This window comes from Myotis nattereri (assembly GCF_964212035.1).
Source record: "Myotis nattereri genome assembly, chromosome: 15".
Lineage (NCBI taxonomy): Eukaryota > Metazoa > Chordata > Mammalia > Chiroptera > Vespertilionidae > Myotis > Myotis nattereri.
This window is the reverse complement of record NC_138090.1, coordinates 8602811-8746989: the sequence shown is the minus strand read 5'-3', so window position 1 is coordinate 8746989 and position 144179 is coordinate 8602811.

The window sequence follows — 144179 nt, the reverse complement described above, 5'->3', positions numbered from 1 at the left end:
AAAAGTCAGAAAAGATGGGCATTGTTTTAAGCCACTAAATTTGTGGTAGTTTGTTACTGTTAGATAGCAACAGAAAACGAATATACCATCAGAAAAAAACCATCTCATCCCAAATATCCAAATATCCATTCTTAGTCTTTACACCTTTCTTTATGTAATGGCAGAAATCACATTATTACTGCCTATTTCTATGCTTTGGATTCCACCTCTTGTTTCTTTCTTAGAAATCCTGACTGCTGGTCTACCTCCAACCTATTCCTAAGTCTTAGCTGTCTCATCTGCATGTAAACCTACTCAACACCATTTTAACTATTCTCCACTCTCTACGCATCCTGTCTTCCACTAGCATTCTGTTTCATCTTTCATTTACAGCTCATTCTTCATTGCAGATCTCTGGCTTCGATTCAAACCCATATATCAAATTCTCTACTGGATAGCTGCTTTCTTTGGATGTCCTACAGGCAGCTCTCTTTCAATAGATCCAAAACAGAACTCATTTACTCCTGCTGTCTTTTAATCTCAGTGAGTGGCACCAACATCCATCCAATTGATCAAGCAAAAAAATCCCCAAAAATAAAAACAAAACCATATATCACAATTCACCCTGTCTTCATCCCCTAGACCTAATAACTCATCATCCTCTGTTGATGATGTCCTCTGGAAAACTTCCTTCCTGACTACCCTCATTGCTCTCCACCAGCATTGTTTGTCACCTGGATAGACTCACCTAAACTCCTAAATCCTCTACTTTCCGAACTTTGTCCTCCTAGAATAGAATCCTTTCACCATATTGGATCTAAAGTAAAATTTCGAAATCCAGTATTTGATCGCGTGACAGTTGAGCGCTTTATTGAACATCCAGAAATGGTCTAGATGCTTGATGTTTTAATTTATTTAACTCTCACTACAGTCTGCTTGACAGAAGAGGAAACTAAAGTCTGAAGAGGTCAGCTTGCCCAGATGAAACTCCAGGAAGGGTTAACTATTAATGATACCACTCTCTCCTTGCCTGTCACAGTGCCCTAGGCCATACAACTTTGTTTTTCAATATTTTCATTTCACAGTGTGTTTTTTTTTAAAGGGTAATAAAGGTTAAAAAAACCTCCCAAAACTAGTTTGTAGACAAGTAGTGATTAGAGCTGAAGTTAGTTCTCACTATCACATTTGATTATCACAACAACCTTGGTGAAATTCCTAAGAGAGAAAATAAATATCAAAGAGCTTGGAAAGTGTTCCATTACTAGATTACTGCATAGCTGGGGAGAATATAAAAAAAAATAAAATAACATTCTGGAACTCTAAGCCACACTCACTGAATGATTCCACAAATATTTATGGAGTAATGGAGTACTTTGTTCTGAACAAAATATTATGAGGCTGGAATAAAGACTCGTGCATTAGACTTGCTTCTTCTACTTATAACACTTAATTTTTAGTATGGAAAGGGGACTTTGAACAAATATTTTAATAGTTAATGATTTAATTGTATTTCACTAAGTTCTACAAAAGGTAAAGACTACATGATGAAAGAGAGGCGTGATGTGACTTGGTCTGAGAAAGTCTCCTGGAGAAAATGACATTTGAAATAAGCTGTAAGGGCTTAATAGGATAATATTGACCATAGCTGTGGAATAATTCATTTAATTCAAATCTGCATTGACTGAGCAGCCAATGTGACTGCTGATCAGAGTCAGTTAAAGACATAAAATGCCAGTCAGTCCTGACAATGAGATCACCATCTTTTTATATATATATATAATTAGAGGCCCATTGCAGAAAGATTCCTGTAAGAATAGGGCTTCCTACAGCTGGAGCGAAGCAGAGAAGGGAGCGAAACCTGCCAAGGTGGGCTTTGCTCCCACCTCCGCCGCCCCGCTTGCTTCCCTTCTGTCTCCGCTGCCCTGCTTGCTTCTCCCTTCTGTAGCACTTGGCTTCTTTCTACATCATCTTCAGTCTTCGCTCCATGCCTGTGTATGCAAATTAACCACGATATTTGTTGGGTTAATTTACATACTCATCTGATTGGCTGGTGGGTATTTGCATGTTTCTCTTTTATTAGTGTAGAAATATATATTGATTGATTGATTGATTGATTACAGAGAGGAAGGGAGAGGAAGAGAGAGCTAGAAACATCAATGATGAGAGAGAATCACTGATTGGCTGCCTTGTGCACACCCCCTACTGGGAATTGAGCCTGCAACCCGGGCATGTGCCCTGACTGAGAATCAAACCCTGACCTCCTGGATCATAGGTTAACACTCAACCACGGAGCCATACTGGCTGGGCAAAGAGAGCATCATCTTAATAACGGAATTATTCTGGATTGGTGAAAGAGTATTTTCCGAATGTCTGCACTCAGATCCTCACTGTTCAAATTAACCCGGGGCTGCTAGATAATGATGCGGTGTGGACCTTGTACACAAGGCACCTCTTCACTCTTGGTGGAGATAAGATGACAACAGGTTAAGCAACTTAGGAGCAATAGCTTATATGGCAAGCACTGGGATTTACGTAGTGTGGTAACAGGCAGCCTTCATTCAAATATGCCACCTTTCCTTGGCTGAACACTTTCCCACACCAACGAGTTGATTTCCGGTCCTTTATTAATTGCATTTTATTTTCTCCAGGCATTCTACTTTCTCCTATAGGACTGGCTCCTGGTCTCCGGCCAACAGCTGCTCATTACCTAACACGGGCTCCCAGCAGCCCAGAGGGATAACTTGGCCTGGTTGAAGCCTGTCATCTGGGAGACTCTGTTATCTCTTTTCAGTTCTATTTAATCTCTACAGAACTCCAGTTTTTATGTAGCCACTGTAGTAACCATTGTTCATTTGCTCACAAGGTCGTGTATTCAATGGCTCGGCAGCTCAAACCTCTTTTTGTCACTCTCTCATTTCTTTGAGCCCCAGCTATCATGAACCCACACAATAGTGGCTTACATAAAGGTTTTTTTTTTTTCCTGTTTATTTCCATTTTCAATTAGACCTTTGGCAAAAATAGACCTAATTTAACATCTACCCCTTCATTTACATTGGCTTACAGCCCCTAAGGCGTGAGGTTCATTGGCTAAATACATATTAAATCAGTTTGTTTTGATTATTTCTCACTTAAAAAAAATCACTGCTTCTTTTCTAGGTTCAAAAATAGATATAAATGCAGAAATAAACTCAACAAAACAAGTTTGTAAGTAAGCCATCAAATGCAAAGGTCTGCAACCTGGTTAATAGCAATACATCCTCTGACGTACAGATTGGAGGATTGCTATTTTTTCCTCCCCATCCATGGACCGAAAATTATCTATAAAATTAGTCTGAATAGAACACATCAGGTCTTAGCTTAAGTCACCTCACAGGCAAAGGCTTTTCTGAGCACTGTAGATTTTGTAATGTTCTGCTTAACATTCCCCATAGCATTAGCATTCTGTTCCTCTCCATGTCAATCTCCAGATATATATATATATATAACTTATATATATATATATAAGTTAATCCTCACCAGAAGATATTTTTCCATTGATTTTTCTAGAGAGAGTGGAAAGGAGGGAGGGAAGGGGAAAGAGAGAGAGAGAGAGAGAGAGAGAGAGAGAGAGAGAGAGAGAGAGAAAGAAACATTGATGTGGGAAAGACACATCAATTGGTTGCCTCCTGCACACTCCTTGACCGTGGCTGGGCATCAAACCTGCAACCAGGTATGTGCCCGTGACTGGGAATCAAAGGGTTGACACCAACCATTGAGCTGCACCAGCCAGGGTAATATATATATATTGCTCATAATTAATCTGTTCCCAGTCCTGTCAGAGTCTAGCATCTAATAGGGACTCAATATATATTTGATGAATGAATAAAAAAGAATGGAAACTTATTATGCTTTACATGAAAGAACCCATCGGGCATGAAAGCCAAACGCTATTTTGGAAGCAAAAAACAAACAAACAAGCCCATTAGGCCTGGCTCCATGGTTGAACATCAACCTATGAACCAGGCGGTCATAGTCTGATTCCCTGTCAAGGCACATGCCCCGGTTGTGCGCTCAATCCCCAGTAGGGGCATGCAGGAGGCAGCCTGTCAAAGTTTCTCATCACTGATGTTTCTCTCTCTCTCTCTCTTCCTCTCTGAAATCAATAAAAATATATTTTAAAAACAAACAAACAAAAAGGAAGAGAGAAAAAGACCTGGTAATGTGATTCTCTGATTCTGGGTCTCAACTTTCTTAATTTTTAAAATGAAGGGATTGGAAGTACATAAAAAACTTCCAGCCCTTCTCACCACACACAGCATCTACCCTTACTGTTTTGCCTGGGGCTTCTTGGCTCTTTTCCACAGAAAGCTAGGACAATTAAAGAAAATCCATCTGTTTATCACTACCTACTTTTTTCTGCAAGTAGAACAAATATATCATTACACCCATTGGAAAAATTTTAGGACATTATGGGGAAACAGAGGGACCAAAACTTTTCCCATTGAACTTCACACCCTCTCTAAATTATATAAATAAAAGTCTAACAGAAACATAAAATAAGAAAGAAGATGAAAAACTACAATCCATATATTAAAATATGACAAAGTTAAACATGGTTTGAAACTTTTAAGTGCACCATTGTTAAATTTTAAATTAAAATGGTTTATTTTTTAGAATTGGGCTCCACATTCAACTCTAAGAAATCAATTTCCTTCTCTGGCTTTTAGGAATGATGAAAATTAAAACATTTGTTTTAATAACATACCTTTTGTTAATATAAAATGTTCCCTTTTGAGTAGCGAATTGCTATGCTGTACAATTGTACAGTTGCTATGGAAATCACCAAAATGGCATCTGTTTTTGTTTATCTTAATGTTCTGAAGCAGCATGCATATTCACAGGTTAACACATCCATACTTTCCCTTAAGCAATATTTTCCAAGCAGAAGAATGGTTACTTCAAATAAGAGATACAGAGGATGGAAACGTCCTATTAGAAAACCAAAAGCCGACAATGCTTTATTAATACCAATATGTAATTAAATATAATCATATCAGAAGAGAAAGAGCCCTGTGCACTTTTTCAAGGGGAATCAGAATTATTACATTCTCCAGCATTTAAAAAAAATGGTTTTACATGATGGACAGATGGGAAAGTCTTGGACCAGAGGTCATCTATTGTGACCTTTTTCAAGATTGGCTGCCAATCCATCAAACTCTACAGTTGTGGAACTGCTAATGAGTTCCTAATTAGGAATTAGTCAGCCATATGAATAACATGTAAAACTCCCAAAGCCTGTCAACAAGCAGGAAAAAGCACTCACTCTCCTGAATGATAGGACTATTGATGTCTCTCCAAATAGGTGACCTTTGCTAGAGTGGAGACTATTTCCTTTTGGAAAGGTGGTTCCACTTCCTAAAACTATGAGGAATGATAGTCCCCCAAATCATGAAATAACTAAATCCTAAAGCACATGAAATATTTACTGCCAGCAACCACTTGCCTCAGACCATAGAATTTGATAGAGACAGATATTGAGTCAACCTTTAGTGGATTCCTAAGCCTTTGTGCATTTCTTCTAAGATCTATCAGATCCCATCCATGGACAGTGGCAGATAGTCAAGTGGAATCAATTTGTCTGTCTCCTTGGGAAATGATCAAAGTACTCAAACAGAGGTCAGGACTTGAACTTCTACAGTGGCCGCCATGCAATAATTTGGCTGGTCTAGCCTTGAAAGTGAGGAGATAGTGTCAAAACTAAGAATCAAATTTATTTTCAAAGTCATTGAAAGCTCCCCAAGTTCAAAGCAAAAGTTCTGCATCTGCTCCAGGGTCAGCCATTCAGGGAGCAGATGCCTCTCACGGCTCCTTTTCATGATTACTCTGTCTCACTCTCTTTCTCCTTAAAGAAAGAAATGACGTAATTGTTCTGTGGGAACCTAAACATTTTCCCCCACTTATTGTACTAAAATCTCAATAATTGTTACTGGCATTGAGATTTTTAGTTCTCAGATAAGGGATTTGGCCAAGTGTGTTTTTCCTTTTGTAGTGAAACAGACCATGACAAACAAATTGGAAGAGAACCATTTCTGAACAAATGTAAAAAACTCAATGCTGGCCCATTTTTGCTAGTGTTTTTAGTCTACCAGGTCTTGAAACTCTAAAAATAATTCATTTTGCACTTAAACGCTTTAATTTTCCCTGATAATGAGGCAAAGAAAAAGGCTTGAATCCTTAGGCAAGACACTGGATTTCTTGTTTTTAACTTTTCTTGCAATCCTTTTCTTGAAAAACATCTCAGAAGATAAGAGTTGAGCACAACGATACCACAGCTGTGTTGAAAGTTGCCCCCAATTATAGAATGTTACACACTGCCCTATGAAAACGATCACCCAAAGATATTTTCAGAAGTATTTAGATCTTCAAGGTCAAGATGTATATAATTCCCAAGCTCGCCCTTTCTTTTTTAAAGGTCAAGAGGTTAGATGACTTGGTCACATATTATCTTACTGATTTTGTCCAAATGCCCTTTATGTTTGTCTCTGCTATCTTCCCCCCGTCTTTGGAGCTGAGAGCTCTTTGTAAAATTCTCTCCCTTGGTTCCATCAATTATGTTCAAATGACTCTTCAGTCCATTCGAGCATACTGAGGGGAAGGCCTTTGGGGAGCAAGATCTTTTGATCTATTTGGAGTCATTTGTGCATTTTACCTTTCTGATGACCCTGCCCGCATCTCACGCTCACCTTCCCTTTTTTCGTTGACAAAATCTTTACTCTCATTTATTTGGGAAGAATAAATATGTTCACTGACCTGTTTGATCTGTCAGATATTTCTTCTAACACTTGTAAAAATCTGTGTTAGTATATTGGCGGGAGAAGAAAAGGGTACGGTATGCTGACTGGCTAGATACTTTCAAAGAAGATGAAAAGATTCGCAAGGAAAAAATCAGCGTTACTTCCCTGCAGTTCCCCTCACACACATGCTCTAACCCTTAATGAAAAGGAAGATGTAATGTTATTTGTCCTTAATAAGGTTTCATATAAATGTCCCAAATCCAAATATTTGCCATATTATCATCATTACATAGGTGACTACTGATTAAACAATTTACCGTATAAGCAGAGTGTGGGACAGAACAGGGTGTGGTGGTCTCATTCAGAAAGTCACTGTTCATCTATTGAGAGTCAAATATCACTACAGATAAAAACCTATGAACATGTTGTGAGTCAATTTCCAGGCAAACTTAAAAGATAGATTAATTTTGCCTTGTCCAGTTTAGCTAAGTGGTTAGAGCAGCAGCCCATGCATCAAAGGGTTGTGGGTTCTATTCCTGGTCAAGGTCATGTACCTCGGTTGCAGGCTGGATCACCAGCTTAGTGGGGGCCCATACGGGAGGTAACCAATCAATGTGCCTCTCTCTCACATCGATGTTTCTCTCTCCATCCCGCTCTCCTGCACCTTTCTTTCACTCTATCTAAAGGCAATGGGAAAATATCCTCAGGTGAGCATTTTTTACAAAAAAGATAGATTAATTGTTTTAGCAACAAATTTCAATTTGCCTGGAAATATCCTGTCCTCTAAATTTTAATTGTACAATTTGCATTTTGAAAGTTTTGTATTAAGTGGGCATACTTTAAGCACATTCTAATTGGATCATATAAGTGAATCGTCTGGGTACTGAAGAATTTTAGTTAAAGAGGTTCTCTGGGAATAGTTTGAGAAGTTTTAGTTCCTGGCTGATGAAGTGATGGAGGTAGCTATTGCCTTCCCTTAGACATACAAATTTAAGGGTGGTTAGAACTCTGGAGACTGGCATTGAAAACTAACTGCCCTAAAACCAGCCTAATTATCCCAGATGAATTGCATGCTCTCTCCTCTCTCACTGGCGCTGGCTTCTTTTTCCTCCCTTCTCTGGACCTTGCTTTCGTTTTTACTCTCTCCTGGCTTCTCCTGTTTTCAGAGAGTCCCACATGCATCCTGGTGACAAGAAGGTATATCAGACATCCCCTGCCCACTGCAAACTGGCTCTTACTATGAGCCAGCCCACTGTACAGAGAGGGATGGAAAGCATGTGATATAAATACATTCACCTTGATCTGCTCCTGTAACATGGGCTAAGATTCAGTAGAATTTCCACAAAAGAGAAGAGAGAGACTGTTGAGCAAAACAAATCTCCTGTAAAAGTCACTTCACATAGGAACTTGTAAATCTTTAATATCTTCTTTTATCTCTCATGTCTTTTTATTTAAAACTAGAGGCCCGGTGCACGAATTCGTGCATGGGTGGGGTCCAACAGGCCTGCCACGATCGGGGTCAATCAGGCTGTGCCAGCCGGGGGGAAAGGGCCGCGGGCAGTTGGCCGGCCATCCCCGCCCCCTGGTCGAACTCCCGGTTGAACTCCCAGTCAAGGGGACAATTTGCATATTAGCCTTTTATTATATAGGATAATAATAGAAAGAGTAACATACAAAACTTCCTGTTGTATTCTATGCTTTCAGAAATGGAACACACGCCTTCTTATCTACCTTTAAGCTTTTTAAAAATCACCCCCTGGTATTTTTCCTCTTCCATCAACTCCTCATCTTCAATTAGTCTTCCCTGCATCTCTCTATGTTCTTCTTAAAGAGTACAATAGGGGAGAATGTAATAAACTGTCCCATGACTGATGTTAACAGGGTTACTTAATGCTGGAAGGAGTTTGGCTTCCATTGAAGTTCTAGGAAGCAAAACTTCCACATCTCTATATATAAAAGCCTAAGTGATGGTTGCAAGTGAATGATCAGAACGATCAGATGACCGGCCGTTAGCTATGACACACACTGACCCAGACCTTGCTGCTAGGGCCCTGACAACCCTGAATCTGGTTCACCTGCACCCCAGACCCAGGCAGGGGGGAGGAGGGAGCCCAATTCCTCACAAAATCAGATGTTGGTTAGCTTGCTGCTGGGGCCCTGACAGCCCCAAATCTGGTTCACCCTCACCCTGAACGCAGGGTGGGAGCAGGGAGCCTGATTCCTCACGGAATTGGCCATTGGTTAGCTTGCTGCTGGGGACCTGACAGAACCGAATCTGGTTTGCCTGGACCCAGACCCAGACAGCAGTGAGGAGGGAGCCCAATTCCTTGCAGAATCAGCCATTGGTTAGCTTCCTGCTGGGGCCATCCTCCCGCGGTCCCTCCTCCCAGCAGGTCAGCCCCCCTGATTGGCCCTGATTGCTGGCCAGGCTGAGGGACCCCACTCTTGCATGAATTTGTGCACCAGGCCTCTAGATTATATATAATGAGCTGTCTTAAATAATGGATAGGTATTTAAATAACCTGAAATATATTAACAAGTAAATATTTTATAAATTACACAATTATTTGGGGTCAATTGAGCTGAGTTTTAGCAAATATAAAATCCAAAAAAAAATCTATGATTTATTGTTCCTGGAAAGCGTTATAACTCTATGGTCTTTAAGCTTGCACTGTCCAATAAAAATGTAATGTGCAATTTAAAAATTTCTAGAAACCACATTAAAAGGGCAAACAGAGAACACTAAAATTAACTTTAATATTTTATTTAACTTATATCTAAAATAATATCATTTCTTGCTGAAACCGGTTTGGCTCAGTTGGTAGAGCATCGGCCTGCGGACTGAAAGGTCCCAGGTTCGATTCCAGTCAAGGGCATGTACCTGGGTTGCGGGCACATCCCCAGTGGGAGATGTGCAGGAGGCAGCTGATCAATGTTTCTCTCTCATCGATGTTTCTAGCTCTCTATCTCTCTCCCTTCCTCTCTGTAAAAAGTCAATAAAATATATTTTTTTAAAAATAAAATAATATCATTTCTTTATATAACCAATACATAAAACATTAATGGAATATCATGCATCCTGTTCTGGGAACTAAGTCTTTGAAATCCAATGTATATCTTATAGTTCTATCCCATCCCATCTCAGTTGGAACTATCCACATTTGAAAGTGCTCAGTAACCACCTGTGCTGAATGGCTATAGTTATGATATTGGACAGTGTAGCTCCAAGGTGTGTGTGTGTGTGTGTGTGTGTGTGTGTGTGTGTGTGTGTTAGGAATCAGTCCTTTCCTCAAGTATTAACTCCAAAATCCCAGCATTTGGTAATTACTTATGTTTGCACAAGCATGTAAGGCAGGCAGAGTATATGAGACATTGTGTTTTCTGAGCACGAGTGGTTTGTATGTATAAAATGCCCCATGTCTGTAGTGTCTTAACAGCACACACCAGAGGTGCGCTGGGTTGAAGAGACTTAAAAATATGAGAGAAGAACAATGTGAGAAGAAAGTGGAAAGCAATGTGACATGAAGGCTGCTGAGTCAAGGTATCAGACCACCCACATGGAGGGCTTTGGCACATAGCAATATAGTTAACTTTATTGTAACACCAATAAATTAATATTGAAATTTCCTGTTTTGTTTTCCTTTAAAAAAAATCTGAAGTGCCTATGAATTTGAATATCTGCCTTGAAAAAGGGACTTTAATTAAAAATGAATTAAGTGAATGTCCTGGCAAGGCTGAAGCAAGGGTCCATCCACTGACTCATCTCTGCATCGTCCATAGCAAACACTAGAACACAAGACAGGATGCTGAGGACTGGGGATGCCTCCTTCAAGGAAACAAAGTCCTGGGGCTGATTGGCCTGACCGGCATAGAAGGGTCCTCTGCTCCTGTTGAATGTTGGGTGATTTGGAAAGCAAGGTGGGTTATAAGACCACAATCGAAGAGGCCTGAAGAACTTAACAGGCAGTTGGCTCTCTCTTTCCTCCCGATGAGGACAAAGCCCCTTCATGGTCCACAGAAGGTAAATTTGCACCCTGAGTTTCCCATTTTTTAAAAAAAGAAAAGTTCTTAAAGAATTACTCCATCTAGGTATCTTCATTGTAAGGGACTGTGCTACATGCTTTCAATGCATGCTGTCACGTTAGCTACACAAGGACCTCACACCTAAGGGGGACCAGAATGGAAATATCAAAATTTCTAGCCCACATTCTTATCACAACCCTGATAACCCTGTAGGGCCCTCAACTACACACTATCTTCAGTGTCAATGTTACTCTACATTGGTTTTGTGTTGTGTTTTTTTTGATTGATGGATTACACAGTAAAGTCTATGCAGTAATAAGAATATGCCATAAAACCTCATTAATTCAAATACACAAAGTAATGATTCAACAATATTGTATCATGGGCAAAAATGTACAAAACAATGTGCAAGTTGCCTCAAAAAATAGTATGATGATTAATATGTTTCTATGTTTTCAAATAGAAATAATCTGACATTAATAAAAGTGTGTATGATCAAGCATTAATGAAAATTGTGGTTTCAACTACTTATGATACTCTTATGTTAATGAAGTGTTCATTGGTGCATTGAGAGGTTTACAAAGATTCATAATTTGTGACCCAGAATCCAATTTCTGGGAATCTACTATTAAATTTCTATTTACATGCTCTAAAACACATGTTCATAATGACATTACTTAAAATGTAGTGAAAAACAGAGTAGTATTTCTGTTTAAAATGAATTAATATCTAAGTTAATTTTGAAACACTTGATAGATGCAATAGTATTTAACATTTTTAAATGATCTTTAGAAACAATTTAATGAATGGTACATGCTTATTAAAATTTAACTTTAAGCAAGTTAAACATGTTTTTAAAATAAAATATTTAAATACAATATAAAAGTTCCACATAGAAAAGGATTATACAGAGGATATCATGTCAACAATGAGTATAATAATTTTTTAAATTTTATCTTCTTTTCTACTTTTATATAGTTATGAAAACTCCAACAAAATATAAAATGAGTATTTTAAATACAATAGGAAAAAAGTGTGCTTTCATAATATAGATGTACATTTATACGCATATGTACACGTATCCTTTTCCCCACAGAGAAATGGATTTTAATGGGTCAAGTGAAATGTAAAAGAGTTGGTAATGATTATATCTAATATCTTCCTGCAATTCATGCTTTTGTGGCACAGATAGCTTCGAGGGTTTGCTCTTCTAAGCAATTTAAGATTCTCCCAGGTACGCGAGGCAAAATGATATGAAACTAGACACTGTCTGAATCATTGAGGTGTTTTTATCAATTACTCTAAATTCTGAAATAGTGACAAGCTAGTTAATATTATCAAGTGCAATAAATAAAGGGAAGAGTAGAAGGCCATGGGGTGGGCCTGCCCCGTTAATCCATCTACCACAACGCAGTGACTGCCTTCATGTCAACAGAGACGTGGCTTGGTAACACTTTTATTATCTTCACCTTGAGTACATTCATTACAGTTCTAATCCCATCATCCTTGAATATATATGTGTATGATTTATGGTTTTCCAGAGGAATATAACCAATAGATTTTATATATGCATATTTTATTTTATGTTGTATACATTATAGTCTATAGACTATACATTTACATAGAATATATGTTCTGTAGATATATTATATGTAATGGGGAACTGCTTCACATGATGATTATTAGTATAAAAGCCCCACAGGCTACCATCTGCAAGCTGAAGACCCAAGAAAGCCAGTGAAGGGATCCTAGTCCCAACCCAATATCAGGTCCATAGTTTCATCCTTCTTCGAGTTTCTTTATCACTCTGTCCCCAAATTTAATCACAAGCCAATATTCAAGGTTTAATTAAAATAATTCCATAAACAGTCATGGATACAGTAACTGGATGGCTGGTAGGCCAAATACTTTTTTTCTGCAAATCCCAATGTGACTATATGTAAATCAAATAGTCTTAAGCAATGCAGGTAAATGATTTAATGCAGTGCATTTAACATTTTCATCTCTCTATTTGATAGTTATAGATACACATCCTTATGTTTTTTTGTAAAAAAAAAATGACATAAAATAAGGTGTAAGAAATGCTTATGGCAGTTCAAGCACACAGTAGGCATTCAAAATTGGGAGTTATAATAATCTGTGCCATGTTAAAGCAATTAGTTGAAAAGGCTTTCCTACTTATTTTTAACAGAGCGAATATTAATGTATTATTTGGGGAAGGAATGTAAGTCAAAAATACTTTCAGTTCAATTTTGGGAAAGTGTTAGAAATAGCAATGAACTTATGCATGGCTGATGGGTAAAATTAGTTATGTCTCTGTAATTAGGTAGAAAAAGCTGGTATCTATCAAAATATTTCCTCCCATCTCAGCTGAGCACACTGCTACTTTTTTTTTTTTTTTTTTTGCAAACACACACAGTATATCTTCCATTAGCATATTTCCGTATCTAAAAGAAAGAAGACCAGTTGGAATATCAAAAAGGTAGTCAGGCATCAGCCCTATAAAACAACCTTTTAAAAAATATTCTTATTGATTTTACAGAGAGGACAGGAGAGGGAGAGAGAAGTAGAAACATCAATGAGAGAGAAACATTGATTGGCAGCCTCCTGCATGCCCCCTACTGGGGATCGAGCCCACAGCCCAGGTGTGTGCCCTGACTGGGAATAGGAGGCCTCCTGGTGCACGGGTTGATGCTTAACCACTGAGCCACAGCGGCTGGGCTATAAAACAACTTTGAAAATGCTTTTCCTCTTTGTTTTTGCTCCGTTTTCATCCCAATTCGAATGTGGGGCTTAAGTAAGTGAACTGGATATAGGCACATGTTTGCGCACGGGTAGACAGAACTTCTGTCTAAGGGAAATGAGCAAAAGTGGATACATATTAGAAAGTAAAAGTAAGAAAGGGATATGAGAGAAAGAGGAGAGAGAGAAGCATCCAAGCTAGAGGACAGGGGCTCAAATGAGCCATGACATGAGGTGACTATTGGAGGTACTCTGGGACACACTTTGACTTGCTGGAAGAAAAACTGTGAACCAGGAAAAGATGCAGCTGACCAGAGCTTGCACAGTTACGTCCTGAGATCTGTGGTGTGATGGTCTAATGCAGAGCTTATGCAGGGCTCTGGGTACCAGGCGTTCTCTGCGTCCTTCCATTGCTTTAGATTCCTCAAGCCTTTAGTCACACATTTCCTTTTTACTGTCACCATAGTGATTCTATTCTCCTTCTCCGTTCTAGATTTCCCCATAACACTTAAAACCATATGGAATATAATATTTTTCCTTATTTTAATTGCCTATCTCCCCTCACCAGATTATAAAAAAGAATTGAAAAAGAATTTTTGTCTATTTTTTGCCACTAATGTACCCATCTCCTCACAGCTTATAATAATGTATGGAAAACCATTTAGAGCCCAATAAATATTTATTGAAACAATAGATAAAGTGTGAAGAATGAGAACAGGAAATAGTGGTATAAATACGAGTTCATGTTTTTTACCAGCTGCGTAACGTTAGATGAATTACTATCTCCCTGCATCTCGGTCGCTTCCCCATAAAATCTGACTGATGCCATATGCTGCAAAGACTGTTCTAAAGAAGAAAGAGAGTCCCGTTTACCAGCCAGATTGGCCCAATTAAGCTAGGAAATCCAGAAATAATGCAACCAGACTACCATCTAACCAACATTCCCACTGTTGCTGTAAAGATTAAATAATGGATATGAAGGTCATGACAAAATAGGTACTAAATTAATATTAGAGGAGAAAGAGAGCTGCCTCTGTTTCTAACCACTTCCTTAGAAGGTAAATGGATTTATATATTCCATATTCCATATATCTATATTCCATACACACACACACACACACACACACACACACACACACACACACATACAAATTAGGCAACTAAGTCCCAGAGAGAGGGACACAGTTCTTTAAAGCACCTATTGTCACCTTATTTTTCTTGCCATTCTTCCCTTACTAATTCTCAATTATAATAAGACTCCTAGGTTGCATGTCTGGATTTAACGGAGAAGTTAGTTCTGCTATATTGCACAAAGTATTTTGTGATAATTGGTAAGAGAGCTGGCATTATAAATAGGGAGCGATCACTGGGTGATCTTGCTGCCGAATGTTACAGCTTTTGGGGGCTCATTGTATTAGACAGCAGTGTGCTCTCTCTCTGCCTCCCTCGCTCGCTCATAAAGAGACACAACATTTTAATTATCAGCAAACAAAACCATCTCTTCATTGTTTTTTGCTAAGCTCTTTGACAGTCTTTTTCATTTGTTCTTTACCAAAACAAATAAAGAAAAAGAAAACATAAGAGATTCCCATTGCCCCATTTGTTAAATGAATAAATGGAAGAGGGGCACAATGAATGAATGAATGAATGAATGAATGAATGAATGAATGAATGAATGAAAATAAATGAAAACTCACCCTCAAACAGTCAATAAGAAGAAAGGATTTGGAGTAAAGATTTGACGTCATGTATTCCTAACTCAAAGTCCATGTTTTGAAACCACTCTGCTGTGGTAGGAAGACTTTCTTCTCGGGTAAAATCAAGGGGGAGAGCAAAGACCACGTGGCAGGAAGATCTTGGTGGGAATGACACTGAAGAGGCGCCAGGTGGACTCCAGGACCACTAATAACCTGAAGGGCAGGAGGCAACAGACCTGCCCATGTTCTAAACTGTTCTTCCATCCTGGCCGCCAACCTGCAATCTTGTCACGGGGGGTGGGCGGGGTGGGCATCAGGATTTTAGAGATGCTTAGGTAGGGCATGGCCCACAGGGTTCTATGTACCCACAGGGTTCTCTCCAGACCTTCCTGCACTGTGAGCCCATTGAGGAACTTCCGAATGCATCTGGTTCCCTGGATTGTCATCTCTTCTTGGGCAGTGACCATTTCTTATGGATTCTGAATTCCCTGCATGAGCGCCATCTCATCACAGGGGCAATTCGCAAACAATGCAAAATGTGCAGCATGAGTTTTGCTTCCCTAACACTTTTATATAAAAAAATTCTCAATAAACAACCTTTGTGAGCATTATAAATATAAAATCCAGAGGCTGCATCTGACATCGGTGGCCTTTTCCCTTACATTTCACCTCTAGTTTGAAAGATCCACCCTCTGACATAGGCCCTTAGAAAAAAGCTGGAAACAGCTAAAAGCTACTTAACCTACTTCACAATTTTGCCTCTGGCCAGCCCTGACTCGAAGTACAACCAAATGGGAAAGAGTTTCATTGAAATCAATATGAAACCAGGCTATATGTCTGTACTCTTTATGCTTAATGAAATGTTCATTGGTTAACATATTAGCAACCAATTTTGAGCTGTAAAACGCTGACTTTATGGGGGGAAAAATACAAGTTTTAGTATAGAGAGGAGAGAGCGAACACCAACTGCTATAAGACCACAGAACATAATTATACAAAAATAACCAATAGGATAAAAAGGGACTTGTCCGAAAAGGTGATGGTTATCTAGTTACAAACTAGATAGGCCTATTAAGGTATTTGTACATGTGAGATTGGTATAAAATGCCAAGCAAAGTTCAAAAGAAAATGTAATATATTTAAGTGACACATTCTGTAGGACTAAAATGTGAAATTATGGGGATTAAAATGGCCCTTAAGAAAGTTTCAATTCAGACCAAGTCAAACCTGGTCAAATTGTTGAAAGTTCAAAGCTGATAGATAAACCTTTAGTCATAGCTTTAATGAATGCCAAGGACCTTGTGGAGTGAAGATTCTGCCGCCTAATTAAAATGAGTCTTTATTCATGTTTTTTCCTAGACAGCTCAGATTTAGTTTTAGAGGCTGACTCTGAAGACTTCCTGACCTTTGGCAACATAGTCATTCAGTTTTGAACTCCACGCTTCCAAGTGAGCTGAAATGATTATGGGACTTTGAGGTCATCTACAAAGCAGGCTGGTTGCCCAATAGTCTGCTTCAGATGGTTCCACTTTACTCTCTGTTTACGGACAACTTTGTAAATGCTTATTCCCCCTAAATTAGCAGGACAAGTATATATTCCATCTTATGTGGCTTTCACACCATCCTTTGCACAGCAGACATTTAATGACTGTACTATATCCCAAACCCTGGGATAGAAATGTGAGTCCCCATGCTTCCTGCTACCTTGCAGTTTCACTGCAATAGAGAGGTCTACACATGTGCTCAGTGTGATAATAAAGTACATACGTGTGCTATATGAGTATGCAAGCCATCCTGAGTTGTGTGTGACTGTGAATATCTGAAAATGATTCAAAAAGAATGTTACAGTTAAGCCTAGCTTTAAGTAGTAAATGTACAGTTGGAAAAGGACAGTGAGGTAGGCAAGCACAAGGGTGGTAAGTTGTAAAGGAGGGTAGGATTTTTAAAAATGACTAGTGGCCCAACTGGGGTTGCTCAGTGGTTGAGTGTCAACCCATGAACCAATAAGTCACCAGTTCAATTTCTGGTGATGGCATGTGCCTGGGCTGCAGGCTTGATCCCCAGTAGGGGGCATGCAGCAGGCAGCCAATGGATGGTGTTTATCTCTCGTTGATGTTTCTGTCTCTCTATGCTTCCCCCCTTCCTCTCTCTCTAAAAATCAATAAAAACATATTTTTGAAAAATGACAAGTAATTTTCTTAGAGCTGTGAGAAGGGTATTAGGAGCTAGAAGGAGAAGAACCTGCCACAATAAGGCAAACAGGACAGATGAAACAATGGCGAAGAGGTATAAAAATGAGGAAGACTTGATTATATCAGTACAAATTTAGGAAGATTAACTCAGTGCTGGAATGAGGAAATGAAAGGAATACAAAATAAGAGTAGGAATTTAGAAGGACCTTGGAATATTTCAGTAAGTTAAAAGGAAAGCTTAAAACATTACAATTATACCAAAGGAGGAAAGGAAGAAGCATTATTTTTATTTTTATTTTTTTATTGCTTAAAATATTACAAAGAGTAGAAGAAGCATTATTTGAGAGAATTACAAAGCACGACGGATCTGACGATACTCATTTAATGTCGATGGGAACACAAATATAAACACTACTTCAACCAGGTTCTCAAAGACCTAGTAACCCTGGGACCACAAATGGTGGAAGGTCCTTCTAATTTTTACATTTCACTTAACTCTTAATGTTTTAATACTATAGGTAAATATTTTATCTTCATTTATTGATAAAAAATGATAAAATACGTCCAGTGAGGTCAGGATTAAAGTTCAGGTTTATCTTAGGACAAATCTTTCTCTCAAGCCACCATACTGCCTTCTGGTTTTAAAATAGCTTAATTTTAAAATCGACGACATGTGATAATTTTGCCATTGGGTATTGGAGTACTCAAGATAATTAAATTAGCATAGCGTTTCTCTCTACATCCAACAGCTCACTTCACTGTCAGGCAGACAGGGGAGAGATTTTAATAGACACCACATTTCACATGGAAAAGTTTGCTTCTTGACTCAAGCGACCTAGTAATTATCTCCAAATATCTCCCAAGTCCCTAAGCCTAGATATTTCTTTCATGTATGAAGAAAATAACCTGGTCTCTTTTTACTTTATTTTTGACACTACTCAATGAGATGGGAAACAATGTCATATAAGTTTGCATACAATTAAAAAGCATCGAAATCAACCTTTCCAATCTCACACTCAAAAATGCACCCAGCATGTGATATAAAATATAATGAATATTTGCAAGAAGAGATTGTGGATGGTGTTGTGTAATTTCAAAGGTGGTTTGATAGAAATGTGCTAAAATTACAAGCACAAATTTTTGCATTTTTTAAACAAGAAAATGACTATTTTTAAGATTCTCTCCCCTGCCCCCTGCACCACACAAATATTTTCTTAGTAGAGAATTAGCCATCTTAGGAAAAATTATTATTTTTAAAATATAATCCACAACCCACGGTACTCTAATTTTAACCATTTATTAAAGAAAATAGCCACAGAATGCCATCCCCAAACTCATCTACTCTTTCCATTCTGTCCCTATTTCCCATCCCATGAATTGTCACTCAAAATTTTGATTTGATATTCTATTCTGATTGACCACAAGAGAATCTATATATATAAAAGCCTAAGCAACTGTTTGGACTGTCAACGAGTCACTATGATGCACACTGATCACCAGGGGACAGCCACTCAACACAGAAGCTGCCCCCTGGTGGTCAGTGTGCTCCCACAGCCAACCTCCCATGGCCAGCAAACCTCCCGTGGCCCTTCCCCCTCATCCCTCCCCCCATCCGGCAGGCCCTGTCCGGCAGCCGGCAGGCCCCAATCAGGACTGGGCAAGACGGCCCCATTAGACCTTGATCACCAGCCAGGCCTAGGGATCCCACCCATGCATGAATTTCGTGCACCAGGCCTCCAATATATATATATATATATATATATATATATATATATATATATATATATAGAGAGAGAGAGAGAGAGAGAGAGAGAGAGAGAGAGAGAGAGACTATATTTTTGGCAAACATTAACATCTAGGGCAGGGGTCCTCAAACTACAGCCCACGGGCCACATGCAGCCCGCCAAAAACATTTGTTTTTTTTTACTTCAAAATAAGATATGTGCAATGTGCATAGGAATTTGTTCATAGTTTTTTTTGAAACGATAGTCTGGCCCTCCAATGGTCTGAGGGACAGTGAACTGGCCCCCTGTTTGAAAAGTTTGAGGACCCCTGATCAGTGATTGCATTATTTAATGATCCTTACACGAACATCCTCAGGGCAGATGCTTCCTCTGGACAGGAATGCGTTACTCTCTCCTGATCAGCTCATGAACTTCATTTCTTGTAGGAAATGAAAAGCATTAAGGTTCAATCTTTAGCTGTAACAGGTATGTCTCTAATTATTATTTCAACTGCCATTTTAAATCATCCTCTCTCTCTCCTATCTTCAGGATTATTTCTCATTTCAGCTCTACATGTGTTACCGGTGGGGAGACGTCCTCATCCCTACCTGTGGCTCGTGGAACAGGGTTTCCTGAGATACCCAGAGGAAAAGGTTTTCTGAGACTTGCACTGGAGGATGAGATATTATAGATACAAGAAAGCTTTATTTCTGTGGAATCAAACTCCTGAGCTAGAATGACAGCCAGTGTCCAGAATCTCCTTTCTATATCTGCCCACTCCAGTCCAGCATCCAGCTAGCTCAGTCCATTGTGTCCTGCTGCAGCCCATCAGTCCACTGTGTGTGGGTTTGCATGGCCATGGGCCATGTGAGTGAATGCGGGAGAGCTAAGAGCTATGAGCCAAGAGTCAAGAAAGAGAATTTCTTTGTTTAGGGGAGTATGTATTCCCAGGTAAACAACGAGCTCTCTCTCTCTCTCTCTCTCTCTCTCTCTCTCTCTCTCTCTCTCTTCTTCCCCCTCTCTCTGTCCCTTCCCAGTGACCCACACTTGCCTTGTTTATTCATGTTCTCTCCCACTGCAGGAACACGTGACCCCTGCAGTGTAAGCGGGGGCTCCAAAGGACTCTGAAGCAGGAACTCTGGACATTGACCTTTGTTTTGGACTTGCTGAGGACAAGACTGGATTTTTTTTATGGTGGGATGGATGGAGATGGGACACCGGAAACCCAGGAGTCTATATCCACCCTAATAAGTCACCTTGGTACATGAGAACCTCCTATTCCTGGGTTGTGGAAATGCTTTTCTTGAGATCTCATGGAGGAGCCTAATTTCAACCAACAACAGGACCAGCACGTAAGTCCTTCAGAGTCTTTTTGTTTGAATAGGAAAGGCTTCTGAGGTTCCTGCCCCTGTCATGCATGGGCCTGAGTTCTGCTCTCCTGTCCTTGAATAGAAATGAATACATTGGTCCCAGAAGAGTATGTGGCTCCATGCCATGCTGACTGTTCCGTCTGAATTAGCTTTCACCTTTGTTAAAGCGTACATTTTTTTAAAGGGATAATATTATGACTTATATAAATATAATGGATGTGTTAAATATTTAACTCATTGTTTAATGTGCAAACCTGGCAAATATTCCAATAGCTCCAAAGGAGAAGTTATGGAAGAAAACACATGGAGAATAAAGCAATACTGGCATTAATATCCACAGAAATGCAAAACTATCTTTTTCCATAAGGGGAGGGGTGTCCATTGAACCTCCACTGAAAGAGTATACTTGCAGGTCTACAGACAAGAATTACTTTACATTGGTATCCATTTTCTACAATTTATAGAACTTTCAGGGAGCTCAAAGGCAAAGGAAAGCTAAAATCAGATAGCATAGAAGAGTGTGTTCAAACAATGCATCGAGTTCTTTGGGAAACCCTCAGTAATCTTTTTTGCTTATTCCAAATTTCCTTACATCTGGAATTTTAGATTCTTCTGGGTTCTAGTCAACTGGACAATTGTTTTGTTGCTTGATAGCTTGATTGAGTATTTAAAAAAAGGCTTTCGTCTGGTATAACTATGGACATCTGACACAAAAACATCTGAAGTCAGCTTAGTCCACTATATTGACTAGACTTGATTATTCCTCATCTTTAACTCTCATCTGTTTTGGTGATAAAAGTTTCTCTCTGTTCTTCTGCTAACTTGCAGTCTTAATCTTGTAAGTCTTCATTGAATTTTCCCCAAGGTCTAACTTTTGGCAGTATTTTCTAGGTGTTTTGATCTTGGTATTTGTTCAGTGGGTACCTGTGCCCATACTTTTAACTGCTTTCTCTATGCCCATGACCTGGAAATTGACACCTCAATCTATCTGATGCTTCAGGCACTGACTTCCAACTGTGCAGTGGATAGCATCAAACAGGCATCCCACTGGCAGCTCAGATCAGACAAGACCAAAACTGAATTCCTAAAGCACCTTCTGACTACAGCACAGTTTCCAAAGCTGATCCTCCTCCTGCACTGTCTCTATATCATATTTTGATATTGCAATACAATTAGTCATTCAAATTAGAATCCTAGAAACCATTCTTAACATCTCCCTTTCCTTCACTTCCAAATCAATGATCACATCTTGACATCATACCTGAATTTTATCTTTAGTGTCATTTCTTCATGTGATACTTTATATTTCTATTTTTTTTGGGGGGGGGCGGGATTATGTTATTATTATAAATAAATATTGGCATTAATTTCCATAGAAATGCAAAAATATTTTTTACATACTAGTTATTTTTAACCAATGATAATCCACTATGTACTTGATTTTAAAAACCTTCTTTTTAAATATAAATTTTAGCATTTCAATATACAAGAAACTCACTCATATCAATAGAAAAATTATGAAAGAAAGAAATAAAACAACTTAAAAATGGTTAAGGACATGAATAGACATTTTTCTAAAGAACAGAAACAAATGGCCAAGAGGAACATAAAAAATGTTCAACATGACTTATGTTTGGGGAAATGAAAGTCAAAATCACAATGAAATATCACCTCACATTTGCCAGTTATCAAAAAGGAAAACAATAAATGCTGGCAGGTTGTGGAGAAAAGGGTACCCTTGTACACTGTTAGTGGAAATGTAAACTCATAACAGTATGTAGGTTCCTCAAGAAATTGAAAATAGAGCTACCATGCGATCCAGCAATCACAATTACTAGTTATAGATCCATAGGAAACAAATCATTATCTTGAAGAGATTCATGTACTCCCATATTCATTGCAGCATTATTCATAATGGCCAAGGTATGGCAACAACTAAGTATTCATCAACAGAAGAATAGATCAATAAAATGTGAGATAGATATAGATCATGGAATTGTAATAAAGAGTAAGAATATCCTGCCACTTGAGACAACACAGATGAATATGGAGGGCTTTACATTAAGTGATATAAGTCCAACAAAGGAAGATAAATATAGCATAGCATCACATATGTGAAATCTAAATTTTAAAAGTCAAACTCATAGAAACAGAGTACAATGTGTTTGCCAGAAGAGGGGGTGTGGTGGAAATAGGAAGAGGTTGGTAGAGGGTAAAGACTTTCAATTACAAGATAGTTTCTGCAGATCTAGTGTATACCCTGATGACTCTAGATGATAACACTGCATTCTGTAATTGAAATTTGCTAAGAGGGTAGAACTTAAATATTATCACAAAACAATAACATAAAAGCCAATAAATATGTGAGGTGGTAATGCAAGAGCTGGCTAACTCGATGAGGGGAATCTATTCACAATGTTTATGCACTGCATTAAGACATGATCGCCTATGTAGAAGATCTGAAAGAATAGACACACACATGCACACACATAAATATTAAAATTGTATTGCAGTTTTGGAAGTATTTCCTAAAACGAGGACATTTGAATCATTTGAACTAGTTTTTATTGGTTAGCTTTGCTGCAATAACAAACCACCCTAACATAAGTTAAAACAACAACTATTTACTTAGCTCATGATTTTCTAAGTCACCATTTTGGCTGAGCCCGGCTGGGTGGTTCTTTAGGTCTGGGCCTGACTGAGCTCACACTAGCTAGGACTTTGCATCTGTGATCACTTGCCACGGGTTGCCTGAGGGCTGGAACCGGATGGCTGGCATGACTGGGACCTTTCTCCACTGGCTCTCTCTCCTCTCACCCCTCGCAGGCTTGCCTTGGCTGGTCTACATGTTGGTCCAAGGATTCCTAGAGCAGCCCGGTAGCAGCTGCAGGTCTCCTGAGGGAGGGGCTGAGAATTCTCACAGGATCAGGACATCACAGGCCAGCGATATTCCAGGGTGAGGAAATAGGTTCCATCGCCTGATCGGAGGAGGTATAATATTATGGCCATTTTGAAATTATCTATAACCATAAAGTGATAATTAACAATACAATTATCTTATTAATCTCAGGCTAGAGATGGAAATCATATCATTGTTTCCTAGCCAAGTCTTAATATTTTCAATGAGAGAGAATTAAATTTTATAATAAAGATCATCTTAATTATAAATGTGATTTTAAAATGTGTCTGGCCCGGCTGGTATGGCTCAACAGTTGAGCATTGGCCTCAGAGCCAACAGGCCACCAGTTTGATTGTATACAAGTTCAATATACAGAAACAAATGGCCAAGAGGAACAGTAGGGGAAGTTCAGGAGGCAGCCAATTGATGATGTTTCTCTCCCATCAATGTTTCTACCTCTCTCTTCCTCTCTCTCACTCTAAAAATCAATAAAAAATATATTTTAAAAATGTGTTCTATGCTTCTAACTTCAGAGTACTGGGGATAGCTATGTGTTCCTTTGAAATTACCCTCTCTCATGAAAATTAGTCATCCTTTTACAATTTTTTTTCATGATAATCTCTGATATGGCTCTCATCATAAAACCAAATTTTTATATTCCATTTTTGAAATATTCACCTTTTAGTTTTATATATATATATATATATATATATATATATATATATATGAGCAAAATTGGCAAATGCTTTAAATTTCAATCTGGTCAATATCAAGATGGTCAAATGATTAAATGTGTGCTATTGTATGCCATTTTTCATGTTGCTGTATTTTTAAATTGAAGCCTACTAGTATATAAAGAAACATTCTGGCTTCCGATGTCCTCCAACACCTACAAAATTTATGCTGCATATGTCATTGTTGCTTCCCTCTGTACATTCCTTGGATTCATTCTCTAAGAATATGCCTTAACCAGATTGCACTTCATGAATTCTTCAGAAGGTCATACAGTTTATATATCTTTAGATCAAAACAGAATGAGCCACAACATTTCTGCTATTTATAAGCTCTCTGAAATTAGACATGCATTACCTCGATACGTGTAGTTTATTTAGCTATGATATAGAAATATTGCTCCTTCTTATGATTTTGTGGCGAAAATAAGTGCGAGCACATGAAAATTCCTAGCCCAGTGTCTTACTCCTGGTATGAATTCTATTTATCAGCTTCTTCCGTCCTTTAACCCTTTGATTCATGTTTTTCCACCATTTCACCATTTTCCAGCTCAGTGGTTCTCAACCTTCCTAATGCCGCGACCCTTTAATACAGTTCCTCATGTTGTGGTGACCCCCAATTTCATTGTTACAAATTGAACATAATTAAAGCATAGTGATTAATCACAAAAACAATATGTAATTATATATGTGTTTTCTGATGGTCTTAGGCGACCCCTGTGAAAGGGTTGTTCGACCCCCAAAGGGGTCGCGACCCACAGGTTGAGAACCGCTGTCTAGCTCTTCTAATTCAGCCCAGTAGGGGAGCTGTTCACAGAAAGATCCTCCTAGCAATGACTCAAAAACTACACCCCACCTTCATGACTGGATTACTGGTTCCACATCAAGAAAATCCCACATCTTCTTCAGAAAACTATGTGAGGCTCTTCATTGTTGATAAAAAAGAGAAACATGGGAGATGGGACTAATAATGGGAATAACAATGACAGTATACGAATAGCTTCCTGCTGAGGTTTAATACCTACAACGTGTAAAAATGAATGCAGTGACGAATTTTTTTTTGTTACTGATGTACTGGAATGAAAGCTGTCACTAATTTATTTTTATGATTTTTTAAAATAAAAGCTTTAATTTTTTTTCTAGAGTTGAGCGATATCCAGACATAACAGAAAAGATGAATTGGAGAAAAAGACTGCAGCCATCTTTGGATCAGATACAAATCAGGGCTAATCACTTGAGCGGAGTAAGATTGGGATGCAGACATGCAGCCATGATCAGGGGATTCAGTGGGCGTAGGTTCTGGGCTCGGGAGAAGGGGGTGAGAGGTGGCAATTATCATTAGTGACTTTTGCATAAAGATGCTGGAGTCTTCTCACTCATTAGACCAAACAGTCCAATGGTCATTAGGAGGGGCGGTCAGAGGCACCCAAATACCATCAGAACGAGGGTAATGGCTATGACTGCAGCAACCTATGATTTCCATAATGGCGGTGCGATTAACAAATCAACATCACACGTTATTTATTCCCCATCAGCTGTGGCTTTTAAAAGCTGGTGACAGTGGTCACACCCCCAACTGGGAACAGCTTCCATGCCTTTGATGGGACTCACATGCCACACACAACTTGCTTTCCCAACTGTGCCTTTAATTGGAATTTTATCGGGAGCTATAAATTGTCCCAAAAGTTGGAGGCATACACACTATGAAAGCATTCGTGGTGGAAAGGAGACTGGAATTTTTCAGTCAGGGTTTGTTACAAATCCTTCAGGGACAAGAACACAGATGTGGTTGTCACTTTTTTTTTTTTTCTTACGCACTAGTTGTAAATATAAGGCATGGAGCTTTGCTGAAGAATAATACATCACATCATGAGGAAAATGCCACCCATTATATGCTAAGCGAGGAAGTTCTATAGACTACACAGTAAATTAAAAGCTGCAACAACTGTACTAGAGGACATTACGCTTAAGGAAACAAATTCTCATTATTTTGAATAAGACTTTGAATTCTTAAAGTCTGACCTAAATGACAATTATAATTGGATATTTACAATAAAAAATATGTAGAAAACCTACAAGCAATAAGTCAGTAATTATGCACTTGCTAAAAACATGTGCTTGGCATTTTTTTAAATTCCCTAATTAAATCCTAATTAGGATGTGCAGTGGAGTGTTAATTTTCGCTAGCTATACCTCCAGGGCATGTTTTACACCTTCAGGAGCCACACTTATTCATATATGTAAGAGATAATCATCAGTAGAAAGGACCACAGCAAACTTGGTTTGGAGAATTGCTTATGTGTGGTTTCTGCCTCTAACAGCCAGGAGACCTGAATGAGACTATGAACTGTAACACTTTCCGCAGCTGCCCAGTAGCTAAAGTATCACTTTTCCTGCATCTTCTAACCAGGGCTTTCCTTCCAAAAATATACTGTGGGGCCTTGACTTACGAGTGTCCCGACTAACGAGTTTTTTGAGATGCCAGCAGTCTCTCCGCCGATTTTTTGCATTGAGTTGATAGAGTACTTTGAGTTAACGAGCTCCTTAACGAGCTCGGTCTCTGAACGAATTAAACTCGTAAGTCAAGGCCCCACTGTAATAATAAAGAATAAAAAGAGCCTTAACTGGTTTAGCTCAGCGGATAAAGCATCCGCCTGCAGACTCAAGGGTCCCAGGTTCGATTCTGGCCAAGGGCATGTACCTTGGTTGCGGACACATCCCCAGTAGGGGGTGTGCAAGAGGCAGCTGATCCATGTTTCTCTCTCATCGATGTTTCTAACTCTCTATCCCTCTCCCCTCCTCTCTGTAAGAAATCAGTAAAATATATTTTTAGAAAAAAAGAAAGGGAGGAAGGAAGGAAGGGAGGGAGGGAGGGAGGGAAACCTGTGTAGACACTCAGTGAATCTGAATATAGGGTGGCCAACCAATCTGATGTATTTAAATTTTGGTCCCACATAACAACTCAGAGAACAAATATTAAACCCCATGCTTCATTCTCAGAATCCAGGAAGTCCACTTTAACATGATCCTCGCCACAATAAAATGACGTGATGGTTTTGTGTTGAGAATTGACCATTATTCTTCATGATTGCTCTCCCAAGGTTTTCTTGGAGCTTCCTAACAAATTTTGGATTTCTATATTGCCAATTCCTATTTCGACTTTCTTTTCTACCTATTACCCAAGTTGCCAAAATTGTTGGTCACCTTATGTACAGTGTGAAGAGGTCAAGATAGAAAGCTTTCTGCATTTCCCTAAACTTTGGGGCATAAACCAAAAGAGAAAAAGGAAACTCAAATGCCTACGAAGGCAAAACATTTTTATGGTAATTCTCATGACGTCTCCACACTAACCAGTGAGTAGTTACATCTTAATTTTACAGATAATTTTTAAGCTCCTGTGTATCAAGGAACTTACTCAAAGACCCATAGCTAGTAACCAATAGAGCCAGGATTTGAATTTATGAATCTGCATTGTTATGAGTCTGACTCATGCTCTTTAATATTCTAAATCCACTTTTACCAATCTCATTTATCCAATATAAAACATATTAGTAGTAAGAGAGTCCTCCCTGGTGACATTTCCATAATTTTATGCATTTAATTTCTATACCTAATTAAAAAAAATTTTTTTATTGATTTCAGAGAGGAAGGGAGCGGGAGAGAGAGAGAGAAACATCAATGATGAGAGAGAATCACTGGCTGCCTCCTGAACACCCCCTACTGGAGACAGAGCCCACGGCCTGGGCATGTGCCCTGATCGGGAATCTAACGGTGACCTCCTGAGTAATTGGCTGATGCTCAACTACTGAGCCCCACTGGCCAGGCTGTACCTAATTTTAATAAATCCTTCAGTATACTCATTTTAAAACTCATACTTTCCTCTCATTTCGTTCTCTCTGGTAACAGTGGAGAGCAACTGTCAACAGATGTGGAAATTTACAGATCATTAAATTCTCCTCCACACTGAATCCGCAGCAATGCCCTGATGTCAAAGGACTGCCTCCTTCCCACCTGAAAGGATTGGTTTCAGAACAGTTTCGCTCAAAACTACTAACTTAGTCAATTTTCTCCAATGTGCAATTAACCTGAACAATTCTGGAGCTAGGGGCCACTGTGCAATCAATTACACCTGGGTTCCTCTTTGCACCTGTATTCTATCTTCCCATCTACTGGGCTCTCTGCCTTCCCTATCGACCTTCATGGAGTCACCTAAAGACCATGGGACAGACGGCTCTTTAGCAAACTTTATAACAGAGCACATGTTGTTTGGGAAAAATCAAGGGGAAAAAATTCTGCCAGTTCAAATATCTGTCTGTCCCTCACACATCCTCCTCTCTCTCTCTCTCTCTCTCTCTCTCCTCTCTCTCTCTCTCTCTCTCTCTCTCTCTCTCCAATGTGATATTCTATGTGAAATGCACATAGAGAATCCCCAGCACATAGCATAGTGCCTGACATATATGTGTTGATCGATGAATACATGCTTGCTTATTCACTTATTTAGACATCTTTTTAAAATGTGTTCAGCATTTCCTATGGACCTATACCTTCTAAGATAACCTCCCCCCAATAATCCCTGCCTTTTGGAATCTGTCCTGGTGTTATTCCTTGCCCTCGAGTGAAGGGCTATTCCTAGAGATCAACAAAGAGAAAACAGCAAAAATAATGAGACGTCTCTTCCACGATTAGATTACACAATAGTGAAACTTCCATCTTGCCAGCACCCTCTCTTTTCTTTCTGGCTTTGATAAAGCAAGATACCATGTTGACTCATACGCCAAAGACTTTTTAGCCACACAGCCGATAGCCTGCAAGGTACTGAATCATGCTAATAACCCTGTGAGTGAGTTTGGATCTTGATCTTTCCCCAGTTGAACCTTTAGACAAAATTGCGACCCCTCTTCAGATCTTGCTTGCAGCCTCACGGAGGACCCAGGGAAGCTATGCCTGAATTCTTACTCCAGAAGAACTGTGAGGTCATGCATATGGCTATGTATTAAACCACCAAGATTTGGGGCAATTTGTTATGCAAAAATACAACATGAGTACAGTGTGGACATTGTATCAAGTGCCAGAAACATAGTAATAAGCAAAATAGAGATGTCTTTTCTTTCAGTCCTCATATTCTAGTAACCAAGTAAAAACTGTCTCATTATCTAAATTTAGAAAGAGTTCAGTAGTCTAGCTACATTGAAGCCCGTTTCAAATAGTACGTCAGGTATGTATTGCCCTGTAACAAACTACCCTAAAATGTAATGTCTTAAGACAACAATGATGAATTATTTCTCATGATATTCTCAGTTGGCATGGCGGTTCCTCTGCTGGTTTTGCCTGTGGTTGCTCATGTCGCTGCACACACATGGCTGGAAGGTCCAAGATGATTTCAGTCACATGACTAGCTGTTGGTCATGTGATCAGCTGGGGTGCCTCAATTTTTTTCACATAAATCTCTTATCCTTCAGTAAGCTGGGCTGAATTTCTTATGTGGCAGCTCCAAGTCAGTGCTCCAAGAAGGCAAGACACAACACACATACCTTTTAAGCCTCTGCAATGTGTTTGCCAATGTCCCATTGGCCAAAGATGGTAATATGGCCAACCCCAGGGGGAATGTGAGGGCCAGTATACAAACTTATGGTTATGTATAATCAAGATTTATTGAAAGCCATTGCTGGAATAATCTGCAACAACTAGTACTGACATTTAGATTAATAGAGGTATTCCTAAAATGCTATAATTTAAAGGAACCTTGGGGACATGTAGTTCAACCCCTTCATTATATAAATAAGGGAACAGATATGATCAAAACAAAATAATTGCCCTGTAAAGAACAGATTCAACATTAAAATTCAGATTCTTGCTAGTCCAGTCATATTCTCTTTGCCCTTCAGTGCATATTACTTGATCGCCAACCTCAGACCATGCAAGGAATTTGCAAAGGAGAAGGTCACACCATTCCACTCTGCGTTGTAGGATACAACTCCAAAACAACTGATTCTTTTTCCTTTTGCCAGAGTTATTTCAGTCCAAAGATATATTAGCTCTCTAGTAATTAGATGCTTCCTCTAACTCAAACAATTCCACAATGTGCCACTTATTTGTGGGGTCACTGCTACTAAACTACTAAATAATAAGTTATCTCACACTAGCAATTATAATCCAGTGATCAAAATCATTGTGTGTTTTATATATATATATCCCATATAATTAAAGGCTAATATTCAAATAGACTGAATGGCAGAATGACTGGTCGCTATGATGCGCACTGACCACCAGGGGGCAGATGCTCAGTGCAGGAGCTGTCCCCTAGTGATCAGTGTGCTCCCACAGGGGGAGCGCTGCTCAGCCAAAAGCCAGGCTCACAACTGGCGAGCTCAGCAGCAGTGGCGGGAGCCTCTCCCACCTCTGCTGCAGTGCTAAGGATGTCCGACACATCCCCTGAGGGCTCCCAGACTGCAAGAGAGTGCAGGCCAGGCTGAGGGGACACCCCTGAGTGCATGAATTTTGTACACTGGGCCTCTAGTATATATAAATATTTTTAATTGATTTCAGAGAGGAAGGGAGGGAGAGAGAGAGAAAGAGAGAGAGACATCAATGATGAGAGAGAATCATTGATCAGCTGATCCTGCCCCCTACAGAAGATTAAGCCCGCAACCCAGGTATGTGTCCTTGACCAGAATCAAACCCAGGACCTTTCATGCTGACACTCTATCCACTGAGCCAAACCAGCTAGGGCACATTATGTGTTTTTCATATGGGTCCACTTTCAATGCAGTTATCAAAACATTAGTGAGTTTAACTGAACACATGGCTTTTAAACTTCTCCAGCATTCTTAGTATTGATTTCAACTAGTATATCTTTATACTTTCTATACTAAAATAAACTTGCCCAGGCTGTGGGTACAGATCAGCACAAAGACTTTTGTTATGGAGGTAAGTGCTTCTGAGCCTGGATTACTGAGGTTCTTACTTTCTGAAGCTTTCCCTCATGATGATTTTTCAGATACAGCTGCTGAAAAATGCAGAGGTGAATCTTCTTGAGAATACACCTGCCTTGGTAAATTATTCCCATTTTGGTATCCATGCCCATTAGCCACTCTAGTCTCTAATGATAGGATTCAGATTCAAGGACCAGAGGGACAGCAGCTTTCTGCTTTTAGCTGATGCTATTCTCACTCTTTTTCTTGTAGTCTGAATCATCAAATCACAGAAAAGTCATAATCATCATTGAAGAAGTTCACCTGACATCTCTATTTGACATTATTTTAAAGACGCCCACTAGTCAATGGTTGTAGCCTCAAAATATTTCTTCTTCCTATTTTGGTTCTTGTGTGATCTGTGAAAGAGTCTTTAATAGAATGCATCCATAAAGCAACAACAAAATAAAATATTACAAAAAGTAATAAAACAAAAAATTAATTTAAAAAATTAAAAATGCAAAAATTCAGATAAAAAATAAGTTAAAGTTGGAAGACAAAGCCAATAAAAACCTTCTAATTTCATTATGAAGATAAAATTTTTGAGAATGAAAAACAGAGAAAGAATCTAGGATATATAGTATCTTACAATAATTTATCTCAAAAGAAAAGAATAAAGAAAAACTGGATTCAATGATATATTTAAAAAGAGAAGAAAAAAGATAGAAGTGATTTTTCCAGAGTTACAGAACATCAGTTGTCAGACTTAAAAGGCTGCCTAATAATTGAAATGGTTCATGCCTAGACACCATTTCATAATTGCAGAATCACAGGGAATAAGTGAATATTCTAAATTACCCTGAGATAGAGGTCAGTGTGAAGTGGAACACTATTAGGCCACTTATAAATAAACTGGAATGTTACAACAGAATAGAAAAGTGTGTTAAATGTTTTAAGGATTAAATGATGCTCAATGTAGAATTGTATACTCATTTAAACTATCAAACATATAAGTTAAGAAAACAATACATCTTCATATCTATGAGGACTTAGCCACTCAGAAACTGCCACTAATGCACCATTCCTTAGAAAGTAATTTGAGAATGTGTTCTAGGAGAGAGAGAGAGAGAGAGAGAGAGAGAGAGAGAGAGAGAGAGAGAGAGAGAGAGAGAGAGAGAGAATGAGAATATATGGGATCTAGAAAATAATAGTTCAAACACAAAAAAGTAATAAAAATAAAAAACCTCCCAGGATGAAGACAGTAGGGTAGGCATAAAGAATTATCAGGCCAGCTGAGCCAGAATGGTTCAGTGGCTGAGTGTTGAAATATGAATCATAAGGTCATGGTTAGATTCCAGGTCAGAGCACATGCCCAGTTGTGGGCTCCATCCCCAGTAGGGCGCGTGTAGGAGGCAGCAGATCAATGATTTTTTTCTCTCATCATTGATGTTTCTATCTCTCCCTCTCTCTCACTTCCTCACTGAAACCTATAAAAACATATATATAGTTATCAAGCCAGAGTAAAACAGAAGTTTGTAGAGATTCAAAAACAAACTTTACCGGATGATATTTGGAACAAGTTTGCATATATTTATCGATAGTATTGAATAATCTTCAACTTACAAATTCAACCTGTAAGCAAACTGTTTAGAGCTTAAATATGTTACAGAAGAATATATAAATATAACATGTAATGTTACCTATAGGGAAGTAAATTATAAAAGTAGACACATAAAAGGCAAGAACTGGAATGTGAAAAAAAAGAACTATGTGAGATGGTAGGGGAATCCTAATTATTTTCAACTTAGGAAGGGAGGCATCAAAACATTCTGACTATTAAAGACAAGTAGGATGTATATTATTTAAAAGACACAAGGCTAAGCAACAGTTATAACCCATGGTGGGGGGGAGCAATAATTGGAGGCTATGGTGTGAGTTCAATCCTTATCTTAAGGCAGAATAATCAATCAATTATGAAAAATATGGAACGAGATATTTCGTAGACATATAAATACTGAACAAGGTATTTGGTAGACGTAGATAGGAGTATATTGAAGGGGCACAGTCAGCACCTTTCCTACAGCCCTGTGGGCTTTGCTGCTGTCCTGTGCTCCAGGCACCTGCACCTGCACATCTGTGTCTCAGCACTTTCACCAGCGGCTCTTCAGCCCAGCGCTGGGATAGGTCAGAATGACAGACATTAACTACCACCCAGAGCACAACTCACCTCTGTCTGAGGGAAGAAGGTGCACAAATCACCCATCTTCCACCAGCAAGTGGGGTGTTTCTGAGGTATGTATGGTATATTTTTCCTGTACAGCTAATCTCTGCTCACTAATCACGGTAACTAACCTTGCATTAGCTGCCTTTCCTTCCCACGCCATTTCCTCTATTTTTTTTTTAAATAAACTACTTGTATTCACTCCTTGTCTCAGGATCTGCCTCTGGGAGAAATCTAAATTAAGATGTACTTGTAGATATGAAATCAACCAACTGGTATTAAAATGATTTATCCACTGAGGATGAGAAGTAAGGTAAGGAAGCTGCTATACATTATAAGCCCTTAAGCATCATTTGACTATTAATAAATGTCCCTATTTTGATATATAGATAGATAGAAATTGACAAATGATAAAGATAGGTAGGTGGATAGTTAGGTAGATAGATAGGTAGGTAGGTAGATAGATAGATAGATAGATAGATAGATAGATAGATAGCAGGAATCTATTGTCACACATGTTAATTAATCCAGCAAATTTATAAAAATCACTGAGGGGATCAAGCCCATAGCAGACCAATCCAAAGTGTCCTCCAAACACCAGCCTGCAGGATGGATGAGATATGATTCACTCACAATGTTTGCTTTTCATGCGCTGTGGTGCCCATGCCAATGAGAGGAATAACAGGCAGACATGGCACCTGAGACATTTCTGAGCTCACAATCCAGTTTATCCAGCAGATCTATCTACCCTTCAAACTGTTTCTTATTAAATACTAGAGGCCTGGTGCACAAATTCATGCAGGGGTGGGGTTCCTCAGCCTGGCCAGTGATCGGGGCTAATCAGGGCTGACCGGTCAGGGGGAGGGACTGCAGGAGGTTAGGCCAGGCTGGGGGGAGGGACCGCGGGAGGTTGACCAGTTGTTTGGTCCACCAGTCATAATGGTTGCTTAGGCTTTTATATATATAGATTGGTTATGTTCTCAGTACACACTCCTGCCAAAACCCAGCTCAGTTCCTCTAACTTTCACATGTTTCCAAGAAAATCAAAACCATAGCATCTTCCTCTGTCACCCTTATATTTCCAAATTTGCTGCTGACCGAGGCATGCACAGTTTGCTGGCTAAGTCACGTTCGCCTAATTCTACTGATTTGGTCTATTTCACTTATACTAAAGTAATGCAAACTCCTTCCAAACACACAGAATTGTATGATGCTATATTTTTTTCTGGAAATCCTTTAGCCAAGCACATTTCACATACTTCTTACTTAATCTAATACATTTCTATATGTCAAACAATGGTTTTATCTTCTAATCAATATTGAAATATATTCTTCTCATATTTTATGTTAAAATTGAGTCTTCAAAACAAGTGAGCCAATCTTTCACGGTCCCCTGGTGGCTCTCGTACCCCTGGCATGCAATCATGTATCTCCAAAGCAGTGTTAAAACGCAGTTGGAAAACTGTAGACCACACAGTCCTTATGCAAAAACAGTCCTTATTCTTTTGAGTGCGTTTAAGATGTGATAAACTTCATGCCTGGCTGATGGATTCCAAGTTGTTCCAAATACAAGGAAACTTTTGAGAGACTTATTAAAGCAAGTTGGATTTGGGTGGGCTTCTGAATGACACTTTGTTACCAATGGCCTGACATTGCATAAGGACTGAATTTTTCACTGAGAATTGTCTTCACAGTAAAGTGATGTTTTTATTTTAAATTTATCAGTTTTTATGAATTAAGCCAGTTAGTATAATTTGTTCTATCTTCCCATCTTTTACTTATTTATCTTTATTGTTGAAAGTATTACAAATGCTTTTAAGGTTTACTCAGCTCACTTTTTGTGTCACACAGCAATAAGCTGACCCAATCTGTCACCTAAATTGGGATAAAAAAATATTTCCCTAACTTGATCATGGGTTCATTTGATGACAAGTTCTAGAAAGGAGGATGTTTTCTTCTTAGGAAACAGTTGTGCCAATCCCCCAAATTTTTACTGGAATCTTGCTGCGGTGAAGACCTTAGGTGATAAGGACAAACATGGACCCAGTTTTGAGGATCTTATAGAGCTAGACACAGAGACTGACAATAATTAATAAAAAATGTGATCCCTATAAAAGCAAAATAAAGAATTACAGCGTCCATTGTCATTCTCTTGTTAAATCCTTCTCAATGAACTCCTGTTGCTCTTAGAAGAAATCTGAACCCCTCACCATGGTCATAATAATCTAGTTCCAGTCTGTTACAGCCTTTGCCTAGAACTCACCCCCAACGCCCCTATAAACTGCTCCAGCCTTTCTGCTCCTCACAAGCATCTAGCCTTTTTCTGTCACCAGAATTGGTACCTTCTGTCTCCTCAACCTGTGATGCTCTTTGAAAGACCTTTGCAAGTCTAATTTGTGTCACCTTTAACATCACAGCTCAAGTGTCACTTCCGAGTTTCAGGAATACAACCCAAACTGAATGAAGATATAAAATTTCTGGGTCACCATGCCAGCATGTTCCATGTTTAATATGAAAAGCATGCTATGCCTTTTCCCTGCTCTGCTATATGTCAGGGAGGCGATCTCATGGCTGGTTTCCCCGGTTCTCAGGTCAGCTGGCTTCTGGCTGGGTTTGGGCGATGGAAGGTACCAACAGGATTAGAAGTCAAAGGAAAAAGTCGACACATAGCATTTCTGGATGTGGACATGTCTCCTTGTGGCTCCAGCCCCTTCAAACAGGCCTTCAACAGTTCTGCTTCCATTCGGCACCTCAAATTCCTATTTCTGGTATCAAAGCCCACTCTCTCTGTCCTTCTCATAAACCCAATTTCTCAACTGTGGAAGTTGCTCAATTTTTAAAATATTTTAAGTGATTTTAGAGAGAGAGGAAGGGAAGGAGAGAGAAACATCAACATGAAAAGAGAAACATAAGTAGGCTGCCTCCTGCCCACCCCCTACTGGAGATCAGTCCCACAATCCAGCTATGTGTCCTGATGAAGAATCGAACCATCCACTTCTGATTCACGGTGGATCCGTGGATGCTCAACCAACTGAGCCATACCGGCCAGGGCAAAGCTGCTCACTTTTTAACTTATTGTTTTTTAATTCTCCACTTTCAAAGGTGGTGAGCTCCTGTCCCAAGAATTTTCTCTTCTGAAATGTCTAATTAATGATTTCTCTGTTTTGTCAAGGCAGAGAAGTCAGTATATTACCTTCTCCCCCTGAAAGCTCTTCAAATACCTGAAGACCACAGCAATGTTTCCATAGATGGTTCTCCTGCCACGGGTTCTCTCTGAGATCGCTTCCAGGGTTAATATTAAACACCCTATGTTTAAAGCGTCTACTTTTGGCTTTTGTTCAAAATTATGATAAAGAACCAGCTAAAAGATATCTGAATCCCGTGGTTATCCTGAGGAAGCACAAATTTCCTCAGGAGTAAATTGTGCACATAAAAATAAAAAATAAAAGAAAGCAACTCATTCTTCTAATGACCTTTCTGGGACAAGTCCAACTCTGCCGCATTGCTCAGTCTTGCTGTATGTAGCAAGACGTGGCTTTCAATGCTGAACCTTTGGTAATTTGTTTACTCCATGTCCTGGTCCTAATTGTCCACTGAGACATCGATAATGTAAACTCTTTATATTATTGAGCAAACATTTCCTTACCTTCCGATTCTTGGCATCTCTGTGATACTAGACATCGAGCCGTGGACAGCTAATGTTAAATGAAACAAAGGTTCCATTTAAGAATTTAATTTATCAGGGAGAGTTAATATAAAAGCATAAAGTATTTATGTATACTTTATGCTTTTATATTATGGGGATATCTTCAATATGCAAAATGTATAAGGTGAAAAAGTCATTCACTTTTGAAATTAATTTGGAGAGTGCTAGGAGAAACAGCCCAACATGGCAGTGAGGAAAAGGCCTTCTCCCTTGCCTTCCTCTGCTCCTATTTTTGGCTTTACTGAAATCTCATTTATTCTGGCTCTTCTGGCCTCTGTTCAGAGTCTCTGAATATCTTAAAATGGACCCCAGCATTTCCGGAATATCTCCCCCTTAATTGACCCACTTAAAAGCCACTGATACTCAGAAAGTTTGTATTTTAACATATTTCAGTATGCATTTCCTCTGGAAGTTACTTCATTATGTTCCTATTTACTGTTCTTTAAAGAGAAAATGCTGTCTACCCCCTCCCCTCCCCACCCTCCACCCCACCCATCACTCATCTTTCTGGTAAGACTCCCCAGTTCCTTCCATATTCCCAGTTGCCATCCTGTCATTTCCGGTACTGCTTCAATGTATATGCTCAAAATTAAAGTAAGGTAGACGTCTGGAGTTTGGCATTCTACCAGATGCTTTGTGATGCTGCTGAGTCTTCGTGCACCGATGCTAAAGTACTTACACACAACACATGCACATGCACACACGTATTCAGTGCAAGGCTCTTAATTTCCCTATTTATTTCAGAAATAAGGAAAACAATTTACATCTCCTCAGTTACAAAGGTGCATTGGGTGAGAAAACTGTTGCTCTGGGATAGAAACCTGCAAGGACAACTGATATGATCACCCTCACTTCCCTCCCACATCGCAAATGTACAGCCACATTCCCTTTCTCTGCTGTCTCCTTGGTTCAATGTGTGTGAAGATGGCCAATCCAAATTTAGGAAAATTATCTAACATTTGTTCAGTTTATTCTAGGAAGAGTTAACTAATAAATGGCTAAGTTCAACTCTCCCTCCTCAACCCCTAGACAATATTTGGAACCCTTCACCAGATGATCTTCCCAAAGTATCTAAAAATTTGGAGAGGGGTGAGCCAAGCATCTTATACAAGGAATTTATATATGTGTGTAATTGTATAAGTGCATATACTCACACATTATTACTGGGATTTTTTTTTTTTTTTTTTTTTTTTTTTTTTTTTTTTTTTTTTTTTTAGGAAAAGTGAGTAGAATGAAGGGGATTATCACAGTGATGCTACTTTTGTCCAGAGGGTCCTAACTCATTCTTGAATTTCATTGAGAAAAGAGATTTGTCATGATTTGGAGGGCATTCAGCACAAATACTGTTTGTCAGTATGAATCTTTCAAGTGATGCTTTTCTGGAGTTAAACAGACAGAAGTGGCCCAACTTTAGGGAGAGTTGGGAAAGACTGGGGAAAGGTGTCTTGTGTGTTCCTCTTGCAATTAAGGGAACTAACTCATCTTGGCACCCTGTAGTATCATGTTGGTGGGATCCCCTTCCCCAATTCTGCTTATATCAAATGTTTGCCTTTCACTCTTGATCTTTCTTAGAAACCAAATTCGAGGTATTGAATAAGAATGTCCAGGAAGTCAATTATTTTTATAACTAGAGGCCTGGGCCCTCTCACAATCCGGGACCCCTCAGGGGATGTTGAAGAGCTGGTTTAGGCCCCAGGCTGGGCTGAGGGCCCCAAGTATGCATATAAGATCTTTGGTTAACCTCTTCCGGCCCGCCCTCCTCCTCCCTTTCCTCTGAGATTCATCAGTCTGTTCCATGTTCCCATACCTGTGGTTTCTGCTCCTGTGTTGAGCGTCTGCCCCCTGCTGGTCAGTGCATGTCATAGCTATTGGTCAGTTGGGCAGTCGCTTAGGCTTTTATTTATATAGATGGCAAGCAATTCTCATTTAATGGTAGATTATGTAACACGGCCTATTAGAAAATTACACATTTTAGAGACCATCTTGTATTTCAATTTAATTTAGGAAATTGAGGCTTAAAAACTATTAAAAAAAAACTTCTATCTTTATATTACTAATAGCATTGAAGGGATCCAGGGCCAAATATTTCTGATTCTTGGGTTATTGCTTACTTTTCTACCCCATATTGATACATTTCTAAACAAAGGTAGAGTCAAGTAAGAAAAAAATCCTCAATTGGCTTTGTCATCCCATAGGCAAAGGCTGGGTATAAAAATAAGCATCACTTTTTGTTTTCAATAAGAATGAACTTCAAAGTGAACCATTTCTGCTATATCTTTTTTTTTTTTTAATAACACAATTTGGGGGATTACTCCCAAGCCAGAACAAGGTATAATAAATCAGGCTCTTCTTCCATCCCAGAGCACAACAAAAAAGTGAATTGTGAATACAAATGTTAACATCAAACTTACCCACTGAAAAGTAATAACACAAAAGCAAGATAAGGCAATTTACATGAGTATCTCATAAAGATTTTCCTCCTGAGATTCTTACATGATCTCTTTCTTCTAAGCTTTGATTTTTTTAATTTAAAGGAAAGTATAGTGATTAGTTACATTGCCTTTGAGAACTAAATAAATATTTATGAAGAGTGTCTAAGTATATCTACACAGAGATAATGTACAGGAAGGGCACAGGTATTCAGAATCATAATCTCATTTCTGTAGGGTGCATCTATTGCACCAGGCACCTACTGCAGTTCTTTTGTAATGTGGGCACATTAGCTGCATTAGCATTTGACTCTGATTTGCAGCTTTTGTATTTCAGGTGCCTCAAAAAATCCTCCCGATTGTTGTCTGCTTTCATGAGCAAGAATTCCTGTAGGGTCACCTGTTCAGACTGATTCAAGCACACAGCAGGTAGCCAGGCGACAGTAAGATGTGTGTTGGATACCCGTGTTATCCCAACAAGAATTCTCAACATTCTTGTCAAGGTCTCAAAAGTGAACTCATCTTGCCCTCTCGCTATTTGCTTCTACTCAAAGCCAGGTTCATTAGGTATTTCGTTATGTATCTGTTGTCATGACCAACTTGTCCTGTGATATTTTGGCTTCATCTCCCATTCCTGTTCTACAACCCTCCTCATCCAGTTGGAGACAGGAATATAATTATCTTTTCCAGCTTGACCTATTTCACTTTGGGGAATATTTTAGTAGCTGTCCTAGTTATCCATCTACTTCTGTTTGAAACAACTTTCTGATCTGCTCCAGCTCAGTCTCCAAGACCAACTACAGCATTTAGACTTTTATATCCCTAATAGAGCTGCCCACACCTCTTCAAGTAAGGGGTCATATTGTTGAAAATACACAGGTAGAACTATGCTTTTCTGCAAAACTAAGCTGTAGGAGGGGAAAAAAAATTCAGGTACCATTGGGGGAGGCTCAGCAATACCTTCCTCAAATCCAAGAGTACTCCAAGATTTCTGGAGCACAAGCTGGTGCCAACTGGTAGCGAATGAGCCAAATGCAATGCATATATGTCGTGGCATTTTCCAAAAATATCCCATCATATCCCATCCCATAGGCCAGCGGTTCTCACCCTGTGGGTCGCAACCCCTTTGGGGGTCGAATGACCCTTTCACAGGGGTCGCCTAAGACCATCAGAAAACACATACATAATTACATACTGTTTTTGTGATTAATCACTATGCTTTAATTATGTTCAATATGTAACCATGAAATTGGGGGTCACCACAACATGAGGAACTGTATTAAAGGGTCGCGGCATTAGGAAGGTTGAGAACCACTGCCATAGGCTCTTCTTACAGTGTAATAGTGAGATCCCTCCATTGGGAGATGGGAGTTACACTCTCTTCCCATGAACTCAGTAGACCTTTGTAACTGCCTCAGTCATTAGAATGTGACAGGATTGATGCTGAGTAACTAAAGAGGCTAGTTCATAAAAGATGATATGGCTTTTGATTTTCTGCGAACTGTCCTAGGCTGACATGTAAGAATGCTAGCTGTTCGGCGCCACCTTGTCTTTGAGACCACATAGAGACAGAGATGATTTGAGGAGCCCATGTTTTTAGAGCCTCCAGCTATTTGTATTTTCCCAGCCCATGCACTAGACGTGAGTAGACACATCTCCAGATGGTTCTCGTCTCCTACTTCCTGGCCATGCCAGTAAGAAATTACTGCTTCATGAGCAAAATAAACGTTGTTAAAAACTACTAAATTTGGGGTTGGTTTGTTAAGAAGCTATAGTAACGGGGGCAGACACATTCTTTGGGGACCCTAATGTTTTCAGAAATTCAATTAGTTGCCAACCAAGTTTGCATTACACTTAAAAATCTCAATATTCAGTTACTTGAAAGTTCAGAAGATCTGTCAAAATTTAGCCAATATCCCTACACAGCAATTCTCAGTTGGAGATCTGCCGAGTCACTTTCAGCATTCAAATTTGCACCCCAAAATGGGGTGTATGACCCTCCTACATTCATTTCACATAAAAATTTAAGCTAATAATACAGGCAATTGCCCTAGGATATAGATGTGGATTCTGGACAACATAATTAAGTGCTTAACCTACAGGTAATGCTTAGCTAGTACTAAAATTTACATTTAAAGAGGGTTTTTGGTATAAGTCTATTCAATTTTGTAACCACATAATCTAATAGTGAGTGGGGGGTTAAAAATAGCTGTATTATTTTATGTTCAAGAAGCAGAGGCTTCTAAAAGTCACAGTGATAATGAGTCTCCTAAACCTATTCTATATAAAAAGTAGAATATGTGTCATTAATTCCTCCTACAGTTCCTGGGTGCGGCTTATATGCACTCAATTTCAGTAGCAAATGCCCCTCTGTTCACAGCTATAGTCTGGCTTCTTCATTTATATTTCAGAAAACAGGAGTGCACTAAGAGAGACCAACCCCTTTCCAAGGGTTACATGGCCAGTAAGTGGCAGAGCTGATTTTTCAACTAGGTGTAATAGATTGAACTGTGCGCCCCACCAATCCGTATATTGAAGGCCTAACCCCCAATGGCACTGCATTTGAAGACAGGACCTTTAGGGGGGTAAAGTGAAATGAGGTCATAAGGGTGGGGCCCTAAACCAATAGGGTTGGTGTCCTTAAAAGAAGAGAAAGATACCAGGAGTCTTATACACAGAGCAAAGGCCATGTAAGGACACACACTGAGCAGGTGGCCACCTGCAACCCAGGAAAAAATATCTCCTCAGAAACCATCCTGCTGAGCCCTACCCAGTTTGGCTCAGTGGATACAATGACAGTCTGTGGACCAAAGAGTCCCATGTTCTATTCTAGTCAAGGGCACATACCTTGGTTGCAGGCTCCTTCCCCACCCAGGCCCTGGTCTGGACTTGTGCAGGAGGCAACCAATTGATGTGTTTCTCTCACATCAATATTTCTCTCTGTCTTCCCCTCTGTCTTCCATTGTCTCTAAAAATCAATAGAAAAATATCCTACAGTGAGAATCAAAAAAGAAAGAAAGAAAGAAACCATCCCGCTGATGGACTTGATCTTGGACTTCAGTCTCCAGAACTGTGAGATAATAGGTTTCTCTTACTACCCAGCCTGGGGTCATCTCTTAGGACAGTCCAAGCAGACTTAGGCCCTGGGCTCCCATGTCTATGCTCACGGCTTTTCACTACACCAAGCTGCCCTTTCATGACTATTACCAAGATGTCTGCAAATAGAAAGACATTCAAATCCATCAAAACGTTGTTCTTATCTGCACCTGAGTATTGCAGGGAAAAGGGTACAAGTAACCTATCAGCTTGTGTTTCATTTTTGTAGGTTATTCTCCTTATTTACTGCTGGATAATGAAATAATGAAAGTGCTCAAAGCACTTTTTAGTTGGTTATGAAGAGAAATCAATACAGCTTTTTGTTTCAAAAAGGAAAAAGGCATGAAGGGACACCAAGGTATTAAACACAAGTGGATTGAATAGTTATTTGTGAGGGGTTGCTAACAATTGAATTACTATTTTAATGTCATAACATGGCAGCACTCAAGATTACCTTTCACATCTAATCATACCATTTACATGGAAGTGGGAAAATGCTTCTGAAGTGGCCAAATGCTATTTATTGAATGGATCGCTTTAACACTAGAAATTGCTCCAGAGGAAAAATAATCAGATTTCCTCACCAGGCTCTGGGGAAAGGTTAATGTCTCTTCATTTGAAAAAAAAAAGCACATGCACAAAGCACATATTTTTTTTTATTTATGGAAGAGCAGTTTGTGGCAAAAAATAAATACCGATTTTGGGCATTGGTTATTGGCTCCAATCTTAACTTTAATACTCAGTGTCTGGTTTTTCTCCTTCACTCCCGATACCATTCTGTTGACCCTCTCTTGGGATATACATGTCCTGATATAATTACTTGTTTACTTATCTGTCTTTCCTGCTGAGATGGAAACCATTGGGAGGCCATCTCTTTTTTCAATATACCTTGCATCTAAATACAAAAATGCTTGTGTATTTTTATATTTATATTTCATTGTTTGCACGTCAGCAAATAGATGAAATTAAGTTATTCTAGGATTGCTGATACTTAATATTAGTGAACATTTATTGAGAATTTGCTACATGTCAGGTACTATTGTAAGCTTTTTCTGGGTAACAACTCATGTGATCCTCACACCATCCTGTGATGTTGATACCACTAACTAGCTCATCAAAGCACCAAAAGGTTTAGCATCTTGCCCAAGTTGACACAATGCTAGAGTGGGGAATCTGAGATTTAAACCTAAAAAATATGGTTCTACGTCCCGTATTGTCATTATGAATCATTACATTTTAGGGAATAATCCAGACCCACATATGATAAAACAAGGGGCTCCTGTGTGGCTGAACTGTTAGGAATATCAAACAGGAGAATTGCATAAGCCCTGTCCATGTAAATGAATTCTCCCTCCTTTCCTTAAAGGCTGCCTATTTGTAGTTGTATGGAGCTATGGCCTTGTAATGTTGACTATTACAAACTGAGCACATGTCTTTTTAAGAATGCCTATTTTAAGTTGTTGATACTTGTATCGGGTGCTTTGAAATGCATGGTTCTCGTGAGCATTCATGGAATGCGTGTTATGGAGCACCTGGCACGTGAGCGAGCCTCTCAGATCAGAGGACAAGCCAACCTACACTGAACACTTGATCAGCTGTGAGGACATAACTACTTATTTTGTTGTTGTTATTTTTTGTTTGTTTGTTTTGCATAACCTGTCAATCTGATTCTGCTTGGAGATCTGTAACAAGAGCTTAGACCAGCTGATTCTCCGCCCCCCACCCCCAAAGCCTTGAGTGCCCTCACAGCTAGATGTAATTCAAGGTCATTATTATGACCACAGGATTTATTTCCAGCTACAATCTTTGGTATGAATCCTGATGTTTATTAGATGTGTGGCACTGAGAAATGTGCAAAACCACTTTGAGCCTCAGCGTTCACATCTTTTAAATGGGGTACCAGCAATTCCTACCTCAGATGGTTAATGATTAAGTGGTAGGATGAGTGTAAGGCCCTTATCCAGCTCTAAGGACCAACATTCATTATGTCATTTAACCCTCCCTACAAATGCCTAGTGGGGTAGGGCTCTTATGATATTCATTTTATAAATACAGAGAATAAGGCAAATGATGAAGGGGCAATTGCCCCTAGGCAGGCCAGACATGCTACTGTACTTAGCGCAATCACATTGCCTCTGCTTCTTCTATCCCTGGTGTTTATAACTTCCCCACCACCTAACTTATTGTGCATTTTTTTTGTTTTTTCTGATAATGTAGCCACAGCCGTGCTTAAAAAGACCAGTGCCCTGAATCATGTAAGCTATTAATTTCTCAAAGTAATAATTATCGTTATCCTTACTGGGCATTCACTATGTACACTGTGTGACAGGCACCAATCAAAATGCTTTATGCAGATTAACTCCTTTAAGCTTCACAAGCTATGTGTCACTAATACCCTATTTAACAAATACATACATATATACACAAAAATACAGCCAGCGGAAAGTTGAGCAACTAGCTCAGTCAAACCTAATCCTGCTTCTCCCCACACCCCATGCCCAAGTCCCCAAATCTGAAGCAGCAGATGGTAGACCCACATTTCCCAATGTCAATCACCTTCTGATGAATTTAAGTTTAAAAATTTAAGGATGAGTATCCTTCATCAAGTAATTAGTAACTCTTCATGATAATTTCCTTGAATGAAAAAAAATTTAAACAGTAACACTAAATAGCTCTCCCCACCTCCGCAGCCAACAACAACAACAACAACAAAAGCAAAAATAATTATAGCGAATTTGCAGAAGCCTTTGGGAGCTACAGACACTTCTCACCCCTGCATTTATACAAGATGTTTTTAGTGTAAAATCCATGCTGTGAATCTTCTCCCCTTTTCTTCCAATTTCTCCAGAGGCAGGAAAATACTTTAGATCAGGAAGAAAGGACTTTATTTTAAAATACTAAGTAAAAGAAGGAGAAAACAACATTTAAAATATGTAGGGTTTCTACACTCAGCAGGACGTAGGGTTGGAAGAAGACCTAGGGGGTAAGACGTTGAATGACCGCCTCTTTAATCCAGCCCACTCTCAGACTTTGTCAATACTATTCCAGGATTCAATGCAGTTCTATGGGCCTCTGACAAGGGGATCAACCAGAGCCATGGGCTCTTATTCTAGGTTCTAGCTTTATGGTTTTTCTCCATCATATGCTATGTTCCTCCTTGAATACATGAAGCTAGAACCATAACGCTAGAACCTCAGGGCCTTGGAGAAAGGTGCTCTCCCACAGTCTAAAGATAAAGTTCTTACCTTCAAGCGACAGGTGGCTTTGCTCTGCCTCTTTTTGATCCCTCTCTCCCTCCCTCCATCCCTTCCAGGTATTTGCCTGTGGCAAACCTGAGAACTTCTGCTCTTAGCGGACTTTTAAACCTACCATTTTTAGTGACTTTATCATTCCCATGATATTAGATACCTTCTGATGGTCTGTAATCTTTGGTCCTGATGAACCGGAAGTAAATTCTAAGACATGCTTTTAATGTTCTTAGTTCCAACCCACCCTGTTCTTGGATTTGCTTTCAAGTCTCAGCACATCAGCAAAGAATACTTGATTGATCTGCCCCACAGCCAATGGAAGATAGTGACTCACTTGCGGTCCATGCTCATTGGTTCAGACTACCAGCTTAGCCCTTAGCCGCTTTTGATAAGTCAACTGGCCAGATGTAAACCATAACTGTCCTTCCTTACATATTTATTGCCCATCCGATGACATGTAGGCCTTAGGGCAGTGGTTCTCAACCTTCCTAATGCCTCAACCCTTTAATACAGTTCCTCATGTTGTGGTGACCCCCAATTTCATTGTGACAAACTGAACATAATTAAAGCATAGTGATTACACACAAAACAATATGTAATTATATATGTGTTTTCTGATGGTCTTAGGCGACCCCTGTGAAAGGGTCGTTCGACCCCCAAAGGGGTCGCGACCCACAGGTTGAGAACCGCTGCCTTAGGGGTTGTGGAGAAAGCAGAGATGAATAAAGCACAAACTTCGCTGTAAGGGATACCAACATATAGTGAAAATAAATAAATAAATAAATAAATAAATAAATAAATAAATAAATATCAGGTGTTTTTTTCAAACACCCAAGATAAATGGTATAGAAATACTCTAGTGGAAATACTATGCTCCTACTTATTTAGTTTGGCTGATTGGGTAAGGTATATGTGGAGTGCTTTATAATTTTTTTCTCTCAAAATCATTTATAAGTTCTTATATGACCCCTGTAAAAGGGGTCGCGACCCACAGGTTGAAAACCCCTGACTTAAGAGGAAGCTTTAGAAAGAGACTCAACTTAAGGAGGAGTGTCAATTCAGACTACTTGGTCTGAGATCCAATGGAGTATTTATCCTAATGACATTGGGACACATTCATCTCTGAGAGCTGGGTGGATGCTAAAGAGCCATCTAATACATGAACCATGGTTCAACTAAGCAATGACTGTATGGGAGAAGCGAAATTTTTTTTCAGATATTGCTACCATGTGATGGCCTCCATATAGTAAGGTCTTCTCATGTGTCTAGTACTCAGATATGCTTTTCACGTATCTGATCATTTGGGCCTTGCCACATCCCCATAAGGCAGTCATTAACATATTCACTCTGGTACCGGGAAATGAAAGTTAGGAGAGCTTCATGAATTTGCCCATAGCCAGACAGCCACTCAGTGGAAAAACTTTATATCTGATTATAAAATAATGTCCTTAAAATTGAGAGCTGAAGTAGATGAGTTCCTTTGCAAATTTCCAACTTTATTTGCATATTCTAAATATACACTGTCTACTCTCTACAGCAGCCGTGGGCAAACTACAGCCCGCGGGCCGGATCCGGCCCGTTTGAAATGAATAAAACTAAAAAAAAAAAAAGACCGTACCCTTTTATGTAATGATGTTTACTTTGAATTTATATTAGTTCACACAAACACTCCATCCATGCTTTTGTTCCGGCCCTCCGGTCCAGTTTAAGAACCCATTGTGGCCCTCAAGTCAAAAAGTTTGCCCACCCCTGCTCTACAGGGAACTATAGTAGAAGCAATAGAAGATTACAAAATACATGAAACTAGTTGTAAGTGTCTCCTGGTGTATATATACATACACACACACACACACACACATATATATGAGTGTGTGTACATCTATGTATACCACAGTATAATTAACTCAGTAAGCAGCATTTATTAATCACCTAAGGTGTGCGAGACATTTCACAAGGAAATGGAAACCTAACATTCAAGATGGTGTAAGCCTGGCCCTCACAAAGCAACTGTCAAAAGTATCGTTTTTCACACGACATGCATGACACTGCATGAGGCATGGGAAGACTCTGAGTGCAAGGAAGGCAGAGAATGAGGTGGGATCTGAAGAACTGGAAAAAGATGGATAGGCAACTTTCTAGTCCAAGACCACTGAGTGAGATGTTCAGAATCAGCCCCTCCCACACCATCTAGCGCTCTAACACTACACCTCCAAAAGGCAGGGCTACCATTTTTTACTGGACATACATCAAAACCAACTTTATCCTAGTTACTTTACATTAGCTTTTGCACTTTTTGCATAACCACACGAAGTATTAGTGCCCCTCATTTTTTTCTGTCTCCATCTCTAAGTATCTTCTTTGAGTAGTTTGTGAAATACTTACAGTCTAGGAAGGCAGCTTATCCTTGGAGCCTTGGCACATAGTACATTCTCAAAAACTAGTTTTAATATGTTGAGATTCTCTTTAATATTAGATTAACTTTCTCTTGGAGACATATGTAACATTTTAAAGAATATTCCCCAATATTCTAATATCACTCGTCTTATTTGTTCAACAAGATTGAAGGACAGAACCATTTTTAGTGAGTTGAAATTATTTTATGACACAAAAAGTCAAAGTTTTTTTTTTGTATGTGTATGTATCTCCTCATCCCACATCAATGTATGTGTTTGTGGCTAGTAGATGGACTCTATTAGAGAATTTTGCTTTTCTTGCTATTTTACCAAAGACAGATAGTAAGAACAGGAATGGACCTCAACTGTGCCGGCCTGATTGGTTAAATAGGCTCATTACCACAGAAAAGTAACTCATGTGACCTTTTAAATCAATCTTCCTTGCTCTTTGCAATTACAGCATTGGCCTCAACACTAAATTATATTTAATTTATATTAAATTGTACATCATATAGCAAATGGTTCTTGAACAATTGGATATCACATGTTATGCAGTTTCCTGCCTCTAGTTACTTAAGGATTTTATATCAGCAGCTAATCCAGATGCCTTAATCTCAAAGAACTGTTTAACCTGGAATATCCCTCAGATAGTATGTTTCCCAAAAGTTGTCATGCAAAAAAATAAAATAAAATAAATCACATGCATAATAAACGTATGAAGATTTTAGGGCCTGGCACCAGCATATTTAGGTTTAAGGAGTCTTGGGCAGAACTACTGCATCTGCATTATTAACAGCTCTCTGGGAATTCTGAGGCAAATGGTCTGGTGAAATTCATAGGTAGTGACTACCTCTCCTCTCTCAATATTTACCTGATAATAGAGGCCTATGTGAACTGATAATCAAAAGAAAATCTGATTCAAATTTGGTCTCACAATAGGAGGTAATTTATCCATTAAATTAATGATTGTAGAAATCTCACCTTTGCACAATTGGCAAGTTTCCTCTTTATTTTAATAGCCTGTCTTCAAGAAAAAAAAAAAAAAGGCTGTCAGATCTCTAATAATCAACTACATTTGTAAAGCAATCTCCAAAGAAAAATCCTACAAGGTGAGGGGAAATTTCTGACTAGATATTCTTTGCAGATATTTAAGTTTGTAAAGTACAGACCTAGAGATAGAGGTCAAGTCTCCTCTACAACCTCCTACCAATTAAAATGCCAATGTACTCTAAGTGTTCTTTAATCAACCATAATTTGAGGTACTTTTTTCCATTTTTTTGAATATCTATTGTGCCCAAATCATGGTGGGAACTTGAAGAAGCATTAGCTAAAGCTCATAAAAGCTGAGAAAGAGAAACCTTTGACTTAGATAAGTTGGGTCTGGGCGTGGTGTTGCACTGATTGGCTACATGAAGGTGAGCCCACGCTTTTTTCTGACATTTAAAATGTAGATATTCATGGTTTCTTTAAACGTGGCTTGATGCACACAAATGTGCCCAATGGATTTTTGGCAAAGGTGCAAAACAATTCAATGGAAGGATAGCCTTTAAAAAAATAAATAAATAAAAGGCCCAGTCAGTGTGGCTCAGTGGTTGAGCATCGACCTCTGAACCAGGAGGTCATGGTTCAATTCCTGGTCAGGGCACAAGCCCAAGTTGTGGGTTCCATTCCAAGCAGCGGGTATGCAAGAGGCAGCCAATCAAAGATTCTCTCTCATTATTGATATTTCTCTCTCTCACTCTCTCTCCCCCGTCTGCTCTGATATCAATAAAAATATATTTAAAATAATGATTCTGGGGTAACTGGACCTCCAAAGATAAATAAAATGAACTCAACCTAACTTCACATCTTACACAACAATCAAGTCAAAATTGATCATGGGCTTAAACACAAAATTGTAAATGTCAAAGTGTAACTGTATTAGAAAGTAAAGGTTTAGGGGGGAAAATCTTCAGGATTTAAGCCTAGGCAACAGCATCCTATATAATAAAAGCCTAATGTTCTAAGTGTCTGATCATCCAGTCAGCTGTTCAACCAATCAAAGTGTAATATGCTAATGATATGCTAAGGCCATTCAACCACTTGCTATGACGTGCACTGACCACCAGGGGGTAGATAGTTGACCAGCTGAACAGTCACTATGACATGCACTGACCACCAGGGGGCAGATGCTCTGACTGGTAGGTTAGCTTGCTGCTGGGGTCCAGTTGATTGGGACTGAGCGAGATGGACTAGACATGCCCTGGAGCCTTCCCAGCGCCCCTCCTTGGCTGGCCAAACTCCACATCTCTCCCCAGCCCTAATTGGGCATCGGTGGGGTCACTTGGCCTGGCCTGTACCCTCTCGCATTCCAGGACCCCTTGAGGGATGCCAGGGAGCTGGTTTTGGCTTGATCCCTTAGGCCAGGCCGAGGGACCCCACTGGTGCACAAATTTGTGCACCGGGCCTCTAGTATTCTATAAAAGGAAAAACAAAAAACTGGATCTCATCAGCATTAAAAATTTGCTTTGCAAAACAGTGTGATAAAGGAATGAGAGGCAAGCTACAGACAAAGGATCTTTATAAACCACATAGTTAATTATAAAATAGTTCTAACATATACAACTCTAAGGCCAATCTGACAAAGGTACTGGGTCTTGGCTATTTCTATTCAACCTTGGGCTCATCTAGTGGGAAATCTTTGCTTTAGAAAAACCCTTTGGGTCTGCTCCCAAAATGTCCAAATCTACTAGGTTGCTGTCTGAGGCTCTCCCTGTCCAATCCTGCTTCCATTCTTCTTTGGTTTGGAGCTTTCCTGATCCTCCTTCCTCCATCTTTTATCTTTTGAAAACATTATGTCCGCTAAAACTATATTTAAAAATAGTTTATTGTTGAAAACATTACATATGTCCTCCTTTTCCCCCATTGACCCCTTCTAGATAGCCCCCTCCCCCCACCCCAGGCCTGTACCGCCCTATTGTCTGTGTCCATGGGTTATGCATATATATATATATATATATATATATATATATATATATATAATGTTCTTTGATCTCTTCCAACCCACCCAACCCCCCACCTGAAACCTTCCCTCTGAAATACCTGTTCCATGCTTCTTTGTCTCTGAATGTATTTTGTTCATCATTTTATTTTGTTCATTAGATTCCACATATGAGTGAGATCATGTGATACCTGTCTTTCTCTGACTGGCTTATTTCACTTAGTGTAATCCTCTCCAGTTCCCTCCATGCTGTCTCAAAGGGTCAGAGATCATGCATTCCTAGCTCCATCTCAGCACCTGCTCCCCAGGGAACTCATCTAACATAGGTGCTCTAACATGATTTCTTCTGTGGTCAAAGTTATTCACTCAGATTCCTAAGGATCCACACACCTCAACTCTCCAGTTGTATGTACATATGTATGTACATTCTTTGGATGAGTCACACATGAACGTATTCCTATATATTTCCTTTTTAAAGTTAAATGTTATCACTTTAAGGGGATGAGTGCATTCCATTAATACACTCTCAAGGTGCCTATCTTGGAGGGAAAATGACGCTCTCACTCATTGTATAAGCAATGCCTGCCTCAAAGGTAACTGGAAATAGGAAGGTTGGTTTTCAGTTTGTTAAAAGTTGGCCCTGCTTCTAGGCCGGTTCGCTTCTCCCACTGTTAAACCTGTGTGGTTTCCCCGCTCCGTTTTCGTCTTTCCCTCTCATGTCAGCTGTCTCCCTAGGAAAACACTGAACATTTTGCTGTCTTGTCCACAGCACAGTTAGCCCTTTGACCTAGTGCACATTTTCTTTATTTTCTGTTTCAAGTCGGCTGTTAATTGAATCAGATCTTGAATTTCCCTTAGAAGGAAGACTTTGCTGAGCGTTCCGCATGGTCTTTGATAAAGAAACTGCTGATTTTCAGCTTTTATTATAACCTATTTTTTTCCTGTCAAAATGTCCTTTAATATGGACTGTTTTTAATCTCTTTAAATTAATGAATCTCATTAAATGGCTCTTAAGTAAATCATTTTGATAATGGTTGACAGATTTTTTTTTTTTATCCCAAATGGAGAGTATAAGATAGTTTCTTTATTCAAAAATAAGAAAAAAATGCCATTCCCAAACTGCATTTTTTTGTGTGTGTCTCCCTGACAAATACTCCCCAGTGCTGGTGTTCTGGTCTGTGACCAAAGAGTGATTTAGTTGTTCAGAAAAAAATAATAAGTAACTTACATACACATCAAAGAGCAAGATGTCAGGGGCAGCAAAGTTTAGGGAATTCTTATATTGTTGGTTTGTTACATGCTTCTATCCACTTTGTTTCTAGCCTTGTACCTTTTATGACTGTCTAGGGTCAGGGATTTGAGTTATTTTACCTTGTACTTTAAGAAGATATATATATTTATTGATTTCAGAGAGGAAGGGAGAAGGAGAGAGAGAGAGAGAAACATCAATTATGAGAGAGAATCATTGGTCAGCTACTTCCTGTACATCCCACACTGGGGATTGAGCCCGCAGCCTGGGCATGTGCCTTGACCGGGAATTGAACAGTGACCTCCTGGCTCATAGGTCTATGCTCAACCACTGAGCCACATCAGCTGGGCTTACCTTGTATTTTTAAGCTATAGTAGTTTTAAACAGAATGTTCACATTTTTAAATGACATCACCCTCACCTGCTCTTCACTTTTTCTTCCAATTATCTCCATTCCTTCCAAAATGTATATGCCTTTCACACAGCGTAACCACAGCAGGTGAAAACACAATGCTTAAGAAAACAAATTTATCAACAGAAATGCCCAGGGATACGTGATAGTTAGGAAATGCTACAGGAGAAGAGATGCAAAGAGGTGTTACAAGGGAAGGCAGGTAAAGAGGGCCAACCAGGAGGAGGAGGAGGAGGAGGAGGAGGAGGAGGAGGAGGAGAAGGAGGAGGAGGAGGAGGAGGAGGAGACAGGAAGATGATCTTGGCATTCCACAGGGTTTGGTTCTGCATCTTTCATTCAATGTGGTGTCCCTAGGACAAAGAATGAACTGAATAAATCTTATTTGTTTGAATGACAAGAGATAGAAAAAAATGAGTGAAAAAGGGAACAAAATGTTAGAAATCAAAGCAGGATGTATGTATGGGGAGAGGGAGGTGACGGGGATAGAAAGAGAGATTGACATTACTGCTCTGTACCACAACTCATACTAAGCAGGAACACTCAAAATATAGTAAGGAGGCAGATATTTGGTATTTCCTGGGTTTTATAGGAAGAGCTAATAGTGATATATGTACCACTTACTCCCCACACCTCACAACACAGAATATACGGCATCACTACTTGGCAGTTAGCTATTCGGCCATCACAGAAGAGACAAAACCATTCCTTATCATCTTAACAATATTGTCCATGCCAAGGTTCTAGGTCTCCAGCCCAACAATTATTAAAAGCTGACATAGTTTATTGTCTTAGAGACAAAGAGGAGAATTTAAATAAAAGAAAAAAAAATATGGCCCAGCCAGTGTGGGTCAGTGATTGAATGTTGCCCTATGAACCAGGTTGCCACAGTTCGATTCCTGGTCAAGGCACATGCCTGGGTTGCAGGCATCATCCTCAGTTGAGGGCATGCAGAAGACAGCTGATGAGTGATTCTCTCTCATCACTGATGTTTCTATCTCTCTCTCTCTCTTTCTCTCTGTAACCAATAAAAATGTATTTTTTTAAAAAGCTTATGGAAAGAGTGATCCAGATTGGGCCCTGCTTGCTTGTACCGCTAACATTGTCTAAGAGCCCTTGCCCATAGGGGATTTGTTGGTGTGGTGGTTCTGGTCCATGTTTCATGGCTCTGGATGGAAGGGGATCGCAGCAGCCTGTGTGAGGGACAGCTCTACCAGTGTGGGTTGATTGAGAGGGTCATTGGGCGTAGGAGACTGATGATGGTGTTTTAAAGTGCTTCAGTTAAGGGGATGGGGTAAGTCTGATTGAACAATACACAGAATGCTCCAGTTGACTGTAGAATCTTGAGCAACAGAATCTGTATATCTTCCAACGTCAAGCTTAAGCCATTAGTTCTGCGTCTCATAGTGGGGAAATGCAATAATTAAGAAAAGCTTCCGTTTGCATATTCATAGAACATTCAAATCACATACAGTTTCCCAAAAAGCACTCAAGCCAGAAATTGTCATCTCCTCGGTGCAGCCTTTCTATTTGCGGAAAGGGGAACGAAAATAAAAGGCACATCTCTTATCTGCCCTTGGAGTGTTCACAGCATCAACTGTCATTCCTTTCTCTTTCTCCCCAGGTGATAGATTATCAGGAGGCTGTTAAATACCCCAGGAGTTTAAAATAATATATTCATGAGACTTCTAATAGCGGAATGTGAACGTTAAGGAGAAAACTTAGGCGGGAAGGATGCACAAGGTGAGGAATGTGGAGAGCGGGCAGCTCAACCAATGCCTTATCAAGATGGGGGTTCTCACCCAGCACACCTGGACTTCGGCTACTGGGCTCCACTTGGGACACAGCGCTGCACACACCTTCTCCAGCCTCAGTCCGCGGGGCACCCTCTGCAAAGGGAAGACTGAACAACCTCATTTGACCAAGCGAATTGACAAAAAGCACTGAAGAAAACGTACATTTGAAGTTATTTTTAATAACTATGTTTTCCAAATCCTTTCATTGCTGTTTGAACTATTTTTTCTTGAACTTTGTTTGTTTGTTAATCCTTACCTGAAGATAGTTTTCCATTGATTTTTTTTTTTTTTTGAGAGAGAGAAAATGGAAGGGAGGGGGAGAGACAGAAAGAGAGAGAAACATCGATGTGAGAGATACACACCCACCAACCATGGCTGGGGATCGAGCTGCAGGATCCATGCCCTTGACTGGAATTGAACCCAGTCCAAGGGCCGATGCTCTATCCACTGAGCCAAACCGGCAAGGGCTGTGAACTACTTTTTAATTTCCCCTCTGTGTTATTTGCTTCTCCAGCCAACAACCTTTCCGTGAAGGGTCTCTGGAATAAACTTTAATCTTTGAGATCAAGGGTATGCAAACCACGGCCCATGGCCAAATCCCTCCCCTGCCTGAAAGCTAAGAATGTTCTTCGTTTTTAAATGTTTACATTTTTAAAGGTTATATAAATGCCTGGTATCCTCTAATTGGCTATTTGGCACTTTATTAAAAAAAAAAAAAAAGCCAACCCTAGGTCTAGATCGTTATCCCTCACATGCATACGTTTAGATTATTATATACATAGACTCAGATGAACCCAAGGTCACGGCAAAGCTGAGTCACGTTGCCGTTCGCCTTTCTTTGTTGCCCCTGGGTTATTCCATCTACAACCACCTCTGAAACTACTACCTAACTTAGGATAGCTACAGTGGAATGAAAAGGATGTACACTTCAAAGAACAGACTGATTGGCAACAAATGCATTAACCTGAAGCCACGGATGCACAGAAATTTAGAGCTAGAAGCTGAGAGAGAAACATTGGTTTGTTGTTCCACTTATTTCTGTGGTCATTGCTTGATTCTTGCATGTGCCCTGACCAGGGGTCTAACCTGTGACCTCGGTGTATTGGGATGATGCTCTAACCCACCGAGCTACCCGGCCAGGGCCCCAAAGAACAATTTCTCTTTGGAGCGTGATGCAGGCTCATTTCAGAAAACTTAAGAAATTCAGGGAAAAAGTCAAGTCCAAATGGTTTTTACTCCACCATTTAGAGGTAGCCGTCCGGAGACATATCCTATGGGTTACTTTCAGCATTCCTCCCTCCCTTCACTTGATGACTAAGAACCCCATTTCCCTCACCCCTAAAACTGGACCCAAAGCAACAGTGTTTCCTTGGTACCTTGCAGCTTTAAAACCCTATGATTGTATACTTCAAAGTGATTTTGCTTTCAGTTTGTAGTGCTCTTAATGGAAAAAAAATTAGGTCAATTTTCTTTTTAAAAAAAAATATATTTTTATTGATATTTTACAGAGAGGAAGGGAGAGGGATAGAGAGCTAGAAACATCGATGAGAGAGAAGCATCAATCAGCTGCCTCCTGCACTCTCCTGACTGGGGATGTGCCTACAACCAAGGTACATGCCCTTGACCGGAATCGAACCCGGGACTCTTCAGTCCCCAGGCCGACGCTCTATCCAGTGAGCCAAACCGGCTATGGCAAGGTTGCTTTTCATGAAGATTTCCCGTCCTCCTGCACAGGGATGACATGGAGCTGGGGAAGGCGGCTCCATGGAGGTCCTATGACATCCCATCCGTGCCTCATTCCCTCGACAGACTTCATTTCAGTCCCCACTGAACATGCAGCTACATCCCCTGCCCCTGCTTCCATTTGGGATGGTTCGAGCAGGGGATAAAGGCGGGGGGGACGCTGGCTTAGGGGGGTTTATAACATGTGTGAGCGTTAAAGGGAATCTGTGGAATGGAAAATCGTGGACCAGCTCAGGAACCGTGGAAGTGACTGGTCCGGAAGCCAGGAGCTGATAGACTGAGCTGGAGGCGGGCGCCTCCCCGGTTAATCAGGCACCTCTGCTGGGGACGGGCAGTCCGTCTGGTGAGCAGTGTTTTCTGTTCTTCTCCTGCCTCCTGACACCGGCACTGACAGGAAGATTAGAAAGTTACATAATTGCATTAGGATAACAAGGCAGTTCACGGGAAGGCTGAGACCCTGGCGGTATTTTTAGAATAATTTGGAGGAGCTGCCATTACCATCTTGCTGAGAGCTGTCTTCATTTGTCAGAAGGGACGGAGAGAAGTGAATTCATCATCTATTTTTTCAGATTACTGGGTCCTTGAAAGATGCGTGAGGAGAAGTAACATGAAGATGGAGTCGTTTGCAATATAAGGACATCACGAACACCCTTACCGTGACTTACGGATTTTTTTCCCTTTTTGTCAAGCACAAGATTTACTTTATTTCACATGGAGCCGTTATAACTTCTGCTCCGAATTTTCCCTCATCTCCTCCCCTTTTTTCTTTCTCACCTTCTCACCACACACACACGGCACAGAAACACAGACACACAGTGAAAAACGTATACAGAGAGATACAAAGATAAACACTCGAATGCAAGAATATTTCTTTTTTCCTAAAACAAACTCTGCACAATAGCCTCTGAATTCATCTGCCCAAACGATAATGTCCCATTTCTCTCAGCCCCAATTTCACCATCTGTAACATTAGGATGACAGTGCTACCCTCCCAGAACTGTGATGAGATGCTGAAAGGGTGAAAACCTTTTGAATGGAAAGCGACAGCGATTCATGTGGCCCGCCGCTTTGCCTAAGCACGCGTGGGAACCTGTCTGTGGGGCGGTGTATTTCTCCCACCTCCTGGACGGGCAGAGAGGGCGGGCCTCCGGGGTGAGTGTCAGGGGGGCTTCAATACTGTCAGGATGACCTTTTTTCTCTATCTCTCTGCACGGACGTCACATATCGGATTCTCTGAGGTGCTGAAGGCTATTCCCAGAAAATAACATGAGGGGCTAGACTATCCGATTGCAGTTCAGGATGGATTTCAATGAGGTTTCTGTAAAATAAAAAGCATGGACAAATTCTCCTTTGCTGTGTTCCCTTTGCCCTTTTCAGGGTCTGCTCTAATCCCTAAGGTCAACTTCGCTAGGAAACCATTGGCAACTACTACCATCCCTGACCTTTCCCTTCTCTGGCACGTTGGAATATAAATATAATACAAGGGAGGAGGACATCAGATGATGGAGAATTTTATTCATTGGAAATGATAGGAAACCCCCTGCCCCCGAAAGAGCAGTGAGAGAGACAATGATGATGTGGCCGAGGTTGTTTCCTCCTTGCGAAGCACGGAAAGACAGGGCAGCTGGAATGTTAAGGGGCCTGATGACCCTAGAGCGACTTCAGATGGCTGGTGGGTGAGAAAAAAAGTCCCTAGGGGCCAAAACCAGATGGGAGAGCATATAGGAAACTGCCAAGCAGAGGCTCAGGAAGGGGCATAAAAGACTGGAGAAAGATCAAGATGGACCAGAAAAGTATAGAAAGGGCTTTTTCTGGCTACTCAGCATCCCTCTTCTCTCATTCAAAGAATATATTTTCACCCGTTTTTTGAGAATGACCGTACTACGTCTTTGTACGAATTCGAAAAAATGTTTGGATGTTAAAATTATTTAAAATATTTGTATTGACTTCAGTGTGCAGCTATCAGCTATTTTTATTTCTTCTTTAGTATTTTGGTACATACAGTCAATAATGACTTGGCCACGAGGAACCACAGTTATATCCAGGCACATACGTGAATGTCTTTTCTTCCCTGTGACCCATGACACCCTTGAGGGCACAGTCTTCTGATTTAATACTGCACATCTGTTCTACAAGCCTAAGAAAGGCCTGGAAATAAGAAGTTCTCAATGTTCATTTTATGAAATGTAATGAAGAGAAGAGAAGAGATTGACATGAGAGGATGGGATGAAAACTCAGGAAGGAAACAGTGGGGCAAAATTCCATCTGTGGTTTTATTCCTAGGTCAGAATACAAGCAAAAACCACAGCATTCCTGACAGCATGGCATTGCCCTTGGACCAGGTAAAATACGCTCATTCTCCAACATTTACAAAAGCAAATTAAGTCCAGCCAGTGTGGCTCAGTGGTTGGGCCGTTGGCCCATGAACCAGGAGGTCCTGGCTCCATTCCCAATCCAGGCACATGCCTGGGTTGTGGGCTCGATCCCCAGTAGGTGGTGTGTAGGAGGCAGCCAACCAATGCCTTTTTGTCATCGTTGATGTTTCTCTCTCCCCCTCTCCCTTCCTCTCTCCGAAATCAATACAAATCTATTTTAAAAACAAACAAAAGAAAAGTAAGCCTGTAACATGATTCATGTTCAATTTCTTTTTAATGAGGCTAACTATCCCATTAATTTTATGTTTACTTGAAAAGTTTGGCTCCCTAATCACACAGCTGTTACACACACACACACACACACACACACACACACACACCCCACACCACCCCCAGTGATTTCTCACACATACTCAGTGTCTCTTGCTGGGGTCACATTTCTGCTATGAGGTTCTTTTTGGCAATGAGCGATGAGCCAGTTTCCAAGTGGAATCTGTTTCCAGGCCAGATTTTCAGATGAGTACAGATATTTCTGGCTAAGTACCATCTTTTTTTTTTTTAAAAAATATATTTTATTGATTTTTTACAGAGAGGAAGGGAGAGAGATAGAGAGTTAGAAACATCAATGAGAGAGAAACATCGATCAGCTGCCTCCTGCACATCTCCTACTGGGGATATGCCCGCAACCCAGGTACATGCCCTTGACCGGAATCGAACCTGGGACCCTTCAGTCCACAGGCTGACGCTCTATCCACTGAGCCAAACCGGTTTCGGCTAAGTACCATCTTTAAAAATACCAAGAAATTTTTTTTTTTAATTCTTTACTTCCAAAGCAGAACCAAGAAATGAGAGGAGTTTCAAAGCTGCATGGAGTAACAGGTGAGCTTGTTGGTTGAGTTACAGAAAGATTTCAGGTTTGGTATTTGTAGGTTCCCGTCCTGCTAATCATTTGATTTCAGCTTTTATTCAATGGAGCTGAGTCACTTGACTGTCCATCACCTGTATATGTTCAGTGTCTAATCCAGGGCCTGGTACACAGTAGGTGCTGGGGGAGGAATCGCTGAGTGAATGAAAACATGCATGAATGAAAAACTGCCTTTCCTATGTCATAGTGATTTCATGATAATAAATAGAGAACATAGACCAACACTTTACAAAGTATTTCCAGGAACCACCTGTCATCACATATAGTTATTGCAATATGATTGACTCTCAAATCTGCATATCTATTTAAGAAATTGTATTTGTAACCAAAAACCTTTCCAAAAATAAAGAATGAAAGCCTGGATGGCTTCAGAGGTGAATTCTATCAGACACTATAAGAAGAAATAATAGCAGTCCTCCCAATTCTGTTTTAGAAAATGGAGAAGGGAGACTCTTACCAAATATTTTTTTATAAGAACAGCATAACAACCCAGATACTAAAATTTGAAAAGTACATAAGAAAAAGAAATGACAGACTGAAATCCCTCAAGAACACAGATGCAATAATTCTCCACAAATTATCAGTAAGTACATCTAGGAATATCTTAACAATGGGTTTCTTCCAGTTACGCAAAACTGGCTCCACATTAGAAAAATAAAATAACATAACGACACAAACTCATCAGAATAAGGAAAATCATGCTCTTAATAGATATAGGAAAAATAATTTGATAAAATTCAATTCTCAGCAACTCCATATAAAAGGAAAATTTCTCAGCTTGATAAAGGACCTTGGGAAAAAATCCTACAATGAATATATTTAATGATGAAATAAAACCCCTGAAACTTTGGTGGAAAAATGTTATTTCAGTAACAAATAACTGAAAGTATCTTTCTAAAGCTGGACAAAATTTAGATAAGCAGACTTAAAGAAATTAACCAATTAATTTAAAAGAATTAATGCCTACCTAGACAAATACTTTGAATATTTCATCAGGAAGACAATGTCCTCCAGGCATTTAGGCAAAAAACACACAAAACTCCAGCTGGCCTCAGACTTCTCCTCTGAAACCCTTAACATCAGAAGGCAGAAAAGCAACTGCCTGGAGAGTTTTGTCAGAAGGGTTGGATCAGTCCAGAGAAGGGAAGGGAATAGTTAAGGGAAAAGAGAAGGTTCTCTGAAATACACAGAATGGCTTTAGAAAGAGCAGTGGAACAATTTAACATAGAAAGGATATCTTGGTTTGATTTGGGGCCTGGGTTCACATTAAAAAACATTTACTTATAACTAAATCTGGATAGCAGTGTCATTTATATAGAATTAGCATATCTACAAGCATAAAGGCCATTTTTTTGCATGATAACTAAGCTTAAACTTTAGAATCAGACACGTGTCATTTAGATATGGCTCCAGTATGGCTGGGCGGAGTTACTTCCATCTTTTGACTTGGCCCCCAAAGCAAGCATGATTCGCTGGGGGTAGCTTTCATGAGGGCTGTATTCTACATTGCTCCCCCCTTCCCCCAAATACCTCAGCATTTTGCGTCAATAATAATTTGTTTACTTGAAGAGACCTAAGTTTTTTTTATGATATTTAGACGCACAATAATATCTGTTGGTCTGTTCCTCAACCATGCCTTCAATGGTGCCTCACCTATCATTTGTGTCAGATGTATTTTTATATTATAGACCAAATAAAATTTCTTTTTTAAAATGTTTTTACTGATTTTTGAGAGAGAGAGGGAGGGAGAGGGAGAGACAGAGAGACATCGATGAGAAAGAAGCATCAATCAACTGCCTCTACTGAGGTTTGAGCCCGAAACCCAGGCATGTACCTTGACCGGGAATCGAACCCTGACCTCCTGGTTCATAGGTTGACATTCAACCACTGAGTCATACCGGCCAGGCAGGCTGGGACTATTTAAACAGAAGTTTGGCGACCACCCTTTAGAAATATAGCAGAGAATATTCAAATATTGGGTAGAGTGGTTGGCATTCTCCATTCTAGACCCATATACCTTCCTTTATATATTAAGAGTTTCCCAAAATGGCATTAATGTTAACATTAATGAAGATTAGAATATTCTCACAACATAAACAGAATTTAAGGTGCTCACGTTTGAGCCAATCTTGTTTAGCTTAACACACATCCTCATTAAAAAGATACCATTTTTCAGAATTTAGAAACAACAAATCATGAAGTTTCACTTCAACTGAGAAAGCTGACTCATACACTGAATCAAACATTTCCTAAAAATGCCACCGGAAGCCAGGAAGGGTCACTTTCTTTTCAGGGTGCATATTTCAGAGCGGCCTGACATTTTCTTCAAGGCCTTGTTTTATGTTGTAAAATGTTGCACTCAAGTTGAAGTGACAGGGAACAGATGTTAGAGATCTCTCTTCTAAGAAGGAATATTTCCCAGTTTTGATCTTTTATGCAAAATGAAAGCCCCTCCCTCACCCCAAGTCCAGATATAATGTTATGTAATAAAGACTAATTTTAATTTTAATTTATCATGCGCTCACTGCCTTTTACCGGGGGCGGGGGGCGGGGGGGGGAGAGGGAAATTTAACAAAAAGTTTCTCTCATCATAATGTAATGAATAACTTATGCTTTAAAAGAATTTTTAAAATATGTTTTTATTGATTTTTAGAGCGAGAGGAAGGAAGAGGCATAAATAGAAACATCGATGACAAAGAAACATCATCCATCAGCTGCCTCCTGCACGCCCCCTACTGGGGATCGAGCCTGCAACAGGGGCATGTGGCCTGACTGGGAATCCAACCAGTGACCTCTTGGTTCTGCGGTTGACACTCAACCACTGAGCCCCACCAGCCAAGCATAACTAATATGCTTTTGAAAATGAGGGAGCATTAGGGTGAAACACAAAATGCTCTTTGATTACTATTATTTCATACCACTGGGGCTCTGGCTGTGGCCAGTGGGCATGCTCAGGCCACATACTGAGGAGAGTGCCCTTTGATGGGCACCACCACAGTGATAAGTGCACTTGGACCGTGCTCTTTGGTACTTGAAGTCTCTCCAGGTTAGTCCTTTGAACATGATTTCACTGCTGAACTTGGCCATTATGATCTGGCGGCAGTCATTAGCAGCCTCCTCACAGATCTGCTTCTGCCCGTGTTTTCTGAGGATAAGGGTGTCTCTATTCCTGATGTCACCTGTCGTTTACTTTCTTGCACTGAATATATTGGAACTCTCATACTTGACAGAGCATAGATGAACTCTGTCACTTAAAAACTAGCTTTCAATTGTCGGCAAACTTTCCCAAAGATCTTTTTTTGGATTTTCGTTTTAAATTATTAAATGTTATAAACAAGTTGATGCTGAAACTTATGATTTTTTTTTCATTATTTTTTTTTTTTTTTGCTTTCCCAAAATGGGCAGAGAGAAAAGAAGTAGAAGGGACATATTAAGAAGTGAAGGACAGAAGGAATAAAAAAGAAAGAACAGACATACAATATAAATGAATTCTATTATCTACTAGAGGCCCAATGCACAAAATTTGTGCAATGTATTTGGCCCTCTCAGCCATGGCAGCTGCCTTGGTCCTCGTAGCCCCGGCTTCTCCGGAAGGTCGTCTGGCAGGTTGTTCAGCTGTCAGGTCTAATTAGCATATTACACTTTTATTATTACAGACTCGCTAAGCACTATGCTAAATGATTAAATATATGTTTTCCCTTTTTATCTTCTTGGCAGCTTAATTTTTTCCTAGTTTTGTTCTCTCCCCTCTAGCATTATGGAGCTATAACTGGTATACAAAAAACCCACAGAACCCACACGTACTTCATATATACAATCTGGTGAGTTTGTACATATGTATACACTCAGGTTACCATCACGACAATCAAAATAATAAACATACTTATAATCTCCAAAAGTCTCCTTGTGTTCCCTATTTTGGGGGTAGGGTAGGAATACAACATGAGAGCTACACTCTTAACTTTTTTAAGCTCACAATATCTTATTTCTCACTGTGTTGTACAACCAATCTCTAGAGCTCGCTAATCTTATGTTAACTATGAATTTATAGCCATATCTCTCTCCCCCAATTCCCTAGTAACCAACACTTTACTGTCTACTTCTATACATTTGACTATTTTAGAAGCCTCTTAAAATAAGAATCATGCAGAATCATTTGACCCTCTGTAACTAACTTATTTCACCTGTCATAATATCTACCTACTTCATCCTTGTTGTCACAAATAATAGAGTTTCATTTTTTTTTAAGGCTGAATAATATTCCATTTTCTATATCCATTCACCTGTCATTGACATTTTGGTCATTTCCACATCTTACCTATTGTGACTACTAGTAATGCTGCAATGATCATGGGGGCAGGGACATTTCTTTGAGATCCTGATTTCAGTTCTTTTGGATAAATACCCAGAAGTGTGATTGCTGAATCATATGGTAGTTTTAATTTTCTAAGTAATCGCCATCTTGCTTTCCATAGCAACCACACTATTTTACATTCCCACCAAGAGTACAAAAGTGTTCTAGTTTCTCTACAATCTCACCAACACTTTTTTTAAAAATAATAGCCAGTTTAATAGGTATGAGGTGATATCTTGCTGTGTTTTGGATTTGCATTTCCCTGGTGATTAATGATGTTGAATATGAAATTGATTTTAGAAAGAGAAGAAGGGAGAGAGAGGAATATTGATGGACTGCCTCCTGCATACCCCCTACTGGGGATCAAGCCCAAAATCCTGTACATGTGCCATGACTGGGAATCAAACCAGCGACCTCTTGGTGCATGGGATGATGTCCAACCCACTGAGCAACACTGGCCAAGGTTGCTGTTGAGCATTTTTTCATATACCTGTTGGCTATCTGTATGTTCTCTTTGGAGAAATGTCTACTGTCAGAGACTTATAATGTGTCTATTGTATGTATTTATGAGATAAATATAGTGAAGTTCAGGGGCACTAAGATACTTACTAGTGTTCTACAAACAGTAAAAACTGTGTATGAGGAAAGTAAATAATTGTTTAACAAAAATAAACTCCAGGATGTACTGAAAATAAAACTTCAATTTTTATTTTTAGAAAGCTTGAACTTTAACAATTGATCTGTGAAGAAAATTGCATCGGAACATTGAATTCTAAAGGATGCAAACAATATTGAGCACGGTTCTCACTCTTATCTCCCATCAAAACAAACAAGCAAATGAAGAAAAAAACAACAAAAAAACTAAGCATGTTTGAAAGCCAATCCAAGTGTCATTTTCCATTTTCAGTCTTAAATTTCAATTGTTTGGATGAAGAATAATACAATAATAATAAAGAATAATACAAGAATAAATTGTTTCACTTAAAACTGTAAACCTACTTTTGCCCACCCCTATATTGTAGATATTTAATTCTCTTTAAAAAGTCTCATCTTAGAGATGGGAGCTTTGAATTGTCACCTTGATTTTAGTGTTGAATATATTACTTTAAGAAAACAGGCATGCCCTACCCAGTTTGGCTCAGTGGACAGAGCATCAGCCTGCGGACTGAAGGGTCCCAGGTTCGATTCCAGTCAAGGGCATGTACCTTGGTTGTGGGCACATCCCCAGTAGGGAGTGTGCAGGAGGCAGCTGATCGATGTTTCTCTCTCATCGATGTTTCTGACTCTCTATCCCTCTCCCTTCCTCTCTGTAAAAAATCAATAAAATATATATTTTTAAAAAGAAAACAGGCATAGCTTGTATTTTTTAACAATTGCTAACAATAAAAATGTATCTAAAAAGTATCTTTTTAATTAATACATATTTATGTAAGTATTAAATTTATATTTAAAATACAGAATATATTATATAAATTATAGAAAGTTAGATAGTAGATAGATAGATAGATAGATAGATAGACAGATAAAAAGTGTACACACACCATGGGTTTTTCACCCAGTAGTAGCATCTAGGTAGCCACATCTGATATTACAAAACAGATTGCAAGAAGCCTTGCTCATGTCTTTCTCCATCACTATTCTTCTCTTCTTCAAAGGTAGACACTAATCAATCATCAGAGATGTTTTGTCTGTTTCTGAAATTTATATAAATGGAACTATGACTTATGTAGTCATAGTTTATTTTACTTGGTATTATATTTCTGAAATTCTTAAAAGGTGTGGTATGTAGTAAGAGTTCATCCATTTCCACTATTGTATAGTCTTTCCTTTGTACAAGTTAGCCACTTTTTAAATGTATCCAATTGATAAGGATCACCAGATGGACTGTTTCATATTTTGAGCCCTTAACATCAGTGCTACCATAGCCTTTTCTGCATATATGTATGGATGCACATTAGTATGGTTTTCTTGGGTTTATACCTAGTAACAGAAAGGTTGGTCAGAGTGCACCATTAAGTGCAGCTTTACTAAATACTACCAGTTTTACAACGTGGCTAAACCAATCTACACTCCCACCCGTACTGCATTAGGTTTCTCACTGGATCATGTCCTCAGCAACCCTTGTTATTGTCATTTTATTTTTAGCCTTTCTTGTGGGTCTATTTCTAGTCAATTATCTTTAAATATATCCTCTGAGTTTGTCGTATACATTTCATGGATAGGGGGTGAGTTGCTAAAACTTTAAAATAACTAAAGCAAGTTTCTATCAAAAGAATTAAGCAGGCATTGGGTGGAGGTTTTAGCAGTCAAGCAGCCAAAATCAAGTAACAAAGTCAAATTTGTGGATCCTGGCATGCACATATGAGCATCCTGAATAGGGAAAGCCATGGAGGGTGCCTACAGCTATCATGTCCCAGCAAACATGTCAAGAATGAGAATGAGAAGAGACTGGCCTTAGCATGACTGTGTAACCTGGACACGTTTTTGTTCCCCCAGAGAACATCCACATCTCTAAAGGAGTGAGAGAGAATTAAAGGATTACTTCTCTCCTAGCTGTCATTCTGCATGAAAGAAGTTTAACCCAAGGTCACCTTTGTATCACAAGGCCAAGCTTCAGTTTCCATTCAAATCCAATTACCTAATAGTTCAAGGTCTTTCACTACCTCGCAGCTCCTTCTTTGGTCCTAGCGATGCATTTGTATTTTATTCTAAGAACAATGGGGAGTCACTGGAAGACTTTGAAAGGTCACATGTGCCTGCCGTCGCAGGCAGAACAGCTGGGTTAAAAATGTTAGACATTGAACTTGCCAACTGAATGTAAAGGAGACTTGCAGTTTCATTCCTTCAGTGCGTTCCCGGCTATGGGGTTCACCAGTCTTCACTCATTGTAGCTTCAATCATATGTGATGCTTCGGAGTCAGTCTCTTTTACTAATGTCTGTGGTTCTTTTCATTTGTATGTATCACCAACATGTCACATAACACAACTGCATTTCTCTCAGCTTTTATTTTGCACCACAGATTTCATGACTTTTTTTTTTTTATGGTATCCAACTACTTGGGTTTTAATTTTCTTTGGCTGGAATTGTGCCATTTTATAGATTCCTACCCCCGGGTGAATCTAGGATTCAAGAGGCCTCTTTTCTTTTTATCTCTTATTCACATCCCACAAAATTCTCTAACATTTATTCTCAAATTGGTTTTTCATCTCAGTAAACAAAACATGGAGATGACAATTTGAGGGACAGAATAAAAAGATGAGCAACAATCCATTTTTAGTTTCCAGAGATATTTTGTGCTGAAGTAACAAGATTTCATTATTCAAAACAAATTAAGATTTACCAAATTGCATTCCATCTAGATGTATTGGCACGGTGTTGGCAACCGCAGATTTATAAAATAAAAGATAAAGTTACATTTTCCTTTGGCTCATAGAAAAGCTGTTCAAATGGTAATAAGCTGGAGTTATCATTTTAAAAAAATCTCTTATTTTCCTATAAAATTACAGCAGCTACTTTAAAAAAGTATTTCTATCTCTAAGAGAAAAATGATCCATTATGGTTGAAAAAAAAATTTTTTTACCTAATCTAATGAAGATAACCCTTCTTTAATATTATAAAACTAGAGGAAATTTGTGCACTCAGGAGACGGCGGGGAGGTCCCTCAGCCTGGCCGGTGCCCTCTCGCAGTCTGGGACCCTTCGGGGGATGACCACCTGCTGGCTTAGGTCTGCTCCCCAGGAGATTGGGCCTAAGCTGGCAATCAGACATCCCTCTGGCAGCCCAGGATCAATCGGGGGATGTCCACTTGCCAACGGGGAGCAGGCCTAAGCTGCAGTCAGACATCCTTAGTGCTGCTGAGGAGGCAGAAGAGGCTCCCACCACCACTGTACAGGCAGCCATCAGCCTGGCTTGTGGCTGAGCAGAGCTCCCCCATGTGGGAGCGCACTGACCACCAGAGGGCAGCTCCTGCGTTGAGTGTCTGCCCCCTGGTGGTCAGTGTGTGTCATAGTGACCAGTCATTCCCAGTCTTTCTGCTGTTAGGGTCAGTTTGCATATTATCCTTTTACTATATAGGATAGAGGCCTGGTGCATGGGTGGGGGCCGGCTGGTTTACTCTGAAGGGTGTCCCAGATCAGGGTGGGAGTCCTGCTTGGGTGCCTGGCCAGCCTGGGTGAGGGGCTGATGGCTGTTTGCAGCTGGTCACACCCCCTTCAGGGTGGGGGTCCCCACTGGGGTGCCTGGCCAGTCTGGGTGAGGGGCTGAGGGCTGTTTTCAGGCTGGCCAGTGTCTGAAGCTCCCAGCCTCTCCTTTTTTTCTTTTTTCTTTTTATTCTGGGGTTTGTTTACCTTCTATAATTGAAACTTTGTTGCTGTCACTGGAGCTCAGAGCCGGCTCCTGCTTGCTCCAAGCTCCGAGGCCATGGCCTGCTGAAAGCAGGTATCTGGGGTTTGTTTAGCTTCTATAATTGAAACTTTGTTGCTTACGGAGCTCAGAGTCAGGCCACGGCAGGCGGGGAACCTTGGCTTCCTCTACCACTGGAGCAAGCAAGCCTACTGTTCGCTTCAGCTGCATGGCTGCCGGCCGCCATCTTAGTTGGAAGTTAATTTGCATATCGCCCTGATTAGCCAATGGGAAGCATAGCAAAGGTACAGTCAATTACCCTTTTTGTCTTTTATTAGATAGGGTAATGGAATGATTTTTAAAAACATATGTTTTTATTGATTTCAGAGAGGAAGGGAAAGGGAGAGGGAGATAGAAACATCAATGTTGAGAGAGAATCATTGATTGGCTGTCTCCTGCACACCCCACATTGGGGAAGAAGCCTGAAACCCAAGCATGTGCCTTGACTGGGAATTTACCTGTGACCTCCTAGTTCATAGGTCAAAGCTCAACCACTGAGCCATTCCAGCCAGGCTGGAGTGATTTTTAAACATTTAGCTATAATAATTTTTACATCAAGAGAAAAAAAAGACATATTACATGGATTCAAAACTTCAAAATTATAAAGACTACTAGAGGCCCATTGCATGAAGAGATTCGTGCAATAGGCCTTCCTTCCCCTGACTGTCGGCACCAGATTTCCTCCTGCACCTGGGACCCAGGCCTTTGGTCCGGCCGCAGTGAGGCTTGGATTCTCTACTGTGGCTGCACCGAGATTTGGCTGCAGCAGAGAAGCCAAGCCTCTTAAGTCTTCAGTCTTCAGTCTTCACTCTGGCCGGAGCCTTCAGTCTTCGCTCTGTGCCTGCATATGCAAAATAGCCACCATCTTTGTTGAGTTAATTTGCATAGTTGCTCTGATTGGCTGGTGGGCATAGTGGAGTGACACCAATTTGCATGTTTCTCTTTTATTAGTGTAGATTTTTCCTAAAAACATTAAGCATGGACAAGTTTAATAGGATTTCTCTAGCGTTTAATTTTGACTTTAGTGGTTGGTTTAAAAATTAATCCTCAACACTGAGCAACTTTTGTTTTTAATTAGTTCCCTCTTCAGCTTTAGATTTTTGCCAGATTTTCAAGTGGTCTCACTTCATCCAAAAGTATGAAATTATGTTCACATGTAAAAGGGGTAACTATAAAACTTTATTCACAGATTCTTTTTCATTATTTTCTACCTTTACACAAGTATATAAATAAACTTGTATGTAACTGTACTGTTTCCTATATAAAGCCCCATTCCTTCCCTCTTATTTAGCAGCCTGATTTTTACTAAAGGTAGCATTAGAACAATTTTATAATTTCTGAAACTGTCATCTTTGAGTGTTTCTAAGGTTGTACTTATTCATGGTTTAAGATCTTTCAGTTGCTATAATCCCATTGCATGCTTACTTGCAGGAATAGCTGCATGTCTTGAGTTTGCATAAAAACTTTCTTCTTAGTATTGTTCTTCCCATTTCTAGACCTTCACATGCATTCTCTCTTGGCTAGATGTTGAAATATGTCAATGACATCTGGAATCCTCCTGCCTCCCCTATCCATTGCTTTTCAGCATAGTATTTGGTGACATGGACCTTGAATAAGTCAGCTGTAGATGTGACTCCCTCTGCCACATTCTAGCCTTGAGGTTGAAATAACTTACATAACTGCTCTGGCCCTCTGTGTCCAATCTAGAGAAATAAACATATTTTCATTGATATCAGAGAGGAAGGGAGAAGGAGAGAGAGGTAGAAACATCCATGATAAGAGAGAATCATCGATCGGCTGCCTCCTACCCACCCTCCCCCCACTGGGGATCGAGCCTGCAACCTGGGCATGTCTCCTGACCGGGAATCCAACCATGACCTCCTGGTTCAACCAGTGAACTCGGACTCATGTCTCCGAAAATATCTTGACTATGCCATTCTCCATGAGAAGGCTTCTTCATCAGAATGGCTGCCTCATGATAGCAAACAGTTGCCGATAATCAGACCTCACATCTGCATCCACCACCCCCATTCAGAGATAAACGGATTGATTATTAGGAGAGCTTCTTATTATGTATAGAATAGCAAGGAAGAAGCTAGTCTAAAAGGTCCTAAAAATACCTCTGTGTACAGATCAGAATAACTGCCCATATCTATGAATGAATGTCCAAGATGGCAGCAGGGGGAGCCAATTTTATCCAAATCATTTGACTAATATAAATTGGGGGAGAATGCATTTCCTAAAAAATAATAATAATAATTTTTCAAAAAAAAAAAAAAGGTTGCTGAGAAGCCAACATAATAAAAGTGTGGATTGAATCATGTGACCTCAAAGCTCTTAGACTCTAAAACTCCCCTATGTGGCTCCAACTCTGTTATAGAGGTCAAAGGTCATTTCTCTTGCCTGAACCACTGTGCAGGAATTTTCAGAGCCTTTAGCAATGCATATATGTGTAAGTATTTATTCCAAATCTCTCTCCTTTCCAAAACCCTACCCCCCCCATTTTCCCCCCCTCTTGGATATATCACCTGTTCTTTCCAGGCAAGCCATTCTTCAGCATCTGGACTGCCTGAGTGCAGCTCAAATGTAATGCCAAACAAATCAACAGAATAGCTGCCAGGCCTTCACGAGAAACAATATTAGCCGTGTCTGTTCATACTGAGAGCAGAATGGAAGTGACACAAATAAAATGTAATGGGGTAAAATATATTGCTCAATGTACAGTAACAAGGAACTACTGGTTGACAATTTTTCCCCCCTCCTCACTACATTTCAATGTAGTTGCAGTGATTGCTACACAGTGTTGGTAAACTAAGTGCTGATAGCAGTGTTGAACACAGTAAGAGCACAATAGATGTATGCATAAGGACTGAAGAAATGAATTAATTACATTAGACCCAACAAATCCATTATAGAATCTGTACTTAGAAATGCAGAATCTCAATGCTGAAATATAATCTTGGTTGAAAAGCCATCTGATCCACCTAGTTTCCCTGAAAGTAAATTCTCTCCACCGAGTTCCTGATGTGGAGCTATTGTCATGCTAGTTGAATATCTCTACCAAGAAAATTCATCACCATGGGGATTACATAATTCCAAAGACATAAAGAGACAGATCAAAAAGTTTCTTATCTTAAAGCAGTGGTTCTCAACTTTCCTAATGCCGCAACCCTTTAATACAGTTCCTCATGTTGTGTGACTCTCAATTTCATTGTTACAAATTGAACATAATTAAAGCATAGTGATTAATCACAAAAACAATATGTAATTATATATGATATATGTATTTTCCGATGGTCTTAGGCGACCCCTGTGAAAGGGTCGTTCGACCCCCAAAGGGGTCACGACCCACAGGTTGAGAACCGCTGTGGTAAAGAGTAATGGTCCTTTTGCCCGGCCGGCATGACTCAGTGGTTGAGAGTCAACCTATGAACCAGGAGGTCATGGTTTGATTCCCGCTTAGGGCATATGCCTGGGTTGCAGGCTCCATCCCCAGTAGGGGCTGTGCAGACAATGACTCTCATCATTGATGTTTCTCTCTCTCTCTCCCTCTGCATTTCTCTCTGAAATAAAAATATATTTTAAAAAAAGGAGAATGGTTCTTGTGTCTTTTATCCACTGAACCCATCCAAGATGGACTATAGAAATTAGAAAAGTAGTAAGAAGATTATGTAAGCCAATAGTATTGCCTTTGGATCTACGGCATAGCTACATGCCCAGAGAATGAATAGCATGTGACAAAATTTTAAAGAAAAAACAATTTCTTTAAGTCTATAGTTTTACTTTGTTTGATACAATTCTCTTCTCTCTCAATAATTGGGGTTTTCACAATTTAAAAGTAAAGGGAATCGATAAGCTTTTGGAGTGTGAAATATGTCCATGGTATTATTTTACATTTCATGCCCCAAATCTGTTTTCATCTTTGCAATGTTGTCATCAAGTAGGTATTGTTATTAATTATATTCTCAGAGGAATTAGGTGTAGAAATTTAAGTCACATGCTCAGCGTAGCACAGCAGGTAAGTTGTAGAGCTAACACTGTCACCTGTGTTGACCTGGATAGAAAGCCCAGCCTTAGACCTACATGCACTGCCTTCCAACTATGTTCATCATTTTTCCCCCTAAACAGCATCAGAAAAAAAAAAAATCCACAGATATTCTTGGCAGAGGATTCATTTGATAAAACCCACATGCCATTGGTTCGCCTCTAACATTTAACACTCGTGATACTGTTTGCTGAACGAAGAGAAATGCTAAGACTCCAAACCAAATGTTTACCGAGCAGATTATCCTCGATGGCCTTCTGCTTAAAAGTTTAAAATTAAAAATAGAACGCGATTCACGCTATGTCCCCTGCCAACCTGTGTGCGAGCAGCAATGCCGGCCAAGTTTTCCAAAGCTCCAGGCTGGGCAATACATCTTCCTTCGCCCCCAGTGTTAATATCCTCTCGCCCTTTTCTTTCAGAACACAACAGAGTAATGAATGGCTCCCATCACTGCCACTCTCACAGTGAACCACCTCCGTTCTTCTCTCATCCTTCAGAACCTACCCATAGCCACCTAGGGCTGGATGGAGTCTTGCAACCATTGCTTGGAGGGAATGACTACAGCGCCTCCTCAAATCGGTCTCGCCCCCAAAATGATCGATAGTGTTAACGGAGCAAGAAGAGGATCTTAGGAGACTGTAAATGTGTCCCTCCGTTCGCAAAATGCTCTCTGGGCTTCTCACCTCCGGGGAGGGTGGCTGCAGTGGCATGCGTGCCAGGAGTAAATGAGTGTTTTCTCCTCTCTCAGAACGGGAATGGTGCCGGGGAGGAAGGGGAAGGAGATACAATATGTCCCTTTCTCTTGATTTGCTTAGCGAGGGAGGGACAGATGCACTAGAGCAGTGGTCGGCAAACTCATTAGTCAACAGAGCCAAATATCAACAGTACAATGATTGAAATTTTGAACCTTCAGGGGAAAAAAGCAGTAAAACTAAAAAACATTGTTATTATGTAGAAGCTAAATATGTTTGTCACAATTAAGTCCATTTTCCATTGTTCTAATATAAAAAGGACGAGCAAGTAAACTACACTTAGCATTTAAATTAGGTTAATGTTCAGAAAGGTTGACAGTATGAAATGTGGCTCTACTTTTCATTTTAAGTTGAAGTAAGTCCAATTAAAAAACATTCCCTGTTACTAAAAAAAACCCCACACCATTTGTTCTTATAAAGCATAATTATTATAAAGGTGCACCTTTATCTTTAATATTTACCTAGTAAATGTCACAAACACTACAGTACGTGTACACTTGATTTACTTACTACCTATAGACAAGTTAATATTGAACTACTTTTTAATGAACAGATTTTATAAAAAGAATATCTATAATTCTTAGTGGCCCTTAGACATCAGGATATATATATTTAGTGTTGCTTATGGACCTTGACACATGGCCCAGTTTGTATTCTATTTATTTTTATTTTTCTAAGTACAAAAGCAATGTTAAAACGAGAGCTTTTTAGTTGGCTTAGAATTAGTCTCTACTTATGTTCAAAAAATGTTGGCATCAGAAGCCTGGATATTAAAGTATGGGCAATGTTTTTCCAAGTATCTACAAATATACTGTGGGTGTGTTTTGGAATTCTCTGTCATTCAGATATTTTAAGGAAATGACGTTCTATTAATGCCAAATAATTCATTTCACATTTTCTTTTTTCCCATGTAAATATTTCACCTTTTTGCTTTTCTAAAGGCAGTGAGAGGTCCCCAGGAAGAAGTCGCTAGCTTTTAGCTTGATTTACAGATATGATGATAAAAGTTTAGGCCTGCAGCTCACTACCCCCTCCTCTGATAGAATGGAGCCTAGAGTGTATGCTCAAAGACAGATTATCCATAGCTGAATGTAGTTTGATTTTAGTAACCATAGCCCATGGCATGAACATATTGAATTTAGGCTCAAGTTGCGCAGAAGAGAAAAGAATATTCCAATATGCCACATGTTTTCAAATTAACTCTACGTCTATGATCTTTGTTTTGTTCTCTGCTCAATAGGAAGTTAAATTCACAGTACACAATGGTCAATATACACTATAAACATATTGATGGAATATTTAGCCTAAATGCAAATGCTATGACATGAATTCATTCAGAAAGTAGTTTTTCATGAATGTTCTATACCTGGCGGGCACTGCTGTATGGGCAAACTCTACAACTGTCTGAACCCTTAGCAGGTTTACATTCTAGTGTAGAAAACAGACAAATAAACACGCAAATTATAAGTAATGATACATGTAACACTGGGAAAAGTGCAGGATTCTATGAAATAATATAATTAGGTATTAGCAAAGGCTTCTCTAAGGAAATAATGCTTCGACTCTAAAGCAGTGGTTCCCAACCTTCTGGCCCTTTAAATGCAGTTCCTCATGTTGTGACCCAACCATAACATTATTTTTGTTGCTACTTTATAACTGTAATGTTGCTACTGTTATGAATCCTAATGTAAATATCTGATATGCAGGATGGTCTTAGGCGACCCCTGTGAAAGGGTCGTTTGACCGCTAAAGGGGTTGCGACCCACAGGTTGAGAAGCACTGCTCTAAAGAATGAGGAGTCAGCCAAGCAAAGAGTAGAAAGGAGACTATTCTTGTTAGAAGACCGAAGACTTCAAAGTACTTAGTGTGGGGCCTAGGAGCTGATCAAAGATGAGGCATGATTTGGTTGAATCTTGCAGGCCACTAAGCTGAACCTTTAGAAAGTCAATAGCAGGAGAATGACAGGTTGAGTTATATGCTCCCTCTTGCTGCTGTGGATAGAGAATGCACTGCAGTTGGCAAGGACGGAAGTGGGAGAACCAAGAGGGAGGCTGATTGGAACTCTATGGTGGCAGTGGAGATGGAGAGTGATTGTCTGGATTGCATACACATTCATTTTTCTAAATGGATCAGTGAGTAGCAGAAATATCCTTTGAGGCTGGCCAGTGTGGCTCAGTGGTTGAGCACCGACCTGTGAACCAGGAGGTCATGGTTCCACTCTGGGTCAGGACACATGCCCTGGTGTGGGCTCAACCCCTAGTAGGGGGGCGGGTGCAGTGTAGGAGACAGCCAATCAGTGATTCTCTCTCATGATTGATGTTTCCATCTCTCCTTCTTCCTTCCTCTCTGAAATCAATAGAAATATATATTAAAAACAAAAAGAAATACACTTTGAGTACCCTCAGAGAGGTTTAAAAGACATACATGCTGACAACTAAAACATTTTTTACAAAACCTCCAATATAAATAATAAATAAGAAATGATATAATCTCACATAGAGTGAGCTTCCCCTTCTTAGCCTGTTCTTCTGAGTCCCCCGCTGTGGCCACAAAGTAAAGATGGGCTTTCCTGTTTGCCACCCCACAGGGGCCCCTTATCGATACCTACCCCCCTCCTGCCTGGCTCCCCAGTTTTCACACATCAGATGTTTGATACGTATGAATGGGTAGGATCAATGAATAATCATCTCTAATAACTGTCAAATAACTGGAATGAATGCAATTTAACATAGTTGTTAACCAAACGGTTCCATGAAGTCATATGAGACAGGAACTCACTCATCTCTGCAGTCACCCTAAATGATGGTAACTATGTCATTCCATGAGAGGATCCTAAGGACAGCTACAAAACAGACATGGCTGAGGTGACTACGTGGGGATCTGACAGAAGATGTTTGTTATGCTCAAAATGGACCATTGTTAATATACAGTGGGGCCTTGACTTATGAGTGTCCCGACTAATGAGTTTTTTGAGATACCAGCTGTCTCTTGGCAGAATTTTTTGCATTGAGTTGATAAGAGTAATTTGAGTTAACGAGCTCCTTAACGAGCTTGGTCTCGGAGCGAATTAAACTCGTAAGTCAAGGCCCCACTGTATTCAGCAACATGGTGGTTCAAAATTTTAAAGGTAAAGGGAACCAGATGATGAAGAAGTTATACATTAAATTTGGTATTCTGTAGAAATAAAAAAAATTTTAGCTAAGATTTGTAAACATTCTAAGTGCCCATCAGCAGATGAGTGGATTAGAAAACGGTGGTACATCTACACAATGGAATACTATGCTGCTGTGAAAAAGAAGAAATTCTTACCATTTGCATCATCATGGATGGAACTGGAGAGCATTATGCTAAGCAAAATAAGCCAGTCAGAGAAAGATAAATGTCACATGATCTCACTCATTTGTGGAATATAATGAACAACATACACTGATGAATAAAAATATAACCAGAGACACAGAAGCACCGAACAGACTGTCCAACCTATGAGGGAAGGTGGGGGGTGAGGGGGTTAGAGATCAACCAAAGGACTTGTATGCATGCATATGAGCATAACCAATCATCACAGACAGTAGGGAAATGAGGGCATGTGCTGGGGGGTGGGAGCGGCCGGGGAGAGGTCAATGGGGGAAAAAGGAGACTCATGTAATACGTTAAGCAATAAAGAATTTAAATTAAAAAAAAATCTTTCTTAACAATTAGAAGAATGTTCTTTGACATTTGTCTGAAGTGATGTGCCTTAGGATTGCTATGAATTCCCTTAAGTTATAAAAATGACTCATAAAATACTCAGAATATAAAGAGATAGCAGCAGCGAACTTCAGATGAAAGTTTGATACTTAAACTTATTTCTAATGATGGAACCTATATAGTCCTTATTTCACAACAATGTCATTCAATATCCATAGAAAAAGTCTTATATGTTAAGAGCAATTCTATTGCCAAATAGCCAAATATATGATCTTAAATTCCTAATTAAAATCTAAATTCTTACTCTCATCTCCCAAAATGTCTTTTTAAAATATATTTTTGATTTCAGAGACGAAGGGAGAGGGAGAAAGAGATACAAACATCAATGATGAAAGAGAATCACTGATTGGCTGCCTCCTGCACATCCCTCCTGGGGATCGAGCCTGCAACCCAGGTATGTGCCCTAACCCAGAATCAAACTATGACCTCCTAGTTCATAGGTCGACGTTCAATCACTGAGCCACGCCAGCTGGACTAAAGATGTGTTTAGAAGCCTATAAACATCGTTATTTAATTTTGCCATTTTGGCTTTACAGGATAAGCACAAAATTGAATGTCTTCATCTGAAGGGGTCTCTGCTTCTAGCACATAAAATAATTTCCTTCTCTGTTATAATTTATTTTGAATTTTAATTTACCCCTCCATAGTATGAGGTAAAGAAGAGCAAATCACCACAGATAGGAGATAATTTCTCCAGCACTTATTTTCAGACAAGGGTGGAAACATAAAGAATGATCTACCACTAGCCACAGTCCCCTAAGTAGTGAGTGGTCGCTCAGTGGTGTCAATGGAGAACAGCAGGCAGTTTGAAATGAACAATTTAATTAACACTCGAGACTATTTGAACTTTGCAGGGGCTGAATGTGGTACATTCCCTTCCAGCACCGCTGTGGGAACGATCCCTTTCTTCTCTGTTTGAGCCACCAAGTCTCATCTCTTTAGAGCCCCATGATTTCCCATTAAACCCTCTGGTTTTGCCAGTGGCAGAGGTAGTGGAAAGTATCCAGGAAGTTAAGCGATTTGACCACAGGTAAGCTGAGATTAAAAACAATACATATATGTGTATTCCTATTCATAGGGCATATACATATATAACATTTTCATACTCTGTATTATATATACTGAGTCCAAGAAAAATCCCCTTTATAAGACACCACACAACTGACATTTTTGCCATGGAGAAGACGTGCATAAAATAGGCAGGCAAGGTCAGCTAGAGGTCATTTGTCATCCTGATTGGGGGGAAAAATCATCAGATACATTTCATGTTGTGCTAATGTTATTGGTAGGGAAGAGTTCCAAGTCCCTACCTGTTTGTGGGAGTTGGCTTCTTGTGATATCCCAAGAACAAGAATTTCCTGAGACTCTCATGGGAGAAGGAGGTATTGTAAAAAGCTTTATTCCTGTGGAATCGAACCCCTGAGTTTCCAAGGTCCCATTTCCCTTGCTGGACCCAGGAAGAAACTGTAGCTGTGGCTTCAAAAGAGCTAGAATCAAAGCCAGTGTCCAGAATGTTTGCTCCATATTGAAGCAGTGTTCAGACCAGCATCGGGCTAGCTTAGTTTGTGTGCCTCAGTCCATCACATGTGGGATCCACATGGCCTTGGGCCACATGGGCAAATGCAAGAGAGCCAAGAGCAAGAATTTCTTTGTTTGGAGGATTATGTATTCCCAAATTTTTGTGGGCTTGTTTTGGCCCTGTCTACTCTGGCCAATGATCTCTGTTCCCACCTCTGACTGACAGGCATCTTCCCTAGTCACTGCCACTTAGGGTGCACACTTCATCTCCTTCCCCCAGGGACCTACAGAGAATGGGCCAGAGGTTCCTGGGGGGAGTGTGATATTGCATGTTCCTGGTGAAGCTGCCCAAATGGCCATGCTTATAATGGCTGGCTTCCCATTTGCCCCTTTCCTATTATTAATAACTAGCTAATTACAATGGTATCACTAAGAACTCATAATCTTCCTGGGTAATATAAGAATCACATGTGGGCATGGAGGAGAAAATGGTCAAATATACACACCTAGACACTGTTTGCAAGCGTCAGTCACCAACAGAATGTTGCAGAGATGCACTGGCCACCACGAAAGGGCATTGGATTAAAAAAAAGCCACACAGTGTTTATTCACTACCATCCTCCACATCTACCCTCTAGTCTTCAGAGCTATTATCTGACGTTCTCCCCAGCCCTTGAACCAGGTCCTAAAGTAAGGTAATTGAGTTTTCCTTCCTGATCTCTTCTTTTCCCTAGAAAGATGTTAAGATAATTGTGATAGGAAAGAATTTAGGCAACCTTATTTATCTACTTAGAACAACATAGCTGAAGGAAAACTCTGCCTTTGCCCAAATAAACTTTTCTAAAAGCCTTCCTAAAACAAGGTTAGAGACGCTGAATGTAATCCCTAATAATTGCTTGTGGAAATTCATCAGAACAAGGCTAAACATCAAAAGCTCTTGCCGCCATCTGTCTTTGCTGAGGCCCTGGCCATTAGTAGCATCCAGGCCCTTAAACAAATGTAGATGTGAATCTCTGACAGTTCTGTTCTCACTAGCAGCTGGGTGCAAAGGAAAGCAATTCAAATGCAGCTCCTTCTCCAGGGTGTTTATTGTCCCTGTCCTCCAGCCACCATGGAAGAAAGGTGGTTCCTTTACATTTATCCCCACCATTTATTTGCTCTTTTTCTGCAACAACTATTTCCTTTTTTCCCAATTTTTAAAAACATGTATTTTTATTGATTTCAGAGAGGAAGGGAGAGAGAGAAAAATAATGATGAAAGAGAATCATTGATTGGCTGCCACCTGCATAGCCCCTAACGGGGATGGAGCCCCTAACCCAGACATGTACCTGACTGGAAATCAAACCGTGACCTTCTGGTTCATAGGATGACACTCAACCATTGAGCCAAACCAGCTGGCCTTTTTTTTTTTTTTTTTTTTTTTTTAAACAAAACTACCACCCGTAGACCTGTCTCTGGCTCCTTGGTCAACATTACTAATATAAATTAGGATATACATCTCTCTATATGAAATCCTAATAAGCAAATAGATCAAACAGCAGAACAACCGAACAACTGAACAACTGGTCGCTATGATGTGCACTGACTACCAGGGGGTGCACATGGAACATGGCGGGCATTGGCTGTGGCGAGAGGGTGGAGCAGGTGAGTGGGAGCTCTAGACCAAGGCAGGGCACCAGTCGCTGTCATTGGGGTGAGCCTCTGGTTACTGAAAATTCTTTGCTCCCATGTGCCGTGGTACCGCCTGGCGCTCATACCCGCTGCCTGCGCCAGAGCCACTGCTTATACCTGCTGCCGGCGACGACCCCGCCTGCACCTGCAACTGGTGCCGGAGCCACCACTCTCACCTGCTGCCACGCCTGGCACTGGTCCTGATCACTCGGTGGCGTTAGTGGGTGTGAGCAGCGGCTGCCGGCTCCGATCACCCCTGAGGGCTTCTCCACCTCCCCCTGCTCCTGAGAGGTGACCAGGGCAGCAGCTGCCACTCGCACCCAATGATGACGCCAGCCCCGCTCTCATTTACTGCTGGTACCAGCCCCAATCACTCTGCGCTGTCAGCGGGTGCAAGCGGGGCCTGTGCCATTAGTGTGTGGGAGCAGTGGAGGCAGAAGTGGGGCTGCCAGCAGACAGGGGACTGGGGGCCACAGCGGGAGGGGCCGAGGGGGCGCGAAGGATGGACTGAGACCCACCTCTGTGCCCACTGCAGCCTCATGGCCCACAGTTCCTTTCAAGGAGCACAAATTTGTGCACTGGGCCCCTAATTAAGATAAAAATTAGGATCCAGTCTGAAAAGAAAATGCCAAATCAGGTAGTTAGCAACTAGAGGCAGTGGAACTCATTTAGAATCAACAGTATCCGGCCACATAAGGTTTAAATAGTGAGCCAGTCTTCAGAGAGGGAATAAAAGGAGACATAAAAAGTGTGAAGAATCTGTTGAAACACAATTGTAAGCAACATGAAGTAACTGTGAATGGCTGAGAAATCACAGTAGTTTGATAGGCCTGCTGGGCATATCTAAGGAGAGAAATAAGGTTTTTCTTTGAACAAAGTAGTGCCTATGTCTGCAAGCATGGTGGGGTGTGGGGCTGGGGAGATATATATATATATATATATATATATATATATATATATATATATATATATATATTTTTAAATATATATATTTTTAAATTTATATATATATATATATATATATATATATACCTATTCAAGATGATGAAAGAAACTGATCTTTTATTGCTATAAGTAATCACAGTAATGAAAAAAAGTTGCCATTATTTGCTATTATCAAGAAGGCCATCTTATTATGCATTGAAAAATGCATTTATCTGTGTGTTCTTTGTATATTAGTATAAAATAAAACACTTCTAGTCAAAGTGGCTTGTGCTAAATGTAGAATGTGCTTCCTTATGCAAATAAAAGACTTCAGGTGTGGCTGATTCCAGGCACATAGCCAATGCCAGCAGGACTCAGATGCGTTTGCTCTCCTATCTTTCATGGGTGCTCCATCCACAGACAAGCCTTTCCCATCCTCCTGGCAGAAGTTCCAGATAGCAAACCTATCTCCTCAGGAGCCTCAAGGAAAGCTCCCCAATTTTATTACTCAAAAGTGCTGCAGTTGAGTTCCAGTAGCCCTGATTGTCCCTCCTCCAGTCACTCGCCTATCTGACACTTAGCCAATGCCGTGGTGGGCGTGGCCTGATGTCCACCCCATTTAACCTGTGCCAAATGAGGAGGAAAGGGAGTTCAACATGAAAATTGGAATGCTGCTATGAGAATTTTGGTGGATGGTTGCCTGGTAGATAGAGATATCCCTTATACTTTCTACTGGAAAAATATATATATATATAGCCAAAGAGGAATTTGGGACTTAGATTTGAAGGATGCTAAATCCAGACCAGGAGTCAAGGCTTATGAAACATCTACGTGCAAAGGGAATTGCATAGCACCCTCTTTATAAAGTACAGTTGAAATGAGAGTGAAGAGGGCTACAAGAATTAAAGAAAAACATTCTGCCCAGTTATTTTTGTTTCCATGTAGTTATCAAGGAATGAGCTGTATTTGAATATCACTTGTTGGATTGGGGAAGGGAAGATGGATAGAAAAGAAAAAATTGGTATTATATCTTTTTCTCATCATTTTGGAGGTGAGAAAATAGAAGATCAGAGAAGCAATATCAAGTCCCTAAGTAACCCAGCCAGTGAGTGGGGAGCTAGACTGTGAACCTGGATTTGGTTGGCTCTAAAACAATTTCTAAGGGAAAACCTCACTGATATTCATGTCCTACTAAACTAAGTATAGAAACAAGGTTTAGCTCAGAAGGTTCTATTACTGTGCCTTTCAAATGTAAAATTTTCAAAATCATGAGAAAGTTTTTGGGTAGAAGTCACCTGTGAAAAATGTATAATATTCTGATAAATTCACCCTACTTATGAAGACATTTATAAGTAAGATAGAAAGGCTAGTGATCTATATTTTAATGGAAAAAGAAGATTACTAGTTAACAGTGGTGTGTTTTTGTTTTTATAAATCGACATACTTGTTTAAAGATGTAGAAACATTTAAATAGTTTTCAAACAGAATCATATTTAAGAGGGGAGGGGTCACACTATGCTTTCTAAGGCACACATTGAGTGGGGATTTGAATGCTGAAAACCTGAGCTCTCTGGAAAATGCCAGGAATAGAATGATTTGGAATTCGACTGTTGATGCCTCATATTGCACAGAATTCAATCTCCTCTCCCCTCCCCACCTTTTTGTGGCTAATGTGAAGGAATATTTGAAATGTGAAAAATAACCTTTTCTTTCTATCCCTGATGGTGTTACTATATGGCATTAGCATTTGCTTCCATTCTTTTCACCCTCCTACTATTTATTTATTTTAATCACGACTCATAATTAGTATAAAGAAGGGGAGCTCTTACAGTCTATTCCTGGCTTTATTCCCCCTCCCAGTATGGCCCCGGATCATCCCATTCCCCTTACCTGCATAGACGGCCATTTTTAATGGAGCATAGTATTATGCACCTGTTGAATGAAACCCTTAGAAATGATAGTGCCTTATATTGGAAGAGAGTTTCTATCATCTGTGGATTTTTTTTCCTCCCGACATTCCCAAACCATCTGTGTCTTCTCATTTATGGCCAAGACATTTTGCAGTTTCAAATGTGCTTAGAGCTGACAAAACATAACATCTGGATTTCAATGAAAGGAGAAAGGCTCATTTGAAAGCTTTTTAATGCCCCTAGACCACAATGAGATCAAATCGAGGAACATTTTTTTATGAGTTGAGTGCAAATGAATTAGAAACATGTGGGTTAAATTTTTTCCTAAACCTCCAAGGGAATTGAAATATTAAGGGAAAGTGCTTTGCAAACTGCCTCTTGGCTTCTGCCAAAGTCAGAACACTTGAAAAAAAAGAGCTGGTAACATCGACCGAATCCAAACATACCCAGCATTTTCTTCTCTAGTGCATAAAGGACACTTTTGATCTTTGAATAAAACAGAATAGAACCAAAGACTTGCAAGTTTCATATCCAACAATGTTTAGTCTCCAGTCTAAAATAAGCATATTCTTAGAGTTCATTCAGTCTTTCCTTATTTTTTTTTATTGCTGCTTGTTTTGTTTGTTTTAAAATAGCCAAGAATAAGTGAGTGACATAACTGTACTGATGGGACCTAAAATCTCTCAATCATTTCATGTGCTTTATTTCAAGGAGAGGAGAAATGGATTAATAAATATTTGTTTCAAATTTGTGAGTATATAAAGTCTGTTTATTTCAAGTCACCTCTATTTTGTTGGGTTTTAAAGAGCTTTTCTGATTAATGGAAAACAACCTCGTCCCACTCCTGGACACCTGTGAGTCACTTAAACATTCATCTCATGGCCAATATTGTCCAAACAACATGCGTGCCTTTGTGTAGGTGTGTGTAGGGGTGTATCAACACAGTGTTACTAATGCTTTAACTCACTACATCTAACCTGTGGCCCCGGGAAACACAGAATAAGTAATTCTTCAATTATTTGCAGGGAAAACTCTACCATGACCGTGGACTTGAGTGAAGTCCCTGCAAACAACAGTTCTGGAGAGGGCAGATGGAGGGGAGCAATCATCGGCGTAGGGGCTGCAATTTTCCCAATTTCCTGAGTAGGAAGCAGTTTAAAATGATCCTTTGCTTGTGGCCACAAAGCCTGGCAGTGACGAGGAGTAATTCTCCCCCTCTGCCCTCTCCTTAGAAAGCCTTGATCTTCTCTCATCCCAGGATAACCAATGTCATGACATGTCTGCAGAGGTCTTATCACTGCTGCTAACAACAGATCCCCGCCTGGAGACAGCCCCACGCGCACAATTTTAAATTGTCTCTTCTGGCACAAAATGGTTTTGTAAAGCAGACTCCATCACTGAGGCAAATATGCACAGATGTGCCAGCGGTAACTCCAGAAGTCACTTGACGACATTAAGATTAAAACCTCACTACTGACAAGGTTTTCTTTTTCTTTTTTCTTCCTCTTTCATCACCTCTTATAATTTAGCATAAGACCTCCAGAGACATCCTTGTACTACCAGGCTCTCTACTCAGGAAAATCGCTGGATGAGGCCATTGTTAATCAGAGTGAGAAGGAGGTCCCAGGAACGTACCTGTTCTCTGCAGGAACATGAGAGCTGGCTAGTTGAGGTGGGTTGGGCGGGAGTCAAAATGAACCCTCCAAATTAAGAAAGAAATGAGAGCCCAGCCAGTATGGCTCAGTGGTTGAGCATCGACCTATGAACCAGAAAGACACATGCCCAGGTTGCAGTGCTACAGAAAACCGGAGAAGAGCCAAGCAATGCTTAGAGAGATGGAGTTACATTTATTATTACGTGTGGGCCCAGAGAAAAATGTCTCTAGAATTCTGGGCGAAGTCACACAGGAAGTTTCCTGTATTTATACCTTTTTACCCTCTTTGTCTCCCAAATATGTGGTTTTCCGGTCCCCTTTGCAAGTTCTTAAAGAGTCTCTATGTGCTGGGGCTTTGAGACCTCAACCAAAGGCTTGACCTAGCTAACTTCAGCACTGATAACTTCGTCTGGGGAAGGTTTAATGGCCTCTCTGAAATGGGAGTAGTCTTATTTTCCTTATTATTTAAGCAAGCATTTACAGAAGCCAAAATGCAGGGTTAAAATTTCAAACAGCAGTTTTGATATAAGATGGATGCTTCAGCAGGCTTGATCCCCAGTGTGGGGAGTGCATGAGGCAGCCGATCAATGATTCTCTGTCATCACTGATGTTTCTCTCTCTCTCCCTCTCCCTTTCTCTCTAAAATAAATAAAAATATATTTTTTTAAAAAAGAAAGAAATGAGAGACAACCTCAGAAAACAAACATGTGTCTTGTTCATCATAAAGCTGATATTTAATGTGCAGCATGACATGGGGGACTCTTTCCCCCTCCCCACATGGGAGTCTGTGCTATGAGATTCTTTCCCCTCCCCCACATAGGAGTCTGTACCCACTCTTCATTAAATCTCCACACCTCTTCTATTCAAAATAAATAAATCAGTGCAGTATGAAGTGAAATACAAATGGCTTGTTCATCTCTGCCTCACCTGAGGGAAATCTCCAAAGGCAGCAACATCTTCAGGTTCACAGCCTCCCGCTCACCCCATGGGAAAAAGTATGGAAAGAAAAAGTGTCCAAGAAGAACCCCATCCAAATGATCAAGTAAGGAGGGGGGTTCTGCTCCAGTGAGGGGGGAAGAACCAGCATGGAGCAACAGTGAGGGAGGGAAGTGCCGCCCAGAGCGCTGAGAAGTGAACATGCCCCTGCCCTCGTGAATTTTAGCAAAACTCATCATTTCACACATTTGCAGGGAAGATGCATTGGCTTATGACAAAAGAACAATTCAAGCACAGTGAAGCATTCCTGCCCAATTACCATGCAGCAACTGGGTTAATGAACACTTTCCTTAAAGCACCTGAAATAATGCATTCATTTCCTTTACTGATGCTGCCCAGTGTAATTCATGAGAGGAAAGCTGTGTTTGTGCTTATTTCCATTTGATAAAACATCTCCGGGGCTCAGATATTTGCAGTACGTGCTTAGTTATAGAGAATAGGGAAAGTGTGCTGTATACCATGTAAAAGCCAGATTGTAATGGTTTCTGATTCCTAACTCTCGCCTGAGACCACATTGGCCCCATGTGGAAAAAAAAAATACAAGAGCAAAATTCTGTGTGTGCTGCCAGGGGCTGTAGAGTGGTTCTCCAGGCATGTCCCTGTGAACAGTGGCTATCGGTGATGTGCTTAAGGCTCCCGTCATACAATGGTAATGTATGAAGGTTGTCACATATACGTAAACTTTGAAATTGGTGAACATATTTCTGCGCATGATCACTATCCAAAGACAAAATGAATAAGCAAGCAATGAATGAATATCAATAGGAACAATGAAATAATTCCTAAAAGTAATCCACACACCATCTTTTCTCCCCATAGGCAGTATTACAGACATTTAGCAACATAATTTTACTATTAAAAGCTTCATGTATTCGAATTATGGAATAAAATAGGATAATATCGCAATGCTGGAATCAGAGAATAACAATTTTTTTTGGAGTGATTCCCAAACCCTATATAAATATAATACTTTTTGTGCATTTTTTCTTTTACTGAGAAATCATTCATTAAAGGCCCCGTGACTTGTAAGAATACAATATGTGAAGAAGACTCAGAATAAGAGGAGAGGCAACATCTAACTTTTGTTGGCCACTAAATATGGAAGCTACTGGCTGCACACTTTATATATTGCCTGACTTAATTACAAGAGCAATGCTGTAAGGGAGAGACTATTATTAGCCCTAATTTACAGCTGAGAACATGGAGGCACAGAGAGTTTCAGTAGGTTACTGAAGGTCACACAAGCAGAAATGATCAGAGGCAGGAGTTAAATTAAAACTATCTCCATAGCTCTCCATCCCCATGACCTCCTGCCTGGGTGGCAGGGCTCTGAAACATGACCCTCCTCCTTAACACATGGAGCTCAACCACAGCAGCTGGAGACGGCCACGTATCCATCCGAGGGCAGCTGCTTCCACTCTGCAGCTAGAGAGCCCCTTTCCGACATCTAATCTGAAATCTGTAATTTCTTGTGCTGTGGGTCCTGGTGGTGGCCGGGGTTGTGCGTACTTATAGGAGGGGTCTTGGCAGGACAGGGCTGTGCATGTAGATTGTCAGGGATGATACATAATTGCTCTCCCACGCATCCTATGCTGCCTCCAGATCTGCCCGTAATCAACCTACCAGCTGTGGCAATTATTTGAGATACTTAAAAAAGTAGTTTTTTGTCTTTTTTATTGATTTCAGAGAGAGGAAGGGAGAGAGATAGAAACATCAATAGTGGAAAGAGAATAATTGATTGGCTACCTCCTGCACAACCCCTGTTGGGGATTGAGCCCACAACCTGGGCATGTGCCCTGACAGGGAATTGAACTGTGACTTCCTGGTTTATAGGTTGATACTAAAGCACTGAGCAACACTGGTTGGGCTTGAGATATCTTTTTAAATACCTAACTGAATCATATTTCTTTTATGATACTAATATCACCTGAATTACTTTTTAAGCCTTTAATATAGCATAGACTCATGTCGGAGACCTCAAGCACAATCGTACACACATTTTTGTTGTTTCTTTCTTCCTAATAAACATTTTAACACTTTGGGAATATATTTCATATAGAGAAAACATGATCTGGATACAAGATAATTTTTCAGATTTTTTTAATCCACCTGCACAAAGAGAGAGGCAGTGAAACAAGAAGGAACTACTTTCATGATTAAGTTCCCAAGAGAAAAAGACTGATCCATAATGGTTCTAGTATGTGTCCAGTGAATGCCAAGAGCTCTTTTCAACCCAGTCAGATATGACCTCTTCCGTGAAGACCTCCTGACAATTTCTACCCGTCCAGTAATGATGGTTATTGCCTCATACGCATTTCTTCAATCATGGTCATACAGCTCTGTAATCTGTTTGCCAGCTGTCTTTCCTACCGGACTGTGATGTTCTTGGGGGCCATAGATATATCTTATTTATCCTCATATTCCTTGTTCTATCTCAAAAGTCTGGCAAGTTGGTGCAACTCAAAATAAGACTGTTTAAATAAAGGATAAAAACCAGCACCCTATAGACACATTCTCAATAAAAGTCCCAAAATGTTTTCTGTATAACAGTCTCCTTAAATTTTACATTTGTGATGTGTTCAAGGTTTGAAATAAAAACAGAAGTAGAAAAAAAAATTAAAGGAAATTGTATAATATTTGTTGGTTGTAATGTTCTACCTGCAAGATATTTTGCAAAGTCTGTTTCAGGGACTATCTCCACTTACCTTCCCAACAACCTCGTGTGATGTGAACTTGCATTAGATGCACCCCATAGAACAGGACACTAAGACGCACAGAGGTGAGAGGACTTGCCTAAGAAAGGACAGTAAACTCAGAAGTTGTGGGACTGGATGCCAAGCCAACAGCCTTACTCTAAATCCTACCCTCTGAACTATTATGCAGAGTTTATTATCATATTATTATGTATTAATTATTGTATATTTGCCATTCAAACAACTGCAAACCTACTTTTGCCCCGTCCTGTATAGAATCCCTCCCTGGGAAATGGTGACAACTTTTGGTATCTAAACCCAGCAGGGAGCTTGAAATGAAGGCAAGGTCAGGCTCACGAAGCAAGAACTTAAAAGACCGTACAGGTGTGGGAGAAAAGGACAGCAGCGATGGGACACCCACAAACAGAAACTGGACCCCCAAGTTGAGGGTAGGACCCTTCAGTGCGTCTCCTCTTCACTGGCTGCCGCAGACGCTCACGATGCACGCTTGCCCCCCATCCTGGACTAGCCCCCTCATGCAAAGCCAAGTGAGATGCTGCACAAGCCCCAGGGGTCTCACGATTGAATAGATTTTCACTCTAGCATTGTACTGTACCATATGCTAGCCAGCAGCTACATATGGCTGCTTGGCTTAAAATGTAATTAAAATGAAATAAAACTAAAAAATTCAGTTCCTGTTTCTCTCACCACCTTTCAAATGCTCAGTAGCCACCTAGTGGCTACCATGCAGGGCAGGGGCAATCCTATATAATAAAAGGCTAATATGCAAATCAATCGAACGGCAGACGACTGGTCACTATGACGTGCACTGACCACCAGGGAGCAGATGCTCGACGCAGGAGCTGCCCCCTGATGGTCAGTGTGCTCCCACAGAAGCCAGGCTCACCGCTGGCGAGCACAGTGGCAGTGGCGGGAGCCTCTCCCGCCTCCACAGCAGCGCTAAGGATGTCTGACTGACGGCTTAGGCCCGCTCCCCTGTGAGAGGGCGCAGGTCGGGCTGAGGGACATCCCCAATTGCATGAATTTCGTGCACCGGGCCTCTAGTCTAGTATAATTTCTCTATTTCAGAAAGTTCCATTGGGTACCATTGCATTAAAGAACTATACTTAAGAACAAGAGCCATTAAATTGCAGAGGCAAATGCTAGCTATGCATCTTTGGGTAGGACACTTACCCTCTCTATACCTCCATTTCTTATGTTCTATCTGTTAAATGAATATAATTATAACACTTGCATTTGAGAGTCATGGTAAGGGTTATTTTAGTTAGTTAATATAAATACGTTGAGCACCTGATTGATCTATACATACTCAACTATATTGGGTTTTAAAGTTATTGTCATGGATATCACTAATGATAAGTTATTTATATCTCTGGAAACATATGATTTGGCTACATTATAAACCCTGAAAGACCAGACTCCCCTTACCAATTTACAGATGAGAACAAGTAATTCTTTGAGAAATTACCCACATCAATCAGATTCCCATTAGTGAGATATGGAACACACAATTCATGCCCAATGCCTGGGCTCCTGTCAACTGTCAGACCACCCTGACACAGATCTGTTGGTGTTTATATACTAAATATGATAATATATGTCATGATATGATTTATATAATAAAAATAATTATGTAAGTAAAGTGAACCAGATGGTAAATAATAATAAGTGAAGAAAAGCAAACTAGAAGCAAACACTATTCAAGTTATTTACAGAAAAGAGAGTTACTTAAATTTGGCATGGCTGTAACAGAGCTAATTGAAAGACTTTACCACCCATATCTTTTCAACTGTATTTGCCAGTTAATGGGCTGGTTTTATGCAGCACATAAACATGAGGTTATATTTAGATGCCTGGGATAGATCCTCCTCCGTGGAAGGCTCTGGAAGGGGGTAATAAAGAAGTCCAAAGGGTCTTTCATAAGACTTTGAAAAAATGTATCCCTTGGGTGAAAAAGAAAGACTCTCTGGATCCACTTTGCACTGATCTGTTGGGCATCTTACACTATCCCATAGGTGGAGCAACTGAAATTCACCTATAAATATAGATCTGTTAAGTGCTGCTTAACTTAATGAAGATACTACACTGGAAAATACTGCGCTACCAGAACTACCATACATACATCATTCATTCAAGTGATAATTTTGTTTGTTCCTCATAGAAAATTGTTTAGATACTGCTTTAAGGCTGATGCTCAACTCCCTCACATGTGTATCGATGAATGTAGTGAGGAATCATTGTGTGCCTGTTCTAATCCTGGGACTTTTGACTTAAAAAATAAATACATGTAGAAGCAAAAAAAGCAAAGCAAACCTAAACAAAAGTGCAGATTTAATAGATTTGATTCTGCCACCTGTTGGCTGTGTTAACACCTTATTCAATGTGCAGGGGCTTAGTATTTCTATTGGGATATTTCACCTACCTCTATTTTTTTTTTTTAGTGAGGATTTAAACATGGAGCACTTAACACAATGCACATCTTATATCACTTAATTAGAAACTATAACTATGAAGAATTGTATTAAAATGTGTGACCTTCACAAAAACCTTATAAGGTAAGTATGTTATCTCTTATTTGCAGAGAGAGTGCAAATCTAATACAGCATGTCCAAGCTCAAAGCTGTCCAAACGATACCTAGTAAAACTGACCACTTATACCCAGATCCGCCACATCCCTTCCATTGCCCTTAATACAGAAAACATCTCGATGCTGATTACTCCAAATGTACTTGTCTGGCCTGGATCTCTACCCTGAACTCCAGACTTGTATCAAAATGTTTGTTTCCAAGACACCTAGGCTTGAAAGTCTAATCATCATCTCAAAATGAACATTCCTAAAGCTGAACTCTTTATCTTGCCACCTTCTGACCTCTATCATCTGCTTTTGCGTTGTCTTTTTCATATCTCTCTTCCCGGAAATAATTTCATCCCACCAATTGCTCAAGCCAACATCTTGGAGTTCTCCTTACCTTCTTTCTGTCTCTTATACCCCATATCCAGTTGCTCTGAAAATTTGGTTAAGGCTCCCATTAAAATATGCCAAGAATCCAATCACTTTACACTTCCTAATTTACCTCTCTACTTCTTCCCTTTAATTTGTTCTCAGCACAGAAGCCAGAATGACTCTCTCATCTTTGAAAGAAAAAAGCCAAAATCCGTAGAATAATCTATAAAGCCCTCTATCATCTGAACACCCCTCCTTAATTAACTCTCTAGCCTCAGCTTGTAGGGCTGGCCCCTGGCTCACTCCAGTCTAACAACACTGGTCCCATCCATATTCCATCAACTACTGAGACATGCTCCTACCTCAGGGCTCTGCATTCCTGGTTTCCTGGGCCATGAATACCCTCTTCTCAGCGAGCCGGTAAGATCAAAATTCCATCCTCTTCAATACTTTGTTGTTCCTTCCTCACTGAGCATCTCCCTTACCAACTTATTTAAAATTGCAACCTCTTCTACTCAGACACACACTCCTTATTCCTCCTCAGTCTTATTTTTCTCCATAGTATATGTTTGTCCCCTCTGGGGACAGAATAAGATAGGATATGAAAATATAGGCTAAGACACGTATGATATTATTCTCTATCTCCCCTTACTAAAATTTAATCTCCACAAGGGATGACATTTGTGTCTGTTTTGTTAACATCTTTCTCCACAAATGCCTAGAAATGTGTATTTAATAAGTATTTGCTGAATGAATGAAGGAATGAATACCCAAGGGGAAAAGGTGTTACAATGGTAGAATGCTGTTTTATTCCCTGTGTTTTCTTCCTCTTTATATGAGCAATAATTTATACTAGTATTTTCAATGCATGGTAGATTTCCTTTTTTGAGTTCCCACCACCATTCCTATAATATTTTATTTCTCTGTTTCTTGTTTTGATTTTAGAAGCTCCGTTTTTGGCAAGCACTGAAAGAATCTAAAAATGTCCTTGTTTGAAAACAAACATTTAATGATAAATGTAGTAATCATTAATGGTTTACTAGTCACAGTAGTAGCAACAGCAGAGCAGTCATTCATTGAGGCCTGTTATGAGTTACAGACCATGATTGATCCTTTACTTGTTGGTTTATTTAACCCTCAGGAAAAGCCCATAGAATGTCCATAATTAATAGGGATGGAAACGGACATTCAGAGCTTTAGCTAATTGGCTCCAGGTTACAGAACTAGTAACAGAAAAGTTGGAATGTTCACACTAACCATTCCTTATCCAAATAGCTCACAGCATCTTTCTTTCCAAACATTAAAATACAATATATTGAAAAAGATTTAATTTGCTCAATACATATTTGTCAACAATTGACTTGGTATGGGTTAAATATAATCAGAAGGATTCGTTTTTCCATGTACATACTACAGAAAAGTTTTATAAATGATTCACAGCCTTCAGGTGAACGCGTCTTTTTTTGACTCAACAATACTTTACTCTTTGTCTGCTTTTTTTTCTTTTTTCTGCTGCTAAAGGTCTTGCAGGATAAGCAAGTGACTCTTTACACAGCCTGACTTTCTTTCTGAAGCATGGTCTTGCTGCCTTGAAAAGGACTCATAATCACACCTTACCTTTCTTTAGATATGTTTGCTGGACTCCTTGGGGAGGCTTTGAAATGCTGACACTCCGTGTAAGTGCAGTGTGTTTGCCAAAATATATTCTCTGTTGGGGAGGCTGAGGACATTTTTATTTACTTATGGACACAGCATGGTTTATGGCCTCCCAGAGTGAGGAAATGGGAAAGGAAAATGACAAAAAGCAAAATCGAAACCAGCTAGTTGGTAAAATAACTTTAGTTTGTACAAAAGGAGACCAGTAACTTTGAGAAAGAAAACACCTTAAGAATTAATCAAGCCCTAGCCAGTCTGGCTCGGTGGATAGAGAGTTGGCTTGCAGACCAAAGTGTCCTGGGTTTGATTCCACTCAAGGGCAAGTACCTTGGTTGCAGGCTCTTCCCCAGCCCAGGCCTTGGTCAGAGCTCATGCAGGAGGCAACCAATTGATATGTTTCTCTCACATTGATGTTTCTCTCTGTCTTTCCTTCCCTCTTTCATTCTCCCTAAAAGAAATCAATGGAAAAATATCCTTAGGTGAGGATTAACAAAAAAAAAAAAAATTAATCAAAGTACTTGAGGGGAAATGATATTTATTGAGCACTTTTTGCATGCCAAACTTTGAATAAAGTCTCTATGTTTACTTTATAACATGTCTTTGCAATAAATCGTTGATTGGATGTTATCTCCACATTAAAAAAAAAATTAGATGGGGCACTGATATTGAAAGAGTTTAAATGACTTATTCATAATCAACTTCCTGCCTCTTCATTTTGAAAACCATGAGTTTCCATATTCCACTACAGGAATAATATGCGACTATGGTCAATCTCATTTTGCCAGTGGTGGGTAACATGTATTTGGTTATCCTTATAATTCTAGGTGGAAGCTCCCTTCTCATTCATGAGTTGAACAGAAGGTTTTTTAAAGGAGGAGATAAAGCCAGCTGGCGTGGCTCAGTGCTTGAGTGTGAGCCAGGAGGTCATGGTTCAATTCATGGTTGGGGCACATGCCTGGGTTGCGAGCTTGATCCCCCATGTGGGGCGTGCAGGAGGCGGCTAATCGAAGATTCTCATCATTGATGCTTAGGTCTCTCTCTCCCTCTCCCTTCCTCTCTGAAATAAATTAAATATTTTTAAAAAAGAAAAAAGGAAGAGATCAAGATGGGAAAGTTTTGCAAGTCAAAATACTGGAGAGACATGATCTGCACAGGAAAAAATCATTAGAGATCACAGAGCATTTCCTCAAATATTCAACTCATTACTGAAAACATGCGTAAGAGAAACTGCTTGAGGGCAGGGAAAGAATCACGCAACCAGAAAGGAAAAATCACACAATTCACAGGAAGTCAGATAAAGTACTTAGAAAACTCAGTAGGATCTTAGGACAAAATTATATGCAGATTACTTTAATCTAATGCTACTTCACATAGCTTCGAGGCAATCTCAAAAAGATTCCTCTCTTTCCAAGTGACTGTAGTCCAGAACAAAGCTCAAGAATATTTATAGACTAGAGGCCCGGTGCACAAAAATTTGTGCACTCGGGGGGGGGGGGTCCCCTCAGCCTGGCCTGTGCCCTCTCGCAGTCTGGGACCCCTCAGGGGATGACCACCTGCTGGCTTAGGCTTGCTTACCAGGGGATTGGGCCTAAGCTGGCAGTCAGATAGAGGCCTGGTGCATGGGTGGGGGCCAGCTGGTTTGCCTTGAAGGGTGTCCCGGATCAGGGTGGGGGGTCCCGCTGGAGTGCCTGGCCAGCCTGGGTGAGGAGCTGAGGGCCATTTTCAGACTGGCCACACACCCTTCAGGGTGGGGGTCCCCGCTGGAGTGCCTGGCCAGCCTGGATGAGAGGCTGAGGGCCGTTTTCAGGCTGGTCACACCCCCTTCAGGGAGGGGGTCCTGCTGGGATGCCTGGCCAGCCTGGCTGAGGGGCTGATGGCTGTTTGCAGGTTGGCCACAGCCCCCAGCCACCCAAACTCCCAGTGGAGACTGGCTGGAAGCAGGTATCTGGGATTTATTTATCTTCTATAATTGAAACTTTGTTGCCTTAAGAGGAGGCCACAGCCAGCCAAGGCAGGCGGGAAGCTTGGCTTCCTCCATCGCTGGGGCAACCAAGCCTCCTGCTTGCTCCAGCTCCGTGGCTGCCGGAAGCCATCTTGGTTGGATTAATTTGCATATAGTGGCTCTGACTGGCTGGTGGGCATGGCTTAGGCATAGTAGAGATGCGGTCAATTTGCATGTTTCTCTTTTATTAGATTAGATAGCCCTAACCGATTTGGTTCAGTGGTTAGAGTGTCGGCCTGAGGACTGAAGGGTCCTGGGTTTGATTTCGGTCAAGGGCACGTACTTCGGTTGCAGGTTGCAGGCTCAATCCCCCGCCCTGGTTGGGCTCATGCCGGACCCAACCAATCAATGTATCTCTCTCACATCGATGTTTCTCTCTCTCTGTCTCTCCTGCTCTCTTTCACTCTCTCTAAAAATCAATGGAAAAATATCCTTGGGTGTGGATATATATTTTTTTAACAACAACAACAAAAACCAGAATATTTAGATATACAAGATTACCCAGCAACAAGAAAGTTAAAAAATCACAACGTATGATGCTCCATCAAAAACTACCAGGTAAGCAAAGAATCAGGAAAGGATGACCCATAAAGAAAAGAAAAATCAACCAATAGAAACAGGTCAAGAAACATCCAGATAATGGAATTACTAAACAAGACATTAACACTGTTATGATTATATCTCTATATGTTCAAGAAGGGAAAATATTATGTTAAGTAGAAACATAAATAATATAAATTTTTTAAACTGAACTTCTAGATGTTAAAACTATAATGTCTGACATGGGAAAAACACTGGTTTGCATTAACCGCAGAGCAGATGCTTCAGAAAACAACAACACTGGTGAACCTGAAGACATAGCAACAGAATTTATCTCAAGTTGAACACAAAGAGCCAAAAGACTGGGGAGAAAAATGAATATATCATCAGTGATCTGTGGAACAACTTCAAGTGGACTACCATATGTGTAATTGGTATCAAAGAAAAGTAATCCATGGAGGGGAGTAGATAAAAGGAAAATCATTGAGAAAGTAATGGCTGCATTTTATCTAATCCCATTTTTTTTTTCCATTTGATGAAAATTATCACTCCTGGATCCAAGAAGCTCAGTAAATCAAAAATATAGGAAACATGAAGAAAACAATATAAAAACACATCTTAAATTGCTTTCCAAATGTGATAAAGAAAAAGTCTTAAGAGCAGCTAGAGAAAGATGATATGTTTGGAACCAAAGCAAGAAGATAAGAAAAAGATATTTTTCAGCAGAAGCAATGTGAGCCAGAAGAGGATGGAGTAACAACTCTACCAAAAGAAAACACTGTCAATCTAGAATTTACAACATAGCATAATAAGCCTCCAAAAATAACAATGAAATAAAGACTTCCTTGGACTTTTAAATGCTTAAAGAATGCATCACCAGCAGACCTGTGCTATGAAAAAAATGCAAAAGAAGTTTTCCATGTAGAAGGAAAAGCACACTAGATGAATGTATCTATACACTAAACAATTAAGTGAGAGCAAATTATAAAAATGTGGATAATTATAACATACTAGAGGCCTGGTGCACGGCATTTGTGCATGGGGGCGGGGGGAGTGATCCCCTCAGCCTGGAGTATGCCCTTAGCCCTTGGGGGATGTCTGACTAAGCTGCAGTGGAACATCCTTAGTGCTGCCGCAGAGGCGGGAGCCTGCAGACTCCTGCCACCGCCACTGCACTAGCCAGCCTGTGGCAGAGCGGCGCTCCCACTTGACCACCTCCCACTCAGCTCCTGTGTTGAGCGTCTGCCCCATGGTGGTCAGTGCACGATATAGTGATGGGTTGTTCTGCTGTTCGGTCGATTTGCATATTACCCTTTTATTATATAAGATCTCCTCTGCTTTTAAATCTCCATAAAATTAATTAAATGTATATAGTAAAAAATAATAACAAGGTGTTGTGAGGCTGATAGCATATTTAGATTACAAAGGCCAGTGGGAGGAGGGAGAATAAAGTATATGTTATTAAGGTCTTAAGCTATAAATGAAGTCAAATAATATTACTTAAGTTATAAGTTAAAGGGTATAATTAAGGGACAAAAGAAAGCTCTTCCTGTATTGTGCCCCCATACTTTATACTTTCCTGATTTGATACAGTAGACTTTTTAAAAAATATGTTTTTATTAATTTCAGAGAGAGGAGGGAAGAGGGAGATGAGAGAAAATCATTGCTCAACTGCCTCTTGCACACCCGTTACTGGGGATTGAGCCTGCAACCTGGGCATGTGCCCTGACCGGGAATCGAACTGTGACCTCCTGGGTCATAAATCGAGATTCAACCACTGAGCCACACTGGCCGGGCAGGTAGCCTTTTTCTTCAATCATACACACGGATGGTATTCTGTAGACCCAATCTAAACTGAGCTTTCTGTTATAAATTGGTAATCCAGCGCCAATAAAATGAAAGGCTTATTAAACTATACAGACAGCATACTTGATTGAAGGCATGAAACAAAACTGCATTTATCCATATTTGAATTTTTTCTTGTTATTGCTTTTATTGATTTAGAGGCACAATTTGATTTTTTTTATCTGCTTACACATTTCTCATCTTAATCTTTTTTTAATCTTCCTGAAAATTCTGTTTTAATGATATGCATGCTGCTGTTTTTAAATCCAAAGGAAAACAGCATATGATTTTGAAAAAACAGACAAGTTCATTAACTTTGAATTTTTAAAATGCAGCTATGCGTTCAATGTTACCACTGAAGTTGATCTATTTGTGTTTTTTGAATCCAGAAATATAACTCTTATGTTGAAAGCACCTGCTGTGCTCCCTCTCACCACCTCATATATGACAGACATTATGTCTATAATTTTCAAAAAATAAAATTAAATATTCATCTCTTATCAAATAAGATATAAAAAGCCTTTTTAGTCTTTTTTTCTTTATATCTGATATTGCGTATACTGTATAAGTGCTCATTTCGGTAAAATACAACAAATGCTTTGAGTAATGGAGATTTACTTATTATATAGGGACATAGAATAAGCTTTAGATAGGCCTGCTTTGGAAGAAAGAAAATAGACTATCTCAGTAGGAAAATAATAGTAAAAGAAATCTCTTTCCTTCCTTTTATCCAATTTAGTGAATGCCAAGTATGTGTCTATGTCTGTCCTACAATCAAAACGCAAACTCTTTCCAGCCAGGCTTCATATGCTGACCATCCCTGTCCCACCTTGAAGAAATTCTAATACCATTTTATTGCCTGAATTAAATATGAGTTATTTTTCTTAAAATAAATCTTTAAAATTGCTACAGTGTAATCTAGGCATTAAGATGAACAATAAATATTAGTAATATTAAAATAATTTAGAATGACTTTTGATAGAGGTTTAAATAAATACAGACTCCGGGATTTATTTACAGACAGCTATTAGACATAACTTTGAAATTTACCTTCAGATAATAAGAAAACTGGGTGAGATCCGTAGAAACAATGCAAGGGGGAGGCAGGAGACAGAGGACCCGCGAAGACTAGGGCAGACCTGGTGGGAGACGTACTTGACACACAGATTGTAGAGGGTAACACGTGGGCAGCACCATGCTTTGTGACACATTGTGCTGGCCAACAGTGCCCTACTGCTGGCTGCTTTCACGTTTTAGAAACCGTGTTAGCAATGCTTATGCCTGATTTTATAACTGATCCAAATATTCTTCAAGTTTCAAAAGTTTATCAATGAATAGCTGTGCAAGTCTGCTCAACCAAATGCTTTTGTCACCCTGGACTATGTATTCTTTCCGTCAAACTGAGTGATTTTCAACTCTACGAGCACATTAGAATCAACTGGGGAGCTTTTAAAACTAATATTGAGCCCCATCTCAGACCATTAAATCAGAATCCACCAGGGTGGGGCTGCACTATATCACGGTGAATACTCCCCAGGCAATTCTAATGTGCAGCCAAAGCTTAGACCTACTGCTTTACACCGAAAGCCGTGCTCAGCATTTCCCTGCCCTCTGTCACACTGTGGCGATCATAATGTTGATATCCTACTCCTCTGGCGCCGACTGCCATTTCCCACGTAAATCTCAATCAATAAGGAGTACCCCATGATGGAGAGTCATAACTATCATGATGTGCTATGTATGTAAATATGTATGTATGAGGATTACCCATGTCAAGGTTTTTTATTTTCTAGTGATTTACTAATAAGGCCATTTATCACATACATTCATTTATCCATACATTTTTACAAAATTCTGGGTCATTCAGAGATGTTGTACTTCAGACAAGAGTTACCCCAGATCTTTTCAGGTGAGACAAGAAAAAAAAAATGCGGGGGGGGACGGGGGGACGGGGGGCTTTCCAAAAATGCTCCTAGGAAATTTCTACAGATGAAATTCTCTTTTTTAAAAAAAATATTTTTATTGATTTCAGAAAGGAAGAGAGAGATAGAAACATCAATGATGAGAGAGAATCACTGATGGGCTGCCTCCCGCACTCCCCGCACTGGGGACCAAACCCACATCCTGGGTATGTGCTCTGACCAGGAATTGTACCTTGACCTCTTGGTTCCTAGGTGATGCTCAACCACCGGCCAGGCTGCTCTGGACATTTCTTTAAGGAGCACGTCAGTTTTCAATCCCGCCTATCCAACACACACTTGTTCTAGCTTGTCTGGCCTCCTGGGGGGCTCACCTCTATTGCACTGTGTTACACATATTTGCCCCAGGTGTCATGCATATCTCTTCAGTCACTATAAACAGATTATGAATACCTGGATTAAAAGGAACACCGAAGAGTATTATCTAAGCCACATAAACCAGTCAGAGAAAGACAAATACCACATGATCTCACTCATATGTGGAATCTAATGAACAAAATAAACTGATGAACTAAATAGACCAAGAGACATAAAAGCATGGGGCAGATTGTGGAATCTCAGAGGGAAAGCAGGGGAGGGTGGGTGGGAAGAGATTCACCAAAGAGCTTATATGCATATATGCATCACCCAGGGACACAGACAATAGGGTGGTGAAGGCCTGGGGCAGGAGGCAAGGGTGGGCTGTGTAGTAGTCCATTGTGTAAATGTAAAGACAAATACCATATGACTTCAATGATCTGTGGAATCTAATGAACAAAATAAACTAACAAACAAAATAGAAACAGACTAATAAATACAGAGAACAGATTGATAGCTGTGGGGTGTGGGGAGGCTGGGTGAAAAAGGTGAAGGGATTAAGTAAAATAAGAAAACAGACAAAGAAACAAAAGACTCATAGACAGACTACAGCAAGCCTGTCAAACTCAGGGTCCGTGGGCCGCATGCCTTGTTTATTTGGCCTGTGTTAGCCTTTGAGTTTGACATGCTTGGACTACAGTATGGTGATTACTACAGGGAAAGGGGTTGGGGTGGTAGAAGAGGGTAAAGGGAGAATAAATGGTGATGGAAGGAGACATCACTTTGGTGGTAAACTCACAATGCAATATACAGACGAGGTATCATAGAAATGTACACTTGAAACCTATATAATCTTATTAACCAATGTCACCCCAATAAATTCAATTAAAAAAACACAAACAAACAGGTGATGCTTGCCTAACCTGCGTAGGGCCGACCTGCTGGCACCTGATCTCAGATTTCCAGCCTCCAGAACTATCCTGTGTTCAAGACAGCACCAGGAGAGAACATGGACTCACCTCCTCCCAGGCACACACAGAGTCTGCAACTGCGCATGGAGCAAGCGCCCAGAAAAAAGCCTAATAGCTGAGCAACACCTACATCCCAGAACGAGAGATGGCCCACTGTCCCCACCCTATTCCCAGGCAGCCACACAGTCAGTTTGGAGGAAAGTGAAAATGCTAAGTTTCTCTCTGAGGAGCCAAGAATCTGAACCCCATGCCGGGTTCCCCAACTTTTAAGACCTACACCTGGAAGACGAGCCCCTAGAACAGTGATGGCGAACCTATGACACTCGTGTCAAGAGGTGACATGCGAACTCATTTTTGTGTTTGATTTTTCTTTGTTAAATGGCATTTAAATATATAAAATACATATCAAAAATATAAGTCTCTGATTTACTATGGTTGCAAAGATAAAAAAAATTTCTATATGTGACATGGCACCAGAGTTAAGTTAGGGTTTTTCAAAATGCTGACACGCCAAGCTCAAAAGGTTCGCCATCACTGCCCTAGAACATCTAGGTTTGGAAACCGACAGGGCTCCCATGGACGAGACCCGCAAAGCTAGAGAACGAACTAAGAAATGGCTCCTCAGGGCCTGACGTGCAGACTTACCTGCCCCAGGGCTGGGTGCAGAGAAAGCAGACCTAAGGTGTGCAGACTTTGCATGAACAGGCTCATCTGCTGATGTTAAGGCAGCAGCATGGGCCCGAGGCTCAGGCAGCTAATGTAACACACATCCGGGACCTGCTGACCCGACTTCTCCAGCAGGTGAGCGGCATCTCATCTCTAGGCTCTGGTTTCGAGGAGGCCCTCCTGCCACGTGTGCAGGCTCCGTCCATCCTGGGATTGACCCCACAGGCAGGTCTTAAGTAGGCAATTTGCTGCCTAACCACCAGATTACACTGCAAAAGGGGGCCTCCTCTTATTGGCCTCAAGGCTTCATCAACTCTTCTTAAAACTATTTACAGTCTTGTGAAGTCTAAAGAGACTGAAAAGAATGATTTCCACAGTTATAAAAATCATACGGAACTGACTTCTGTAGGTTCTGCTGGGAGAACAGAGTGTCCTTGGGGTCTGAAATCTAATTGTAGGAATTGGTTAAAGGTGGTGTCGGCACAGGCCCTTCCCATCTGTTTTTCTGGTTCACTTGATCAAAGTGGTTTGTTCTTGCCACGTTGAGAAAGGCTGGGCTTTAATGGACGGGCCGACTCTGTGTCCCCTGGGCAGTGCTGGGGAAGATTCCTGGGACCGGGGACCCTCCTGCTCCCTCAGCTTCTTCCAGTCCAGCCCTGCCCGTTGTTCTACCGACTGCCAGTGACTTTTTATTCAAGAAGCTTCCTCCAAGGTGGAAGCTACTATTTTTCCGTAAATGCAAATTGTTACACTGCAAACTGCTAATTTTATTAACCAATGTCACCCCAACTAATTTAATTTGAAAACAATCAATGAAACATTTGAAAAATGTTAAAAATGTAGTATTTTGCTCTCATCTCTCTCTCTTTCTCTCTCCTATCTCTATCTGAAATAAAAAATCTTCTCCAGGAACCTGGATGAATCATGTCCCCTCCACCCTTCCTACCCTGGCCCCCTGCTCTCTGACCCCAGTCCCACCTCCCCACTAGTGCCCTCCCCCGGCTGTTACTCTCCTCCCTCCTATTTGGACCACCTCCTTACCCTCCATTTGCTGCCCCTGGCACCAGCTGAGGGCCCCAGGTACTCCTGACAAACCCTCTCAGCAGTGTGGGACAGTACATGGTGCTCCAGGACCAGGGTATGTTTGAGCCCAAGCTAAAGAGCTTCTACATCAGGTCCACCAACGTCACTCAGATCAAGACCCTGAAGCCAGAAGAGCTGGCCAAGCTGGCGAGGGAACCTATGTCCCCTATGGGGACTCCAGACCTACATTGGTAGCGTGGACAAGAACTTTGGGACAGATAAAGTCCAGGCCACTGGATGCTGTGCTACTAACATGGGCTTAGTCTGTGACACCTGCCTTAATGGCTTGGTAAAGCTACTGTCCTCCTGTAATGAGGTCGGGGTTGTGGATTTTGTGTTCAGCAAGAAGCTACTGTATACGCAACTGGCACAGAGAGATCATCAAACATTTGGCAAAGCTCAAAGACAGCATCCAGGTGCCCGTGGCCCAAGCCAGCACCCTGTGGCTCAGCAGTGAGTACAGTGAGCATGTCTCCAGGATTGCACCTGATGACCCAAGACAAATGGCCAAGCCCTCACAGCAGAGGAGGGCATCCACCCGGCAACCACGCTCAACCTCACCAAGTGTAAGCAGACCACGCTGCTGACCCAGCGTGTGCTGAGTCTGGCAGGGTCTGACCAGTACGGCGATACCCATCATGGAACACACTTCACCCGGCAGCTTAACATCCCTCCTGAGCTGGGTGGGGCCCTGAGCCACGGCCGTGCCAAGAACCTCTCCTTTTTGGCATCCAAACCAGCCCCAGCCTTGAAGTCATCCTTCAAAGACCGGGACCGCTTCCAGCGACACTCACTGTCCCACCTGCTCAATGCCAAGGCCACGGGCTCCCAGGAGCTCCCAGAGGGGCCAGAGGAGGCTACACGTCTCTCTGTGTGCAACATGGAGGTAAGTGAGTGGACTAAAGCTCAAATTGTAAGAAGAGGAAAGGAGGAGAAACCCAGGATGAGGATGAGGAGAAAGGGAGGAGCAGTGGGAGTGAACAGAGTGAGGAGGCAGGCGAGAAGGGGAAGAGGGAGAGGGAGAACGTGCCCGAGGCACAAGGAGCAGGCCCGATCTTGGATGCGGGTGGCAATTCCAGGGGTAGCTTACTAGAGTCGGAGGGGAAGAGGTGGAAACGGCCTCCTGGAGGGAAAAATCAAACTCCCAGCTGCAAAAGTCGCCTGTAGTCAAGGAGATCTCCCTGCTTGATGGAGAGGACTTCACCCCTCTCTGTGGCCACCATTGTCTCTCCCCCGGTTGCATCGACCGGTCTGGCTGCTGACCTACATGGCCTGACACTCAGACTCTCCCCTGGTGCCCTCCTGCTGAGTCCAGCGTTGGTATCAGCAGGCAGGGGCTACTGTGCCCACGGCTGGTGAGGCGCTGGCTGTGGACTCCACCTTCAGTTGCCTACCTTTCTCCACGGACCTTCAGGTGGTGTTGTGCACATCCACTTCTCCAACAACTCTGATCTCCTCATCAAGGGCCGGCATGTGGCATCAGCATCCGGGAATTCCCTGAAATAGATTCGCTGGCACCAGTGATAGGGGGACTTATAATCTGATAGATAGAGCACCTAAATTAATCTGAAAAAATAATCATATTAGAAATCTTAGAACATGTATACTTACGTGAATAGGGGATTCAGTTTTTCTTCAAGGCCTGTGCAAAGCAATTGAGGAGGTGACTCAACTGTGAACCCAGCAAGCAGAATCGATAAGCATGGTCAGACCGACCCACCTGAAATCAAAACATCATCGCATCGCCTTATGACTAAGGACAATAGTGAACCTCCATGGCTGCACGCAGCTGCATCCATTCCCAGTCTCTCCCTAGCCCCTTCCCCTTTATAATCCTGTCCCCTGCACCTTGCTGTAGACAGGATTTGAATGCTTGTAAGCACCCTGTCTTCTTGGTGGGCTGGCCTTCTCAATAAACGCCTTATATGATTCAGCCCTGCCTTCCTTATTGGCCACAGTGACAGGCAGCCCGAGCCCACCGGGAAGTTTCCTGGTAACACTAGGAGAATCAGCCACTGCTGTAATGAGCATTACTTTCTGTGACTCAATCTAGGCAGCCGTGTTCCAGCTGTGCACCCCAACTTAGCAGTTCTATGTGTCCATTCAACCACCCATTGGGGAGCTGATGGCCCCCATGTTCATGAGAATGAGTTAAAGGGACAGGGACAGCGAAATGGCATGAATGAGATCACAGGCACCTGTCTGAGTGACCACACGGTGGTACAGGAGTGACTGTCGCTGCCATCCTGGGTCCTGTCCCTTGTGAGGGATGAGGACAGGTTTGCAGGGAGGACACCGAGGAGGGGAAGCCTGGCCCTGCTGACTCTGGATGCCTGGCACACTGGAGCTGCCCAGCTGACAGTCAACATGAGAGGATGGTGACGGGCACCATGGTGGTAAAGGACATGGTACAGCTCCTGACCCAGTGACTGCCAAGCTCTGTGGTGGCTGCTCCCTTATGACATCTGGGCTGTCAGCCCCTCCCTCTCTCTTTCCCTCTTCCATCCCACTCCTCATGTCAGAGAGCACCCAGGGGCCCTCTCTCCCTCTGGTCATTACCTGGCTCTCCCAGGGATTCCTGTTCCTCTCAGCCCTCCCAGCTTTCTGTAGCTAAATATTCAGCAAAATCTCAATAAAATGCCTTCTTCCTAATATATATATTATACACACATTATATATACAGACATATATATATATATATGTCTGTATATATATATATACATATATATACATACATATATACTCGATTTAATGGGGTGATCATTTTGCGATATGTACAAATATCAAATCATTATGTTGTATACCTGAAACTAATATAATGTTATGTTAATTATATAGCATTATCAATTATTTTAATTTATCAATTTAAATAAATAAATAAATAGAATATGTATTTCTAGGCTCTAGTCCAGGAACACTGTACCCAAATATCTGGGGTGAGCCTAGAAATCTTCATTTTAAAAGTCTCATAGATGATTTCAAAGCATAGTAAGGTTAAAACAGCTAAGGTATGACTTACACACCTCTTGTTTTAACTGTCCCCCTTCCTGCCCTGGGCTCTTCTTTATTACACCAGCCCTTCAGAAGAGACCTTGGTGAACTGGGACGGAGGTGCCAGAAGAAATGGCCTAAAATCAAATGAACTGCAATCTCCGGAACCTGTGCATTGTATAGTGGACAACAATCAACCAAATGAGTGTCTACTAAGACAAAATCCAGGAGAAGCTACTGTGGAAACTCAAACAAGAGTGGAATTTCTGACTTTAAGGTGTTTATAACCCAGCCAGTGTAGCTCAGTAGTTGAGCATCGATCGACCTATGAACCAGGAGGTCAAGGTTCAATTCCAGGTCAGGACACATGCCCAGGTAGCTTGATCCCCAGCAGGGGGCGTGCAGGAGGCAGCTGCTCAATGATTCTCTCTCATCATTGATATTTATATCTCTTTTCCATCTCCCTCCTCTCTGAAATCAATAAAAATATGTTTTTTAAAAAGCTTTTGAAAAAGGGGAGTTTACAATCTGGTAAGAGATAAAGCTACACATAAAAACTAAGTGAAGAGAAAAAATCTACTCATCCTAATTTCTTGGGTAATTGTCTTGACTTTTATCTCTACTTTGACTACAGATCTAAAAACTCTGCATAAAGCCATCTAATGTCTAGTCTAGGTTTCCCACTAAATATTCTAAATGCATAGCCATGATATAGTCTAGATTTTCTAGTCTCTAGTGTGAAAATTTATCTGCTCTGTGTATTCTGAAATTTCAAGGTATGTCTAGTTTCAAGTACCCTGAATCACTTTCTCAAGTTATTAAAATATTTCAGAAATTCTATCACTTTGAAATTTTCAACTGCTTTTGTGCTCAAAAGTAATACAAGACAGCGGTTATTTTGTATTTATTCTTTTACTAATTCTAAGTCATAAATTGATATAACCTATATCCTGGGATACTAAAGATAGTTAAAACTTGGTCCCGGTTCTCACGGATCAAGCATACGAGATAAGGCATAATATATATATATATATATATATATATATATATAATCATGTGCCCCAATTTTCAGGCAAAAAATGTTCACTATATAGAATATATCTTGTCCCCTTTGCTTGGCAGATAATGATGATTTTAGAATGAATGAAACGAAATGACTACACAGAAAATAGTTCTATATAACTTGGGTGGATAGGGAGCACACGTGTTAAACCAGCGGGGATAAGGGTAGACAAAAGGTAAGGCAAGGAGTCTTATTTTAGCAATGGGGAGGCAAAGGGCCTATAATGATCCCCTCAGTGAAAGGAATGTGCTCCTTAAATAGTCACTACCTGACATGCTGTTTCCATTTGATAACTAAATTAACTGTGACACAATAGGATTTAGGGCATGGGTGAGGGAAGAAGGAAGCGCTCTCAACACAGAACGAAAATAGGGCCGGGGAACAGAGTCCCCGTGCCCCACCTGCTAGAGAGATGTCATTTGCGAACAAAAGTGCCCATGAAAGACTATGCAGCATGGAATCCTGGGAGGCCTTCGTTCATTTGTCACCAGGGCCCCTTCTCCTTGCTGTGGCAGGAGTCTCAGATGTTAATTGTCATCCCGAGTCCCTAGATTTACACACTGAACACGATGACATCATCCTGGAGAAAGACAAGGAGATTGGGGAAGACAGGCCTCTTCCGTCTTGCCCTGAGAGTAGAGATAAGCCAACCCAAAGAGAAACTGACAACTTCCCCTTTAATTGATTTAAATTAGGAATTCCTCCAACTTCCAACCTGTTTTCTAATTAAGTTTGATATGAATGATGGCCATATTGTAGATGGTTGAAAGGTGAGTTTTCTAAAATAATAATGGAGCAGGAATGTGATCTAGTTTTGTGGAGGGGTGATCCATCCTATTCAGATGACATCTTTCAACATTTTGGGGGATTGTGGTGGTGATTAGCTTATTCTAGGTTTTACTAAAACAATAAATCCTACACAAAATTTTTTTTAAAAAGCCTTCCAAATGCTAAGGTTATTTTAAAAATAATTTTAATGAGATTTATTTTTATTCACTTTAAAAATTTATATGTGCTCATGAGAAAATATTTGGGATATAGAAAATAGAGAAATGAAAGAAAAAGTGCACCCATAATATTAAATATAGTCACCAGTAAAAATTAACCTTTTCAGTATATTTCCTTTATATTTTAACCTGTACATAATTTTAAGATCAATATACTTTATACATACAATATTTTAAGTATTGTATACATAAAGTATATTATCTTTTCACATAATAGAAAGCAAACATGCTTTCATGAAATTACAATATTTGCAAAGATTAATTACTGCATAGTATTTATTCATGTAAATCAGACCATAATTTGTTTATTTCTCTCCTTTCAATTAGAAGTGCCATTTCCAAAGGGTTCAGTATTTTAAATAAGGCTTTATACATTATAGATATTCATGTGGATATTTTAACTTTTTTGTTGTTGTTAACTTCTCAGAATTTATTTCCAGAAGTAAGATTAAGTATTAAGGGTTATGAAAATACTTAAGAGCTTGATATATTTGTGACATTTTTAAAGCCAATTGCTCTGTAAAATTTGAGATGAGCTTTAGGGGTGGTGGTGAATTGAAGTAATTCAATAGAAACATTATATTTAAAAGTTCTATTTTTCAGTTCGCATAAAAATGAAATAAATTAAAAATATAATAAGTTTCAAAATAAATTTGAAGTATGGATAAAACATATTCTATTAGTAATAGTAATATTTTTCCCTGCTAAAAAAATAAACAAATGGAATTCATTTTTCCTTCTATATCTCTCTCAGAATCCTCTCATACATGTATTGTTCTATGAGAGATACTTATTTTTATTTATTTTCAACCTTCTGACCTTATTTTCTTTGATTACAAAATAAGGTCAATATTTCCTATGGCATTGCATCTTCGTGAACAGTACAAGACCACTATATATGAACTAAATGCCCAGCATGTGTTATATGCTCATTAAAATCTATTTCCATCAGGTCACCTTTCTCTTAAGTGATATAAATTATGTGGCATAATCCATAATTTTTCAGTTGGGGTAACATAACCATGAGCTGTTTTAGCAGTTGAGAGAAAATGCCAAAACCTAAGAAAGTCTCCATTCATTCTGAAAGCTTAAAGGGATCAATTGACTTATTTCCCTCAACAATGCTCCCCTTTTTTATAGGATCAAACAGTGAGATACGGCAGAGAATCTCTCTTCCCATGATTGTGGAGGGGAAATGTCAACTGTGCTTTTCTAAAACACGTGGCTGGAAGAGAGAATGGGAGTGACATTTCACTATCCACACTTTGGAACAAAATGGGATGTTTGAGGGAAATACAAAGGCACCTATTAGGGTGTGGTGTCTCACAAATCGAGCCTTTGGTAGGTGTCTGTGTGAGTGTGAAGCTGTCAGGATCTGTTTAGCTAATGACTCTAAATTGGTAAAATTTTCACCAAGGCTTCTTTTGCTGCATTTCAAAGGATTCATAATATCCTTTTTATTGTTTGATGACTTTGCATGAGTATTTATCATTTAATAATATAAGAGCAAGTATTCAGCTCTGACCCTCCATTCTGCACCCAGTGTAGCTATGTGTTCCTGGCCTAGCCGACTCTATCTGTCCTCTTTTACTTGGAGTTCGGGACTTCTGATTTCTTCCAGGAGAAATAAAGCACAAACGTATTGAGGAAGCGAACTGAAGGTAAAGAGGAGAGGATGCCATTTGTCACTGGGAGAATCTGGTGAAGTTGTTGAAATGGTTGGACATTGATGGAAACACTTTGCTAACAAGTTTGGTTATATTACCTTCATCAGTATCCATTATTGTCCTACAAGATAGTAATTATCTTCATATCCATTTTTCAGATGAGGAAACTGAGCCTTAACAAGGTGAAGTAACTTACCGAATGTACACCATTGGTATGTTTCCAATAAATCCCAGCTATTCTTCAAAAAGAATGGCTATGAGACAGCTTTATACAGTTTCATGGAACAACTTGTATGGTTCTTGGGTTTTCATTTTATAGACGAGGGCACCAAAACTCAGGGAAGTTAATTCTCCTCAGTTCACATAACTAAGTAACGTAAACAGATTTCCTCATAGGTATCTAAATTTGATCTTAAATACATTACATAGTTCTTGACTCTATAATGTATCTCTTATGGTACTTATGTGTTACTGGGTATTATAATTGATATAAAAATAATAAAATGTGGTCCTTCTCCTCAATTCTTAGAGACTATCAAGAGAAATAAATATGATATTATAAAATGTCTAGCATCTAATGTACATATTGATAATGGTCACCAGCTAAACACAACAGAGACCTAGGGAATAGTGTGGGAGAGAGAGATTTGAAAGAATTGGATGAGAAATGGATTAGCCTTTTAATAAATGATGCTCTGAACTTGGCCCATAGGGATACAACACAATGTAAATACTATTTTGGTCTCCACCTATTAAGAGATTTGAATAATGTGGATACTAATTGTTCTGAAATTTACTTTAGGCTTATTTTTTTAAATGATTTTATGAAAACTTTCAGAATTAAAAAACACACAAAAATAAACTTTCAGAATTAAAAAAACACACAAAAATAACCATGATGAGTCTTCCTTCATGTGTTTGAAACTTTTAACTACTTGAAATAACATTTAAAATAATTTGCATATTATATTCCTTTCAATATAGAAACTACTTTTGAAAAAAAAGTTAATTATATAACTCTAAGGATTCAATTTGAATGATACCCTAATTGTTAATAGGATTTTTACTTTCCTGATTATACTAACTTGTATTTTTGAAAGGATACAATTTGGGGAGTTTTCAGATCTGTTTACTCTCTATCTCTTCCATTCACTTTCTTTGCTTGTAAATCTTCTGAAACTATTTTTTCATTTTCAAAAGATTTTACATTCTGGGAAGTTGTGGATTTGTTACCCTAGTCAGTTAAAAATTAATAGAAGGAAGCAAAAGGAATGGAACATTGTTGAGCCTAATGGGCTGGAACACTGAGCCTGTTTGCTCACAACCCTCTTTTCCCCCCATGTAGGGAGCAGTCTGCCCTCCCACACAGGATGCAGGGGCCGGGGGAGAGCAAGGGGAAGTAAACACATGGGCAATAGAAGTGAACATGGCACAAGGGAGGTGCTTGACCTTACAGGCCTGTCCGTCTAACCTGAGAAAGGGATCATTGGTGAGGGGTGGACCCATCATAAGCCCAGGAAAGCTGGGGAAGTTGATTGGTTATTTTGGAAAAAGCTCCTGATTAAAACCCCAGGGAACAAAATGTGGGTATACTCCTTCCGCTCCTCCCTCCCACTTCCCTCCCCCATCCCATGATCCACACTTGCCCTGTTCACTTGCATTCTCTCTTGCCCAGAAACACAAGACCTTGTAGGTGTAACAGCCATGTGCCCCACAGCAAACTGTGCGGGCTCCAAAGGACTAAGCTCTAATATGAGATGGAATCAACTCACACTTCTACCAGCAAGATATAACTAAGGCTGCTTGCCTATAAAATCCCCAGCAATTCATCAGGTACTAGTTAAATAAATATGTAGTGGCATATTATTGTTTTCATTTGCATTGGTGTGAAGTTTATTGTGCACTTTACAAGTTTATTGACTATTTGTATTACTCATTTAGAAGTTCTACCATTAATATCCTTTGCCTATTTGGCTATCGACAACATTTTTATTAAATTTTATAGTGCTTCAAATGAGAGCATTATTTCTTTGTCATTGTTTTTGCAATTTCCTATTAATATGATATTTTTAAGTATTTAACTTTTCCCCCAAATATGTTTCTTAAAATTTCACCCTAACTATTATCAATTATTATTATTGCTCCCAAATGTGTATGGGTGCTTGTTATAGATGTTATCCCTTTTACACACAAACTTTTTACCAAAGCATTGTGGATGCATAATATAACTTGATCTCTAAGTTTCTCCTAAGTTGTAGAATTATTTAATACCGGAGGTGTGATGCATGAAATTCGTGCAAAGGGCTCGGCCCTCGCAGCCCCAGCTTCATCCGAAAGGTCGTTCAGCTGTCCAGTCTAATTAGCATAGTAGCTCTTTATTATATAGGATCATTTGTTGGATTATCCTTTAATATTCTCATTGGTTATGAAAGTTCTCCCCCTGCTTTTTAAAAATTAATAAATGTGCCTATAGATTCCAAATAGGCTGAAGTCCTGCTTGCTTGTTCCATTGATCACTTTGGTATTTCCCTACAGCAGGCAAATTCAGTCCCCTCCATTTATTCATGTGCTCTTTAATGTCCTTTCGTAAGGTCCAAAATAGTTTTCACACACGTCCTGCTGCTCAGAACATCTAACTTGCTCTTAACATTGTATCTTATGAAAAAAGAAAGAAAGAAAGAAAGAAAGAAAGAAAGAAAGAAAGAAAGAAAGAAAGAAAGAAAATCTATACTGTAGACTTGCCTTCTCAACTCGTTTCAGCCTTTTCATTGCTCATTGCACTGGGTTAGGGGAACCCTGAAATGCTGTCCCTTCTCTCACAAATGGTGCTCTCTGGTGGAGGTGACCTGTGGGTAGTGCGTGCTCATCAGCAGGTGAGAATTACAGTTGCCTGGTCTGCAGAGCTCATCCATCCTTTTAGGGAAGCTAGCAAGAGCCTACTCATCTGTCAGATCTTAATATTTCAGTCATTTTTTCTAGAAGTCCTCAATGCTGTCACAGGCTAGGTTAAACACAGGCTGAAGAGCATGTCTTCTATTCTTACCTACAATCACCTATGCAATAACCTTCTTGCATATTAGACGCTAAGCTTTCTGAGGTCAAGGACCATTTCTGACTTGTCTATGTATAAGTGCATGTATTTTATTTGTTTATACAGAAATACCATGGCTAGATTTTTTTGAGAGGGGTAAACATAAAGATCTATAAGCAAAAAGGAAAAAAAAATATTTTGCTAATACAAATAAAAAATGCAATCAATATTTGTATCATGATGACTATATTTTGACAAAACACACTCGTGACTTTTTTGCACATTTGCATGACATCACATCAATTCCAAGAAAATATTTGGGTATATAAGTGGAGCGTATACAATATTAATTCTTTTATAATTAATGTTATGCAAATGCTCTGTAATGGGAGCATTAGGGAATGAGTTGTCTCTTATTATATTCACTGCAAATGTGAAGAGGGAATCTACAATGCAAATGTTCTTTCAGAACTCTGAACTAAGTCCAAATGTTTTCTTTGAGGGTGGGGTAGAGTAGAAGTGAAGGCAGAGTGTAAATACCAAGCTACCAAGGAAAAAATATTTCTTGGCACTTGGTTATGGAGACTCAAATGCATGGACACTGAGAAAGAGAAGGGATTTGCAAATAAATTCACAGCAGGCAGATTACTTCTCATGCCTTTCAATTCATTCATGTGTGAAACAATATCATATCATAAAATGAACCATTAGAAAGCCAGAGAATGGAGCATATGGGAAATAAATTCCTGAGCCAGGCCAAGAAACAGATGTGTGTGTGTGCATGCGCATGCGTGCACGTGCACGCGTGTGCACATACAATGTGTGGAGTCTAGAAATCTGTTTGTTCTCTGTTCTATATATGCTAGATATATTTAGAACCACCAAAGGTCTGAGGAAGGTGCTCCCAGTCTTAGGTGTAATGACCTTGCAGAGATCCTGTTTTAGGATCATAAGCTAAGGAACCCATCTCTAACCTCACGTTTAGGCACACATACCCGAACAAACATATCTGTCTGTGTTGGTTTTCCAATTATTACCCTCTAGGCATTTCAAGATTGAAGTGGAAGTCACCTAATAAAGACGATCTAGTGATGGTCAACTTTGGTAAACACACACAATTTAGGAATTCAGTGTCACAGTGACGAAGCAGTACTAACACTTACTGACCCACCTTCTTCCCTCACGCGGCTTTGCACAGTAGGTATAACCTTGTTTAAAGCTATTCTCTCTCTATTTCCACCTACTTCCTGGACTCTGTTCCCAATTTCTCCGTCTCTGGACTTATAGCTTGTCTCTTATTCTTATCATAGCGTACCCTAAAACATTGTGTAGCATCTAGTTTCCTTTATCTTTTTTATTTTTATTTTTTGCCTTAAGCACATTCTGTTTTACATTGTTTGAACTATAGCATCATCATTTCATAGTTGTGTGAATTTACAAATATCTCTTAAAAGCCATCTAAACCTCAATTTTACTACCTGTAAAATTGGTATTGTTGTGCAAATTACTCTCCTTCCCCCCCCCTCCCCCCAAATCCAATATCAACCGCCAGGAAATCTGAGGTAGTGAATGAATGGTAAATTTGAATACTTTGTCCTCTTTCTCTGCTGGAATGTTGCAACATTACTACCTTAATAATAATAAAAAAAAAGGTGCAGGTTTGAACCTGGTTGTCAGGGAGGCAACCAATTGAAGTTTCTCTCTCACACATCAATGTTTCTCTCTTCTGTCTCCTCCTCCTTTCTCTAAATCAATAAACATATCCTCGGGAGAGGATTAAAAATAAATAAATAAGTAAACACAGAGTGAATCCTGAATCCAGAGAATATAGAAAGAAAGGAAATAATAAAACCAAATAAATAAATAAAAACAATAATGACGATCAAGTAAATCTAAAACTAAATCTAGTTCTTTAACAAAACTAAAAAATAGAAAAGTCTCTCCTAATTTTGTCAAGGATGTAAGAGAACAAGAACAGAATCGAACACTGCAAAGGAAAGGGGACCCTAAATCTTTGGAAGTTCTTGGTTACTCAGAGGTTTCTAAACACAACCTTTTGCTAATCATTTAAAAACATATTTCATATTTTTATTTCTAAAAATGTTTTTAAATTTTCTTTCATGAGTATAGACTTATTTTTTTAAAAATCTGAACATACTCATAAATATTAAAGAAAATAACAGAAATAAAATTTGCACAAAAAGAAAAAAATCCAAATTTTTGTTAGGCAAAATCTAGTGTCCACTACCATATTCTGTCCCAACTAGTATTACCAGCAGCAACTGAAAATCCTGATATAGAAATGTGGGCACTGGTCATGGTGAATTATTGTGGGGAGATGATTTGCATACACAAAATAGTGTTCAGTTTAATTCGTTTACATGAACTGGTTCACACTGTGCCTTGTCATGAGAACCAGGCTAATTCATCCCCAAAATACAAAAACCACAATTCTCTTTCATACATGTTGAGTGAAGCATGATCTCAACCCTCATAGTAATTACACTTCAATAAATAATTTAAGAGAAGAAAAAGAAATGGATGGCATATTATCCCTGAGAGAAGGGAATAAGTGTTATTGTGAAATATATGCAAATGAATGTAGAAAAATGGGGGAAGAGTGTGAGAGACACTAAATGAAGATGGGTTTAAGGGAAAATTCCAGAGTTTTGTTTTAATTGACTCTTAAAAGATAAGAATTTCCATGTTAGCAAAAGACAAGCTTTGGAGAAAGTACTTTAGACAGAGAAATGGAACAGATTGAAGATACGAGGCATGAAAGGGCAAGGTGGAGGAGTGAGGGAAACACACCATAATCACTGCTTCAGGTGGCTCCTTAACTACCACAACCCTAATTGCTATGGGTTGAACTGTGTCCCCGGAAAATGTATATGTTGAAGCCCTAACCATCAACATGACTGTATTTGGAGAGAGTACATTTAGGAGGTAACTGAGGTTAAAGGAGAGCATAAAGGTGAGGCCCTAATCAGCACGACTAGTGTCTTAGTAAGAAGGTGAAAGAGGCCTCAGGTGAACACCTACATTGCCAGCTCTTTGATCTTGGACTTCCCAAGATCTGGATGTGCAAGAAATAAGTTTCTGTTATTCAAATCACCCAATCGCTAGCATTTTGTTGTGGCAGCCCGAGCGGACTAATAACACCTGTCAAACCTGTCCCAGGTGACAGGAGAAAGAATTCAAATGGCCCCAAGTTCAGGTGGGTCCGAGAGGTAGGGGCATCAGGATCTCGTTTTCAGCTGCTTCATTTTACAGTAAGGGAAACGAAGACCCAACTTAGCACAAAGCCATGGGAGACACTCTGATTTTCTGTGTGTACGCGGGACCCCTTTCCTGAAGAGGATAGCCCAGTGTGGCATCATCTTTGCTGAGACTAATTCTACTTTCCTCTCCACGCGTGTGAAGTTCTCTCCTGATTCACTCTCCCTGACACAGCTTGGTACCTTCCTGGAAGCAGTTGATTAATTACTAAGAACCATCAAACTCTGCAGTGACATCCCCGAGGCACAGGCTGCCTTTCTGCCCGAAATGCCAATCTCGGGGAAGGTCTGAGGCACGCCGTGTTTCCTGACAGTCTGGGCTGCGAGGCCCCTCTGCCCGGGGCTCATTTGGGGGGAAGTGGGTTGACTTGAACAAATAAGACGCTGCCTCCCCACCAGCAGGCCTGCTGTTTCTGTTGTCTGCAATCCTCCAAAGGAGGGTTCCTCCATATGCTCACCTACCACCGCCCCAGTGCAGGATCAAAAGAATGAAGAAATAAACGGAAGAAGCAGGTGTCACTGGAATGAAAGAACAGGCCGGGCATTAAGACTTGTCAGGCAGCAGGAAAAGGCAAGAACTATATCATAACCACACAGAACCCTTGAGCCCACGTGCTCCTCTCCTAAGGACCAAATTTCTGTTTCGACTCTACCCCACGCGATGCCAAAAGGAGTCAGAAAACACAGCTCTGCCATCAAATCTGAATATCACTTCATGCTTATTCCCAAACTCATAAAAATGGAAGCTAATAATAATACCATCGGGCGATGACACATATATAATAAGGTGCGCTGAATGCATGCATTCATGAACAGGTCCAACTGTGCCCTCTGGATGTTGTATCATTTGGAAATAATTCATGAAGCTCATAAAAGTGTCTACATCCTTTGCATAGTAATTTTATTTTTTTATTGTTTTTATTGATTTTTTTACAGAGAGGAAGGGAGAGGGATAGAGAGTTAGAAACATCGATCAGCTGCCTCTTGCACATCCCCTACTGGAGATGTGCCCGCAACCCAGGTACATGCCCTTGACCGGAATCGAACCTGGGACCCTTCAGTCCTCAGGCCGACGCTCAATCCACTGGGCCAAACCGGTTAGGGCTGCACAGTAATTTTAAAATACTATGAGGATATGGACATATAAGGAGAGAAATCGAGGAAACAAGATCTACTGATACTATGACCGTTATGACCATGTGTGGTCCATGTGTCCTGTTGCAGAGACAAAGGCTCAGCTGTCACCCTCCTGTATCCTCTGCACCAAGGCGAAGCTTTGTGTGGGCTGCTCTGAGCCGGTGGCAGAGCATGGAGGGGTTACTTAGGAGGCACCTGGGGAGATGTCACTGCTTCAATGATTGCCTTGAGCTTGAGACTTCCCCAATGACGTTGCTGAAACTTCTCCTAGATCCATGCCGCAGTCAGATGTTTCCTGCCAGACTCCCCTTGCACAGGATGGTTGCATTGTGAGGATCGTCCCCACCTTCTCCCGCTCTCTCTCCCCATAAATCTCTTGCATGTCTAATCCTATCTTGTTGTCTGTTTCTCAGTAACTCAAACCAGTCCAGGTAAGAATATTCAAGAGCCGGTGGTTTAAATGTGTCTATCAGGAAATGCGCATGGGGACACCATGCCATGAAATACTGGCCTCACAAATCAGAACTGTGAATGGTAATCCATCAGAAACACAGATGTGTGATGAGCTTGTCTCTAAATGCAGTTTCTGGAGCGACCTTTCATGCCTATTTGTTCTGGCTTCATTTCTTTATCTGTCTATCACCTGTACTGTTTACATAACTGAATGGAGACATACTTTAATAAGCACAGCTTAACAATGTCCCTCCCTCCCTGATGGCTGTACCTTTAACCCATTTAAACTTTAATGCGTAAAAAATAAATCTAACAGAACCAAACACACTCTTATTAAAAGGATTTAATTATTTCAGCAATTTGGTGTTTATTTGTCCCAGTGACCATTAAGATATAATAGACTTTTCTTTTATTAATATAGCATGAATGCACTGAGTTAATGACATTTAGAAAGGAATTAACATCGTTTCCACAGTTAATATCCTTTCACACAGCGTGAGGATCATGCCTCTTGATCTGCCCTCATGCTGGGTGGCATCCTTATTTTATAACAGATGTGCTACTGCCTGCAACTTTCTGCTGTTATCACACAAAACTGTAAAAACAGTTCACATTAGGCCCATCACAAATGCAGAGGCATAAGGCAGGGTTACAGAAACAGCTATTTATGACAGTGTACTGTGGAGGTTATAAATCAATCCCATTACAGTTTTACTTAAGACATGCTAAAGCTGTTATGGCCAGGAATCAGACTAAGTTACCTATAATTTTTTATATTTACTTTAAAACAAACAATATTATCATTAGAAAAAAAAACACCTTGTCATTTCCCCATTTCATATTTAATTTCACATGTTTCTATCTTATTCCTTTTGAATAATTTACAGGAATTCTATCATCTAATAACAGGACCTGTAATTCTCCACGTTTGATAAAATCATTCCATATTAACTATTTTGGCCAAGGATCACCTTTCAATTTTTGCAATTGAATCTTTTGGTCATAGCTGGAAGAGAAACTGAACATCGCCTTGTTCTACAAATTTCTATAATCCATAGATGGTTGGCCAAAGTCTATTCATGAAAACTCTATTTCAATTGCTGGGTTGGTTTTCTATATTATGCCTATGTCGGTGTTATGGATTTTTTATTCATTTAACACAGGTTTGACTATTTTAAATGAATTGGTGTTTTCACCGTAGTGAAAAAAACAAACAAACACATTAGCTTCCTACCCTCTGGAGGTTTATATTTGGGAGACATGAAAATCCTATACAATAAAAGCCCAGCAACGGAACAAACTGTGGAATGACCAGAACAACGCACTGACCACCAGGGGGCAGATGCTTAACACAGGAGCTGCCCCTGGTGGTCAGTGTGCTCCCACAGTGGGAGCACCACTTGGCTGATCAGGATGAGCAGCTGCTACCACAGCGGGAGCAGCTGCTCTGAGGGCGGGTCCACAGCCGCTCGGCTGACCAGGATGAGCAGCACTCCCACAGTGGGCCAATCCCCATAGGCCATGCCTGCCACCAGTGCATGAATCCTGTGCACCAGGCCTCTAGTATAATTATAATGTGGAATTAATTCAGAGAAGAAGAAAAAAGGATCATGGCAAAGAAATAGGTGTGACCTGTTTAGATGAAGGTATTCAGGTACACCTTCTCAGTGATGGTGATGATGATGGTGATGGTAACATGTAAGCTAGAACAGAGTATGAAACTGCCTGGGGTCAGAAGCAGCATATGGTCTCCAAGGGTGTGAGGAGTCCAGTGAGTGAGAGCGGCCAGGGAGTGGGACATGGGTGGGAAATTAGGTGAAAGAGGGAGCAGAGGCCAGATGTCCACCACGCTTTATTCAGATCAATCTTAAAATAATTACGTCGGCATGCCCAGCCTGCATGGCTCAGTGATGGAGCATGGACCTATATACCAGGAGATCGAGGTTCAATTCCCTGTCAGGGCACATGCACAAGTTGTGGGCTTAATCCCCGGTAGGGGGCATGTGCAGGAGGCAGCAGATCAATGATTCTCTCTCATCATTGATGTTTCTCTCTCTCTCTCCCAATCCCTTCCTCTCTGAAATCAATAAAAATATATTTTTAAAAAATTACCTCGCAGCCTGAGTTTTCCCTAAGCCATGTTTAGTATGTTAACCATTATCACTCCAGGATTAAGTGGTGTCTGTGAATGGATTTAACCAGCATTCCACTCAGGTGAACACTGTAATTTGGTGATAAGAATGTAGTTACAATAGGTCGTAGTAATCTACATGACCCTTGATGTTTGCTAAGGTATGTCAGAACATTGTACTAGGGCTAAACAAGTGTACTTTGCACTTAAAAATAAAGTGTTTTCATAATTTTTTTTCAGAAAAATACCGTTTACTAAGTTGTGCATTTAATAATCCTATACTTTGTTGTCTATGTATACACACATATACATACATAAAATTGTTATGTGGGCATAAATGAGTTGATGGAAGATAAATTCAGATTACATATGTCATTACCTAGCCCAGTCCTGGACTTATAGCTAGTAAATATTAGTTTATTTCCTTCATCTTTTACATGTCAGGCACTGGATTAGACACTTTATTTGTATCTTGCATAAGACAGTAAATTTATTTTATTTTGCCTTCATCCACATAAGAATGGGGGCTATAAAATTATTTTCAAGTCTCACAAGTAACATTATTTTATACTATAAAGGGAAGTGTCTAAAATACTCTGGAAATGTAAGCTAAAATGAAATACATAGCAAGAAGATTTTACAACTTTCTATAGGAACGCTATGAACAAATGTATGCCAGTAATGTAGATGACGTCCACAATTGGTGTGAATTATTATACACGGTGGGGCAAAAGTAGGCTTACAGTGGTTCGTATGGAAAAAGGCATGCAGGTTCTGATTATTACAATAGCTTTATGAACTCTGTTTTGCATATTCACAACCGTATATCTATTATTGCCCCACCCTATACATAGGAGATTTTTACAACAGCCTGGTAACACAGCCAGTTTTTCCCTACCTACTACCTCTTGCCTATCACCTGAGGCAAGGGCGCTCAACCTTGGCTGCTTATGAGAATCACCCGGAGAGCTCTTAAAGTCTCCGTGACCAGGCCTCTTCTGAGATCAAACAAACTCTAATCTCAGGGGCAGGGGCCTGGCATGTCTGCCTTGAAAGCTCCCTGGGTGGTTTCAGTTGGGCGGGCAAAGTTGAGAACCATTGTGCCAGGGTCCTCTGTGTAGCGATGGAGGGCTATCTTCAAAAATGCACGCACTTGGCTTTTCAAAAAATGTCTGTCCCTTTTCAAATCCTACTCTGCTTTCAAGTCTTCAAAGAATTGGCAGCTGCATTGTGAAGCCTTCCCATTTGACATAGCCTTTGATATTCAATCTGCTCTGTGCATAGCTTTATTATAGCTCACACAGAAATAGTCATTCCTAATGGGAGGAAAAATGAAATATTAAACTAAAGGCAAGTTCCTTGAGGGCAGGGAGACAGATGGATAGATGATAGATAGGTAGATAGACAGATAGAGGTATCCTATATTATAAAACCCTAATATGCAAATCGATCAAACAACAGAACAACCAGTCGCTATGAGTGGGGCCTAAGCTGGCAAGCGGACATCCCCCCGAGGGGTCCTGGACTGTGAGAGGGCGCAGGCTGGGCTGAGGGACCGCCCCTCCCCCATAGTGCAGATATAGATAGTATAGATATATAATCAATGAAGTAAATGTACAGTTTGATATTCTCTTGGAATTTAATTAAAATGATTTTGAACTCAATAATCACTTTACATAAACATAATGGTGCTCAATGAGTATTTGATGATCATTTTTATATTTGAAAAATATATAATTGGGTATTAAATGTTAGAAATGATAACATACTCATTGTTTCAGAAAAAATGTTCAGACAGGGAGAAAAGGCAGTGTCTCTGTAATGCTAGTACAGATGTATTTATTATAGGAACTGGAGAAAGAACGATTTTTAAAAAAATATATTTTGATTGATTTCAGAGAGGAAGAGAGAGGGAGAGAGATAGAAACATCAATGATGAGAGACAATCATTGATTAGCTGCCTCCTGCACGTCCCCTAGTGGGGATCAAGCCCTCAACCAGGGTATGTGCCCTGATAGGAAATCTAACGCTAACCTCCTGGTTCATAGGTCAATGCTCAACCACTGAACCACAACAGCTGGGCAGGAGTAGCTTTTGAAAAGAATGTAGTATATCTATACTAATAAAAGGGTAATATGTAAATTGGTCACGACACCCTCACAGTCACGACGGAATATGCTAATTAGTCATGACCAGATATGCTAATTAGTCACGAACAATATGCAAATTGACCATCACTCCAACACAATAAGAGAGGGATATGCTAATTAGTCCTGATATGCTAATTAGCCATAACTAGTATGCAAATTGACCATCACTCCAACACACAAGATGGTCATCCCCATGTGGTCACAAGATGGCCACCACAAGATGACCTGCAGGGGTGGGCAGTTGTGGGCAAACAGGCCAGCAAGGGAGGGCAGTTGGGGGCAACCGGACTGGCAAGGGAGGGCAGTTGGGGGTGATCAGGCTGGCAGGGGAGGGCAGTTGGGGGTGATCAGGCTGGCAGGGGAGGGCAGTTGCGAGCGATCGGGCCGGCAGGGGAGGGCAGTTGGGAGTGATCGGGCCGGCAGGGGAACAGTTAGGCATTGATCAGGCTGGCAGGCAGAAGCAGTTAGGGGCAATCAGGCAGGTAGGCAGGCAGGTGAGTGGTTGGGAGCCAGCAGTCCTGGATTGGGCCTAAATGGGCACTCAGACATCCCCTGAGGGGTCCCAGATTGGAGAGGTTACAGGCTGGGCTGAGGGACATCCCCCACCAGTGCACCAATTCCTTGAATATGGAATTGTTTATTAGTATTGATTCTATGTAACTGTAGGTCGATGGGAGTTGATGACCAAACCTCCTCTTCCAAGATATTTTACCACAGATAATGTAGGAAAAATGCCTGTGTGTCAATGACAACTTTGCCTTGGCATTTGTATCTAGAAGGAAGGACAAGAGGAGATAGCTGGGAAGTGCCCATAAACAATGCCCTTAAAGAATCCCATTCACCCAGTCACCACTGTGATGACTTCAATATTATGAAGATATAAAATATTGCTAAAAAATTGCAAAGGAAGCGTGAAACTAAATAGGAAAGTTACTGTAATGTCCTTTAAATAAATATTTTACGTGCAGTGGTACATGCCTATAGCACACTTGGAATTTGGCTCATTCAACCGAGGAACTAAATTTTTAATTTCATTTAATATTAATTAGCATAAATTATAAGCCTCAGGTGGCTAGTCAACCACATTGGAGAGTGCAGGTTTAGACTCTAGCCTCACTTTGAACTCTTTTGGCAACAAGGAAGTCACCACATAGGAAACACCCAATCGATTGTTGGAGACCTGTATTGATCATCTTTGTTTTGGAAGCGAAATTACATCTCCTTATATATTCCTCAAACTACTTTTAGCACAAACCACTGGAACCACTTAAAGAAAGTCAAATACTGTACTTCATTGACATTAAAATTCTCCAAATTAATTTTTAAATATATTTTTATAGAGAGGAAGGGAGAGAAAGATAGAAGAAACATCAATGATGGGAGAGAATCATTGATCGGCTGCCTCCTGCACACCCCACACTGGGATTGAGCCCACAACCCGAGCATGTGCCCTGACCTGGAATAAAACCATGACATCCTGGTTCATAGGTCGATGCTCAACCACTGAGCCACACTGGCCACGCTAATTTCCTAATCTAGTATTTTATTCTCTAGTCCAAGTAGGTTCCTTTTTATCAAGTATTTCTCTAGTTTTATGTTTGACTGTAGTCTAGTAGACTCTAGATTTTAATTCTGCAGATGTAGATTGCAAACCCAGCTGCTCCATTTGTTTATTAATATGTTCCAGAAAAATGTAATCCCAGTTTTATCTTCTGTAAAGTAGGTATCATAATAACTATCTCACATTTTGTTGCCAAGGAATATTAAATATACTATCATAGTGAATAGTATGTAACAGGTAGTAAATTTGTAATTCTCTGTATTTATAGTAACTTCTAATTCTGTCTGGTTGGCCTATATCCCTCTTAAAGTTTGATATACAAGTTTGAACACAGTGTTTCCCTGTACTTTTATAAGAATGTGACCACAGGCGCAAAGGATAACTTTCTAAATATCTGACCTGCCACACGGATATTATTTTTTATATTTAACTGCTTTCTCCCCTCAGTAGAAGACAGAAAGAGAATTGCTTTGGTAACAAGTTTGATGTTGGTAAACTTTCACGGAGAACAGGGATTGTAGGATTTATTGAAGTCATCTTGTCTACCATGTCCTTGAGTTACTTGTCCCTGACTGCAATAACTTGTTGTCTACAGGATCCCCACTCTCACTGTGGGGGGAAAATGTAGCTTTACATCAATACACAAAGACAGCTTATTCACATGCCCCCAAGAAATTGTTCATTACTTCTAAGAGGAAAGGATGGTTGAAAACATGTGTAGGTTTCCATAGACGGTCGTTTTTAAAACTACAAACTGCTTCACCTGGACATAAAACTATACATTTGTAAAAAAGGTAAAAGTGGAATGTTTTTGAAATGAAGGGCAAGAATATAACTTGAACCACATTTGTGAATGTGCTGCTAAGTTTAAACATCTATACTAATAAAAGGGTAATATGCTAATTAGAGCAGACGTCTTCTAGACGACCTTCTGGAAATCCTTCTGGACAAAGCCGCAGTGGCTGCTAAGGGTCCAGGCTCAGGCGGCTGCTAAGGGCCCAGGCTCAAGCAGCCATGGGTGGCTGTGAAGGGCCCTGGCTCAGGCATCTGTGGGTGGCTGCAAAGGGTCCAGGCTCAGGTCGGCAGTGGCAGCAGCAGTGGGGTAATGGGGGTGGCGCCTTCTCCTGATTTGCCAGGTCGCCTTTCACAGAGGGAGGTCAGACTGTGGCTTTGACTGGGGCTGAGGCAGAGGTGGTTAGGGCCAATCAGGTCGACAGGTGGACAAGGTAGGGGTGATCAGGCCAGCTGGCAGAAGCAGTTAGGGGCAATCAGGCAGGCAGGCAGGTGAGCGTTTAGGAGCCAGTGGTCCCCGATTGTGAGAGGGATTGGGTCTAAACCGGCAGTTGGACATCCCCCAAGGGGTCCCAGATTAAAGAGGGTGCAGGCCTGGATGAGGTACTCCTCCCCTGCCCCCATGCACATATTTCGTGCACCAGGCCTCTAGTGTTAAATAAGAAAAATAGACAGATGATAGATAAAATAGAAATATATAGAGATGGATATATAGATAGAAACAACAAATATATATGTGAGGAGGTATGCCACACTCCAAAATAACTACTTGAGTTTTATACCTTATACAAGCATAAATTGGTGGAATATGTGTGGGAATGGACATTTTGGGTATAGGACAGTGATGGCGAACCTTTTGAGTTCGGCGTGTCAGCATTTTGAAAAACCCTAACTTAACTCTGGTGCCGTGTCACATATAGAAATTTTTGGATATTTGCAACCATAGTAAAACAAAGATTTATATTTTTGATATTCATTTTATATATTTTAATGCCATTTAACAAAGAAAAATCAACCAAAAAAATGAGTTCGCATGTCACCTCTGACACGCGTGTCATAGGTTCGCCTTCACTGGTATAAGATAATGGAGGGAGAAAGAGAAAGATTTTTTTCTACACTACATTACCTTTGTACCTTTGTTTAAGCTTCATCAATCAACTACATATGGCTCTGTATCTAGACCGTAGTCTGTGCCATTATTCTCACTGTCTATCTTGACATTAATACTAGGACTACCTTTTCCTGATAACTGGTTTGAATTGAGGAAATGTAAGCCCCCCAAATTTGTTTTTCCTATTCAAAGTTGTGTTGGATATTCTACGTTCTTTGCATTTCCATGTGGATTTGGAATCAGTTTTTTTGTTTGCTTTCTACAAAAGCATTGTTGAGATTTTGATTGAGATTGTGTTGACTGTATGATGAATTTAAAGACAACTGACATATCAATATTGAGTCTCCTGATCTGTGAAGTAACACATCTCTCCATTAATGGAGTTCTTTTTTCCTCTCAAAAGTGTGTTATAGTTTTCAATTTAGTGAAATTGCATGTGGATGGTCAGTTTTATTGCTGAATATTTTATGTGTCTCTTGGCTGTTAGAGGTTATCTTTATTTTAAATTTCAGATATTTCTTTATCAGTATAAGAAATACAATTGGTATTTATTTATTTATTTATCTTACATATTAACATGTTCCTAAATTCACTAATTGGTCCTAGAATTTGCTCTTTCAGATTTCATAGGATTTTCTCCTTACAAGATCATGTTGTCTCCTAATAAAAAGAGTTATATTTCTTACTTTCCAGTCTTGACAAATTTTTTCATCTTATTACACTGACTAAAATCAGAGCAATATTGAATAGAAGTGTGTGAATGTTCAGTCTTGATTTGCTGCTGATTTTAGGAGCAAATGCATTTAGATTTTTACTATTAAAGTATGATGTTATCTGTAGGCATTTTTCAGGATATACTTTATCTGGTTAAGGTGATTCCTTATCATTCCTAGTTTATGCAGGCATTCTGTTAGAAATAGACGTTAGATTTTGTAAGATGCCTTTCTGCATCATTGAAATGATATGTTTCTATTTTACCTCCTTGTTGGCTTATTAGCTCTATTTCTACTGTATTTTATGTCAGTGTTTAATCTAGGGTTTAGAATATACACAGCTACGTGATCAGCGTTGACCTTTAGTAAAAATATGGCACTTCATTTTCAAGCAGTATCCTGGTGTTGGGTTGAACCACAATCTTTGTTTTTCTGGAAAAATTATATATACTTCCTTTCCAAACAAGATGGAATAATTGGAATCCAACTTACCATCTCACCTTTCAAAAGCAGTCAAGTTATACAATTATATAAATTTATACAAAACAAAAGTATCTCACTCATTCATGGATAATAGAGACCATTATAAACTTTTGAACAATAACAGATACAGAGGCAGAGCTGCAGTGGGAAGGCCGGGGAGGGTTGGGGGGCAGGAGGGAGGGGAGTAAGAGATTAACCGAAGGACGTGTATGCATGCATATAAGCATAACCAATGGACATAAGACACTGGGGGGTAGGGGAGGCCAGGGGATTGTCAAGGGCGGGGGAAAAAAAGGACACATATGTAATACCCTTTGTAATACTTTAAGCAATAAAAAAAGAAAAAGAAAAACAAAAAAACCAAAAGTATATGAAATATTAATAGGCTAAAACTGTTTCCTTATATCTGAGCACCTTAAAAATATACATCCATTTCTCAGCAGACCCTCCTTAATTTTGTAATACGGTTGTCATACATGTTAGGTCATTATATGTTATAAACACCATCTTACAAATATAAACAATAATAGATACAGAGGCAGAGCTGCCTCAAACAGATTGTCAAACTGCAGCGGGAAGGCCGGGGAGGGTTGGGGGGCAGGAGGGAGGGGAGTAAGAGATCAACCGAAGGACCTATATGCATGCATATAAGCATAACCAATGGACATAAGACACTGGGGGGTGGGGGAGGCCAGGGGATTGTCAAGGGCGGGGGAAAAAAAAGACACATATGTAATACCCTTTGTAATACTTTAAGCAATAAAAAAAGAAAAACAAAAAAACCAAAAGTATATGAAATATTCTTTGGAATCTTGTTTAGACCAAGTAAATGGCATTTTAGGCTTCCTCCACATGAATAGGAGTTCACTTTTGGAATAATAAAAATTATATGTCACAGGGGGGCCATCAGGATTTTAAAAATGCTTAGGAGGGGCACAGCCAAAAAAAGGTTGGGAATCACTGCTTTAGAGAGTCAATTATGTTTTAAATAAATTTAAACGATAAGAAAGATTCTTGCCCAGCTGGCATGGCTCAGTTGTTGAGCACTGACCTATGAGAGGTCACAGTTCGAATCCTAGTCAGGGCACATGACTGGGTTGCTGGTTCAATTACCCAGTAGGGGGCGTGCAGGAGGCAGATGATCAATGCTTCTCATCATTGATGTTTCCATCTCTCTCTCTCCCTCTCCCTTTCTCTTTGAAATCAATAAAAAATATTTTTTAAAAAAGAAAAAAAGGTCTTAGAATTTGCTTATGTATTTCCCACTTGTAATGCTTTTCATTTGTGTATATCCAGAGTTCCATCTGATATTATATCCTGTACTTCCACCTGAAGTGTATACTTTATCTTTCCTTACAGTTCAGGTCTGCTGGGAATAAATTCTTTGAATTTTTCTAGGTCTGAAATGTCTTATGTTTTCTTCACTTTTAAAAGATAGTTTCTTTTACTATAGAATTTTGTTTGGCGTGTTTATGTGTGTGTGTGTGTGTGTGTGTGTGTGTGTGTGTGTTTCAGAACTTTAAACATATTGCTCCACTTTTTTTTTTTGTCTTGCATTGCTCCTGCACATGGTAAGATATTACTCTTGTTTCTCTCTATGTATTCTATCTCTTTCCTCTGGTTGCTTTTATAAGGTTTTCTCTTTACACTGGTTTTAAGCAATGTGCTTACAATTTGCAATTATGTGGTTTTCTTCCTGTTTCTCAGTTTACTAAGTATGTTTAATCTGTGGATTTATAGTTTCATTACATTTGAAATTTGTCCAGCCATTATTACTGCAAATATATTTTTTAATATTTCCCTTCCCTTTTTTCTTCAGGAATGTCAACTGCACATAGAGTAGGTCATCTGAGATTGTCCACAAGGCACTGTTCATTGTTGTCTATTATTTTCTTTGTGTATAATTTTAGATCATTTTATTGCTATATATCTTTAATATCAGTAATAGTTTTCTGCAATATCTAATTTTCCCTAAACCATTCCTTGTATTTTCACCTCAGATATTTTCATTTCCATTTTTAGAGTTTTTATTTGGGTCATTTAAAAATGTGTGTGTCTCTGCATAACATGTTTAATGTTTCTTTACCTTCTGAAATACATAGAATAACGTTATGTTAATTATTTTAATATCTTTGTCTACTAAACCTATAATCTGTCATTTCTGGAGCAGTTTTATTGATTACATTTTCTTCTCATTCAGAGTTAGAGTTTTGTAATATTTTGCATGCCTGGGCATTTTCATTGGATTCCAGACACTGTAAATTTTACTTTTCTGGCATGGTGGATATTCTGGTATTTCTAAAAACATTATTTCCTTTTTGCCTGTGATGCAGTTAACATATAAGGAAACAGTTTTAGCCTATTAATATTTTATATACTTTTGTTTTGTATAAATTTATATAATTGTATAACTTGACTGCTTTTTGAAAGGTGAGATAGTAAGTTGGATTCCAATTATTCCATCTTGTTTGGAAAGGAAGTATATATAATTTTTCCAGAAAAACAATGATTGTGGTTCAACCCAACACCCAGGTGCTGCTTGAAAAAAATATATAGCCATCTAACTAACAATCTGTTCAAATTAATGAGATACAAAAATGGCTTCATGCAATGTCTTCTATACCATATTGTGCTCAACAAATATAAATTATAATTAGAAAAATTAACAAATTTGACAATAGGCAATAGTGAACCATGATGAGAGAGCTGAAAAAAGCTCAGGGAAGATTAGAAATAAAAGAAAACTAGAAAAATACCTGAACAAGAAGAAACAGGGATGTATGAATGGCACTGAACATCTCATAAAGAAAATACAGAATGGAAAGATGAAAAATAAAATGTGTCACTGGAGATGAAGAAAAGGATAAAATAAATCTGTTAAAAGGAATAAAAAATCCAAAGATAGCCAGGCATGTTATAATAGCAAACACAGAAAAAGAAAACAACCAATACACACACACACACACACACACAGAATGGACTCCAAGAAAGCTTTCCCAATTAAGATGTCAACTTTCATAATAAAAAGGCAAACTGGAAAATACTGATACAATCAGTTGATTGTTAAGAGACACTGCAGTAGAAATATTAGTACCTTATTAGTTCCGTAAAACCCTAAGTATTAGTTACTATTCCATGACGCTTACCTACCAGAAAATATTTATTCAAAAGCAGACCTGGAATGAAAGAAAGCAACCTGTGTCAACTATCAAGGTTGTATCATAACTCTGCAAGGGTAATTGGATGGTCTCTGCTTCACAGATGAAGACGCAGAGGTTCCCATACATTTACCAAACACTGCCACACGCACAGCTAGTGGACGGCAGGAGCTGGAAGTGTCACTCGGCTCTCTCTGTGCAACATGCAAGGTGTTTCCCGGGGAGCCTTTGGAAACCTTTACAGGTGCGCGGGCGAGGACAGAAGCAGCACACTGTATTCGTTTCCTGGGGCTGCTATAATAAAGCGCCACAAGCTGGGGATCTGAAAACAACAGAAATGTATTCTCTTCCAGCTCTGAAGGCTGGAAGCCTGAGATCAAGGTGAGGGCTCTGAGGGGACAGTCTGTCTCCTGGCTTGCTCCTGGCTTCTGGCAGCAGCCAGCAATCCTGAGTCTCTTGGCCTGTCCATGCCTCGCTCCAAACTCGGCCTTTAATGTCACAGGGCTTTCTTCTGCTTCTGTTTTCACATGGGCTCAGTTGTGGTGTTTTTTGTTTGTTTGTTGTTGTTGTTAACTCTGCCTTCAAGATAGTTTCCCATTGATTTCTAGAGAGTGTGGAAGGGAGAGGGAGGGGCCGAGGGAGAAACATGGATGTGAGATGTAGCCCACACACGCGCCAACCAGAGCCAGGGATCGAGCCTGCAGCAAAGGTGCTTGCCTTTGACCGGAATTGAACCTGGGACCCTTCGGTCTGTGAGCTGATGCTGTATCCACTGAGCCAAACTGGCCAGGGTTCATGGGCTCAATTCTTAAAAGGTCACCAGTCCTGCTGAAATAGGGGCCCATGCTACTCCAGTATGGCCTCATCTTAACTTAAATGATTACTTCTGCACCACATCTATTTACTAATAAGATCACATTCTGAGCTATTGAGAGCTGGGACGACACCATATTTTCCTTAGGAGATACATGCCTATCTGAATGCTAAAAAACGTCCCCCCAAAGCCACCCAGGGTCAAATCGGAGGACGGCTGCTGTAACGGTGATTAATCTTTACAAAATGCAAGGTGAGAATAAATAGGTCCTTTGCTTCAAGAAGAAAAGGTTATTTTTGAACAGCCGTTCTTTTATGCAGTGCTTATATTTTATTAATAATTAATAAATGATTAATGCAGATTGCTTTCTTCCAAATAAATTATCGGAATGTGTTATAACAGATGTGAATAAATCATGAGTTGTCTGCACAAATATCGGGAGCATAATACATTCTATTTAAGTATTAGTTATGTGTCTGAAATAGGGGTGAGGACTCAATTGTGATATATTAACCACTCTTTCTATCAATGAGTTATTAATTATTGAAATTCAGCATGTTCTGAAATGACTTTCTAGATGTTCTATTGTGTAAAGCATGTATTGATATTGATTTAATTTTCTCTTTTCCTTTTAGCGGTATATAATTGAATTGGGGAAAATATCATCTATAACAATTAGAGATAGTCTAAAACATCAGCAATAGAGTAAAAAAGTCATCATACTACATGTTTTATTCCTATTAAGAAATGAGACGGCTTACTCAAATGATTTTAATCATTCCCTTAATGGGAATATGTTTATATGATGAGAATCAAGTAGCAGAATGATCATCATCTAATTATCATTGTTATCATTATCATCATCAATACTATTTTTTGCACTGGCTTTGTGCCAGGCATGGAGAAGCGTGCTCTAAAATTTTTCATTCCAACCTCAAAATAATCTTAAGAACGAAATGTTAGTATACTTCCCATTTCACATATGAGTAAAGTTGAGTTTTAGAGCTGTTATAAAAAAAGAAGCTTTTCTAGAACATAGTTCACAGGTAAGAGCCAGGATTCAAATTCAAGAAGTCTCCCCGGAGGTGTTGGGCTTCCCAACGAAGAACTCTGGGAAGAGCCCACTGCAGTTGGGGAGTTGTAACTCAGTCAGGCTCTTGGGATTTGATGTCCTCACTTGTAATCTGAAGATATTATGACTGACGTGTGTAGTGCACATAGCCATCCTGTTCTTAGTGCCATGCCCATATTAACTCACTGAGTCCTCAAAATAACACACCGTGGGAGCTTCCGTCCTCTTTCACAGGTGAGAAAACAGACACAGACCTACTTCGTAACATTTCCAGGCTTACTCAATAATAGTTCTACTAAAATGTGAAACCAAATTTGAGTTGCAAAACCTCTGCTCCTAACAGTATACTCTACCACCTTATGGATGTGTGTAATATGCATGTATGTATGCATGTATGTATGCATGTATGTATGTATTTAGATAGAAGATTCCCACTCGCCCCCAGCTCTGAGCATCTGTGACTCTCTGTCTTACAACTGTCATTTCTTTTTTACTATGGCTAAATCTTTGCTCAATATCCTAAGAGCATTTTAAGGCAATTTGTCCTCCAAGCTCTTGTGTAAAAGAAGCAACTATTGGAAAGCACTATCCAAGCAAAGGGGCTTTATTTTAAAGAATGTCCCAAATGAGTGACGATGAGTCAAGCAAGTAAACAGAAGCCCGTCTAGTCCAGGTTCTCCATGGTTACTCCTACATACTCTTTTATTCTTAATCTCCACCATACTCTGCATGACTCACAGGCCCCGTTCTGTTCCAGCTTATTGAATGGCAAATGCACACTTTCTGTCCCACCCTTGTGCCTTCGGTACCTATAATTACCAAAATTCTCAATTCTAGTATCAAAAAGAATAAATTTGGGGCCCAAGTATTCTGGCAGGATAGAGTGACTACATAAGATAAGTGTAATCCATTGATTATATGTTGTCATTGTGCAGTCCAAAAATGTTATTTCTATTGTGTATTTTAAACTGCCTCTCTTAATCATATTTGCTCATACGTATCACTCACATCTATCCTGTGGCTGAGAGTACGGCTGGACACCGAGACTATTGTATCTTTTTCCTGAGTCTACGGCTAACCTACATTTACCAGCTATTCTGGTTGTCACATGACAAGTCCATGTTGTATAAGCAGGATTGATGCTGACTACAACCAGGAATAGCTCACAAAACTCTCCATGGATCTTTCATGTTCTTTCCTGTTTCCTGAGTATGATATGAACTGATACATTGGTCTTGAAGTTGGCAAAGCCACAGGAGAGAAGAGACCTGGCTCCCTCGATTTACCACTTAGTAAATCGCCTGACCATGTTTTTAGATGAATACTAACAAACTTTTCTCATGGCTGACCAGATATCTATTTTTGAGGCATGTGTTACAGGAGCCAGTGTGATCCTAAATAATACATAAACTAAAATGAATAAATAAGGAGTCAGAAGTTGCAATTGTTGAAAAACTTGCCCAGGAGACACAGGCATTCCCCTCACCTCCCAGCTAGCTCTACTTTGCTCATGCAGTTTTCTGTTAACCTCTCCAGCTTCATCTCATTTCAGTCTTTTCTCTTAGGTCCACTAAACTCGAGGAGAATTTTTAAAAATAAGTATATAATTCTTCCCACTACATTTTCTATTTTGTGGGTCTGGAATGTTCTTTCCTGGTATCGTTTAATGGCTGGCTCTTTCTCTCTCTCTCTCTCTCTCTCTCTCTCTCTCTCTCTCTCTCTCTCTCGTATCATGACAAATGTGGAGATGTCATAGCCCTGCCTAACTGTCAGGCCCTGAGACACCAGCGTACCCTATTCTACTAATAAACAGGACCTAAGATAACTTCTACCATTTATTTAGTGCCCTGCATGTTAAGCACATTTCTTGGTCTTGATAAAGGACAAAAGTATAATTACCTTTAAGTGTTGAGAGAATAAGAGGTAATTCATTTCAAAGGACTAGAAATAGCCTAGAAAGGTTAAGAAATTCACAGTAAGTTGTACCCCTGGTAATAACAACAATTGAATTTGAGGTCGGACACTGTCAACTCCAAGTTTATGCTTTAGAGAACTGGCTAAGGCAAAGCTTTCCCAATCCATACAAAGAGGATGATAATCAGCCACCTTAAGGTAACCCGCTAGGACAGGAATAGGCTGTCAATCTTAAAATGCTTAATGATTGCCTGAAGAACTCCTTAAAATGTCCTAATTCTAAGTCCTTTGAGAGCAGAGTCCGGGAATGTACAATTTAACAAGCCAACAAGGTAAGTTGGCTGTCTTTTCTCGGCGAGACCAATCCCTAGGGAGAGAAGTATAGTTCCCTTACATTGTGTGAACCACATGGGCTCAAAGAAAGTCAATTCCAGACGTTGAGCCAGTGTACTAAGAGCAATCAAGGTTCATTTTCTCCAAACATTTCTTAAAATAAGAAAAAGAAACAGGAAGCGGGGTTTTCTAACCATTAAACCAAGAGATAAAACATGCATATGAAAAGGAAACCTTCATTCATTCACCCAGCAAGTACTGATTCTAGGCGGGATTGTTCTAGTCCTTGGCTTACAATAGGGATTTCATGGGAAGTGCAATAGAAAGAATAACACAAATGACTTGAATTCTGCAAGTTGAGAGGAGAGCTGTAAGACAGGGTGCTGAAGTAGGTCTTGGCACCTGAGGGATGCAAGAAGATGACAGACATGATATCAAGGCATCGGCTTGCACCTACCTACTGAGGAACCTCGGAAGCTAAGACAGACCCTCCATTACCAGGCATGGAAATCCCACCTTGGGCCTTAGGCCTTAGGATAGTGACGCTGCCCCAGGGAAGGAGAATCTGTAGACAGCACAGTATAAAGCGGGCTTTGAACACTGCCCCATCTGGCTTTGCCTTCCAGCCTCTCATGGTTGCACAACCTCCTCGAATTTACTTAATCTCACTGAGTTGTAATTTTCTTCTTGGTATCAGAGGGATAATAACATTATTTGTCATCTAGGTTTTCGTGATGCCTGAATAAGCACCCATTTGTTATCTCATTTCGTCATTACTTCAGAGAACTTGGAATAGCTCCTTGAAACAAAATAGAAAAACAGGGCCAAGCATAAACCCTGCTTCCTTCTGCCTCTATAGCAGCCTCTTAAATGGCTTCACCTAATCATGAGATCTTAAATACCATGACTATCCTGGAGACTCCCTGGGACTTTAGACTAAATATTCAACGTCCCATTAAAATCTCATCACAGGTCCTTAAGCGTTATCTTACAATGAATATATCTCCCAAATTAATATGTCCAAACCCAGGCTGTGGCTTTCTATCACTTCATATTGCTCTTCCCTAAATTATTAGCATCTTAGTAAATTGAACTATCATTCGGGGCAAATTAAATTTAATCTTGGTTCCTCTCTTTGAACCTCACACTACCTCCAGTCCCTCTGCAAATCCTGTTGGTTCTCTCTTTAAAATGTGGGCCAGAATGGACTACATTTCCCTGGCTCTGTGCCCCATCCAACCCGTGATTGATGAAGCTCAGAAGAAATAACCTTATGTGGTTAGAAGCTGCTGATAGCGAGGCATCATGTGTTGCTTCAACTTGACCTAAGCATCCCTTCCCCTCTGTAAGTATCTGACTGACTTCCATCAGAAAAACAAAATGAAACTGGAAAATAAAATCCACAAAAGTTCCAATATCATCCAACAAATCGAGGGTGGGGAACGTCTGGCCCTCGGGCCCCCCGAAATCATTTGGTCTGGCCCTGCCAAGGCAACCACTGGCCGGACTCAAAATTCAATAAATCTAGGAGTTTTTTTCATAGCCACATACATTTATAGTAAGTGAACTATATTGAGCAAATGATATTATAAATATCCAAATGGCCCTTGGCAGAAGAAAGGGTTCCCCACTCCTGCAGAAAATTTAAGTAAAAAATAAGTAAAGGCCCCAGATAATGGAAAAAGTTGTGTGCAGGAGGGGTTCAGAAGCAGGGGAAGTAAGCTTGAAACATTGGCTTCTTCTATTATTAAAAGGCATTTATTTTTCCTTGTTCATTTTTGATAGAAATATGAACCATCAATTTTCTTTTATTTCAAGATCCTATAGATTTTCGACAAATCTACCACAATGAAAACATTTACATTTTATTATTACAAATTCCACAGGGAACTCTCTCTCATTCCTTCTCAATTTCCTTACATAATTAAACTGAGGAGGTTGCCTTGGGGAAGTAATAAAATACACTAGGATATACCTGTGTTAAGTAAATATGTGGAAGGTGTGTTTTTACTGAATATTTTAGATTACTGAAGCTCATTTTTAAAAATATACCTAATGACCTGACATAGACAATTACTAAAACTTGCACATTAATACCCTTTGAACGGTAATTATATTTTAATTAAAATGCCAAAGTGATCGAAAGGTGAAGAATAAGCTAATTTACCGTGTGGAGTCTAAACAATGAAATAAATGGGGGAAAGGACTTAAATTTTTATAATGTTTTTTTCCTCAGTAATGTTGAAAAAGTGATATTGCAAGCAATTACTATTTCCCCCCAAAATAAAGTAATACACAAATAGAAGCAAATTAAATCTCCCACTCAGCAAATTTCATTTGCCATAGGGAGATTAATATGAAAAGGGTCTCTGAATTTTTATCAGAGCAGAAAATTTAATAGGCTATTTCAAAAATTCAGCTCTGGCTGGCTTGAGGATAGATAATGGCATTTTGCAGCTTAAATCTTGAGGTCACGATTTTAAAAATGCCCCAAGTTGGCAGTGACTAAAAGGCATTACTATCTGATGCCTATGTGAAATGAATTACTGGTTTCACTCCGGTGGTTACCAGATGGGGATCTGATAAGGTCCTCACCACTGTAGCTAATTGGCCCGACTGCTGGTATTCTGAGGCGCCATCCAGCGACTGAAAATGGAATCACAGTCTCGCTCTGTACCTGGTTGCTTCCCCATGATGGGAAAGACAGGTGACGTTTATCTGGGCCCCTGGCTGGATTTTGATGTAAATAAATCACAGGTTAGTCCTGGCACCTCATGCTTTCTCCCTGCTGGGTCCTGAAGCTCTGGAGTAAGAGGTTAGGAAGAATGTTTCTTTTTTTTCTTTTCTTGTTTTTATTGGTTTCAGAGAGGGGAAGAGGAAGGGAGAGAGAGAAATAGCAATGATGAGAGAGAATCACTGATCAGCTACCTCCTGCATGTCCCTTCCTGGGGATCAAGCCCACAACCCGGGTGTGTGCCCTGGCTGGGAATCAAACCACTGAGCAACGCTGGCCCAGAGGGAGAATGTGTCTTGCTCCTTCTTTACCTGGAAGAAAGCGTGTGCAAATACAATGGCCATGTTGGAGGGTCCTGTGCTCCATGGAAAGGACTGGCTCTAGGCCAGAGGAATCCGGGGAAAGGTGATATGGCTGCTCCTTTTATTGCCCTGTTTGCCCTAAACTGACTCTTCGCACTGAAGGTTGGTATCATGGGAGGAGGAAGTGAAGTTAGTTAGATGTGTGCATTAGGGACAAACACTAACCATTATTCTGTCCTCAAGGTAAAACAGTGGATATAGGAGAGCACAGGCCCAAAGACAGGTGGCCTGGATCCAAATGCTGGTTTCATCACGAAACAACTGTATGGCATTGGGTGTACTGCTTACCTTCCCTGAGCCACAATCTCTCAACCTTATATGATTTTAGAGGGATTAAAAGAGTTACTGAACACGTGTAATGAGTATGGCACAGAATAAACACATACTAGCATTAGTTATAACATTTCTGTTCTAACAAATGAATAGTTGTTATTATTGTTATTTTTTTATATATATTTTATTGATTTTTTACAGAGAGGAAGGGAGAGCGATAGAGAGTTAGAAACATCGATGATAGAGAAACATCGATCAGCTGCCTCCTGCACATCTCCTACTGGGGATATGCCCGCAACCCAGGTACATGCCCTTGACCGGAATCGAACCTGGGACCCCTCAGTCCGCAGGCCAACGCTCTATCCACTGAGCCAAACCGGTTTCGGCAATTATTGTTATTTTTAATTGTCAACACCCATCTTGCAAAAACTACCTCCTAGACTTGTTGTGAGGATCAACAGGTATAAAGAAATGTGGAATCTATGATGTTCTAGGCAAATCCAAGGTGTTAATAACCATAATAGTATCCAGTTTATTCTTATGTATTATCCTGGGCTCTTTCTCTATTACGTCTTTATTACTCCTTAGATTTCAGACAATGGCACGAGGTACCAGTTAACACTCTGGGCACAGAATAAAGCTGAGGCAAAGAGCAAGAGGGGACGTATGAGACTTATCCCTGCTTCTAGCAGGTTCCCTCATGCTCCGGGTTAGCAGGACCGCCAGGGCACCGAGCATTCTTTGTACATGCTGTTTATTGGAGCCAGTGGGTATTAAATTATTTCATCAAGCAGTCCTGCAACTTTGCAGCTCCCTGGTGGGTCTTCTAATCTCAGCTTATGTTCACCCATCGAGCCATGATTGCTGGAAGGGTTATTACTATTTCTCATTATATGATCTCCAAGTCCTCCTTTATCCCTTTGTTAAAATTGTTCCACTGAGAATATTTTTTTTCCACTCAAATTGAATTTTCTTTCTGACTCCCCACCATGAAGTCGTAAGAGTTCCAGGTTCCTAGTGATCTCTCAGAAATTCTAAGGGAAAACAGAATGTGTGAGTTCAGTAAGATTTATTTATTTGGGAGGGGGATACCTTTATATTTCCCATCCATTCATATGTATCAATCAAAGTCCTAGACCAGGTTCTGGGCGCATGTACGCGTGCACACACACACACACCGTTAGTGTGGTAGGGAATAAGAAGCAAACTGAATAAATTCTGTTGATCTAAATTCATAATGTTTTCCGAATAAAATAAAATTTGAATTAGCAGGCTTTTTGAACCACAGCTTTCATTTCTTTTTGAACCACAGCTTTCATTTCATTGGTCTTGGTCTTCTCTATGAAGCTCAACCAAGATCTTCTTGTTTTTTGTCTTTGTTTTTGAGTTGCCATTATTTTTATTTTTAGTTTTCAATTACAGTTTACATTTATCATCATTTTGGATCAGTTCCAGTGGAAAAGCACAGTGAATTGACATTCTTAATATATGACAACTTACCATGCCACATGGAAAGCCAGAAAGAGCATAGCAGTGGCTGATGCATTGAGCCTCCTTGGGCACATGTGAGAGCTGAGCTCCCTGCCTGGTGTTGTATGTCTAAAAATGCCCTCCAACTATTTCTCATCGGACACTATTTTGGCCTCGTGACAACTAGAAGAAGCAGGTCCTGCTCCTGGGAAAGCACCCTACTGCCACACTCACTCTTCAGGTATCATCAGCTGACAGACCTTGCAACTGACTACAGTTTTCAAATCCCAAACCAGGAGACCAACAACTTCTTCTGTTTCCATGCGTACAAGAATACAGGGACATTGGTATTTCTAGGACATTTGTATGACTGACATGATGACATTAGGAAATCAAGGCATTTCCAGAAAATTTTAGACTTATGGTTACTATACCAAGTTCACCTAGAGTGTATAGCTTTTATATCATATTCTAACTGAGGAGTAAAAAGAAATAACATGAAAAAAAAAAGAAAAAAAATGCCTTACCAAGAAAGGTTAAGGGCTGATTGTAACCTTCAGGAGGGCTGAGTTATTCCTGTTTCCCACTACAAGTATGTCTAGTGCCTAGTACAGTTCCTAGCACAGACCAGAAACCCCATTAGTATTTATGGAAGAGGGACAGGTATCAGCCACAGGTACAATCTCAAAATGACTGAAGCCTGTGGAGGGCATAAGAATAGATGCCCATGATTTCCGAGGGCACAGGAGGTAAAGCTTGAGACTTCTGTTGTTTTGTCCCATGATACCTACAATGAACAGTATCAAATAGGACACACGTTTTCTAGGAACCCTCTTTCTAGGAATGTTCCTTTATGTAACCACTATCCAACGTATAACTTGGTCTAATGAGAAGATTCTGTCAGTTCTCACTCCCATTTCCAGGCAAGTATTCTTAGGAGGGGTAGCACACTGAAATTTCTAACTCCCACAAATCATCATCTTATCAGAAAGCTCTCACACACTTCTGTACGGCTTAGTCCCAACCTCCTTCACGTACTTAATACTGATCACAAACTTCCTATGTGCCAGGAACTGCTCTAAAAACCTAAACATAAGATAATTCCTAGAATGCTCTTAACAAGTTGTAATGTGCCTGTGATTAGCAGTTGCTCCCCTGCAAAATGGGTATGAGGCTCAGAAACATTTAAGTGAATATCTACTATGAGCCAATCATTATCTGTGATAAAACAAAAATGAGTGATACATGGCATTCTCCCTTCAAGACATTCTTATTTTATTGGGGAAGACAAACATATATTTGTCTCATATAGTTCATGAAAGTGGTATTTGTATTTATCTCTCAGTTGTCATGAAAAATAAATGTAAATGATGCATGTGAGTGGCTAGCACAAATTAATTTCTTAATAATTAATTGATAAAATGATTATAATTACCAATATATTTATTATTATTTCCTTGAAAGTAACATATTGTCTACTGATGAATGAGAGCAGCCGCCATAACAAAGATGCATTTGAAATGACTGGTTAAGGATGAATAGGTACTGCCCCACCACTGTAGGAGAAGATACCTAATTCTGATAGTTGGAACAGCTTGCTCAGCGATAATAGGAGTAAATGGAATTTCTTATAAAACCTTGACCTCCAAGTCAAAAACATGGACACATTCTCTTCCTGTTGACCACGACAAGACCAGTATCCCTCAGCAGAAGATGCCATTTGGATCACTGATCATACAGCGATTTGTTGTCAGCTTGACTTTTAAGATTTGCCAGGTATTAGAAGAGCTTATTTATAGAAAGCAGATGGCTTTTTGTCATTTAATTCGCTGAAATTTACTTAGTACGAGGAAGGGAGAAATCAAGCTGGCTCCATGATAAAAGCTTTCTAAATACATTAGCTCACTGAGTGGACGGCAGAAGGACAAATAGAACACTGCTTTTTAAAATCGAATTAGCCTTCTTTCATGTTTCTGAAGAGATAAGACCAAAGTGCTCAGCAGTGAATGATAACGTGAGTAGAAGCAATTTCAGAATTTGCTTTATCCAAAGAGGAATCCTCTCTCATCCCATTGGCCATAGTGCTGCCCTGCGATGAGGTGCCCTCACGGACTGCCTAGAATGGATCAAGTTCAAACAGCAGTGCCTCGTTTTGAATCCTAGATCCACCCCATTTTGATTCTTAGATCTCTGCCTTGTTTATTTACTTTTTATTTTTGTTCTCAAACAGAACCTCTGTTCTAGCATGACAAAGCATCTTAGCTTTTTTGCAGTAACACATATTCTACATCCTTTCAAATGCTCTCTCTTTTTCTCTCTCTCTCTTCTCCCTCCCCCTCATCTCAAAACATGACCTATGTGATTGCATTTGACTAGAATGCCCTTGTCTTTTCCTTTGTGGTGATCCCCCACTCATTCTTCAACATCCTGCCTCATGGAAGTCTTTCTGGAAATGCTGAATCACCCATGGCCATCAAAAAACAAATTAGGCAGCAAGCATATGTCCATAGCAACGTATGTGTTTTAGATTAATTTTTCTTCCTCACCCAACTTTTAAGAGAATACAATAATGTTCATTTTACTCAGTACTTTATCTGAGGGCTTCCTATTATGTCTGATGCCTTGATAAATGTGTTTTCCCTCATAATGATGGAGTGATTGACTGATCTCAGATCCTGCAGCAAAAAGCCCTAAAGGGATGGTGATTTCATAGTACTCTAAGTTGTGTTGTTTCCATTCCAGAACAATTTCTGTCTATCTTCAAATTAGATGGAAAATTTCTTAAGAGTCCCCGAAGTCTGGGATTAGTCACAAGAGGATTAGCTCTTTAACAAGAATGATGATGTCTCAGTGGGTGGATGATTATAGTCTAGCCTATCACAAGAGGGCTCGAGAGTGTACACAGGTTTGGCATTCTGAGATTTGCTGAAGTAACATAAACACCCCTTTATCAATCTTGATAAAGGTCAGATTATAAGAAATAAAGGTAAGTACTATTTAACCCAGTAGGTAGCATGCCTATGCTTGCATTTTCTCCAGAGCCTGAGAATATAAATAATTGAAAGAGGATTCAGAGAAATTAACTGATCCTGAATATGGTAACATATCATACCTGCCACCAGGTAGCAGCATTTTTCATGATTCCCGCCCTGCCCCCCCCCCCCCCACACACACACACACACCCCTCCCCTCTGGCCTTTTTATGCTCCTGCAAGTGTAATGAACTGACTGCTCATTTTTTCCTAACCTCCTTGGAAATTTTTCTTAAAAATTTTAACTATTGCCTAAAAAAAAGTCTACCAATTGCTTACAAAAAAGTATATAGTCCTTCCAAGCTTTTAAAGAAGGAATAAAGTGAGCAGGAGAGGAAGTGGATGTCCTTAGCCTAAGTTCAGCTCCTGATGTGCATCTAGTCTTTATGAATTTTGTGTAAACATGGCTGTCTACACTTCACTGACATCCAGGTCATGGCGTGAGTGAACTTTCAGATACCTCATATCCCTAGTCAAAAAAATAGATCATATCCCCAGAACCCAAATTTAATTCCCTTTATTGTAAGTGAAGGTGAGCTCTCTCTATGCTGCAATTGCATTTAGGGGTCAGCAAATCACAACCCACAAATCTACAGGCAGCAGTTTGTTTGTTTTAAATAAAGTTTTATTATAACACAGTCATGGCCATAAGTGTATGCATTGTCTATGGCTACATTCACTGCAAAGGCAAAGTTCCATGGTGAGACAGACCATAATGCAAAGCCCTAAACAACCTGGCTCTTTATAGAAAATGTTTGCTGACCCCTGAAACTTAATAAGGTAGATATTGGGACTGTACTTCATAAACCTGAAGATTGGTCAGATACTAATTTTTAAAATATATTTTTATTGATTTCAGAGAGGAAGGAAGAAGGAAAGAGAGATAGAAACATCAATGATGAGAGAGAAAGATTTATTGGCTGCCACCTACACACCCCATACTGGGGATTGAGCCCACAACCCAGGCATGTACCCTGACCGGGAATCAAACCATGACCTCCTGGCTCATAGGTTGATGCTAAACTACTTAGCCACAATGGCCAAGCAATTTTTATCATTGCTTTTAATCCATGAGGAAGTCCCTTGCCTATACGTCACTATCTAATCCTCCTCCCTGAGAGATACTTGTGGTCTTAGCCCATTCAGCTTTTCTCAGCTTAGTCTTATATTTATGGTTTTATGCCAAGTCAATATCTTATATTACTGGAAGTCTGACCTTTATATGTAGGAATCATAGTAGCGAAATGATGGCAAAATAAAAAGTGAGAAAAAATGCAAAAAAGTGTTGTTTTTAATACAGTGGTATAATAGATTTAGTTCAAGTGATCCAGAGGGAGCCACATTGGTTTCTAAATAAAATGTTAACCAGCATATTATTTTGGCACCAACATTGATATTGGTAGTACGCACACACACAAATGCAAGCAGTGCATCACAATGAAGTGATACATTTGGCAAGTTGCCACTCCTCTCTCTGGGGAGGGGCATGGGAACAGTGGCCTCAGCCGTGCACTGTTCTCCGTAGAATGCTGGCCTTGACCTCCAAGGGAAAGTTCTCATGCGCCCACTACTTTGGGGTGGGATAGGAGGAGGAAGACAGAGAAGAAGCGTTTCAGGGAGCAGTGAGGACTTTCACGGAAGAACATTCGAAACCTCAGTGCAGAAAACAAGACAAGGGCAAGGATGACGACTGTTCACTCTAAACAGAAAGTCATGTCCATAGTTTGTTTTTAAATGGACTAATTACTGTAACAGCAACTAGCACATACAATAGGAACTTAATAAACATTCACTGAACAGAGGAATACATAAAATGCCCAATCAACTTGATGATGATGGGAATTTATTAAAACGGAGGTGAATGAAAAGGCTTTGTCAACGCTGCATTGCTGACAGTAACTTTGTTGTGTGTGTTTGTTTCCCCTTAGCCCTTGGTACTGATTTGCACAAAGGAAAAAACACACATGCAAAGCCACACATTTGTGTGGTTGTCAGGATCATTCCCCACACCAACCCTCAAGATGTCTGAGTCCGAATCTCAGGAACCTGGGAATATGGCCCCTTTCTCTGCACAAGGACTTGGCAGATGTGATGTAGCCTGAGAACCTGCGGTGGGAAGAGTCTTTCAAATTGCCAAGTGGGCCCGGTCTAACTACATGAATTCTTGAAAGTAGAGGACTTTCCCAGTTGTGGTCAGAGGAGGTTCTGACTATGGCAGAAAGGTTCAGCAAGGTGCAATGTCCCTGGCTTTGAAGGTGGAGAAAGGAGGCTGTGAGCCTAGGAATGCGGGTGGCCCCAGAAGTGGGAACGGCAAGGAAATGGATTCTCCTCCTGAGATTCCAGGAGGAAAGCAGCCCCCTGGACACCCGGAATGTAGCTCAATGAGACTCGAGTCAAATTTCTGCCCTATAACTGTAGGAGAATGAATTTGTTGGAAGCTGCCAAGGTTGTAGTAATTTGTTACAACAGCAGCAATAGAAAACCAATACAATTAGCCAGCATTTAAACACTGCATGCTTTATATGCAGGCATGAAAGCCCCGTCTCTTTTGAAAAATGAAAATGTCTGATAATCCTGTACCCACATCCCTGCATGGAAACAATTACATGGAGTTGAGTCCTTTTAAGCAGGTGGATAAGCCACTCTCTTCAAAAATTATTCCCAGCAGCCCCATACATTAATGTAACCTGCAAGATCCCTGTGGAATTTGAGTCAGAATCCCATCTGGCCATCATTTAAGTGTTTCACTTAAATGTGTGAATAGGATAACTGTGTTATTTACAACCCTATGCAGACATGTTTGGAGGAATGAAATGAGACCAAGGGTAAGAGATGCTTGAGGTGGACCTCAGCAGGTGTGACATGGTGTACATGGCCACTTGTGATGTTTAACTAGAGAGGCTTTATTAGTTCTACCAACCAACACCACCTCTCGAACACGATCTCCTTTGTACAATGAGCCACATTGAAATAAAGTTTAATAACTTGTGGGATAGACCGTGACATGTCCTGACTTACTTTCATCGAATATGCCCTTCTGGCTACAGAGGATGTTCCTTCCTTCCTTTCAGTCTTTCCATCTTCATTCAAGACTGAAGTGAATATTCAATGCTATGTGTCTTTTCTCATTAGCAACAGCATGTCACCTGAGTCCCAGCCTCAGTTCTTC